General features: G+C 38.0%; 1 protein-coding gene and 1 pseudogene across 1 annotated transcript; both read right to left on the bottom strand.

Annotated features, from left to right (window-relative positions):
• Positions 1-6,191: 6,191 nt before the first annotated feature.
• Positions 6,192-14,337, bottom strand: LOC125995022 (E3 ubiquitin-protein ligase TRIM7-like; annotated as a pseudogene).
• A 26,513-nt stretch (positions 14,338-40,850) lies between these two features.
• LOC125995115 (neutral ceramidase-like) lies at positions 40,851-137,761 on the bottom strand. The gene is made up of 22 exons (XM_049764669.1): positions 137,574-137,761; positions 109,252-109,387; positions 107,806-107,810; positions 105,314-105,489; positions 103,607-103,756; positions 94,762-94,938; positions 93,354-93,481; positions 92,165-92,242; positions 73,400-73,520; positions 71,345-71,470; positions 64,197-64,283; positions 63,442-63,546; positions 63,245-63,326; positions 58,882-58,997; positions 57,573-57,667; positions 54,835-54,874; positions 53,859-53,954; positions 51,187-51,282; positions 48,460-48,606; positions 46,680-46,739; positions 42,195-42,283; positions 40,851-41,370 (listed from the first exon to the last, which is right to left on the bottom strand). Exons 2-22 carry the CDS (start codon positions 109,380-109,382, stop codon positions 41,181-41,183), a joined length of 2,295 nt encoding a protein of 764 aa, XP_049620626.1. The 5' UTR covers positions 109,383-109,387; positions 137,574-137,761; the 3' UTR covers positions 40,851-41,180.
• Positions 137,762-144,179: the final 6,418 nt, after the last annotated feature.

Here is a 144,179-nt window from a genome sequence, read left to right as displayed (position 1 = left end):
GGAAGAGTCCCACCAGAACATGGCTAAGCAGGCTGTGACTCAAAGGTTCTCTGAGATTGACATGTTTTTGTTAAGCTCCAGAAGATAGCTAGTAGGGCACATTTTTCCATGTATTCATCAAAGTGCATTGCTGTCCTGTGTTTGAATATTCCAGAATTGGGGCTGGAGCAATAATAGTACATTGGGAAGGGCATTTGCCTAGGTTTGATCTCTAGCATCCAATATCATCCCCCAAATACTAGGAGTGATTCCTGAGTGCAGAACCAGAAGTAACCCCTGAGCATCCCAGAAACTTGAAACTCCTATTTGCCCAAGGGAAACTAGACTTTGGCAGTTGATAGGTCTTGTTTTTGGGGCCACACCTTCACATGCTCAGGGCTTGAAGGACCCGTAGGCAGTGTCAGGGATCAAAGAAAGCCAGCCACCTTTAAGGCAAGCCCATTGGAATATCTCTTTGGCTCTTTTACCTTAACACTTGAATGGAGTTTAGAAAAGTCAAGATAATCACCTATCCACTGCTGAGTTTTGAGGACACTCTAAGCTTGAGGGCGGAGGGGCCAGAGAGATAGCATGGAGGTAGGCTGTTTGCCTTGCATGCAGAAGGATGGTGGTTCGAATCCCAGCAGCCCATATGGTCCCCCAAGCCTGCTAGGAGCAATTTCTGTGTATAGAGCCATGAGTAACCCCTGAGAACTGCCGGATGTGGTCCCCCAACAAAAACAAAAACAAAAACAAAAAAAGCCAAAAGAGCTTGAGGGGGCAAAGGCTTATGCTGCTGTTGTCCTGGGCTTAGCCCCTCATCAACACTTCTAGATAAAAAAAAAAAAAAACACCCCATTTGCAAGATGAGATCAGCACAGGGCCAAGGTTTTTGTTGTCCCATGGCAACAGAAAGCCTTTCTGGGTGAGGACAGGAAAGGAGAGGGAGGAAGCCTTCTTGTGAGAGCAAGTCTCCAGTCCTCACCAGCACCTTTGCTGTTCCAGCCTAATCCACACACTAAGATCATTATGGACAGGACTCACAAGTTCAAAGGGCTTCCATTATTTCTGCCCAGCTGACCATGAGTTTATTTCTCTCAAGCCCATTAGGGAACATCTGGTTGACAGACCCCTTTTTTGCACACACTGGGGGTAGAGCAATGCTGATCAGTACTAAATGGCAGTGCAGACTGGAGAGAGAGGAAGTGGTCTGGAGAAAGTACAATGAGTATGCATTTGCCTTTCACAAGGTGACCAGAATTAGATTCTGTGGAGTCCACTAGGAATGAGCACAAAGCCAGGAGTGAGTCCTGAGCACCAAGGGGTATGACTCAAACTACACAAACCGAAAATATCCAAAAAGGTGGGCGAGAGGATGTGAGACAAAACCTCACTATTCTCTGGAGGAATACACCATTCATGGCGGTTGAGAGGCCAGGAGATGCTCTCAAGTAGGTCCCTGTGGAACAGACCGAAATGAAAGGGCACACTCAATCCTGGGAAGGTGGAGAGGTGACACATGTCCTCAACAGACTAGAAAGAAATGGCACCCACCTAGAGATCCAGGGACAACCTCATGCAAGATAGAGGCCCACAATTGAAGGGATTCCCTTGAGGGCTGGTCAAAGCACAGTACTACTGGAGGTTGGGCGATGCAGCACCCAGATGCCCTTTCGGGGTAAAGACCTGAGGCCTGTGAGGCTTATACACTAGGAGGCCACCCCAAAGGCCCAACCCTCTTTGGAACCACCTTCCCTCCCTTTCGAAGCGTTGAGGATGGCAGGGCAGATCCTGGGCATGCTGTCCAAGAGCCAAACTCTTGAGATCCAAGGAGAGAATGAAGCGGGAGTTGCCAGTGTTGGGGTACACGGTCATTTCAATGATCTCCTCTTTCTCTACACTCCACGAAGATCAGATTTAAACTTTTTTGTTTGGTTTTGGTTTTGGACCACACCTGGTGACAATCAGAGGTCATTCCTGGCGCCTGTGCTCAGAAATCGCTTCTGGCTTGGGGGAAAATATAGGACACCTGGGAATCGAACAATAGTCTGCTCTAGGTCAGTGAGTGCAAGGCATTGACCTACTGGTTGTGTCACTGCTCCAGCCTCTTCTTTATACTTCTTGAATAGCCCCTTAAGGATAATGGACTTGAGACTCTCGTTCCATACTTTACTCCATTTCAGAAGAGACTGTGGTAGGTTTGGGGGCACGTATATGACTACTTCTGTTGAGTGTGTTTTTAAACTCCTGAAGGAATACCAAGTTACCTTTAGGTCAAGTTGTTGCACTTTCATTTCTTCAAGGGTCATAGGGACCTACCCTGGCACAAATTTGTGCCAAAATAGTATTACGACTGGTTGATTTTTCTGGTGCTGGTACAGTGAACTGTGCCAGTTCTGAGGTTGGGATCTGGGTTCAGGTTGGACAGTCGATATCCAATCACCTGAGGTCTGAGTCATGTCCCCATTAAAAATGTTTAGAGTAGATGGAGTCCCTATATTAGAAAATTTGAGTTCTTATTCATATTATACGAGAACTTCCTTCTATACACAAATTTCTCCATTTTAGTGTACCTATGCAAAGAGGAATGATGCCATATTATATTGTTGATGTATTTGGTTGTAAAAATGATAGCTATACAGTCTCTGTGCCCTATTTTTTTGACTTGATATCTTATTCCAAGCAAGACTTTTCTACCAGAATTTCTTATTAAGCAGAACCCCACAAGCAAAAAAAAAAAAAAATGGGGAATGGAGGGGATAAAGGAGACTACCTCTACAAATCTATATAAACACACTAAAAGTTCTAACTTTTAACTAAATACACATTCAAAGAAATGGAGATATTCCTATCAAGTCTTCTGTGATAGTCTGCAGGGGGATTTTATGTGTGTGATGTGTGTGTGTGTGAGAATAAGATCAGATGAAAGGGATATTTTTGTCCCATACCATGGTCTTGTGGAGTCTGAAAATGATTTGCAGCAATAAAGATCAGGTAGTATCCTCCAATTGGGGGTCCCTCTGAAGCTGAATCTGGTAGCAAACAATAGTCCACAATGAGGGTAGTTGGGAGAACAAGAGCCACATAGTATGAGTCAGCAGGAGCAGTGGCTGCTGCTTCCTTCTGGAGTGACAGATGGGGGCCCTGAGAGGGTTCCTTTCTCTTTAGGAGCTGACTGGCAGCTTACTGGGACAGGGAGACAGTCTCGGTTCCTTGATTGTTAAGACTTGTGGGTGAAAAGGTTTAATTGGGGAGAGTTAAGGGATCAGACTGAGAACATGAAAGGATAAAAAAATATTTGCAAGTGGAGAACTGGAATTGGAAAGGAGGGATTAAATAAAACAGAGCCTATATATTTAGGCAGGAGTTATTTAAAATACAGATTAGACAAACATAGAGGAGTCCACTACATACACACTCACACCCAATTACAGACATGAGAGATATTCATAGGTTGTACTTGGATGCCTTATGGGATGGGTCAGAATACTTAAAATTTTTTTCCCTCAGGGCCTCACAGTAGCACAGAGATAATGCTTTTGCCTTTCATGTTGCAGATCCAGGATGGACCTCAGTTCAATTCCCAGCTTCCTATATGGTCTCCCCCAAGCCAGGAGCAATTTCTCAGCACATACCCAGGAGTAACCCCTGAGCATCACCGGGTGTGGCCCAAAAACAAAACAAAACAAGTTATTTTTCTCTTTTCGGGGGCAGAGGTAGAGGTTTACGGAGGAACTCAAACATGGTACCAATAGCCATTCAAGCTGACTCCGGGCTGACTGTGTTGACAGTAAAATGAGAATTCATATAAAGTACAAAGCTAAACAACCAAGGAGAAAACTCAGACAACACAGAAAAGTACAGAAATTTGACTTGTAAGCTCTTTGCTTTAACCCCAAGGACAGGAATGATAAAAAATTCTATTCTTAATTTTTAAAATATTACAAAATATAAAAATTGTGCTTTAAAATTGTCTTTGAAAAATATATATTGTACAAAACATTTTAGCAATTTTCATAATTCTACTTGTTCCTAGAAAGTATATTTGAAAATCAAATCCCAGTTTGTATTTTGGGAAAGTGAGAAAGATCTGAATGGCACTTTTAGATTGATAGGGCACTGACTGAATAGAAAACAAGGAACTAATCAGCGCTCTGTTCAAAATTGCTAGTTAAGTGTGCAAATCCCCAGTACCAAACCATAGCTTTTCTTTTGAACACACACACAACAACAACAACAACAACCCAATTCATCTTCTTCCCTCTTACCCCAAGAGAACTGAATTTTAAAGTTCCAACAAGCTTCAGACAACTACAAACTGGAGCCCATGAATTCCATTGAGACTTGGTTCTATAACTGAGAGGCTGAATATATAATTTAGAGGCTGAATGGGACAGAAAGGTGAGAAGAGGCCTCACCTGATCAAGGCAAGCATGGCCTGTTTCCGGGTCAGTCCACAGCTGTCTCCATGGCTCCCTCCATTGTCCCTCTATGATGGTCTTTGACTGCCTGGAAGCCAGATTCAGCCACTGGGCAGACACCAGATGTGGCACCAGGTCTATGACTAACAGGTGTCTGTGTATACCTCTGTCTGCAGTTATGATCTATCCTGCCAACTTGAGCCCAGGCCACAGGGAAATGGCACATCGGCCTCGCATTATAGAATCATTGATCTTGACCGTTAACAAATATCACCATTACAGTGGTACCTCTTCACTATCTAGCACCTATGTATCTAAGTTGCCTTTTAATTGTTATTTAATGCTGTTTGTTTGCAGTCTGGAAGTTTTTCATTTTTATTTTCTATTATTCAACTATTATCTGTTGTCATCAGATTAAGTCTTCTCCTTTCTTTTGAACTCAGAAGACACAAGGGTTGTTTGAAGGTTGGGTTCCTCTTATGCTTGTATTTGTGTCAGGAGACTTGCAGATCTAGTAGGAGGGACAAGGGGAAATGTCACAGGTCTCTGATTGGACAGTCCTTGGGTGCCACACTGCCAGAAGAGTAGACACTGAATCCTTAATCCTCCTTTATATTTTTATTATCATATCATTATTATATTTGTTTATGGGCTTACCTGGCAGTGATCGCATTTTACTACTGGCCTGCACTCAGAAATCACGGCTTACAGGCTCAGGAAACTCTATGAGATGCCAAGAATGAAATCGGTTCCACAGGGCAAAGAATCATCCTACCAGCTGGGCTATCTTTCTGGCCCTCAGCTTGTGTTTAGATATTTAATGCAGATGTCCCATAACCTCTCACTGGGACATATCTTATAAGCTATATATTCTGGGAGTGGTTAGCATTTTGATTTTAAATCAAAATTACTGAGACAATCCCCATATTTGCTATTTCTTCTAAAGTTCCATTGCCTATAAACCTGGAATATCTACTTTGCAATGTTTCTAAGGGGTTGGAATTCCTGGGAAAATCCCCTACTGGTTCACAGGACTTTCCCTGACTGTGTGTCCCTCCTTCCCACACAGACTGCACATAGATCAGGTCTGTGTGCTTTGAAGGCCTGAGGTATGCTGAGTGTGAAAGCAGGATCCATTAACTCTCTGGCCAGTTTGCCATGGCCAGAAGTCATACCAACAAGGATCCTCTTCACACACTTTCCAGTCATTTTCCCTTGGCTGCCCTTAGCCATCCCCAGGAGAACCTGCAAGGGTTCATGCATAGGTGAGTGTGTCCTCTGGGTGATGCCTCTCCTGGCCTTTAACGGAGGAATTTCAGGCATCTGAGGCTCCTCCAACCTTGCTCCTCCCCAGCTCGAAGAATCCCTATTCAGATTCCTTGGTCCAACGCTATAGGAGATCCTGAAAGCCTGTGAGAACCCACTGGATCAGGATCCCCAGAGCCTGTACACAGGCCAACGTCTGTGGAAACAAACAGGCTTGTGCCTCACTTGGAACAGCTGGAGTCCAGGAAGGCAGAGCCACAGTGTAAGGAGCCTGCCCTGGACCTAGACCAGGGAGGAGGCAGGGCTGGCTTTCTGTCCTCTTGGGCTCTTTCCTGCAAGGGCACCTGGACACCAGTCCTGAGTCCCTGGCTCATATCATGTTGCTTTTGCTCTTGTGCCTCCTACTGAGCCTCTCAGACTCCCAGTCTTTGCTGAGAAGACCACGATTAAGGACCCCTCAAGAACACCAGGTCAGATGTGCTGCTAGACCCCATGAGGACTAGGGGTCTAGAAGAACTAGAAGTCTCAGGGTATTTCGGGATTGCAGCAAAGCTTTAGCACCACAACTGAAACAGGAGAGCCAGTTGCAGATTTTCGGACACCTGCAGCATCAACTGCAGAATTGGGAAATGCACACTGAGCAGGGGAGAGGGAGCTGGCTCCAGGTGCAGAGCCTGCCTGTGCCTAGAAAGAGGGGAGAAGCAAGGAGTCCATCTTCCTGGCCTTTCCTCACAAGCTGCTGTATAAGCATTTTACTTGGATGGACTCAGTGAGCACAAGGTTCTGGGTGGGGCTGCATGGGCCTCCCTCCACTAAGCCCTGAGTTTCCTCCACAGGCCTCCTGCCTTCCAGGTTCACTTGTATCCTCAACCATTCTACCACCAGCTGCTCCCTAGGCTCTCAGAGAGATAGAATAGGCTTGACAGAACTGAACACAGAGGCCCTCAGAAAAGCAGAATAAGCCATAAGAGGGACACTCATGCAGCCAGATGTTAGGGGACAAACAATTCCCTGCTTCCCATCCATCTACCAGGAGTCAGGGCAGCTTCAGTCCCTAGAAGCTGCCTGGTGGAGACACTACTAACAGGGTGTGTCTCTTAATGGGGTGGAACAGAAGGGTCAGGAAGGGTGGGGGCTCCCTGAGGTGAAGGGTATGGGCCGCCCTCGAGAAGTTGAGTCACTCAAAGGCATGGAGGGGACAGTGCAAATACAACTCTGATCACTGTCAACTCTCAAGTTCAATTGGGTGTGCACACTCAGGGAGCAGGAATTCAGCCACTTTCACATGGGGGTTCTGAACCAGCAGCTCCACTTGTGTATCCTCAGGAGATTATACTGGGCTGTGGCCTGAACACTGCAAGGGATTAGGCATCTGTCAAAGGAAAGAGAACAGAGACTATAGGGCCCCCACTGTACAGGCAGAGGTAGCCCCAAATAATAAAATGACTAAAACTGTCATCACTACCTGCATTGGAGACATGATGAGCACTCTCCAGGACAGGGCTTGGAGACTAGAATATTGGCTCAATGTAGCCAAGGTGTGTCATGGATCCCTGGGGACCCGCACTGAAGTCTGCATTCTGATGTCAGAGTGAACCCCTGGACTCAAGCTGGCATGGTCTCTGGGCCCTTCCATTGAGGGCCTCCCTGGGTTTGAACCACTGGTCACCATTTCATGCTTGTTTCCAGGGTGGTGCAGAAGTCTTCCTTCCAGTGCTGAGGTGGCTAGTGATGAGGCCCAGGAACCCCATTGCTCCTGCCCCATCTTAGAAGGGTGTCAGTCATTGAGGTGAAGGATGCTAGGCAGGGCTCCAGATCCCAACTCACGGTTCTGCCTCTTCTCAGGAATGCAAGAAATTGAATGACCTCTCTTCTGCACATGCAATCCTCTGTGCACTCACGAGTTCCTCACTTGGCAGACTGAAAACACTTGGAACCAAGTCTCCAAGTCTGACTCTGAAGGTAGAGTAGAGGCAGGAAACAGACTTGAGGTCACAGGGAATAGGGAACCTTTGCATCCCATAGCATCATTTCTTTGAAAATGATCTTATAATGAGACCAAAAGATTCACTGAAAATTTTAGCTACACGGGAGAAGTGGAATTCTTGAGGGGGAATGAGGGTTTTGCACTCTTAGCTGAGGACTTTATAAGGTCACATGGCAGCCACTCTCCCAGGTAGTGTTGGGGATCTGTGATGATCTGGGGGTTCTGGCTTCCTTGGAAAGAGAAGGATCTGGGGACACATGAGTAAAGAATGTTTGAATTTAATGACTGTTTCTAATACTGCCAGGAGTTAGGAACAAATATCCATTTAAACTAGGTTGCTTCCCATCAAAAACAGGAATTTAAACAAATAAGAGTAGAGCTACTAAAACCTTCAAATATTAGCAATGTGTGTCCAATACCTCTTTATTTCTTTTGAACATGTCTCTTCACTTGATTCCAATTTCATGCCCTAGAAACTCCCCATATTGTATATATTAATAGTTAAATTATTTGCTTGCCCTATTTTGATCAGAATATTTAAGTACAACTAGCCCAGGTCTTTAACTAGATTTCCATTCAACAAGCCTAATCTACTCAGGTTTTTATTGTAAAATAAATATTTTTGGTTCTGGAGTGACAGTTAAGTAGGTAGAGGTTCAAGTTCTTTACACATGACCATCACTTGCTTGGCACATGACCATTCTATTTTCAATCACTCATATCACAAATGGTTCTCTGAATCCTCCAAGAGTATGTCCTGAGCACAGAACCAGGAGTAAGCCCTGAACACCAGTGGGGATGGTGCCCAAACCCCAAACCAATAAGTACCTCAGATATTACCTCAGAAAGCAGTGTCAAATCAAGTGACTAGATTTCAGAAAATAACCAATGCCCCCCATTTCCAAGACTGGCATTCTACCTCTCTCATTCCCATAACTGTCATGATAGTTGTTCGTGTAGGCATTGGTGATAGGAAATTTACACTGGTGTAGGGGGTCTACTTTTTATGACTGAAATCCAATTACAAACATGTTTGTAATATGGTGCTTAAATAAAAATATTATTTCTCAAAGAAATAATTTCCGAAAAATATTTTTAGAAAATAAAATACTTCTACTGAAGTAGCACTTACTGAAGAAATAGCTTCACTGCAATCAGCTCAGATGACCAGGCTGAACAGGAACTTGCTTTAGAACACTGGCCCCCTTATATGCTACATGTTCCTCCTTGGTCACAGCTAGAAAAAAATAACCCAGAATGACACACACAAGTTTATAGGTTTTTAACCCTTGTCTCTCATGTGCTCTGGTGCTTAACATTATGGCACTAGAGTCCCCTGCTGTCAAATGTGACAGTGTAACAGGACAAGGAGTTCTTTGGGGGTTGTTAAAGTGTATTCTCAGAGAAGGAATAGTATGTCATAAACTTTGCAGCTATGCTCTACTCAACAGTCGTTATCTGCTCCATTCTTGCCTGCCCTTTTCCCTTGCACATGAAACACTGCTTAGAATAATGATGTGGGAAAAAAAGGAGCTTACCAGGAATTAGACTTATCTATATAGCTACCATTATGAGACATAACAGTACTATCAAATGTTTGAAAAGGAAGAACCATTTATTTTAGTCATTGGATGGTTACATTACAGGTTTCTAATAGTTAAGCTCTTTAGCACAGTACTTACAACAATATCCTCTTTAACAAAATTGGAAAGAATGTAGATCACAAAGAACTGAAGAAGAAAACAACAGTCGAAAATTGTTTCTGTCATCTCCTATGGGAATTGAGGTCAACTTTTTCCCAATAAAGTCTTTGTCATTGGAATAAGACTGGGGTGCCTTGGGATTGTCAGGGAGGGAATGTCTACACTAATTTTTATTTGCTACTCATCTCCAAGTGAAGAATATCAATTTTCTCACCCCTCATTCTCATTCCTCTTTTATACAAGAAGTTTTGTTATAAAGCCCTCTGACTAGCTGTGAAATGGGTGAAAAGAAAACCATGCCATATACTTAGCAAAGGTTACATCTTGAAAATCAAGAGCTCTAGAGACAAGATGTAGGCTTCGAAATGCCAAAAGTTGTGGATTTCATTTTGATACATGCTAATTCATAAATTACTGTTGGGGTATCCTTGGAGAATTTCAAGGACCCTAACTCTTCGTTATTTATTTGGGAGCAGCCAAGTCCAATATGCTCAGGTACTTGCTTGCAGCTCAGAACTTGATTGCTCTCAGAAGTGCTTGGTAGTTCATGTGTTCCAGGGATAGAACCTGAGACTCTGGTATGAAGAGCATGAACTTAGGTTGCTGAGTTTTCTCTGGCTAGTTTTTTGATGTATTAAAATACTATGGTGTCATCTTGTTTGAAAACACGTTCTATGACATTTACTTTTTAACATATTAAAAATAAATAAGAGAAGGCTTCAAACTCTGTTATTGAATTAAATACAAACAGAAAAGATTTCTATTTTGTCTGCTTCACTAGTTTCTGTGACTCAATGCATTCTTGTTATGAGCTTCACACAGTTAAAAACTTACCTACTTTATTCTTTTACCATTTGCTTCCTACTTATACCTATTTTGGCAAACTCACTGTCTTGATATTTTGTCCAATCAAAGAAGTTCACCTAGAAAATGACTCTAAATTATAGTACTCTTACAGGCAGTTGGTCTCACATATCATTCACTTTGTAGTAATTATGTCCCACAGAACATCCACTGTAGCTAAAGGACCAGATATTCTCCATCCTCAACACAATTTCTGTATCAGTCAGCTTTTATTATGTGCACATTTATTTCTAGTTCTTACCATATTCCCATGTCCTAACAGATAATATACATCTGTAGAACTGTGGTAAGTTGGCTTTCTCAAGGTCATGATCAGAATTCATCTGAATCCTGACCTACTTACTACTGAAACTTTAGCTTTGATAATTAATTACTCCTAATTGATAATTAATTGTCCTAACTTACTCATTCTTTGCTCAATTTAATCAACATGTGCTTGTAATTTAGTTTTTTGTTCGAGGGCTCCGAAGTACTGCTTAAAAGACACTCCGGCTATTCTCATTCAACCAGGCCATGTTCATTGCAATAATCTGAGGATGAGCTGCTGTCCCAACCTTGTGGTTCCAGTGTAGGGGATTACCTGAAATTCCTCCAGTGATACCCAATGATTTTAAGGACATTTCCAGTGGTGTTTAGGGGCTGTAGCCTCAGGCAACAGAATATAATTCATCTATGGTTCTTTAAAATAAAAAGGCAGGAGCCACTCTCCAAAAGCTATAAATATAAATTAAAAGAAGAAAAAAAGAAAGAGGAAGAAGATATATTAAATAAATAAACAGAGAAAATAAAATAAAGTGTAAAAATAGGGGGTAGATGTGGCAAGTTGTTTTTTTGTCTGTTTGTTTTTGAGCTCACGGTCTGTATTTCCATCTTCTTGGGGTGTGCTTAGCAGATAATCCCCACCACATCCCATAAAGAAGCCAATGGAAGAATACCCATCAAAACATGGGCTAAGAAGGCTGTAACACACAGTTTCTCTGAGATTGATATATTTTTGTTAAGCTCCAGAAGGTAGCTCTCAGGGAACATTTTTCCATGCAGCTATCAAAGTTTGTTGCTGTCCTGTGTTTGAAACTACCAGAATTGAGGCAGGAGCAATAATAGTACAGTGGAAAGGGCATTCGCCTAGTTTTGATCTCTAGAATCCAGTATCAACCTCCAGACCACTAGGAGTGATTCCTGAGTGCAGAACCAGAAGAAACCCCTGACCATCCTAGAATCTTGATACTTCTCCTTGCACAAAGGAAACTAGATTTTGGCAGGTGATGGGCCTTGTATTGAGGGCATAACTGTGGATGCTTAGGGCTTAGGGACCTGTAGGCAGTCAGAGATTGGATGAAAGCCAGCCACTTTTAAGGCAAGCCCATTGAACTCTCCATTTGACTCATTTTCCTTAACACTTGAAAGGAGTTTAGGCAAAGTGAAGATAATCAGCTATCCACAGCTGAGGTGACACACAGAACTCTGTAGGTTTGATGGGGGGAAGGCTAATGCTGCTCTTGACCTGGGCTTAACCCTCATGAACACTTCTAGCCCAAAACACCCCATGAGATCAGCACAGGGCCAAAATTTTTGTTGTCCCATGGCAACAGAAAGCCTAGCTGGATGAGGCATGGAAAGCAGAGGGAGGAAGCCTTCTCTGTGAGAGCAAGTCTCCAGTCCTCAGGGCACCTTCACATCTCCAGCCTAATCCACATGCTAAGATCATGCATGGACAGGACCCACAAGTTCAAAGGGCCTCAGTTAATTCTGCCCGGTGACCATGAGTTTATTTCCCCCAAGCCCATTAGGGAACAGCTGGTTGGAAGTTAGGCCCCTTTTTCCCCCACCCCAGGGGTAGAACTGTGCTGATCAGTACTATACAATAGTGCAGGCTGGAGAGAGAGGATGTGAGCTGGAGAAAGAGCAATGTGTATGCATTTACCTTTCAGGTGATGGACCAGAAGGCGATTCTGTGGATTCCACCGGGACTGAGCACAAAGTCAGGAGTAAGTCCTGAGCACCAAGGGGTGTGACTTAAACTACCCCAACTCCCCAATGGCCAAAAAAATGAGGGAGAGGACAGGAGGCCAAATCTCCCTATTCTGTGGAGCAATCCAGCTTTCATGGGGCCGAGAAGCCAGGAGATACCCTCAAGGCTAGATCCACAAGTAGTTCCCCATGAAACAGACCTAAATAAAAGAGAACACTCACTCCTGGAAATTGACTGGGAAGGTGGAGAGTGACACATGTCCTTAGCAGATTAGAAGGAAATGGCACCCACCTACACATCCAGAGCCACAGGCACGCAGGACAGAGGCCCGGAATTGATTGGCGTCAGTTGAGGGCTGGTCACAGCCCAGTATTTTCCGTTATTGAGCTGCTGCGCCCAGATGCCCATCTCGGGGGCGAAGCACGAGAGGCCCATGAGACGCATGCTCTCGCGGGCCTCCCCAAAGGCCCAACAGTCTTTGGAGCCCACTTCCAGCGCTCAGTGCTGGCTGCAAGCAGTGAAGCCACATGAGGCCAGCACCCGGCTGTTGCTCTCCAAGAGGTGAGAATGGCAGGACAGGTCCTGGGCACTCTGTCCAAGACGCACACTTTTGAGTTCCAAGAGGAGAATGAGGCAGGGTTGGAGGTATTGGGGTCCTAGGTCAGTGTCACTCTCTGCTCTTTCTCCAGCTCTCCTCGAAGATCTTTAAAGTTCTTGAATAGCCCCGTAAGGATAACGGATTGAGAGAGACGTCCATACTTTACAATACACCAAATACCTTCATTTTCTCTGTTCTTGTTTCAACTGTGAGCCCGAGAACCCAAGGAATCAGTCAGCTCTAAGGTATCTGGAGATATTTTCTGATTCTTAGAAATAACTATATTATTAAATAGAGAAATGATGGAAATTAAAGTAGTTTATAAAAAAAATAGCTGAACATAGTTATGCACAGAATACAGCAATAGAGGTATTTTGGCATTAGTGATTTTCATGGAGGTAATCTTAGGGACCAGTGACATCCCAAAATGCTGAACTCGACATGACTAAAGGTACTGGCCATCTCAGCTGTGGCAAAAGGGAGCGTCTGTGTCCGGAAGGACTGTGTATCTGTGAGGCTTTTGACCCTAGAATCACAGCCAAGCGCTAAAGACCCTTTGACTTCCTGGCCAGCCCACTAGATTGTCTTTGTAGATTTCTTAGCCTGTCACAATGAAGGAGTTGATGAAATGGTTCATTCAGTCTTCACCAAATAGGCAAAGGCCCAAAGCATCAGGTCACCAAGCACAGTGGGCAGTGCTCTGGAGTTATTGTGAGCAGGGTGAGGCCTTCACGGCTGGGATGATTCCCCTCTTAGACCAGGCACAATAAAGAGAGTGATATCTCATAAGACACAAGGGTTCTCTGAAGCTTGGGTCTCCCTTAAGTTGTATTCAAGCCAGGAGACTTGCAGACCTAGTAGGAGGGGAAATAGAGGGAATGTCACAGGCCTATGTTTGGACAGTTCTTAGGTCCCACCCTGCCAGAAGAATAGACAACTGAAATCCCTAATCCTTGTGTTTTATTATTATTATTATTATTATTATTATTATTATTATTATTATTATTATTTTGAATTCTGGACCATACCTGGCAGTGCTCTTGTTTCACTTCTAGTCTGTACTCAGATATCAAGCCTTGCAGGCTCAGGGGAATCTATGGGATGCCGCAAATGAATCCGGGTTCCACTGGGCAAGGAATCACCCTTCCCATTGTGCTTTCTCACTGGCCCTCTTTCTTGTGTTAAGATGTTTAGTGCAAACACTTCATGGCATCTCACTGGGACATTTTTTTCATAAGCTACAAATGGTTAGCATTTCAATTTTAAATCAGAATCACTGAGACTATCCCTCACATTTGCTATTCCTTCATAATTCCCACTGCCTGTTAACGTGGCAATCTCCTTTGCCACGTTTCTGAGGGACTGGCATTCCTGGGAAGATCCTTTACCTGTTCACAGGGTTTTCCCTGACTGTGTGTCCCTCCTTTCCACACAGATTGCACAGAGAGCAGGTCTGTGTGCTGCGGAGGCCTGCAGCATGCTGAGTGTGAAGGCAGGGCCCAGTACCACTCTGGTCAGTTTGCTGCCAACACAAATCACACCAACATGGACCCTCTCTACCTTCTTCTCAGGAATTTTCCCTTGGCTGCGCCCCTGGATGGGCTCATGCATAGGTGAGAGTGTCCAGCTGAGGTGCAGTGCCTGGCCTGGCCTGTAATGAAGAAATTCCAGGCATCTGAGGCTCCTCCACCCATGCTCCTCCCCAGCTCGTTGTATCCTTACTTGGGTTCTTAGGTCCAATCCTCCATAGAAGATTCTGAAACCCTGTGGGAGGACCCACTGGATCAGGATCCCCAGAGCCTGTACACAGACAAATATCTTTGGCATTCGAATAAAACGTGTTGTACACCTTTAATGAACTGAGGCCCAAGGAGGCAGAGCCAGAATATAAGGAGACTGCATGGGGCCTAGACCAGGGAGGAGGCAGAACTGGGCTTTCTGTTTTATCGGGGATCTTTCCTGCAAGGGCACTGGGACACCAGTCCAGAGACATGGCTCATGTAATTTTGCTCTTGCTCAAGTACTTGCAGATTTGTTCCCAACTCGCCATTGGAGACATTTCAGGAACACCATTTCAGCCTGTGCTGCTAAGAACTTAAGGTTGCAGCAAGACTTTCGCACCTTGATGGACTCAAGAGAGCAAGCAGCAGAGTTGGGGACACATGCAGCATTAACTGCAGAACTGGGAAATACACAAGGAGCTGTTTAAGGGGAAAGAGAGCAGGCTCCAGCTTTAGAGCCTTCCTGCTCCCAGAGCAAGGGGAGGAACAAGCAGTCAACCTGTGCAGACTTCCTGGCCTTCCCTTCCCAGCTGCTGGCACAGCACTTTACCTGGATGAACTCAGTAAGCACAGGGTTCCTGGCGGGAAAGTGGGCCTCCCTCCACTAAGCCCTGAATTTCATCCACAGGCCTCCTGCCCTCGAGCTTCACTTATATCCTATCCTTCAACCTTCCTACAACCAGCTCCCTTGGTTTACCCGGGTCAGAGAGCCTTGAAATGGACAGAAATGAACCTGGACAGAACTGAACACAGAGGCCCTCAGAGAGACAGAAAGCCCATCAGAAGGAGGGCCATGTGGTCATATGTTAGGGGGCCTGAGTTCCCAATGGGCAACCATTTCCTGCTTCCTATCCATCTACCAGGAGTAAGGGCAGTTTCAGTCCCTAGAAGCTGCCTTGTGGAGACACCATTAGCAGGGAGACCAAGCATATGGTGTCCCACTCCCAGCTCATGTGTGTCTTTAATGGGATGGAAGAGAGGGAACAGGAAGGATGGGGATCCCTGAGTTGAAGGGCATGGGACACCCTTCTAGAAGTTGAGTCAGTCAGGGACAAGGTGCGGACAGTGCAAAAATGACTCCAATCGCTCTGAGGTTCCAGGGGTTTCATGCTATGTACTTTTAGGTAACAGCAAATCTCGACCACTTCCGCACGGGGAGCTCCACCTGTGAATCCTGCATGGAAATCCTGGGCTCTAGCTTCTCCTGAAGGCATTCTCCCTTCCTCCTGCAGCTCTTCCAAATGTTAGTGGCCGAACACTGCCTGGGATCGAGCCTTTGCCAAAGGAAAGAGAATGAAGACTATAGGACCCCCACTGCCTGGACAGTGGGGGCCCAGTTTAATAGAAGAACTAAAAATCGTCCAAAACACTTGCATTGGAGACATGGCAAGCACTGCCCAAGACAGGTCTCGTCAACTAAAACATTGGATCAATGTAGCCAAGGTGTGTCATGAACTCCTGGGGACCCTCTCTGAAGTCTACATTCCAGTGTCGAAATGGAAGCTCCTGTTCTGAATCTCTTATGGTCCCTGAGCCCTTCCCTTGAGGGTCTCCTTGGGTTTGAGCCACTGGTCTCCATTTCCTTTTTTTGTCCTGGGTGGTGCAGAAATATTCAGTCCTTCTATTGTTGAGGTGGCAATTTCTGTATCAGCCAGCTTTTATTATGTGCACACTTATTTCTAGTTCTCAACATAATATCAGGTCCAAACAAATGACAAACTTCTGTAGGATTATGGTTGGGTGAGTTTTCTCAACAATCATGTCCAGAAATCCATTTGATGCTTAATCCTGACCTACTTACTACTTATACTTTAGCTTTGACAATAAATTACCCCATTTGTTCAACTGAATCAACATTGTGATTGTGTTTTAGTTTTTTGTTTTAGAGCTCCGATGTGGTGCTTCAGAGTTACTCCTGGCCATTCTCACCCAACTAGGCCAATGGTTACTGCAAGAGTCTAAGAATGAGATGCTGTTCGAACCTTGTGGGTTCCAGTGCTGGGGAATACCTGAATCATCCTCCAGTGATACCCAAGGGATTTTAGGACATTTCCTGTCGTACTCAGGTTTTACTCCTACCTCTATTAAGATGACTTCTGAAGGGGCCAGAGCAGTGGCACTAGAGGTAAGGTTTCTGCCACGCGAGTGCTAGTCTAGGATGGACCGTGATTCGATCCCCTGGTGTCCCATACATGGTCCTTAGAGCCAGGAGCGATTTTGGAGTGATAGCCAGGAGTAACCCCTGAGCGGGTTGGCCCCAAAAAACAAACAAACAAAATTTCACCTGCTGTTTTCTGCAGATAAATAGAGGGGTGAGGATAAAACCAAAGTAAGCCACTTGTAAGTCAGGCACCTTACCCTCTGTTTGTTTATTCAGCAATCTCCACCATGTTATGACATTTGTTCATTCCATGGTGTCTTAACCATATAGATATGGATTTAATAATGTGATTTAAAATGAAATACCTAGATCCATATTAGTTTATACAGATTTATTCATTATATTGCTCATATAATGTTTTGTGCTGAGCAATATTATAGATATATATAAGCAATGCAAATATGGGAAGAAATCAGCTGATTCATTTCTTCTGTTTTATTTTTATTTTTTTTAGACCATTGTGAAATACAAATCTCTCACAATTTTGTTTTTTGGTTTTTGACCCATACCTGATGATGTTCAGAGGTTACTCCTGGCTATGTGCTCTGAAATTGCTCCTAGCTTGTAGGACCATATGGGATGCTGGTGGATCGAACTTCCGTCCATTGTGTGTTAGCGCATGCAAGGCAGATGCCCTAACATTTGTGCTACAGCTCTGGCCCCTCTCTCACATTTTTATTTCACGTACATAGTGACTGTGTATTAGAGTCATTCCCATGGCCAGTGTTGACCCCCTTCCACTATAGTTCACAGCATGTATCTCATACCTCCACTTGTATCCCAAACCTCCAACCTTAACAAGTTTTACTACTAGTATAACAGGTCATTTTTGTGTATAGCATTGTTATAGTTTTGGTCTCTTGATTCTGTTGTTGAATTTGGGTGGGGTATTAAGGACTTGACCATTTTTTATTTCCACTCAATCTTTATGAGACCACTTGGCCTTATGTCCCATTTACTTCTTATTCTCAATTTGTACAAAAGAAATATGAGGCAGAACATGGTGATTCATGTTCAATGATTCTGTAAAAAAAAAAAAAAGGCTGCAGGAGTCCTTGTCTAGAAGTTATAAATCAAATTAAAATTAAGAAAAAAAGATAAAATAAATAAAAATAAATAATAAAACAAAAGTTTTTAAATGGGGGTAGATGTGGCAAGTGTTTTTTGTTTGTTTGTTTTAGGATTTTTTTGCATAGGTGAAGTAATTGTTTGATAAATAGGAAAGAAAATGCCCATGGCCTAAGAGATACAGAGTGTCTCTGCCCTTGAAGCATACTATCTATCATGAGACTGACTACAGGTTCTGTACATGTTATTGTCAAACCCCAGGATCTTTCTTGATGGTGCCAAAAAAAAAAAAAAAAGTTCTGCTGAGATGTGGTTGTCAAAGTGAGAGTTTTACAATTAGACATCTTGGTTTTTGCACAGATTCTAGGATGAAGCCTTGGATAGAGTCTTCCTTCATGCTCCCAGGAAAAGTTCTGCTCAGTCTCATTTTGTTGTTGTCAGTCTTCTATAATTAGTGATCTTGGTTTTCGCAATGATCCTAGGATGGAAGGACTTCTAAGTTCATCGCACCATTATGTGGTAAGGTAGGGCAACCTGCCCTTAAGTTGCTGCTCTTTCCTTGTCCTCAGGGTGTTATATGAACCTATCCTGGCTCAAGTTGGTGCCAAAGCGGTATTAGGGCCTCTCCCAGGATAAGGTTGATTCCTGGTGCTGGTACAAGAGACTGTGCCAGTTTTAAGGTTAGGATCCTGGGGTCAGGGATGGACAGACAATATCCATTTACATGAAGTCTAAGTCATGTCCTCATGACAAATGTTCAGGGTAGAAGCAGCCCCTGTATTATAAAATTTATGAGTTCTTAACCCTAATAGATAAGAATTTCCCTCTAAACATAAGATTTCTCTATTTTTGATGTCTATGTAAAAAGGAATGATGCCATATTATATAATTGGTGTATTTGGGGGGGTAAAATTAATAAGCTATACAATCTCTGTACCCTACATTTTGACCTGAGTTCTTATCGCAAGAAGACTTTTCTATTAAAATTTCTTACTATGCAGAACCGAATGAGCAAAAGAAAAGTGGGGGGATGAAGGAGGCTACCTCTACATATGGAAATTAATACACTCAGTGTTATGACTATTGAGGCAATAAACATAAAAAGAAAATGTAGATATCCTCATCAAATCTTTTGTGATAGTCTAAAGGAGTTGAGGGGGATAAGATCCAGAGTATAGTTTTGTCCCACAGCGTGGTCTTATAGAGTTTAACACTAATGGGGACTGTCCTGTCTGACCTAACTTGTCTCAAATGCCACCATCTTCTGGAGCTTCTAGGGCAGCAGCATTTTCAAGGAAGTAAAGAAAGAACTGTCCAGCCACTTCCCCTGCAACTGTTGGAGATACTCGCTCTCACTTCAAAAGAAGCTCTGAGCAGCTTTTGTGGATGAGTCTAGGAGTATGAAGGAGTCAGGAAAGGGCTCTAGATTGTGGTGACAACAGGTTTGCAGTCTGATGGACCCCTTGGAGGGCAGACAGTGCAAAGGGCCAGGTAGTTTCTTGAGAGAGATTTCTGTGGGATCCAATCTCCTGGAATTTTAGAGGGGAAGAATCCTCACACTCTGCCCAAAGAAAGAAATCTGGGTTGACTTTTATGAGCAGGGCTTCTCCCATCTGGTTCTGGTTTGGGTTTCCACTGCATTTCTATGGGGCCTGTTGATATCCCAGAATGGTTCTGGCCAGAGCCCCTCAGGGACTCCCCTACATTTGAATTCCTTCATTGTTTAATGCTGTTGAATGTTGGGTGACAAAACAGACACAATGTAGGACCTCAGGTTGACCAAAAGAGAGTATGAAATAAACAAGCTTTAAAATTGAAGATGTTTATATGTTGTAATAGATATTTACATACATTGATTCTGCTGAAAATAAATACTGTGAATTAATATAAAAGTACAAATGTAGGGGCCAAGTGATCGCACAGCATTATGGCGTTTGCCTTGTATTCTTCCAATCCAGGACAGACCTTGATTCAATCTCGCATTTCATATGGTCTCCTGAGCCAGGAGTGATTTCTGAGTATATAGCTAGGAGTAAGCCTTGAGCATCACCCTTATGCAGCCTGATGGACATCTTGGAGGGCAGAGAATGCAAAGGACCAGGCACATTCTTTAGAGGTGTGTGTGGCACAAAAAGCAAAAAAAAAAAAAAAAAAAAAAAAAGGAGGGGGGCGGAGAGATAGCATGGAGATAAGGCGTTTGCCTTTCATGCAGAAGGACAGTGGTTTGAATCCTGGTATCCCATATGGTCCCTGCTCCTTCCTTGATTTCTGTGCATAAAGCCAGGAGTGACCCCTGAGTGCTGCCAGGTGTGACCCAAAAACCAAAAAAAAAAAAAAAAAAAAAAGTACGAAACTAAATATCCAGGGAGAAATCTCAGACAAGTAAATTGAGAAAAGTAGACATTTGAGATGTAAGCTCTTTGCTTTAACCCAAAGCACAGAAATGAGAAAAACCCTTTTCTATTCTTAAGTTTAAAATATTAAAAATATAAAAATATCTATGAAAATATATATTCTACAAAACTTTTAGCAATGTCCATAATTCTTAGATTTTTCTAGCACAAGTATATTATAAACTGTATTTCCAGTTTGCAATTTGGAAAACTGAGAAAAATCTGAATGGATCTTTTTGATTTTTAGGGCCTTGACTGAACAGAAAACAAGGAACCAATCAGCACTCTGTTCAAGTCAGAGACCTTGTTATTTTACTAGGTTCACAGGGACCTAGTTAGTTTACAGGTCTAAATGTAATAAAGCAGATGAGGTCATATCAACTGATTCTATTCAGTATACTTACTTGACTAGAGACTTGACAAGAGACAAGATGTTTCATTGCTGTTTTCCACTCAAAAGAAGGATTTTGGCATAGGAGAACACAGAATGCTACTCCTTCTATTTCAAGTAGACAATTGACCAGTCAAGAAAGTCAATGCCATGGAAGAATGAGCGAAAATCTTCCAAAGGTAAATGTGGGAAACACAGGGATGACTAGAAGTGCTGGCTAGTTCATAGACATGATATTACCTAAGGAATCTCAGATATATTTCGTTCAGTGTATGTTTGGTGTGTGTATGTGTGTGTGTGTGTGTGTATGTGTGAGAGAGTGTATATATTTAAGAAAGAGAAAGAATGAGGGAGGCAGAGCAAGAGATAGTTTCCAAGATAAAGAAGGAAGCTGTTGAATGGTTTTCCAACTCAGAAAGTAATAATCGATTAGTCAAGTATGTTTGTTATTGAATCCCAGCTGGCAGAAATGGCAAGTGGTAATTGTGGGTTTGAAGATCACATTCCCATGGGGAAACCCTTAGGCCTCAAATATGCTGTCAGGTTTAGTGGCACTGAGAGGCTCTTGTTAACTTAACTTGGGAACCTTTGTAGTGCTCTGCCCATGTGAGGCACATATTAACTTTCCTGATATGGCTATACAATTTCTTGTAGAGCTCAACTGAACCAGTAGTTCCAGATTTTATCAAAGGATTTAATGTCACCAGTTATGGCACAAATTGAATTTTCCCTACACCAACAAAGGAGTCAAGCGCCAGCCTAAGGCAAGTGAGGGAGCAGGTGGTCTCTATAGTCAAAATCAGGACTTAGAAGTGGTCAGGATGTGGAAATAATCTCCTGGGGCCATAAAATGGGTTTCCAATGTCATGGCAATGGGGACAGATAACTACAGAAATCAAGATCCCAAGATACCTATGGAAGTGGTATTAAAGGGAGGAAATGTTCACATAGTGATAGGGATGGCATGAATATGTTTAATACACTTGATTGTTCCAATACACCCAATACCTTCATTTTTTTCTGTTATTTTTTCAATGATGCTTCCAAGAAACGAAGGAATCACTCAACTCTAAGGTACCTGGAGGTATTTTTTTTGTTTTTAATTTATGCCACTGACATTGACTTCCTTTTCTTTTAATCATATGTTTATTTAAACACCTTGATTACAAATATGATTGTACTTGGGTTTCAGTCATATAAAGGAAACACTCCTTCACCACTACAATATTCCCATCACCAATGTCCTGATCTCTCTCCTCCCACCAAACACCTGCAGCTGGTCCCCATCTCTCCTCTTGCATCTTCAGGATTGCAGCAAGGCTTTAGAGCCTCTCATCCAACAGGAGAGCCATCAGCAGAGTTGGCGACACATGCAGCACCACAGAGACCCTCAGAGAGACAGAAAGCCCACCAGAGGGACACACATATGGCCAGATATTACTGAGCCTAGGTTCCCAAAGGGCAACTAATTCCCTGCTTCCCATCCATTTTCCAGGAGTCAAGGCTGCCTCAGCCCCTAGAATCTGCCTTGTGGAGACACCACTAGCAGAAAGACCAATGGCATAGTGTCCTACACCCGCCCCATGTGTCTCTTAATGTGGTGGAACAGAGGGGACAGGAAGGGTGGGGGCACCCTAAGGCGGAGGGCATAGGCAGCTTCTAAAAGTTGTGTCAGCCAGAGGCAGGGAGTAGAGAGTGCAAATACAACTCTGCTCTCTTTGAGGGCTCCTGGGTGTGCCCCTTCAGGTACCAGGAAACTCGGCCATTTCCACATGGGAGGTTATGAACCTGTAGCTCCACCTGTGAATCCTCATGGGTCTGTACTGGGCTATGACATCTCATGGTGACACTGTCTCCTCCACCAGGATCTCTTCCAGTTGCTAGTGCCTGAACACTGTCTGGGATTGAACCTCTGCCAACAGAAAGATACAGGAGACTATTGGGCCTCCACTGTCCAGGCTCTGATGGCCCAGTTTGATAAAAAGATGAAAATCGTCATAACCACCTGTTTTGGAGACTTGACAAGCACTGTCCAGGACAGTGGAGACTTGGAGACTAGAACTTTGGACCAATGTAGCCAAGGTGTGTCTTGAATCCCTGGAGACCCTCTCCGAAATCTGTATTCCAATATCAGAATAAAAGCTCCTCAACTGAATATGACATAGTCCCCTGGCCTTCCCTTGAGGGTATCTCTGGGTTTGAACCACTGGTCTCCATTTCTTGCTTGTTCCTGGGTGGTGCAGACACCTTCCTTCCTGTGTTGAGGTGGCTAGTGATGAGCCCTAGGAGCCCCATTGTTTCCTGCCTCATTTCAGTCATTGGGTAGAAAGATGCTAGGCAGGACTCCAGTTCCCTACTCACAGTTCCGCCTCTTTCTAAGAGTGCAAGAAATTGGATAACCTCTCTTCTGCACATGCAATCATCTGTGCTCTCGATACTTTCTCAATTGGCAGACTGAAAAACTCTTGGGACCATGTCTCCAAGTGGGTCGATATTTCTAAGTGGGTCCAAAGTTTCTAATGGAGATTGGCTGTGGCTGCTGATGGCCACTCAGTCACTTGAGACCAACCCCATCCCAACCAGCAGGTCCTGGTGTCAGGGACTGACTTGGAGGCCAGTTTTCCTCACAGTTCCATCTTGGGGTGAGATGGACACCTTCTAAGATGTTTTGTCCAAGGTAACAGAAGCTCTGTGGTTGGGCCACCGACAGGCCCATCCCAGTTGCATGGATGTCAGTAGTGTTGCCCCAGAGCAAACTCTCTTCCAGACAGCTGAATGTCTGGCTCTTTTTCAGAGGGTTTTGCACCTCAGAATTACCAATTGTTCTATTATCTTTCACCTCCCCACAGAAGGAATTCTTAGATATTTCATAAACTCTGCTCTAAAGATTTCAAATCCAGCAAGAGGCTGACCCTTAAGGGGAGGCAGGAAATGGCGGTGAGAATGTCACAGGAAACAGGGAACTTTTGTATACTATATCATCATTTCTTTAAAAATGATCTTATGATGGGATCAAAAGCTTCACTGAAAATGTCAGCTACCCGCGAGATGGTGGAATTCTGGAGGATGTATGGGGGTTTTGAACCTGTAGCTGATTCCTTTACAAGGTTGCTTGGCAGCTACTGTCCCAGGTGGTGTTGGGTGCTGTGATGTTTAGGCTTTTGCTTCCTTGGGAAGAGAAGGAACTGGGGACACATGAGTGAAGAATATTTGTTTTAATGACTGCTCTCTACCTGTAGAAAAAAACCTCTTCAGATTTTTCAGATTACTCAGTAAATCAAGCGGAAGAATGTATCGATGGCAAAAGAAGGTTTATAGCCCTGCCTGGTTTGGGCTCAGGAGATCTGGAGACCTGAAAATGATGGGAGAATTGCTGCTTCTGTGGACACGTTGCCTGCAGCTTGCCTGATGTGTGCCTGAATGAGGTCTGGGTTGAGGGGAGCACAGGAAGCATTTGGGGGTGTGACACGATGAATTCCCTGGAACTGGGCAGCTCAGGGAGGGGAACAGCGACATTATATGACAGCCTCTGAGGTTTTGATTCTGACCAGTCAGGACAATGCAGAAGAGGGTGTTTTGGGAACATTTCTGATGATACACAAAAATGGTTCCCTAATAGCACTGCCCCAATTTTCACAGGGAGTTGTTCCATTTTTGAATCCCTTTCTATCTGAATTGGCCACAGTAGATCAAACCATGAAAGATTATGTGGAGGTGAGAGGGTCTGGCTTGGCCTGGGAGAACAAGGTGGAGATTAGGGGGTGGGGTGTGCACGGATCCCTGCCTGGATCCCTGAGCTCGCAGGATCTGCTCAGGTCATCACACAGCTGACTGTGAGCTGGAGCTCCATTGAGTTTTAAGGAGGAACAAGCAGACATTCCACAGGCCTGTCCCCTGCCCCTTCCTGGGCTGTTGACTACAGCACTGTTGGGCTCCAGAATGGCTTGAGTTTCTGTATGGACAACTCAGCCTGGCTGTCCTGTGTGCTTTTGTGGGGAGCAGTAAGACAGAGAAACATACCTGTGGACTCAGGTTCCCTATAGTGAAAATTCACTATCCTGATTTATCCCAGAGACATTGGCTGCCTGATGTCACTGAGATCCAGCCTCATGGCCCATCTCTGGGACAAAGTCTGGCCTTGCTTTGACCTGTTATCACTCAGCCTGTCCTCACATGGGACCTAGTGGTAGTGCACCTTGAGAGGGAGGGTCTAGATTGCTGCTCAGTCTAGGGCTTCTTCCTCCTGCCCTTTTCCTCTCTTTTAGGGAAACCACTTCAATAAAGCGAAAATGTTCTTGCTGAGTAGTTGTGGGTTCTCTCAGAGCAGAGAGGACAGGACAAATTAGACCTCCTTTCATCTGGACCACACTTGTCTCTCTGCTCTGAGCTTACACTGAGAACTAGAACAGAGTGTGGCAGAGATATCCAGTAGGCACAAGGGAGAGGAACATATCTAGAAATTTTCTTTTGTGAAAACTTATTTACTCCTCAAAGAATATTGAAGCCCACATGCTAGTTACGTGTGCAAATATCCAGTATTAAACCACAACTTTTCTTTTCAGGGGATTCCTGTGACATCACACATACATACATACACACACATACACACACACACATACACACACACAGCACCCTGTTTCAATTTCTTTCCTCTGATCCCATGAGAACCAAATTTTAAAAGACAAAACCATGTTCCAACAAGCTGCTGACCATTACAAGTTGGAAACCATAGAGGACATAGAAAGTTGGTTCTATAATTTTGAGACACTGAATAGGACAGACAGGTCACAAGAGGCCCCACCTGGTCAAGGCAAAGAGGGGCTGTTTCTGGGTCATTTCACAGCTGTCTCCATGCCTCTGCATTGTCCCTATATGATTGTCTTTGACTGCCTGGAAGCCAGATTCAGCTGCTTGGAAGACACCAGGAGGGGCTCCAGGACTGTGACTAACAGGTGTCTGTGTATCCTTCTGTCTGTAGTTATGAACTGTCCTGCCAACTCAGGCCCAGATCCCAGGAAGAGACTACATCTCCTTGTCAATTTAGAATTGCTGATATCTACCAATAACAAGTATCACCATTGCAGTGGTGCCTCTCATTACCTGTCTCACTTCACTACCTGGCAACTTCACTACCTGGCACCTATGTCTCTAAGTTGCCATTAATCATATTAGTAAATGCTGTTAGTTTAAAATCTGGAAGTTTTTTGTTCTTTTTCATAACTATTCTCAGTTTCATCAGACTAATATTCCCCTTCCTTTTAGACTCAGAAGTTTTGTAGGACTTGGGTAATTGCACAAATGTTAGAGTATGTGTTTTTTGCATGTGGGAGTGCAGCAACACGTGGTTTCCTAAGCGTTATCAGGCATGACCACCAAAGATTGAGTCATGGTAGGTAGCCCCTGACTAGCAAGAGCAAGTTCAGTATGACCCCAGAAAAAGAGTAAATTCATTTTCAACCTAAAATTTTTATTTTTTGAGCAATCCTGTTTTTTTCTAGCTAGGGGTGAGCTCAATACTGATATCAAAGAAATTTTAGCTACATTGTGAAATTCTGAAACTTTAGGTATTATGTACATGAGATCATGGTTTGATACCATACTATTTTTACCACAAGCAAGTCAGTTTATGTTCATTCACTCACCAAGCTGTTTTAATTTGTAGAAGAATACTGAAACTCTACTCTCTGCCTGAACTCTGATTGCACAACAGGGCATTGCTTTTTCTCACTATTTTGTTGCAAATTTGACTGACAGAAATCAAATTTATTTATTTATTTATTTATTTATTTATTGCCCAGTCTATACCTAATACTCATATTCTCTACTCCAACTCCCTTTTCCCAATCCTGGTAAACGTTCATTTGCTCGTGGCTTTTCTGAGTGCAAAACCATGATTAAGAAAAACTTCTACTCAAACCCCTAAGACATATTTTGGGGTAAGAAAATTTAGTATGCCCCAGGCTGTGCATGGCTTTTGGTGGGATGCTTCATGGGTAGGTTCTCCCTACTTTTAGGACAAATCTTATTCCTTTCTATTTTCCCAAACATTGCAGAACATTTGAAGAAAAATAGAAAGAAAAAGAAAAGAAAAATGTGCCATACACACACCTTTTTTTGTTGTTCATGTTTTCTTTTAATTATATTTTAAATATGGACTCCCTACTTTTTTTTAGAACCTTGGGAAGTGGAATGTTTTCTTTTAATAGACATGGCTTTATTTTTCTATAAAACTAAGAAGAAAAGAAAAAAGAAAGGTCGGAAGTGAGGGGCCAAGTATGCTCAGATGCAATGTTGGAGAAAAAAAAACAAACGGACAGAACTAAATATTCAAGCCAAAGTCAACAACAATAGAATCAAGAGACCTAAATTTTAACAATCTAAACTTAAATGGGCCTTTTTATACCATGATTATAAACATGCTTGTAGTTGGTTTTCAGTCATAAAATAGAATACCCCTTTCACCAGTGCAACCTTTTCAATCCCAAACCCCCATATCTCTACTCCTGTTCTTCTCTCACTCATTAATATTGTCATGATAGTTGTTACTGTAGTTATTTCTCTAAATTCATTAACCACTCTATGTGGTAAGCTTCATATCATGGGCCAGTACTTACAGGCCTCATCTCTATTATTTCCATTTTTCTTAAATCCCACAGATGAGTCAGACTGTTCTGTGTCTATTTCTTTCCTTCTGCCCTATTTTCTTCAGCATGATAGTGGTACTGGCAGTCCTTGTGGGAAGAGGGTGGTGGTATAGGATGCACTCTGGAATCATTGGTGAAGAGAGGTCTACACTGGAGGTGGGAGTGGCCCTGACTCACTGTATATCTGAAATTCAACTATGAAGAACTTGGTAGATCACAAAGGTTTCAAGAAAATAAAATTAAAATAATAAAATCAAACAAACAAAATAAAAAACTTGTGGTATTACTGAAGATACACCAATCTGATTCTTCCAGAAAAGTTTCCTTCACTTCAACCATGCAGACTTACTTCACTTTTCTTCAGACAGTACAAAGCTTTCACTCTGACAGTGGAGTCTTGGAAATGAGTTTACCAAATGCTTCCCATCAAAAATTGACTACAAAAGATCAATGAACTCAAATTTATTTCTTAAATCGCTAATGCATAAATATACCACTATAGAGACAAAATGTCAGATGTGCTTGAAATTCCAGTATTTGCTCTATGAAATGTAGCATAATTATGTACAGAAAGATGCCCTGAATCATTTGTCATAATAAAAATTAGACACTGCTTAATCAAATGAGGAAATTTATATTCTAATTTAGAAATTTATAAAATCCTAAATAAAAAGGTGAAATTTTTTTCTTTGCAATTAAATATCTAATCTTGAAGACTAAATCTCTGTTGCCACATCTTAGAACCTTGAACATGGTCGAGAGGAGAGCTAACTTTTTTCTGGGCAGAAATTATTCATTAATCTTTGGTTAATGTTATGTTGATCTAATAATGATTAAACATGTCACTGGATATGTTTCCCTGATCAAAACCTAGATTATTTTCAGTTAAGTATAATAAAAGAATCATAATCATAAAGGAATCTGAAGGAATTCCAATCTTTATTCCTATTTCCCAAATGGCTTGAAAGGTGAGCCAAACATAAAGTCCACAAAACAGACAGAAAAAGTAGAACCTGTCCTCTCTGTTTTATTCACACTATCTTCCTGTTTCCTAACTCTTCAAAACCTTTGTAAAGTTTCTGCTGCTTCCCTTCCAACAATGCCTTGTCTTTTGCCTGAAAGTTCTCATCTATGTAAACCTCCCTCCTTGTCTCTTCTCATCTCAGCAATATTCCTACTAGTCAAAAGTTAAGCTCTGCTTAAAAATTCGGGCCCGGAGAGATAGCACAGTGGCGCTTGCCTTGCAAGCAGCCGATCCAGGACCAAAGGTGGTTGGTTCGAATCCCGGTGTCCCATATGGTCCCCCGTGCCTGCCAGGAGCTATTTCTGAGCAGACAGCCAGGAGTAACCCCTGAGCAACGCCGGGTGTGGTCCAAAAACCAAAAACCAAAAAAAAAAAAAAAATTCAAGTTACATATACTAAAAGCTAATGATACACTTCAGTACTATAAGATCAAAGATGTATTAAGAGACTCAACTTCAAGGGCAAGAGAAAGAAAACAGGAATAAACAACTGGAAATAGAGCAAATCAAAGAGCTTTTGCACAGCAAAAGAAACTGCCACAAACACAAAAAGAAATCCTGGCATCTAGGAGAAGTTATTTGTATATCATAATCTGATTAGGAATTTATTATGCAACATTATAGAGAGAATTATTATAATTTAACAACTTTTTAGTAAAAAGTAAGCAGCCCAATTTACTTGAGTAATGGGCAAAAACAGAAGTGGGTGATTTTCCAAAGAGGATATCTAAAAGATTTCCAATCATGGAAAGACTGTTCAATTGCATATATTATTAACCTATGCAAATCAACCACCACTGATTAGATATCAGTTCATAGTAGTAAAAATATCCTTTGTCCAAAAGGCTGAAAACAGCAATGCTGTCAAGAATGCACAATGAAAGAACTTCTATTTAGTATACTAGTGGGACTATAAACTGGAAATGGCATAGAAATTCCTTGAAAAAAGAAAAATGTCAATTCTCCATGAACCAGCAGTACATGTCTAAGCATTATCAAATTTGGACAGATATTTACACCTGTATGTTCAAGGTGGCACTACTCACAAAAACCAAAACATGGAATCAACCCAAATACACATTGACAGATAAATGGATAAGGAAGCCATGCTATTTATACTGAAATTATAACCACTGGGAAAAATGTCAATCTCTTGCTTTTCCTAGGGGAATCTAGAAAGGATCTCTAAACTAGGACAAATATGAATGGGTGCTTATGCCCATCCTCTTGCCAAGCAGGTCTTACCCTCAACTATCCCAACACCATAAGCCCTTTTGGGAGACCTGTAGTGTGACTGGGAATAATATGTGTTTAAGAATCGGCAGTGTGAGGTTATAATTTTATATTTTATAATTTTAGCACTTCCACTTTCTCACACATTATTTAACAATATTGTTATTCCTTTACTCTGTAAGACAAGATCAAAATCACAATCCTATGTTGAGGCATAAATCAGCTGACATATGTGAAACACAAAGCACTGCATCTAGCATACGTGAAATTAATATTTCAAATCCCCTGAACTAAGCAAACCATGTTCAACTCAATTAAGGAAATACTGATTTAAACAAAAATCAACAGATGTCTTATCTTCAGAGCATCTAACAACCTCTATTTTCTTATATGTGAACATGAATCTCTGCAAGGGGATTGAATGTATACTAGTTCTGAAACTTATTATTCTTTAGTTTTTTCCACAATACTCATATGAATATTACCTTGATATGGATTCAGAGAAAAATATAAAAGAACCTTAATAAATGTTACTTACCTTCCTTCCTTCTCCAAATACTAATTCAAAAAGATGCAAACATATCTATGATCATTGCCACATTATCTATAACAGCTAAAATCTAAAAATAGCACGACTAGCCAACAACTGAGGAGTGGATAAAGAAGGTATAAAATATATGCACATATAGAGTAAATGTACAATATATGCATCTATTCAGCTATAAGAAAAGAAGTATTTCTGCTGCAGAATGGATGGAACTAGAAAATACATCTTAAAGAAAAGTGAATCAGAAAGATAAAAGCAAAAAAGCAAAAGTGAATCAGAAAGAAAAAATAAACAAGAAACTATAAACGTCCAGTGTAAACACTGCACAGAATTGATTCAATTCCCTCAGACAACAGAGTTGTTGGGGGATGAAGGGGCTGATGGATTCTTTACAAAAGAGGGTTATTGGTGGTGGATGTGCTAGGGCAATTATTTTTCCTACAACATAAACATTATATTCTTGAAAACTAATATTTATCTCAGAAAATTAATAATTTTAAGTAAATAGACCACAAATTAACAAAAGAAATGTTTGGATCTTTTTTACCACAAAGATATCAGAAGAATATTTTGGCGCATTTAATATTCCAGTTTGGTATTTAAATTATAAAAACTGAAAAAGAAAACAAATGATGTATAACAACATAGGAATGACTGTTATTGTTTGATTAAAACCAGTCATGAGAGCTTCACAAAAGCATTCAGCTATCTATTTAAAAACGTAAATGCTGCTAAATTATAACATTAAAATATGTAGTCTTAAATAAAAACACGTATTTCCTCTCAACATTTCCTGACATACTTTTACTATTTTTTTGCATTGATTCCTGTGTGACTCAGTAGATGGCACTGCAGATTTAACACAAAGAGTTTCTCCTGATTTATCCTGCTGCCGGGCCCTTTCTTGTTTGTGTACAGCATTTCTTCTCAGTTTAGAGGGGAACTTTTTTTCTTTATTTTGTTTAAAGTGACAGAGGGATAAATAGAAATAAGAAATGACTCTAAGGGAGGGCAGAAAGGAAACTGGGTACATTGCTGGCATGGAAAGTGTACCTTGGTGAAGAGATGTATTGGAACATTGTATGACTGAAATTCAAAGTTGTAGATAGACAACTTTGTAACTGGGTATTTTATGGTGATTCAAATTTTAAAATTAGTAATAAGAAATAAAGAAAAGGCTTTCTGGATTGCAAAAATAGTAGTGCTGGAGTTAAGGTGCATTCCTTTATTCCCTTGGGGGCCATACAAAGCTGTGCTTAGTGATTGGTTCTGGCTCTAGACTTGGGTATCACTCAGTGCTCAGGAGATCACATGTAGTGTAAGGGAGAGATCCTTAGTTGGTAAGGTGCATGTGCTTGACCCAATGTACTATCTCTCCAGCCCCAAGGTGCTTGTCGTACATGCAGCCAACACTGGTTTGATTTCCAGAACCATTTGGTCTCATGAGCATCCTAGAACGTGGCCCTGACCTTCCCCTAACTCCCACCATTGTTTCAGCACTGCTGGGCCAACCAGCCCACATCCTCAAGCTTTCTCACTGAACCATCATCCCAAAAACTGACTAGGGGAAGGCCAGTAACCTCTGGGCATCAGTAAGGGGTATGCCTCGCATTCCCATCCCACAACAAAAGAAATAGCTTTCTCTCCCATTTGGGAATTCTGCTCTTGAGAAAGATGTCATAGGGTTATTTCCAACAGGAAGGTCATTTTTTAAGATGAACATGAGGCTGCTAACCCAGACCCTACACTTATCAGCCAGAGCATATGTTCCTACTGGAAGGAGATGCTTCTATATGCTTTGTAATAAATTTCTCAAGCAGTGTTATATAAATGAGTTACAAAGACACCAACATTGAAATCTACTCCTAAACCTGTAATATAGTTCAGGGACTTTTAGCATCTAATTATTAATTAGGACATCTTAGTTTCCTAAGACTAAAAGCAGACTACTTAAGTACAAAACTAAGAACCAAGTACACATAAATTAGTGATAACTGATAGGGTCTATCTGAACTCATATGACCCTTATTGGGAGCCTTGGATTGAAAGAGAAAACAGACCTGAAATCCAAAAGTTTATTGTTAGTTCAACTGCCCAGCAGACATCTTTTATCTTGCTCCAAGAGAGTCCTGCTCTAATGACCACAAATATCATGGATCCTTCAGTTGCTCCCACCTTGGAGCCCCAACATTTCAAATGGTGGTTGAGCATTAGTGCAGAGTCAAGAGTAAGCCCTGAGCATAGAAAAATATGACTTCCTTACTGAAAAATTAATTTTAGGAAAAGCTGTTGGTTCCCTAAATCCTATGCCAGAACAAAATGTTTTAGTAGACATCAGAGGCATTTTCAGATAAATTGCGACCAGAGATTTAAATACCACATATTCAAAAGGACATTGGTGCTCTCCATCATATTTAATTCTCTCTAGCAATTGCTGCTCTTCAAGACACTACTATTCTGTATTCAACTAAAAATAAAATCTTATATTTAATTCCCTTCTTCCCTCCCTTTCATGTTAATTAGGAGGTCACCCACTCAGATTGATTCTTGTTTGTTCTTCATCCATTACTTACTAAAATTTCAATGCAGCATTTTACACATATAAAAACAAAATTATAATACACTATCTAAACATATGTTCACCATTAAACTCTACAAGAGTTCCACCATTACTTCATCTATTTTTATTATTCATTTATTGATTTGGGGTTGGGTATTTAGGTCTGATCATTTTTCATTTTCACTCAATCCTCATAAACTGCTTTACCCCTGGTACCATCCACTTTTTTTTTCAATTTGTAGAAAGACATAGAAATATGAGGCAGAACAAGGTGATTCATGTTCTATGATTCTGTTTTAAAAAAAATAACACTGTAGTTTGCACTATTGTTAATGTCATTTGTGTCACTTTATCCCCTTTCAGCACCCAGTTCTTATCCAGAGTGATCAGTTCCAAATATCATTTTCATATTAGACCCTTCTCAATTCTACTCTATTGAATATGGAGTTTATTATACTGAGTGAAATGAGTCAGAGGAAAAGGGATAAAAATAGAATAATCTCACTCATCTGTGGGATAAGAAAAAGAATTACATTGTGGGGATGATATCTAGAGACAATAGAGATAAGGATAAGGAGGACCAGTCCATGGTAGGAAGTTTGCCACAAAGAGTGGAGAAGAGCAGTTAGGGCAGAGAAGGGGCCACTATGACAATGATAGTTGGAAATGATCTCTCTGGACAAGAACTGTGAGTGCTGAAAAGAGATAAAGTGATATGCATACGGTCTCTTCAATAACAATATTGCAAGCCACAGTGTCTAAAAGGAAAAAAATAGGGGAGTGGGGAGAGGAGTAAATGTTTGTCTCAGAAACAGAGAGAGAGAGAGAGACAGAGAGAGAGAGAAGTAAAATGTACTATGCCAGAATCAGAGAGGGCAAGGAGGGAAACTGCAGACATCAGTGGTAGGAAATGAGTGCTGGTGAAGCATGTTTTTCTTAGTATGACTTAAGTACAATCATGAACAACTTTGTAACTCTGGTTGGGGGAAAGGTCAACTGTATGATGAATAACCTTGTAACTGTAGTGTTTAAAAAAGTAATAATTAAATTAATTTAAATAAAATATACAAATACATTTTATGACTGAAACTAAACAACTATATTTGTAACCATGATGCTTAAATTGATATATTATATATCAAGAAAAAATATCTGAGACATAAAAGAGTTCTTCAGATCCAGTTTGCAGAGGGTTTCTAGTGGTTGAGAATATCTTTCCCCAGCTCAGGTTTTGTTAAATCTGGGCGTGCCATTTTTTTTGCCCTAGATTTGCCCTTCTCCACTTCCTTATGAATGGACTCAGCTCTGAAATCCACCTTTGCCCAGAGCTTCAGAGCAATGATATTCTAGAGATGATAGGCCTGGGTTCTCCAGTGGGTTTTCTCTGCAAGGTCCCAGGTGAATTCTGTCTAATTTGATGTGTTGGTGCCACAGGAGTGCTCTCATACCTTCTTTATAAATTATAACTTTGGGGGGCCCGGAGAGATAGCACAGCGGCGTTTGCCTTGCAAGCAGCCGATCCAGGACCAAAGGTGGTTGGTTCGAATCCCGGTGTCCCATATGGTCCCCCGTGCCTGCCAGGAGCTATTTCTGAGCAGACAGCCAGGAGTAACCCCTGAGCACTGTCGGGTGTGGCCCAAAAACCAAAAAAAAAAAAAAATTATAACTTGGGTTAAATTAGTTGACTAGGAAAGCCATCCTTTCTGAAGAGCCTACACAGTGGCAATCTTGGAGCAGAAGAGATGTGCCCTTCTGCAAGTTCACTTACCGGGGCGTGGAACTGGACATGTCCTAAGAGCCACTGATGCAGCTGTCAGGGCTAGTGCCTGCAACCTAGAAGTAGCTGGCACTGCTAGGTGCCTTGTAAAGGCAAGAAGGAGGTGCCACCCACATAGAAGCCCCCAAATCATAATCATCTTGGCCAAGATGGTGGTGGTGAGTACACACACACACACACACACACACACACACACACACACACATACACACACACACACCTAGGCAAGATGGTGATGGTGGGTAGCATAGTAGATAGTGATGATGGGTACGATGGTGGACATCTACACACACACACACACACAAACACACACAGAATTATCAGATGGTGATACTTCTGATACTCCAAAGTATCAGATGGTGAGAAGTGGAGGATATTAAAACACAGCTGTTTCTTGCTAAGGAAATAATGTGCCACTGTTCGATTGTACACATAGGAAAGTCCACGCTCTGCAAGTAAAGTGGCAGAATCTAAAACCTTTATTAGGGTCTATAGGTAGAGATCTCTGGTGTCTCAGGCTAAACCAATTTAAAACAAAAGCAGGATTTTAATAAGCTCTACAGATTCCTATCTAAGTAGTACAAAACGAGAATTATACCCCTTCCATAAGACAAGTATGTCCTTGTCCTTGACCCTTTTTAATAAGGGTCATTGGGAGGAGTCAAGTTAAGAACTTAGTTTACTTGTGACTAGAGGCATTTTATCTTAATAAAGCATGCATGCAGTCAGGCTTTGCACAGGGCCAACCCCGGTTCTATTCTCTATATCCCATATGCTCCCCCAAGAGAATTACACCACTAGGGGTAATTCCTGAGTACAGAGACAGGAGTAAGACCTGAGCATTGCTGGATGTGGCCCCCAAATTAATTTTTGGTTTTTGAGAACATCACAAAAATAATTTTTTAAATTTTTTAATGAAATAGATTTTCTAATTAGCAAATAACATACTAATTAAGTTAAAATTAGAAAGTTGAAAGGTCATTTAGAATAGTCAAAAATATATGACATTAAAGCATATAAAATGTATTAGATTTCTATTTGTACATTAAAAAAATGATGTAAACATGAGAAGAAATTATGGGTAAGATGGAGGGCTAAAAAAAGAAAATAGAAAATATAGATAAAAACTTGAAAATGTAGAAAAAAATAAATTATCTTTCACTCAAAATACTAATAAAACAAAAAATAACCTATGATTAATAAAAACAAATTAATGGAGAAAATCTACAATTACAAAAGGTAAATGGCAATATCAAACAAATTACTAACAAAATACTGATCTAATTGAAGACATAAGAAAATAAAAGTGTATCTCATGAATGTTTGTTGGAAAAACTCTACCAAAAGGTGATATCTAATTTATTATTATTTACATTATTATCTAATTTAAAAATATATAAAAGCCAACCTATTTGAAAATGGACACAAGAATGTAAATAGCAATCAAGATAAAAATATAATTTATACCTATGATCTCACTTAAGAGAAACTCAAAATAATACTATTGATATGCCACTTTCTACCGATTACTTTAGAAAAATAATAAATAGGAGTTTTAATAAAATAAATATTATTTAATGTTAAAGAAATGTGAAATGCTATGAAGCTTCGAAGAAAAATTTGATAAATTTTAATTCCATATGCTTTGATCTCTAATGTAGTCATTTCATATCTAGGAATCAATCTCAAAGATACATTTGCAAAATATGCATGGTTAATAGTAGCAAAATCTTGGACACAATCCTGTTTAAAACACTATGGCATATGTGAAGCTATAAAAATCAGAAGAAAAAAATCTCTATGTAAAATGACATGGTTACTAAGTACATTTTAAGTAAAATAAAGTACAAAGAAAAATTTTAATTGACTAGTTTATAAATAAAAAGGAACAACCCTTACACTGGCAAAGGGTGATGTACATTTGATGATTGAAACCCAACTATGTATGGGTTACCATTTATGTAACCATGGTGCTTAAATAACCAACTGTGACCATTTCTGTAGCCGTGGTGCTTATATAAAGAAGTTATTAAAGGAAAAAATAAGGAACAATACCAAACTTTTTTTTTGCTTTAACTTTTATTTAGGCACAGTGATCTATGATGTTCCAACTCTTTAGTACCATCGGAGTTCATGTCCCTCCACCAATATCATAAGGTCCCCCTTCCAACCTTTCACCCCATCCCTTGGAAAACCTTTTTTAATTATTTTACCTATTTTAGTTTGAGTCACATGTGTTCAACAGAATGGACACTTGTGTTTTTTGATCTACCTGACTCAGTTTGCAAGATCCACATTATCCTGATAAGGAAATAAAACTTTAGATTGACTGCTTTCTTTGACAAACAAGACCAACTTCCTGGCTCATACCCAGTGGAGGCCTTTGAGTCCCAGAAACATGTTTTCCTGGCCTGAGTACCCTCTAGGAATTCTTTGCACGTTCACAGCTACACCCCAAATTGAGGGGCCATTTATGTGCATATTCTTCTCCTATGTAACAACACAGGCAAGAAGAGAATGGACTGATAGTCAAAATAACTGAATAGAAAAATCTTCCAATGTAGAATCCATCGGACTGTCATTCATATTTAAAAGAGAGATAAAAATGTTCTCAAACAAATAAGAACTGAAGACATTTGCTGCATTGAAACTAACTCAGAGACTAATGTTTAATGGCTTCTTAGTTTTTCAGATCAGAGAGATATTTCAAAGAACCAATACACAATTTTTGCATGCAAGAGTCCTGAGTTTAATTCCCTGAACTTCCACAAACCACTGGGTAAACACCAGAGGGGCATGACTTTCAATAAATATATTTTTGGATATTTAAATGAATGGTTCTTTTTTGTTTTAATTTTTAACTTTTTAAAGCTGAAAGTTTAAATGTTATGCTACTTCTAATATGAGGGAAACAGCCAAACATAATTTATCTCCTATGTACAAAATAGACAATAAACAGCTACCAAAGAATTATCGGGAAAAAGAACAAAATTAATATTGATGTAACTAAATTTTCATATCTACCTAATGTTTACAGGGTAGATCAACAATAGGACACAAAACTAAAACTCACAATGAGTTGTATGTTCTTCACCATAAAAAAATCAAAGATCAGAACATGAGAAAAATACTAGACAAATAGCATGATTTCTTTAACAAGCAAATGGCCTGTATATATTAAGAAATATACATTGGTTAGGGCATTTGCCTTGCACTCTGCCTACCCATTTTGATCCCTGGCATCCCATATGGTCCCTCAAGCCTTCCAGGAGTAATTTCTGTGTGCAGACCCAGGAGTAACCCTGAGACCTACAAAATATGACACCAAAACAAGACAAATATATTAAGAGCTACACTTAGCAATAAGTCAGTTAAAAAATCTGTTTAACTTCAACTTAAATAAGCAAACCCTACAGTTAAACAAATAAAAAAATGCCCCGTCACCAACTGAAATCCAAATACAAACATGTTTGTAATCATGGCGTTTAAATAAAGATATTAAAAATGCATATGCTAAATAAATATTTTGTATTTGTGTATAAGATACATATATATATATATATATTTTGGTTACATCTAGCAGTACTCCTGATTCTCTGTAGAAATCACTTCTGGTAGAGCTCAGAGGATCAATACAGTGCCCAGAATTGAACCAGATTGACTACATGCAATACTAACCCTAATATTATCTCTCCTGACAACATACTGTGTCTATAAAACATAATTTCATTCAATCCTATATATACCCTCTATAAAATGTGAAAAATACATTAATATATACTTGCGATCATGCTGAAATGCTCAGGATGTTACTTCTGTGAAGGTGGCACAGAAAGATGAAATCTACAGAAGACTGTAAGATTTTCCTTCTGGGTATCATAGGCCTCAGTCTGAAGGAAATATCTTATTTGCCAAAAATAATCCAGTAAAATTATGCTAAAATTTGAAGTGTTACTTGAATAATCAAAGAAAAATTTGTGCCTTGAAAAAGAGATTTTTCTTTCAACAGTATTTATGGAATTATCATACTTATGAAAACATTTCTTAAAACAGAAAATATTTCTCATTTTCAATATGAAGTGAATAAACCATTAAGAAGAAAAATGCACTTGCATTCCTTTCTTATATATAATACCTTTCTATATTATAGAAAAGTATCCACCTTCTACCTTAATTGAAAACTACAAATACCATTACTTGAGATATAGTATAGGGATAAAGGTGTTTGCCATGTACATGGTGAACCCCAGTTCAATCCCTGACACTAAATATGACCCCCTGAGCATGAGAAATCACCACTATGAGGATTTCTCAGCAGAGAACCAAAAGGATGTAAGCCCTAAGCTTTATATTTTGGGGTCCCAAAAAACAATAAAAATAAAAAATAAATAACAAATGACAAGCTATGAAAGTATAATTAATTTTAAACTTTGCCTCTATTAAGCACAAAGATATATTTCATAATGACATTTCCTTAATTTGCTGCAGAATATATATTTATATAATAAATTGAAAATAAAAATGCTTTTATTGAATAAGAATTAAGATTAAACATTCATAATTATAATTTGTCCTGATTCTGTCTTATAAATATATAGTAGATATTAACAGCCTTATACATAACCATAAACGATCAATTCTCAAAATTAAATAATGTCAATCCTCCATAAATTTTAGAATTGCTTCCTCCCTGATTTGTTTTGTATGACATGTAAATTAGTTTAAGAATTCATTGCAGTCTTTGACAGGAATAGATGACTCTGATATGCAACAATGATAGATATGAAGTCAATTGTATAAAATAACCATATTACTCAGATTATAGGAAAGATGAAATTATTATGCCCTCTCAACTGAGTGACATTCAACAATCTTCCTTGGAAGGTGCCTAAAGGTGAATAAATTAATCCATTGGTTGCCAGTGTTTTTGTTTCATAGGACCATCATAACAAAACATCCACAAACTGGCTGAAACCATGGTAATTTATTTTCTCACAGTTCTGAAAAGAAAAATTAGCAGTCTAAGACTGAAGTGTAGGCAAGGCTGATTTGTACTGGAGACTGTGAGGGAGAATAAGTTCATGTCTCCCACCCTTAGTTTGGGTGATTTATTGGCAACCTTTAGCATACTTACCTGGTCAATGCATTGGCCTTCAGATTCATATTGCATTCCCCTTGCATGCACTTCTTTACATGACAATCTTTTTTCAAAATATTTGTCATATTGGACTAAGGGCATGCTGTAATAAGATTTGCAATAGGATTTCATTCATCTTATTTAAAGATAGTTCCAAAGACTTTATTTCCAAATAAGATGACATTTTGGTGTTGGAAAGGTAGGACAGTGGGTAGAACACTTGCCTTGCACACACCTGACCAAGTTTGATTGCCAGCACTACAAATGGAACCTCAGGCCCCATCAGGAGTGATCTCTGAGCACAGAGCCAGGAGTGATCCCTGAGCAAAACCAGTTAAATAAAAATTTGCATTGCATTATGGGAGTTCTGAATTTGAATAATTTCAAATGCAATTTGTAATTTTAGGTAATCTATATCAGATTATATGTCACAGATGAATAGTCACAAAACCATAAAACAATTTTCAAAATACCTTTGTCAAATTATCTGGTGCCTCTCTCCTCCAAAATAAAATGCTCAACAAAGATGTTACACAAATATAAGTTAAAAATGATTGAATTTTAAATGTCTTACCACAATTATACATTAAATTGAATATTTCCTCTTATAAAATGGTAAACTTTTGAAATCCATACTTCCATCACAAATTGCTCACTAATTGCTATACATACTAGTCTGAGACTAAAGCCTTAAGTATTCTAGGATTCAATAGGTCCTTGATAAAATGAGTGAGTGATACCATAATTAGATGAGATTTTTTGAATATTCTCTTTGAAAACTTTCTCCAAAGCTAGTAATATTTTCATTTTACTATCTATACTAATAGTAAAGCTTTGTCATTTGATCATGAATGTAATTTGTGAAAATAGCCACAACTAAGTCGATCAAATATTGGGAATTAAAAACATAATTAAAAAATAATTGGGAATTAAAAAACATAATTAGGATAAGGGCACTTAGGGTAATACAAGGCATGGCTAAATTGCTACACACCTAAATTCTTCATAATAGGCTCTGAAAGCAACTCCAGAAATGATTGGGGCATTCACAATTCAGATTAATATCAACTCCAGATTGATAATTTTAAAAAACTTATGCTAAAATATGGACAATTAGCAGGCTCATTTTCTCTAATCGGCCTTAAACATTCCTGGTCAATATTTTTTATGTAATACTTGGTTTTTTTAAGCAATACTTTTTCAATGTAGCAATGGGGGAAAGGTTGTGTAGACTTGAGCTAATCTTAAAGCTATAAAATTTCATTTTTTTCCACCTGTAGTTGGAGTCAAGCTAGATAAATTTTCCAACTTTTCCAGTGCTAACAAATAAATTAGTTAACGAATAAATTAGTTAAACATTGTTCACACATCTTCAGCAACTCTTACTAACATTCCAGAGGTTTCACATTAAGGGGAAACTATTCCATTGAGCATCATAAGGCTCTGAATCTCAAAGTAAAGAGCTGATAAGACAACAAAATGGGACACATGTATACATCATGCACATGTGTACACACATGCGAGCACACACACACACACACACCTGTTCCAATAGCAGTAAATATTCTGTCCCATACAGGAACAATTATAGGACTTAACATAATTTACATTCGCATAAAATCGATTACATAAATTAAATATTGTCTAGCTATTCTTCAAATGATTGTCCAGATCTTCACCATGTAGACACAACTTCAAAATTGGGAGAAGAGCCTTCAAAAGGGAAGAATGTGGTCTTGAAAAATCCCTGTTTCCGAAAGTGTCCAAAGTATCTCATTCTGTAAGTCCCAGGCTGGGTAACTTCTGAAATATGCCATTGTATGATTGCATCGCTATGGCCTGCGAGTCCCTTGCGCCAATAGAAACTGTTGATAGAAAACAAATGAACAAATCCAATTTTTATTCTTTTTTTTTTTTTTTTTTGGTTTTTTGGGCCACACCCGTTTGATGCTCAGGGGTTACTTCTGGCTAAGCGCTCAGAAGTCGCCCCTGGCTTGGGGGGACCATATGGGACGTCAGGGGATTGAACCGTGGTCCTTCCTTGGCTAGCGCTTGCAAGGCAGACACCTTACCTCTAGTGCCACCTCGCCGGCCCCCCAATTTTATTCTTAAAAATACTGTAGAGAGGAACAAAGTGATAGGATAGCAGATAGGGTGCTTGCCTTACACATGACCCTAAAGGGCTTGATGTCCCATATCTCATATCATCTCCTGCTAGAAATTATCCCTGTGCACAGAGCCAGAAGTAAGTCCTGAGCACCTCTAGGGATGACCCCAAAACAGGGAAAAATTGTGCAAAGCACATTGAGGATAGACTGGACACTTTCCCAGAAGGACAGTAAGCCATCTTAATCAACAACTTCATCCAGAACCCCTTTCAATCAATTCACAAGGACAGCCAGCAATATGTCAATGTCTGTGATCATGGGAATAAAAAAAACCTAACATGCTTATATGATTGGATGTTATGCCCTCATTCGTATTTACTCTTACAGAAGCTATAACTATAATATTTCACAGAAAACAGAAATGAATAAAAATCTAACATATCAACTAAATATGGCGAGAAAGCCCTTTGGGAGTTTAATATCATTTGTATGCATTGAACTTGTCTTCCCATTTTTATTCCCTATATGACTAGCCAACTATTGCTAAGGCTTGAAAGATAAATGTTCATAGATATGCTCACCGAGTATCCCAGGAGGCATCATTATGCACTATTTTCCAGGTTGCTGAAGTGTTCTCATATTTCTCCACAGTGAGGAAGGTATCATAGGTCTGAAATTCATTAACATAATTGATCAGGTACTACTGCATAGTGGCAGAATCTGTCTGCAAATATTCCCTGCTTTAATCTCTCCTTAATAAATTACTTCTGTAAAAGTGAATTAAAATTTCATCCAAAATTTTAAGTGTTCGTCTAAAAATAATGGAATATCTTTAAAATAGCTATTAAAAACCAGAACTTGCATTGTTTTAGAAACTGTTAAACAGGCACAATTGTAGAGATGATGACAAATTTTGAAAAGCAGGACAAAAAGAGGTGGAATAAGGGGACAAAGGGTGGAGGTATATGCTGAGAACAGGGGTGAAGGGAGGTCAACACTGGTGGTGGGAATGGCCCTAATTCACTGTCATTATGTATCTTAAATATAACTGTGAAAGATTTGTAATTCATATTAGTCACAATAAAAATTATTTTAAAAAGAGGTGGAATAAAATTTTATCTTTTTAAAAAGCTAAATAAAATGTTTTCATTGTTTATTTATTGATATATTCCAAGTTAACTTTAGATTTAGGCAAAAAAAAACAATAAAAGTTTTTTTTATCTTTTTCTCTCTAGTAAAATGAATTTTTAATAAATGGACTTTTCCAAGTAAAAGAATTAAGAAGAATGCATAAATCCTCCTTGTCTTGTATGCTAAAGTAATCCTTATATTTTGACATAATGATTTCTAGACAACCTATCAGAAGATATGTTTTACTTTCCTGTTAGAAAAATAGATATATATGTGTAAGTTGCTTTAAACCAAGAATCCAACTTAAAATAAATAAGATATTTGAATAGTGCAATAGATTTAAAGGTACAAAAGCTAGGCTGGAGAGACAGTACAGCAGGTAAGGTTGCTTTACACAAGGCCAGCTATACAAGGCTCCTTATACAAGGCCAACTACAGTTATATCCCCATATTGTATAAAGATCTCTTAGCCACACCAGGAGTGATCTCTGAATGCAATGAGAAATAAGTTCTGAGTAGATAAAAGGTATACACTACTTCTTCAATTTGGGGCGAGGAAGGGTTTAAAAATACAAAGGTCCTAAATCTACCATTTTCTTTAAAAATAAAAAATATATAAGATTGGGGCCAGAGCGGAAAGGCATGTGCCTTGTGTGCGTTAGCCTAGGACAGACCGCAGTTCGATCCCCCGGCGTCCCATATGCTCCCCCAACCAGGAACAACTTCTGAGAGCATAGTCAGGAGTAACCCCTGAGCATCACCAGGTGTGGCCCCCTCAAAAAAATTTAGACTGTGGCTTTTGAAGGCAAGATTTAAATTTAATTTTTATCAATAATATTGTTTACAATTGTCATTTACAGTTGTTTAAAATAATTGGCTGAATGATTATATATGTATGTATAATTGTTGACTTCTCTTGTAATTACTTTGCTGAAAAATTATGCTCACTAAAGGAGTTTTCATATCCAAGTGATTAGTAAAGATAATTGTGTCTGGCCATCTAGACATAGAAATTTTGGACAGGCTTTTGATAAAATCACAAAGGACATGAATCCCAGTAGTTATAGGTCTAAAGTACAGATTAGAGGACAAGATAAGACTGCTAAATAGAAACTATAGAATTCTACTGTTTCTACCTCCTGGTTTTAATCACTTCAAAATGTTTAATTAGTTCTTTAATCTCTCGAGTGATAAATTATGGATCTAAAAATAGAAATATTAAAAACTTGGGGGAGGGTTGGGGTTGTGCCCAGTGGCGCTCAAGAGTTACTCTTGACTCTGCTCTTAGAAGTTGCTCCTGCCAGGCTCAGGGATGTTAGGATTTGAACCTGGGTCTGTCCTGTGTTGGTCTTATGTAAGGCAAATGCCTTAATGCTGTACTATCTCTCTGGCCCCAGAAATATCAAAAACTTAATTGGTTGGATATTAGTAAGGATTTAATTGAATTCATGTGATAATGTGTATATAGCACATGGCCTAGTAAAGGCAAATATTGGGCAGTGATAAATAGTAATGATGATGACATTATTACTAATAGCAAAGAGTACTGAAAATTGCTTAATGTTCCAGAGAAATAATTCTCATCAGAGGGTTTTAAGAATTTTGCTCTTCTGCTTCTCCATGATAACAATGATGGTAGTGTAGTTTCTCCATCCTAAAGATATTAAATGACAATTCATCCTGCTGCTTTGCCCTAACTCTTTGATATCATCAGAAAAACGTATTTTAAACAAAAATTCTCTGACTTAGCTTCACTGACTAGAGAATTTCAAACAGGTGCATGTTTATTATCCAATAAAACATTTCCCCTGTGTCATATTTGACAATATCATATTGCTACAATTGTTATCATGCAAAAATGATATTTTTTAATATAATTTTTATTTTGATCATAGTGTCTTACATATTGTTGACAATAACATTTTAGGTACATATTTACATAAAATCAGGGGGGATTCCCATCCCCAAATTGTCCTCCCTACACCTCCGTTTTTGTCCTACCTCCCATTTCCTCTTCCCTCACCCTCAGGGCGGCTAGAATATGTGGTCCCCTCTGTATCCACCCCAGTACTTAGTAGTCTTGCACCTGTTTGGTCTTGATGCCTCCCTTATCTCCCCCTCTAACTGTAAGCAGGACTAGCTAGTTCAAGTTGCATGATTTTGCCTGAAAAAGAGAAGATAAATAAACTGGGGTAAGAGTCTAATACTCCAAAAATGGATGGAATCCTTCTAGAGGCTCTCATCATCGATTTGGGGAGATGAAGGAGAAAAAGAAGGTGAAACACTCCACCAGTACCAAAAAAAGTGTCAATTATCCAGTGAGGACTCCAGCTATATCGATAAGCACCACAAAAAACAGACGGAAAAAAAAAACAAAAAACAAAACAAAACAAAAAAAACAAACAAACACCAAAAACACGCCATGGTCTTGAAATAAGAAACATGGCATAGCACATAACGAAAGAAGAGAAAAGAAGAGAAAAAAATAAGTATAATTGGGGACCACGATTTCAGTAGTCACACCCAAACAGAGAAATCGACCAAAATAGATAGGTAAATAAAAATAATAATAACAATAATAAATGAAGGAAAAATATATAAAATAACCAAGGTTTTGTGGCTTTTGTATTTTTGTTTTTTCCCCTCCTGCCCTGGCACAGTAAATATTGGGGTCATTCGAAAAGGAATTCACTTGGCCTAAGAAATATGGGGTTTCTCCGTCCTTGGAGTATACTGTCATGGGATCAGCTCTAGACTTTGCTCAGGATCATTTATTCTCCCGGTGGTGTTTGCAAAAATGATATTTTAATGAGCAGAAATGGGAGTGATAATTTAGAAGAAAAGTAGCTTGAATGAAAAATTTATATAGCAATTGAAAAAAGCAACTCACCAATTGACTCAACTCAGCACAACTGACTCCATATTGCAAGAAAAGATGTTTGACCTTGGAAATCACTTTTATTTTCCTATATATCTGTTTATGGTTTAATTTTTCACTACCAGAATGTGTCCAGTCGTGACTTATATAGCCATATCAACATTCTAATAAATTTACAGGAGAGTAAAATTGTTTATTTTTATAAGATGTTTCACGTGCATATATTTTAAAATCTACTATATTAATAGATGTGATCGAAATAAAAAGTTTTGAAATGATATGCTCACAGCAAACTATGATCAGTAAATACCTGTACTTGTTTTTGGAAAGGGTTACTTTTACAATGCTATTTGGTTCACTTTTAAATCAGTTATGCGCTGGACAAGTAATTCTTGTGGTATTTTTCAAAATTAGTAAATAAAGACCCTACTAGTTCCAATAGTGATAAGTAAGAATATGGCCAATGCAAAGGAAAGGAAAGAACCTAGACAGAGTATCTACTATGTTCAGTATAATTTCACAACTGAGGAAATAGTACTGCAAGAAGAAGAAAGTCAAAGACACACTTGATTTTTTGGTTCCTTCATTAGTTTCCAAATGTAATAAGGTTTCAAAATTTTAAAACATAATAAAATTGGTGTCACATTTACATCCACTCAAGAGACAATTCAATTCTTTATTATTGTGCTGTATATACTCCCAGGTTAAATATTACCTGAATATCATTTATTCAGACTATACCATATTAACTTGCCCTGTGCAAATTTTCCCATTAACTTAAAATAAGGTAAATAGCAAATTGGAAAAAGTTATCCTTATGTAGTAGGCTTAGAGGAAAATCTTTAAAAGTTTGGGCCCAGATGGATAGCACAGTGGCGTTTGCCTTGCAAGCAGCAGATCCAGGACCAAAGGTGGTTGGTTCGAATTCTGGTGTCCCATATGGTCCCCCGTGCCTGCTAGGAGCTATTTCTGAGCAGACAGCCAGGAGTAACCCCTGAGCACCACTGGGTGTGGCCCCTCCCCCCAAAAAAGTTTATAAATCATTATTAAGGATTACCCGGTTTTCTGCTGAATTCTTTGGGTTGGCACCTACAAAGGTAACTTCAACAACTTCTCCCTGAAATTAAAAATTTATTTTATGAGCTACAATGAATCATTTCTATACTCATATTTGGTCTATTGTTTATTAAACATGTAAGGAAGGATCTTAAATGTATCCCTATGTACATATGATGAAATATTAAATTAGCCAAATGAGTCATCTTCTAAGAATAGTACGTAACAGCCCTTCAACATGATCATAGGAAATTAGAGCCCTTAAATTATCCAGAATTTTTGGCCAATAAATTTATACTTGTCTGATTCAGATTAACATAAAATATAGAATTATAGTTCATACTATAAAGTATTTGCTTAACTGACTTTTTCAGCTATTTAATATTTCTCTTATTATACACATACAAAAAAGGGCAAATCAAATTTTCAAAATTTTGCACAGATGAATCATACACATATTTGTGTATAATGTCCAAAATTTAAAAAAAATGGTAAACAGAGTGTGCTTATTTTTCAACCTGGAACTTTTAAAAACTAAAACATATTCAGGAACTGGAGTGATAGCAGAGTGGTAGGGCATTTGCCTTGTATGCAGCCAACCCCGGGCGAACCTTGGTTCGATTCCCAGCATGCCATATGGTTCCCTAAGCCTGCCAGGCGGAATGTCTGAACACAGACAGATGTGCCCTCCAAGAAAAACTAAATATATTTGTATTATATAATCATATTATATAATGTTTGTAAAGATAATTGACACCAGACAATAAAAATTATTCTTAACCTGAAAGTGATCCTTGAGAGATAGAAAACAAAATTTCCATTTGCTGTTATACCATAAATCTATAGTCTGTGTACCCCAATTTTGGTGTTGTGTCTTAATGGAAACATAAGATTCTACTTGCATCCCTAGCACCCCCCGTATGGTACCGCAGGTACCAGTAGGAGTAATTCTTGAGTGCAGAGCCAGAAGTAATCCCTGACCATCACTGGGCATGACCCAAAATAATTTGAAAGCAGCATGAGAGAAGTGAATCCTTACTTATAGAGAAACAGGCTAAGATTAACAGTTAATATCTAGCTCATTGAAGACTGAAGGACTGTAGATGACAAAGTAACTTCTAAAAGTGATAAAAGAAATTTCTTAACCATGTTAGAGAGACAGTAAGTAGGTAGGAAGTTTGCCATGCATACAACCTACCCACGTTTGATCCCTGACACAATATATAGTGGATGGAGCCTACCAGTAGTATTCCCTTACTGTAGAGCTAAGAATAAACCCTGAGAAGATCTGGGTGTGACCCCAAGACAAAAAATAAAGGAAAAAGAAATTTCTCAACCAATTATATTAAAAGCTCATGCCCAAAGATAATAGAAACAATAAAACTAAAACTATCTATAGAAATTTCTAATCTATATAACTCCAAATATCTATTAGAATAAAAAATTATAGATTAAGACTAATAAAAATTGTAGCAAAAATTCTGCTTCCTTTCTATATGTTTTTGCTACTTTTGATATAAGAGACTTTTCTGAGCTTTCTGATCACTCATTTATAAAAAAGGCATAACTGAATTTTAGAAATTCATTTAATGTGGATAATGCCTGGATAAAACATTTTCCCATCTCAAGTTTGAGATCCTCTGCAGAGAGATAATTGTCAAAATCATCAGAGCTACCAGCTGTTCTATGACATGATTAGAGGCAGGGAGCGACATTAAACAGAATCCTCCATTCTCCCACACAGAATCTGAATGATTCCAGAATCTCTTTGTGAATCTTACCACTTTATACTGAGGTTGCGTTGAGTTCAGAACATCCCCAAAGTTTTTGCCAATCGGCTTGTTGTCGTCAATATTAGGAATTAATGAGCTTATCAGTTGCTTGAAAAATGGAGGCTCTGGACCACTGCTCAGGTCAGCTACAGTGTCCTAAAACAAAGAGCATTTATATAAGAAAAATACACTATATAGTTAAAAAAACATTTCCCCAAAGCCTCATAGCAAAAATGATTTTCATTAAAAACACATACACACACAAACACACACTCACACACACACACACCACTTAAAACTTTAGCAAAATGTCAGGTGAACTTTGCTAAACTAATGCCTAAATGACCACAATTTAATCTTTCATTGTTCTATATATGACTGAAACCCAACTACAATCATGTTTGCAATCATGGCACTTAAATAAAGATATTACAAAAAAAATAAAAAGAAAAAAGGAAATAAAAGAAAATTTTAGTCACAATTAAGTTTGGTCATTCCCCTACACAAAACCACACAGGTTCAGTTTCTAGGTTCAGTCAAAATCCAATTTTGACTTTGTAACTTTAAAAAAGGAAGAACATACTATAGACATATTTATGTTATAATATGAATATAACTTATATTCATGAATATAAAGTGAATATAAAATGAATACGATTTATAATATGATGTTGTAACTGCTCTTTGAATTTTTAAAACTGCTAAGCTCTCTTATCCAGACTAAGTACAAAGCTTTTCACTAGATTCTTCTCTAAGTTAATTAGAAAATAGAAGATATTTTAATTTAAAGTTTAAGATCATCCTTATCACACTGGTTTTTATCTATTTCCCACAAAAAGTCGCTTTATGTACTGTCATCAAAATATTATACTTTTTCATTTGAAATTACTATCATTTGACATTACTGTCACTAGCCTTTATATGTATTTACGTACTTTAAACTTCATTTTATGTATTTAATTTTTACAATGGCCAGATATGATTTCATTTCCATTACACCAATGAGAAAACAAGACACTTTAAGAACAAAGGTCTGTTTTTAAGTTTCATTTCAGTAGATTAAATATAACTGTAATGCTGTATACTGTAATATTCTTAAGCAAATATTAAATAAAATTAATTTGATTTTTCTGCCTAAAGAGTTATATAATATGAAGATATTTTTTCATTGGAAAACTATAGTCTTTAGTTTCAAAGAAATTTTAAGTGATAATCTCCATGAATAGATTCAAGTTTATCATTTTCTCTTTTTTATTTTTGGGCCACACCCAGTGATGCTTGGGTTGGTTACTCCTAGCTCTGATTTCAGGAATCACTCCTATCTGGGCTGAGGGAATTATGTGAAATGCCAGATAACAAACCCAGGTTGACTGCATGCAAGGCAAGCACCTTGCCCACTGTATTATCTCTCCAGTCCTTATACTTTTCACAGTTCTAGTTCTATTTTTCTATATCATAGCTTTTATAATAAAATTACAAGAACTCTATTTTGAACAATTAAATATCAGTCTAAAATTGGAAAGAATTTTATATTAAAATAATATTCTTTTTTTTTTTTTTTTGGTTTTTGGGCCACACCCGGCGATGCTCAGGGGTTACTCCTGGCTGTCTGCTCAGAAATAGCTCCTGGCAGGCACGGGGGACCATATGGGACACCGGGATTCGAACCAACCACCTTTGGTCCTGGATCGGCTGCTTACAAGGCAAACACCGCTGTGCTATCTCTCCGGGCACCAATAATCTATTTTCTAATGAAACACATTAACCAAAACTTTAAAAACACAATCAAATACATTAGACATGGTCATGTAAAAATTCACCCATTCAAATGCTTTAATCTTTTAATTTTTAATTTTTAATTAATTAAATTTAGCTTAATTAATTTAATTTAATTAAAAATAGTTTTTAATTAATCTTTTTTTTTCTTGGGACCATATGGGATGCCAATGGGATCGAACCGCTGTCCCTACTAGGCTAGTGTGTGCAAAGCAGACACCTTATCGCTTGCGCCACAAGCTCCTCTTGTTACTTTAAGGTATATCTTAACTAATGATTGGGAAAAATAAATGAAAATTGTTGATTGAGATTAATGATTCAGAAAATAAAATGCCATTTCATAAATAACTGCCAATATCAAAATTTCCTTAGTAAAATTATTTAAGTTTATATATTAAAGTAGATGCAGCTTGTCTATACATTTCAAATTACTGCTATGCTTTATTAAATATGCCTCCACTGATTATACATTATTACCTGCAAACCACCAGAAAAGTAAAAACCTGGCACTAATTATAACTACAAGATTCTGCTAATTGAAAAATGCAAGCCAATTAGAGAAATATTACAGTAGGATAGGAGCTCAGGTGGCATGATCAATTCATGAAGTGATGGAAAGAGTCTAACCAAAATTAGAAAATACTTGTTTGGCTCCCAGTGATAATGACAGTCACTTGCCATCTCCAAATATACCTATTCAGCTTGAAAACAGGGAGTAAATGATACCTTCACATGCCACATAATTATTGTGAGGCTAAAGTGAGATGATCTAGATGAAAAAAATTGACACTACCAAAAGGTCTGAGCTAAATCTGAATTGACTCTTTCATTTGTTTGTGATGTCTATAGACAATTTGAGAATAAAGATTTTCAAAAAAATTGAGCACACAAAGCTAAAGCTCTCCTTTGCTTCTTTTTGCATTCTTCTCCCATTGAGACAAAAACACAGATTTGTAGTACCGTAGCCAGGGCTTTGGCAAGGATTCTGAACTGATGGATGTAAGCAGATAGAGTGTGTGGTCCATAAATCGTAGATGCTGCCTCGTACCGCTGGGCCTGCGAGTTAAAACAGGGCAGAGTTATACAATTTTTCTGTACATTTCAGCCCATTCATTCACAGAGATATCATATTTTGTGTAGGGGTGATGCTCAGACATCTTACATAAATCCTATCAGCACAACTTAACTATAGCATAGCAATAACTACAAGGAGTGTGAGCATTTTCACTTCACACCAACTGCTTGATAAAGTTGCTGGTTTGCCACCGAACTAGAATTCCTTTTAATCTGAACAAGATTAATAGCACCTGAGGTTACTTCTAGCTGAAGTATTTGGTTTTCCCTAGCGAATACAGCAGTTGGGGGTGGGAATGTTTTAGATTTCCCTGAGTAAATTGGGGACTGAAGACAGCATCTGAATAAGAATTTTTAATTCATGCTAGAACTGGGAAATGGTACCAAATGCATCTCCTCTTCTTTTGTCTGGGCTTCAAATCTTTGGTTGTTCCATAGGAACCTTAAACTTATCTAGTGGAAACCTAATTCTCAATCTACCAGCTGTTCCCTATAACATTGTTCACTTCAGTGTGTGCTCTTCCTCTACCCTGCTCTGCCACGGTTATCTAGAACTATTCTTTCTCATTAATCCTATAAATCCCCCAAGTCTTATCACTCCTTAAAATCTCTCGAATTCATTTTTTTTCTGCATCTACCACTTTTACTTTAGTCAAACCCTTAGCTTTCACCCATATCACAACTGTAACTTTTGAGTCAGTTTTCTGCCTCCACACTTGTCCTTCCTATGCTTTCAATCATCCAAGTAAATTCTTGAAAATCACAGATTTGACTAGAACATGTCTTTCTTGAATTCTACTGCCAAGCTAGAAAGATTTTATTATGTCCCACATAGTATTCACATAGCACATGGATCTCCAGCAAAATCTGTCCTTGCCTCCCATTCTAGCCCTAGTTTCAGTACCCTTGCTTTGCACTCACCTCGTGCTATTCATTTAACTATACTCACTTGGATATAATAAATCCTTCCCTCTGGACATTTTCATGTACAATCTTTTCAATATGGAACACCTTCTCTATTATCTACCCAGTTTACCCTATTCATTCTAGGAATTCCATACATACATTACATCTTTCAGAAAAATCTCCCAGTCTTCAAATACCCATATAAATAGGGATATTAATTTATACCTCTCTTGCACAGAAATGTAAAAATCTTGGTTATAAATTTTAATGCTCTAGAGGTCAGTGGTGAATTTTTTATCACTGTTATGCCCAAATAATAACTGCGAAATAAATTCTAATTCTTATATAAGTACACCTCTGACCATGAACTCCTTTGACCTGTTAAGGCCTACTCACTTATCTCAGAATAGTTTCAGAACACACACAAGAAAATACAGAGATTAACAAGAAAAACTAATTAAACATTAGTAAATAATACATGGATTGTGTGACATATCAGTACTTTGTTTATATTGCATGATTAGATAATAACTCTAGTAGCAGATAAAATTCTTATAATTTTAAGAGATGAAGAATAAAAAATATTTCTAGATATTCAATAATGGTATGTGACAGGACATAAACTCTACAGAGGCCAGCAGAATTCCACTGCCAGCATCACTGAACATAAACCAGGAGATATTTCAGAAACCATTAATTGTACTACTGTGCGACATTTTGTTATTATAAATACTTGTGCTATATTTATAAACAAATTATTAGCCACCAATCTCCCCTGTATTCTCCGAGACACTACTTATTTTGTTTTTATGTGCAGGTATTTAGCTTTACTTGCATTCTGAATAATTGTTCATTAAGCATGCTAGTACACATGTTTGGAAGAAAAAAACTGGCCCAATTTTTTCTAGATATCATTAAAAAAGCTGAGCAAAATTTAGTATTTTACTATCTACCAGCATTTTTGAAGGATAAGATAAAAGATGACATGCTCTCATTCAAAGGGGTAAGGTAGGAAAAGAAGGCAAAATGAGGGCAAATGTGCTTCAGCTCTTTATTCTACATTTCTGCCTCCTGTTGGACTATTATTATCACCAAGTTCTCAGAACTGAAGTATGATATTTATTTTTGTAAAAGACTGATCCTTAATCTAAGTCTTATTTAAAGGATCTCTAAAGATCACTTTTGCAAAATGTTTAACCAATGCACTCAATAAGTAGTAGTTGTCAGTAGAAATTTGTCTTTCCTCCTTTATTCTATATAAACAAAAGAAATCAGAAGATTTCTAAAATTAGAATGCTGTGTTCCCCGGTCTGGCTTAATATCAGCTTCCCTGACAAAATAACTTATTTTTAGGAAGATGAAAGTCAGCTCCCCTGACAAAATAACTTATTTCTAGGAAAGTGAAAGTCAATAAGATTAGTATTTTGATGGTATACTTAGAACTTCCAAGTATAACTTACGTTTATTATTCTCTTACATGTTCTAGAATAAACTCATTTCTCAATAACATGATTAAAGAATTCTAGAAAGAAACCATGCACTGATGGAATAGCATTGCATATGGACCAGAGTATAGCTCATAGAAATGATAACAACATTTTACTTTATCTGGTGTGATGGTGGTTATTGATAAACAAAATGAAATTCTTTACCTGATATTCCTCATAGGTGGTAATATAATGTGTATAGACATTGCAGAGACCAGAGACAACAACAGTCATATTCTTCATTCCATTACGTTCAAATTCCTAGAAGAGGAAAATAAACCTTAAAAAATTACTCTCCATCTAAACAAGTGCTACATCTAAATGTATCACTTATACTTAATACTTAACACATGATCACAATAAGAATCATTAGTGTAAAATGTCTCTTGATATCACTTCTAATTATCAAAGCCCCTAGGTATGTAGAATATATTGTTCACGACAAGCTAGAACCTATCACTCTGCTCTATAATTAAACAAGTCAGTGACTCTATGAGCATTTTAACAACCACATTCTCCTTGTAAAGTATTTTACTACTAAAGTATAACCTAAAAAAGCATGATGGGCAAATAATGTCAAGCTAGAGTAATTTACTCCCAGACCCAATAGGACAATGATTGCTTATCATTTTACAGTATGGTTACCACTTAGAGTACCTGCTAAATATTACTATTTATCAAGTTTATTTATTTATTGCTAAATAAATTAGCAAGTGTTATATAATTGGTTACATATGCAATACTTACTAAACATATAGAAAATCATAAATATTGATAAGTTACAATATTTCTAGCATGTGTTTAAATAGAACTTTAAGATGTTTAGGTACGTATTATTTATTTAACTATTTAAAACATAAAACATCTATTTAGAAAATTTGATATATATAAACACTAATATTTTGACAATTCCTTTATAGTTTAAAAAATTTATAATTATCTGACAAAATCCTATTCATGTCTAGCTGTTACTTTTAATAAATTAAATTAAAATAAATTTAAATTTAATAAATTAATTTTAGTAAATGTAAATCGTGGTCATTTTAGCAAAGATTAACTTTATAGCATATAAAGAAACAGGAAGTTCCTTTCTCTTCAGCAAATATAAATACATAAGTACTCCATTTTCCTTTTAACTTACTTCTTGAACTGCCTCCCTAAGTCTTCGTCCAGACATGGTCCTGAGTCAAGAAAACAGAATTATTGTGTTTTCCTAGTCAGAATGTGTGCAAAGTATAAGGAAAGACTTGTAGCAAAAGCCAAAGAGTTGCCCTAATTCATTACACGAATATAACATAAAATATCTAAGAACTCAATGAGAGTACAAAACCAAAAGGGAGCTTTCTTTACTGATAAGACTAACTCCAAACCAAATCTTCAAGTGAAAAAAAGAAAAGTTGAAGGTGACAAATAGAAACAGTGAATATTACAATCATTTTCCATTAATTAATTCAAAATGCATCAATTTTATTCTAGATTAATAGTAGCAAAGAGAACCAGAAAAAAATGCCTGTCTACAAGGAGCCTACCATTTGATTTGTTTATTTAATTCTTCAATAAAGCACAGTCTACCTAATCACTAGCAAGCCTACTTCTAGTACTAAGAGTGCAGCGGTATGAAATTGGAAAGAAGATGGCCATCAAATAAAAATGAGACTTTAACCCAAGTAAAATTGAAAAGTTGGCAAGTGCTAAAGAGAATAACAAAGGTCAGGCTAAGATGATTTATTTTGAGACTAATAACATGAATGCTGGTGCTAGTGATAAAGTGATGAAGGAGATGGTGGTTAATAAAAACACTGTTAAGTAGAATAGGCAGGACTGTCATCTCCATTCATTATTTAAGCAGAGATAAAACAACAACAACAACAACAAAAAAGGTTGGTCCTTGAGATGACAAGATAGGATGTTTTCTGGGCAAAAGAACTGGGAGATTTGGAATTCCTAAAATGGGAACATATTTGGTGTGTCTTCACTTAATTAAAATTAAGTGAAGGTGGTAGAAGTAGTAGTGAGCAAAGGGAAAATGAACATTAGAAAGGCTTGCAAGTCCATGAAATGTTTTAAATCCTATGAGAAACTGTAAGCAGTTGAGGATTTACTTAGAATGCAATGAGAAGCACTGGAGGGTTTTAAATAGCAATATAATTTAAATTAATTAAAAGGGATTACTGTGCCTGATGTGTTGAGAAAAGATCACACGCCAAAGTAAAAATGGAAGCACAGAAGTGAGATAAGAGGTTAATGTAGTGAACTAAGAAGATATAATTGTGGCTTAAATTAAATTAAATTGGGATTAAAAGAAAGTGTTGGGAGGACCACTGGGTATTTGATGAAGGATTCACGTCAAAGAGGGAACACTGGAAAGAGAGACCAGTAAGAAAATTCCAACACTTCAAGAATTAGAGCTTCCATAAAGAAATAATTATTTAAGTGATATTTTTAAAGTAGGAAAAAAATTTATGAGGAGCAGAATTTGAAAAAAAATATGGGGTTGTGCCGGGAGATAGTACTGTGGTAGGGCATTTGCCTTGCATACGGCCAACCCAGAACAGACGTGGGTTCGATTCCCTGCATCCCCGATGGTCACCCAGCCTGCCAGGAGTGATTTCTGAGTGCAGAGACAGGAGCAACCCCTGAGTGTGGCCCAAAAAACAAAAACAAATAAACAAATAAATAATATAAATACTTTATAAACAGTTTTCAAACACAGCATACTCAGTGTAATTATAGCCCTGTGTTGTACATTACATTTCAGTACTAATTTATATAAAAATTGGAATTTTGTAACTTTTTGCCTCCTCCACCCAACTCTGCCAGCATCCACTCTTTTAAAACATGTTTTGGCTCAATGCTGGAGCAATAGTGCTTGTCTTTCTCTACAGGATGCTTGCTTGGCACCCTACAGGCTTCCACCACCAGGAGAAATTCCTTAGAACAGAGTTAAAAGTAAGCCCTGAGCACAGCTGGGTGCAACACAAACACAGGAGTAAAAATATTTTTGGCTAAATAAGATGATAAATGCAGACTTTATTGTGACAAGCATTTCACAATATGTATGGAAATAAATTATGGTACTATATGCCTTATACTTTACAGCAGTTTTTGTATGTTTGTTTTTTTTTGTTTTTTTTTTTTTTTTTTTTTAAATTATATTGGGTTTTATTATTTTTTAAAAGAAAAGTTTTAGTTCACAGTAAAGTTGAGAAGATGGTATGAAGATCTTTATTCACCTGCCCCAGCTAATCTCCCCCATGTTCAGTATCCCTTATTAAAACAGTACATTTGTACAAATGATTTCATATGCACAATACCAAGCCTTCATGGTTCCCACAGTTCGTATGTATGTTTGTTTTTGCCACACCCGTTTGATGCTCAGGGTTACTCCTGGATAAGCGCTCAGAAGTCGCTCCTGGCTTGGGGGGACCATATGGGACACCGGGGGATCCAACTGCTAGCGCTTGCAAGGTAAACACCTTACCTCTAGCGCCACCTTCCCGGCCCCATTTACAGCAGTTATTAATTCTATTTCAAAAAACTAGAAACATTTTTCCATAATTCTATTATCTGATAAAATTATTTAATTACCTGTATTTTAATATTCTTTTGATTATTTCTACTAAAATGATCATTCAGATGTCACTTAAATTTGGAATAAAATTTTTAAATTTTTACCTTTAAGACAAACTACCTACCAGTAAGAAGCATAGAGAAAATTTCTTTTTTAGGAACACCTACATAATTGTTTAGTACACATATTATTTGTAGTTCCAGAGATTGAACATACAAGAGCCTCACATATGCAAGGCTGTTCCACTGAGCTATATCCCCAATCATAAAAAAATACAATTTTTACTTAAAAATTCATAAAGAACTTACGTAAACTCCCCAGGAATGGCAGTTATGGCCAAAGATCCAAGAGTAATAATCTGAATATCAACAATATCTGGGTGCCAGGGATGAGGCTTTGACAGCTAGGAATCCAAAACATAAAAATTAGTATTAGGAATATTTTTCTCTCGATGGTTAAGAGATAATATTCACAGAAATCACCCTATTAAAAAATTTTAAATATTTCCAACTGAAGAGGGAGGTTTTAGTATTTTATTCTACCATTACCCCAATGTTCTTTCTAATCTGTAGGCAATCTTCAATATCTAGATAAAATAAGAATCTCAAATGCCAGTGCCTCATTAACCTAAGTAATTAACTAACCTCATTAATTTCTCATAGATGAACGTTTTTGATGCATTTGCCACTGTGCAATTATAATGTATAATGAAGATTTCTCATAAAGTATTGTTGTGACTATTACAAAATGAATAAAATTTTCATAATTTAGAATGGGTTAACATAATGACTCTCTTTGACTCTAATAGTATTTACAATATTCAGTCCCAAAGTTTTGCCTTTCTAAATTTCTCCCAAGAGATTTTTTTTTTATTTTTATATTCAGACTAATACAGAGTTTTTCCTTCATGTTTTCTTTTTCTCTCTTTCTTCTAAAAGAATTTTATTTGAATGATAGGGAATATTTACTTAGAAGTTTTTCTGCCAATAAATGATTTTATAAATGTTGACATGCCCCTTTGACATTAGAATGTGAAAATCCACGTCCTACTGGGGTGTCTCAAGAAAAACTGATTTAGTTAATACTGCTGTTTAAACTGGGAGAAAATTAAGATATGAACATATTCAGAAATGTTTTTTTTTTCTAAAGATAATTCTGTGTGAATTTCCATCCAGGAATAAACAAAATTAATTCTAAATGAGAAAATTTCTATTCTTTCTTTTCACTTTTTTAGTTATTTATTAAAATGGGAAAACTATAAGTAAGTCTATAAAATAGTCATTTCTTATATTCTCTAATTAGGTTTATAGAATTCATATTTTTAAATTCAAAGTTTGATGCTTGTGGCCTGATCCCAAGAACCCTATACAGCATATAGGGTACTTGTCATGCAAGCAGCTGATTAAGTTTCAATCATTAGTATTCCATACAATCCCTTGAGCCTACCAGGAGTGATCTTTGCATCAGAAGCAGGAATAACATATAAGAATCACTGGGTATGGCCCAAAAATTGAAGAAAGAGAAAACAAAGATTTTATGTGAGACTCTCTAGTTTGATTTATATTTCACGATTCAAAAATACATGATTATTTCACCATAAAAATATAAATGCACTACCTCTCCAGTATGAAGTAGGATTGGTTTTGGTTTATGGCATTCTTTGATTTCTTCAGATGGCTTACCCAGGATCCCATCCCGAAGTGCTTCCCAAAATGGGTCTCCTTCCAGCATTCCTATATTGAATAGTTTGATTATTATGATACAAATGCTCTGAAAGTACCATTTTAAAAAAATATTGTACAAAAGTACTTTTAGGAGTTTCAAATATTTGTTTAAAATTGTTGTTCAGTGATTCCAAACATTTTACAGAAAAGGAGAGATGAATTTTACTGTGCAGTCTACAATAAGAAGTATTATATAGGGGCCGGGCGGTGGCGCTGGAGGTAAGGTGCCTGCCTTGCCTGCGCTAGCCTTGGACGGACCGCGGTTCGATCCCCCGGCGTCCCATATGGTCCCCCAGGCCAGGAGCGACTTCTGAGCGCATAGCCAGGAGTAACCCCTGAGCGTCACCGGGTGTGGCCCAAAAACCAAAAAAAAAAAAAAAAAAAAAGAAGTATTATATAAATAGGCTGTCAAAGTGATCAACGCAAAGAATACATTTTTTCAACATTCTTAAAGTTTTGTTACTAAACTTATGCCTTGTTCATAGTATAAATAAAACAATATTGAATACATAATTAATAATAGGTTAAATATTAGTAGTAGATTAAATGTTGTATAATTAACATGATATTAACCACATTAACTTTTTCCTGATTTGAGAACTATGAAATGACCCCTTCAGTCTGAATTACAAATTAATTGACTTGAAAGAGTTTTACTCGTTTTGGGTTTTTGGTTTTTGGGTCACACAAGGTGGCACTCAGATCCTTGTGTATAGCTAGATTCCATTTCTTTAGAATTTTTGTCTTTGCCATGGGGGCCATACCTGGTGTTACTCTTGGACCATTTTCAGTGTGGCTCAAAGGCCATGTGTTAACAGGAATTGAAATAAAGCCTGTCTAGAGTACAGGTGGGGGTCAGGTGGGGAGGAGGGAGATTTGGGACATTGGTGATGGGTGATGTTCTTTACATGACTGAAACCCAAACACAATCATGTATGTAATCAAGGTGTTTAAATAAAATATAAAAAAGAAAAGAAAAGAAATAAAGGCTTTGCACATGAAAGGCATGTACTCTACTACAATTTTTTTTTTTGGTGTGTGGGCAACAGCCATCATAACTCAGGAGTTATTCCTGGCTCTGCACTCAGAAATCACCCCTGGAAGGCTCGGAGGGACCATATGTGATGCTAGGATTCGAACCACCATCCATCCTGGGTTGGCCATATGCAAGGCAAATGCCCTACAGCTTGTGCTATCTCTCCAGCCCTGAGCCTTACTCTATTATGTACACCTACACATACAGACATGTATGCACTCAGACTCAGACATAGATCAACACATTCTAACATATACAGAAGCAAGAAACAAAAGAGTAGCCAAGTCTAAAATCTACAAATTTACTAACTACAAAAACTTATGTACTTGGTATCCTAATGTACTCCATTAGGAAAATATAACAATTGCAAATATATAGAGAGCTAATAATAGAACACCAAAATTCAAAAAGAAAAAATAAAAACAGACAAAGAGAATAAATAGAAGCCCAATAGGAACTCAATCTTGGAAGCAAATATTACTCTAAAAAAAGTAAAAGTGATCACAAGACAATTAAAGTTAAACTAAAATCTTAAGGATATGTATACAACTATTCAAAATAAAATGACAGCAAACTAATGCTGGGATATAGATCAAGTAGTAAAGTACACAGTCCAGAGCAATAGCACAGCGTAGGGCATTTGCTTTGTAACCAGCCGACCCAAGACAAACCTATATTCAATTCCCAGCATCCCATATTGTCCCCGTTGCCTGCCAGGAACGATTTCTGAGCACAGAGCCAGGAGTAACTCCTGAGTTTTGCTGGGTGTTGCCCAAACACCAAAAAAATTGTAGTAGAGTACTCACCTTCCATGTGCAATGCCTTTATTTCAATCCTTGGTAGCACATGACCTCTGAATACCACTGAAAATGGCCCAAGAGTACCACCAGGTATGGCCCCCATGGCAAAGACAAAAATTCTAAAAAATGGAATCTAGCTATACACAAGGATTAAATATTATAAAGAATTAAATACAAAACAGATTTAACATCAAAAATTAATTCAACAAATTATATTAAGTCATATAATAGATGCAGAAAAAGTACAGAGAAAACATAATTTTAGAGTGAATTGTATAATATTTATAACATTATACCAAAGTAGATGGAGTATTTCTAAGGAGAGTGATACAAAATATATCAAAACACAACTTTATTGTTTCAAAATTAATAGTTTGAAAGCATATATATATATATATATGACAAGAATGAAATAAGCAAAAATGGTGCCTGTCAGCTATATTCTTCCATTTTGTAAACTTTTTCTACTTTACAATGCATGTTATTAAAATGAGAATTGGGTTATAGTATAAAGTCTATAATCATAAGTTCTAAATTTGTGGAAATAAACTCAAGAAGATGACTGAAAACCATATATTTTAGATCTAAAAGATTAGATGCCCTAATGACTTTGGGCTCCTGGAGGAATTGGGGAAAGAGACTCTAATCACATATAAAAGGGGCTGTTTTTTTTTTTGTTGTTGTTGTTGTTTTTTTTTTTTTTTATCAAAGGTATATCTATAACCCTTCTCTGCATGGTCTCTTCCTAGCCTTTTATTATCTTATAAAAATAATAATAAAATCTTATTATTTTAAGATAATAAAATTAGCTTTCCACACATGTGATTGTATAAGGGAGATGTTATATACACTTATTAATTAATGACAGACAGCTCAGGCAACAAAGAATTCATATGGGATGGTGGTTCCAAAAGAGTCTATCAAGTTGTCGTGTGTCAGGCAATGCCCCTTAGACTTCTGTAATTTAACTCTAGGAAAGTCACACAAAGAATAAATAACCTAATGGCACAATTCTCATAATGCATTTCCCACTATACAATAATATGAGAGGGTTGGGGTAATAGAACATCAGGTAGGAATTTTGCCTTGCACACAGCCAACCTGGGTTCAATCGCTACCAACCCACATGGTTCCCTAAGCACTACTACAAGTAATCACTGAGGGCAAAGCCAGGAGTAGGACCTGAGGAGCACCAGATGTGTTCCTAAATCCAATTGATTAATAAATAAAATAAAATGGTACAAGAATGTATATAGAATGTAAACTGCTAAAAATGTAAGTACAAAAATATACTTTTATACAGTGATAAAAGTAGTAACAAATTAATTTATATATTATTAAATACAAATTATTTATTGATAGTATTTATATTGCTATATATGTAAATACTTATTTGCCATGTATATGGTAACCTGGTTTATATTTATAATATAATAAGTAACATATATTGTAAAGGAAGACCCTTAGGGAATATTGCTAAATGAAATGTCAGGAATAAAGCCAATCACTTTATAGTTACATTCAAGTGTGGAAAGAAATCAAACAAACAAAGCAAAAACTCTTAGATTATAAGAACAAAATAGTGTTTTTTTTTTTTTCAGAAGGGAAAAGTTGGTAATTAATGAAAATGGGGCTTTCTCTCAAGGGCTTGGCTTGCATGTGTTTGACCTGAGTCCAATCCCTGGCAACCCAGATAGTCTCCTGAGCCTCTCCAGGAGTGATTCCCTTAGCACAGAACCAGAAGTAAGCACAGCTGAGAGTACCCCACCAAAAGAAAAGGGGGTCAATTTTAATGTGAAAGAGAAAAGGTAGAGTCTTGGTGACAACCATAAACTAACATACAAAGACATTAGTTTATAAAATAGTAACTATAGTTACCAACATGTTTGTAGTTGGGTTCTGGTCTTTTTGGAATAGGGTCAGGCAGATTCCCCTCCCTTACAACTAACTCAGCATCCCACAACCTCCTCTGTAATAGAAATAGCTCAGCTACAAATCCTGAAGCAGCCACACCTCAGAAAATTGGGAAATTCCTACAAATTTCACAATACTAACAGCCCAATAGTATCACAACAAGTTTGATCAAAAGTTGCACAGAAGCCCACCGAGCTCAATGAGCAAAAACAAGAATACAGAAGGCTCAGTTGGCCCCAACAAATGACATTAGAAGCACTATTGTGAGATATAACAACCAATCATCACAAACTGACTTTTATCGATCTATTTTCTGATCATTCTATTTGCAATTTTGTTGTAGCAAGCATAAGATGTAAATGTGTTCTGTGCCTACAAATGGGGTGGGATTGCAGGGTAGAAGGTATCATGAAAAAATATATAGTAACTATATTAAACCTTATTAAGGGAAAAATTTCTTAAATTTTAGAACCTGGAGCCACTCATTTCTTCAAACTGTACCTTACCCTGTGAAAAATTGAGGCCTCCAACTCCATCAGTAGCGCCGGCTGCAAAGCTGTACCCCAAGGCTGGTTTACATGTTTTTATCTAAGGGAAATAAATGTTTTTGTAAATAAAAGAAAACAGGAGCTAAAATTCAAGCAAATCATAAGCTTAGAGTACAGGGCCTTGTGACAGAGTCAGGTGACTCAGGAACTCTTACGCTGTGTGAGGTATTGACCCAGAGAGTGATATTTGTCATATCGACCCACTGATGAGCTGAAGCCAGGTGTCCAGTCAACTCCTGCGAGGCAGAAGCAGACAGTTCCTAGGAAAAACACACAGATTGATGGATATAAACAAATAAATACTAAAAGTATACTCCAAAACTACATAGGCATTTCTGTAGCATTCCGAGTTGCTTCACAATAGTTTAAAAGTCCAAAAGATGGGTGGTCTGGGTATATTCCCTGCAAATATGTCATCCTCATAATGCAGACAATGGCATCAAATCCCTCAATCTGCTCCCATCCAAAAGAGAATGTTTTATTGAGGACTTGGTTTTATTTTTTTAAACTTATTGATTGATTGATTGGTTGGTTGGTTGGTTGGTTGGTTTGGGGGCCACACTCAGTGGTTCTCCAGGGTTACTCCTGACTCTGCACTAAGAAATCATCCCTGGCAGGCTGGGGGACTAGATGGGATGCTGGGAATCGAACCAGATCCCTTTCTGTGTTGGCCGCAAGCAAGACAAATGCCCTACCGCTGTGCTATCTCTCCAACCCTCATGATTTTGTTTTAAATGCACTTCCTGTATGAATTCAGACAAGAGCAGCCAATGTGACTTATGAAAGCAGCCTTCCCACCGAAGTGTCTCCAGCTGAGGCTGAAGCTCAGCGTCCTTCTAATCATCTGCTTCCTAATGAAAAATGTCAGCAGATTATAAATAAAGATGAGAGGAGCTGTGTTATGACTTACCTTTACTCTCTGATATAAGATATTCCCTATAATTTGTGTGCTGTCAAGCATATTCTTCCCAGGTCCGATGGCCATGCACATGTTAGGCTGAGATAAAAGGAGATAAATTATTTTCTTAGTAAAATAAGTAACTGTTAAGAAATAAAGTTACAAGTTCCATAGTTACAGGTGAATCTAAGCAACTTTGTTTTTTGGGGTTTTTTTTGTTTGTTTGTTTGTTTGTTTTGAGTCACACTCTAGCATTTCATTTCAGAAGTTTTTTCCATTTAGAGATGAAAAAATGTTTACTCTTCCCTTGGTGTTTTTGTGTTGTATGGAAGACTTCTGCTCCGATCTGGATGATAGAATCAGACCTCTATATATCTAGAGATCTCAGTCTCTGCACAGGTCAAGGAGTAGAACTTACGATGAAGTCTTTCTTCGTGATTTTAGAAGTTCTGTTTCCTCAATGTCATTTTAATCTGTCTTCTGCAGTTGGTAGTCTTGGCCCTTGCGTTGAACCTCGGGTGGAGCTTGGGATATCGTCTTTTGTTATGTTTCCAGAGTAAATGAACTTGAAAGGAGTCTACAGATGATCCCATGACAATATATTCCAAGGGTGGAGAAACCCTGTATCTCTTAGGCCAAGGGGATTCCCTTTTCGAATGACCCTAATTTTTACTATGCCTATGCAGGAGGGGAATAAAGAGGGGTGGGTGGAGAGATAGCATGGAGGTAAGGCATTTGCCTTTCATGCAGAAGGTAATTGGTTCGAATTCCGGAGTCCCATTTGGTCCTCTGTGCCTGCCAGGAGCAATTTCTGAGCATGGAGCCAGGATTAACCCCTGAACACTGTCGGGTGTGACCCAAAAACCACAAAAAAAAAAAAAAAAAAAGCATAAAATAATCTTTTTTTTTCTTCTCTTATCTAGTTTTTGTTGATTTCTTTGTTTTGGTGTAGATATTTAAGTAGTCGTCCACTTTTTTATTTATATATTTACTTTTTCTTTCTTCTTTTCTTTCTTTTTGCGCTCTGTCATGTTTTTTGTCTCAAGACCATGGCAATTATGTGGTGCATATCTTTATTGCTGCAATGCTCACTAGATATCTTATTTGATACTTCTTTTTGAACTGTTGTGGTGTTTCACCTTCTTTTTTCCCCTTCGTCTCTCAAACCGAGGATGAGAGCCTCTAGAAGGACTCTGCCCATTGTTGGCATAGTTGATTTTTACCCCATTTTATTACTTTTCTCTTCCTCAAACAAAACCACATAACTCGAACTATCTAGTCCCGCCTCCCAATTAGAGGGAGAAGTAATGGAGGTACCATGACCAAACAGTTCTAAGATCACTAAGTAATAAACTAGACACAGAGGGAGTCACTCAATCTAGAAGCCTCTGGGGTGAGGGTGGAGGATGGGAACAGAGGTGGAGGGAGGACAATTCGGTGATGGGAATTCCCCTGATTCAATGTTAACATGTACCTGGAATATTACTGTGAACGATATGTAAGCTACTATAATTAAAATAAAAATTATATTTAAAAATATGAAAAAATAAAGCCTAAAAATTATTGTAAAAATTTGCTGGAGATTGTGGAAATGATCAACATCTGAGCTAAAACTGTAAAACCTCATCTTTCCATTTGCTATAGTTCTTTTCTACTTGCTTGTTTTTTTGTCTATGGCTGTTACTCGTGACAATCTTAAACTGAAATTCAGTTAGAATTATACTGCGCAAATTTTCTTCTGGAAAAATATGCAAACATACCTTTTATATTATATTATACTAGACAAGTTAATAGTGATCAAATCCTAAAATATTACCAATGGACCAAAATTTACTTAAGAAAATATGAGCATCTGTAAATCAAAAACTAGTATGAGCAACCATGTAGCCATAGATAAAAGTTATAAAATGTAAAAAAAAAATAAGATATGGGGCCAGAGAGATAGCATGGATGTAAAGCATTTGCCTTGCATGCAGAAGGATGGTGGTTCGTATCCTGGCATCCAATATGGTCCCCCAAGCCTGCCAGGAGTGATTTCTGAGCATAGAGCCAGGAGTAACCCCTGAGCACTGCCATGTGTGACACACAAAAAATTAAATAGATATGAGCAAAATATGTCTTTAAACATGAGTAAATTGGATCGGTGGAAGAGTGATAATACAGCAAGTAAAGTATTTATTTGCCTTGCATGCCGTCAACCTGGGACCAATCTCTGATATCTCATATGGTCCCCCGAACACCACCAGGAGTAATTCCTAAGTGCAGTCCTAGAATTAACCTCTGAGTAATGCCAGGTGTTGTACAAAAGTCAAAAACAAACAAACAATAAACAATGAAACTGAGTGCTGAAGAGATGGTACAGTGAATAGGATTTTTGCCTTGCACAAGAATTTTAAGCATAAGTAACCCTGAAAGACAACTGATAAGATAGTGACACTGTTTATGACAAACCAAAAGTTTTATTTATTAAAAGTTTTAAAAAGTAAGATTAAAATGATCTTTGATTTATTCATATTAGCTTTGTTCTTTCTCTCATTTGTAGAATAAAGAATCTACATGTGTAACAAAATCATTATATTAGATACCTTCAAATTTTACTATGTTATGCATTTTTTTTGTTTGTTTGTTTTTGGGCCCACCCGGTGGTGCTCAGGGGTTACTCCTGGCTGTGTGCTCAGAAATAGCTCCTGGCAGGCACAGGGGGCTATATGGGACACCAGGACTCGAACCAACCACCTTTGGTCCTGGATCGGCTGCTTGCAAGGCAAACACCGCTGTGCTATCTCTCCGGGATATGTTATGCATTTTTACAATGTCATATCTTCATAAATCTAGGAAGGAATACAAAAAAGGAGGAAGTGGAGGGAAAGAAATAAAAAGAGATAATATCCTAGTAGATACACCGTGAAATTCAGATGAAAGTTACAAGAAAAAGCAAATGAAAATGCTCAGTCTTGTGATAAATATCATTTTAAACTTTAAAGAAAGAACTTCTGCATATTGTGTTGGCAGACTGAAAGTAATGTTTGTGAGAGTTGGATGGATCTGTCACTCAAAAGTAATATGAGTGAGAGAGCATTTGTGTAACATTCCTTCTCTTTGACAGCAAACACTCTATTAAGAATTTGTCCTAAAATGAAGCTCATACAAATGTGAATATGTACAAAAGCACAGTGACAAAGCATACTTACATGATGGAAAGGAATAAAAGAAGAGTCTGAGAGAAGAAATAAAAGACTAGAAAGAAAATATTCATGAGGGTCTGGAGAGATAGTATGGAGGTAAAGCATTTGCCTTGCATGCAGAAGGTCAGTGTTTCGAATTCCGGCATCTCATATGGTCCCCTGAGCCTGCCAGGAACAATTTCTGAGCGTAGAGCCAGGAGTAACCCCTGAGCGCTGCCGGGTGTGACCCCCAAAAAAGAAAAAAAATATTCATGAGTAGAAAATGGTTAGTTTTTTTTAACTGTGGGCTTAAAGTAACGACTGAAAAATAGATTAAAATTGATTTTATATTAAAATAGATTTTAAAAATTTTTAAATGATTGATAAAACTATTTGATGTAGAAAAAATGCCTGTTGTCTTTAACAATAACTGCGAACCCTGAACATCTTGTTTTTATCCACTGATTACCATTTTAATATTACTAAATCAAGAAATTGTAATTTTTCTAATTACAAGCAAAGAAAAAAAATATCTCAAGTGAATTAAAAAACATCACAACAAACCAATGATAGCCTCTATAAAGTTAGTACAGGATTAATGCTTTTGCCTTGCCTGCAGCATTTGATCCTTCTTAGCATCCCTAGTGACTCCTGAGCACAGAACCAGTAGCATACATAAAAGGGTGTCAGTAGGGACTGAAATAACTTGAGGGAATGGTAAATTTTTGAATTTATGGGACCCTGCTATTTGGAAGAATTGGTTGAACAAGGTTATTGAACTTTAGTTTCTATCTCTTTAAAGGTCTCTTAAGAAGGGAACGTTTTAGGAAGATGTAACATGTTTCCACATCTTGCTGCTCTCAGTACACTTTGTAATGTGGACTAACTTGCCTTTTTTGAAAATGTGATTATCAATATCAAACAATAAATCAGGTCTATCTTCACCCTCTTAAAAAAATGGAAAAGACTGGAGTCAATTATGTCTTAAAATATATTTAACTGAAAATTGGGAAGCATTATAGAACATTAATACTGTGTGATCCCATATATATAATTGTATGCTTATACTTACATATGTGCAGAGGCATGAAAAGGTTATCTGAAAAGATTGTTCATTGAAAGTTTAAGTGAGACGTCAGAGAGATAGTATAGAGATTAAGGTACTTGCCCTGCATGCTGCTGACTAAATTCAATTTTCTGACTGCCTATGGTTCCCTAGATCCATCAGAGTGACCACTATTCAGTGCCCCCTTTCCAAAATCAAGCACACAAAAATATTATAGGACAAGTAGACATATCTTTATGTGTAATTATTTTCAGGTTTTTTTCATGTTGTTTGAATGTTTGGCCATCTATAGAATAGCTTAAAGATACAATTCAATTAGTTTCTAAATTAAAAAACTTTTTTTAGGGCTGGAACAAAGGGCATTTGTCTTGCACCTGGCCAACCTGGGTTCTATTCCCTGCATCCCATATGAACTCCTGAACCTACATGAGTGATTCTTAAACTCAGATCCTTGAGTAACCTCCTATTGCTACTACCAGACAAAATTTGCCTATTTATCTCTTTATTTTGTTTTATTTTATTGGTTTGTTGGTGTTTGTTTTGTTTTTGTCTGTCTGCTTTTTTTTGTTTGTTTGTTTTTGACTACATGTTGTGATGTCTAGAGGTTACCCCTGGCTGTGCACTAAGGAATCACTTCCGGTGGTGTGATGTTGGGTATCGAGTCTGGATCAGCCACATGCAAGACATGAGCCTTGCTCTCTTTACTCTATTTCTGGACCAACTTTCTCTTACTTAAATGAATCCTGACAAGGCCCAGGAAACCGTTTCTCCCGTTGTAATTAAGCAGTCTGTTTCCAGTCCAGATAACTTGAAAAAGATCATGGCAATAGCTGATGTTTGACAGAGATTGATCAGAAACCCTAGCTTAAGTCAATCAACAAGTGTCATTCTCCAGGAACTGTTCTGGTGCCAGGGTGGGCAAGTGACATAAACAGATCCAATCAGACTTTCTAAAATGCAAGCCCTTCCACTCTCCCTTCTATTAAGGGAAGAGATGAAGGAGGAGTGGGGTGGAAAATAGACTTTTCTCACTGCTGAAATCTTGCAAAGGTGAGGAAAACCAACACAACACACAGAGAGATAGAATTCTATAATCGAAAGGGGTAGATTTTTTTTCTTGACTTTTTTCAAGTTATAAAGTATAGATAAGATAAAAAAAAAATCACTGAGTGACTTAAAACACTTGTACACAGAACATCTGACTGCAAGTTCAAACCCCATTGCCACTGACACACTGAGATGATCCTGACCATGGAAACAATAGAAAAACATAAAGTGTACTCATTGTAGGAAAAAAATGCACATAATAGGAATAAACTAATAAGTTACATAAATAAAAGTTAGAATTAAACTCACTCTTCTGAGTGTCAGAAAAGAGAATACCATGGTATTTTTGTTTGTTTTTTTGGGGGGATGTTTGTTTTTGAGGGACCACATCCTATGATGCTCATGGGTTACTCCTGGCTATGCGCTCAGAAATCCGCTTCTGGCTCCAGGTCCTAGGTCAGTCAGCCTTGTGCAAGGCTTACCGCTGTGCCACCGCTCCAGCCTTGAGAATATCATAGTTTTATCAGAATACAGTTATCTTCAAAAATGCAATTGCAATGAATATGTGATATTAAATCCGATTTACTCATTTGACTATTATGAGATTTTTCCCACAACATTAAGTATTTCATTAAACTAATGCATAAAATTATAAAGAAGTATAATAATCTAATTACCAATTTCATCTAGAAATTCTGAAATTCTACAAGGATGCTTAAAATGTAATATAAATTAATAATGTGTGAAATTTTTCCAAAAGGGAGGTAACAAAAGAGGATTTTCTTTCTAAAAATAGTAATTCATGATATAAAAAGAATAATTGTTCAAAATAAGTTACTTAATGAGGGGGTTTGATGGAAATAGAACAAATAGTCCAGAAATAGTGTTTCATAGAAGTAATAGCAAAGCATCTTGGAGATAGTATACAGCAGAAGCATGTTCCTGACCCAGTTTGATTCCCGATATCAGATGAAGCCCTGAGCATCAGACAGCCCTAAAGACCCCCCAAAAAAAACAAAGGGTGTGGCCTCAGAAGCCTTCAGGTAAGCACCACCTGGGATGGCCTGGGTATCCCAGAACTTCAAGAGTAGCATCATATTATCTGGACCTTTTTATCTGAACCACTAGATTGGTTGACCAATCCTCTAGAGCAATGTTTGGAAAGCTAAAAACAAATAAGTAATTGCACTAGAAAAAAATTAACAAAAACCCCCAAACATTTGCTCCTCAAGTCCAAATTAAAAAAATATGAATGAATATAAAGAGGAAGCAGCTAGCACTGTTTTGTTTTTTAAAATCTTACATCAAAGACCCATGTATAGTTATTAAAATATCTTTGATAAAACAGTGAAAAATTCAAGCCCTAGGCAAATAAAAACATCAAATAAATGGATCATAAATTTTGTTTGTAAATGCACAAATACACAAGTCGCAAAAGTGAGAGTGTTGACTTCTGGGAAGAAGACGGGGAAGAATAAAATTCTAATCTCTGTCTTCTGTCTTCTTTGAACTTTTACTGCAAAATTTTCCTATTTGTAACATTAAAAGAAGGGGAGGATATTATTTGATGCATTATGAAAACCCTGTAAGCTTTCTGAACAATAACTATCCAAGGCAGAAGTTTGGGCACTAACTTTGTCTTCAAATCCTGAAGCTGTTAGAAAAAAAATTAACATATGTGGAATCCATTCACATGCTTCCCCGTTCAAAAATTAAGCCATATTTAAAATAGGCAATATGACACAAGTGATAGTTAATGGATTCTTCTAGAAAAGTATATTCTAAAGCTTTAAGTAGACTAGTGTATTTATACTTAAGGAAAACATTTATAAATTACAAATGTATATTTAAATGCAATAAGATTCTGTGTTTTAATTACTTACCCCGCCAATGGGACAAGTACTATTGGCATTGTCACAAGACTCTCCTGTGTTGATACAACGTGGTCCCAGAATATTAGAAGATACGTCTCCTAGATTTGATGATGCAAAAGCTGCTACATAAGGTCCCTGCCAAAAGAAACATCCAATTGCCCTTTATTTCTTAGTTTCTGTAATAATTTCCACTAAAATGCAATTGTTTAATTCATTCTGATAAACTACTTAAAAATTACCTGAATTCATTAAAAGGGAAAACGAATAATATTCTGAGATTTTTATTTCTGACCTTTTACAAACTATTATCATTATACATGTTATTATTGGTAATTGTCCAATTACCAATAAATTCATTTGAAGTAAAAGTTTCCAAGTTATGCCTCAAATAAAAGTATTCTGACAAAAAAGTATGGCATGAAGGAACTTATTATAGAATTCAAACTGAACAATATAATCTCTAGTATTGTCCCTGAAGCTCAGATAAATATTTCCCTATGACAGTGCATATTTACTGGCTTAAGAGTCAATTCAGATTTTGTTTCAAAACTCAACCTAAGTATATTCCCAAAATTACATTTTTTCCTCCCTTCCTCTCTTCCTTTTCTCTCTTCTTTCTCCTCCTTTCCTTTGTGCTCGTCCCTTCTCTCTCTTCTTTCTTCCTCTCTCTATCTCTCTCTCCATCTTTTTGTCTCATTCTCTCTTTCTCTCATACTCTCTATTCTCACTTTCCCCCAGGGGTTATTCCTGGCAGTGTTTATGGGCCCATATAGGGTACCAGGGATTGAACCTGGGTCATCTGCAGGGAAAGCAATCACCTTACCAACCTTACTATTTTTGACCCTTTATTAATCTAAGAAATAAATATTCCTTTGAGTAGTTTGAAGTATTTAGTTCAAGCCAACTTTTATTTAATTCCATCTTCAATGTTTCCATTTTCTTGGGAAAACAAATAATCAAATATTAGAGATCACATGTCTTTCTTATACTAAAAAGACCATAATTTTCGATTAGTAGCACCCAGCTAGAAATGAGAAATTTCTTTCCTTTCTCTAAAATTAGTCTAGGAACCAGAGAGATAATATAAGCAAGTGCTTGCCTTACATGCAACCAACCCAGATCCAATATCTGGCATCCCATATTGATCTCCAAGGACTACTACGAGTGATTCCTGAGTACAGAGCCAAGCATAACCCTTGAGCATCACCAGGTGTAACCCAAAATTACTAAATAAATAAATAAGTATTATATGTGGTGTTTGATGAAAAATGGAATTTTTTCAACAGAGACTAAAAGATCAGACCAAATGTTCATAGGGCTAATGTCTTTATAATAGCATTTATTCTAGATAAGCTCTTGGGTTTAAGATACTGGAGGAAGGAAAAGGGAATAAAAATAGAAAAAATACTGGAGGTAAAACGGTGTCATTTCTCCCACTTTTCTACCTGCAGTATCTAAAGAGAGTGGAGGAACTTCCTATTTTATAACAATTAAGTTCCTTACCAGCCATCTCTGACTCTGCCACTCACTGTTTCCAATTTACCAAAAGAATACATATACATTATGATTATGTCTGACTAGCCTTCTCATAGAAAAGTAGAATAAAATCCATAAAAAGAAATGTCCAGAACAATGAACAGAACCTATCACTCAGAATTTTATGCTGTAAGAAGTATGTAATACTTTTACTGCTCAAAGGGAATTTAAATATCGACACTATTTACCCTATATCCAAAACTCTTGGATTTTTTTACTCTGGAAATGAATTTAAATATCAATAATATTTATACTATATCCAAAAATCTTGGATTGCAAAACTGCAAAAATCTTGACCTTGTCCTTCCTTATCCGATTAGTTATAACCTCACAAGTATAATTTGCAACCAAGATTAATCTTCACTTTTAATCTTCCTTTCCTCACAGAGAATTTTTATTTTCAATCATGTCAGTATGTAATACAACTTATGACATTTTCCTCTGGAGAGTAGAATCAACTGTTCTGGGCATTGTGTGAATAGATACTCAATGAACTAGGACAAAGTTGTCAGTGATGTGAATTCTCACCTCTCCAGGTAGATATTCTTTGTTTTTCTCTTGCTCAAGAAGGTAGGCTGCATAGCCGACATTGTCACTATTTACAAGATGGTTGCTGTTGTTCATGCTGACTGGGTGAATGGCAAACCAGCTGTAAAAACACAGGAAGGACTAAGTTGATGAAAAGGATAAGGCACAAAAAACAATAAGAAGCTTAAGTTTCTTCCCACAGAGAAAAAAAAACATTATTATAGCATCTCCACATTTATGTTCTTCATTATGATGAAGCTTAAATTATAAATAACATTCTCAAAGGTTTATTCATTGACTCAAAAATACAAAATTACTTTTATAAATATTTTATCATTCCCATCTTCTTGACAAGCTTTGAATAAGAACTAAGTTTGGGGCCGAAGAGATAGCACAGCGGAAAGGCATTTGCCTTAGACGCAGAAGGACGGTAGTTTGAATCCCGGCATTTCATATGGTCCCTCCAGCCTTCCAGGAGTGATTTCCGAGCATAGAGCCAGGAGTAATCCCTGAGTTCTGCCAGGTGTGACCCCCCCCCCCAAAAAAAAGAACTAACTTTATTATAAGTTATTCATTGATTTGTCTAAATAATTATATAGGCATAACATGTGCCCTTTATGGCAGATATGCACATAAAATTATTCAAATGTATCCAGTCCAATTCAATAGAGTGTCAGATGCATGCCAAATAGTGAAAAAAGATTAATTTCTTCTCAGTATCTTATATAATATAAGTGCCTTTAATACCACCTTACCAGTGTTATAAAAATATAGGCATAAAGCATTTGGGGGCACTAAGAAGACTAGTAATTAATTCTGAAAGGCATTTCATGGAAAGTGTACAGTTGGGTAAATGCACAAAGGTGTGAAAAGGAATATTAGGCATCATTCAATATATTCTATTGGAAAGTAATACCTTGCTTAACCATTGAGCTATGCAATCTAGAAGCTCATTTCACATCTTAACCTTCTTTGAACTTGAACAAAAAAACTTGTGAGGCAGAATGCAATTACCCTCAATGGTGTCTCAGAGAAGGAAAGCAGTGACACACTCAAACAAGACTCAATATGCATCTTGTTACATCTTGTCTTTATAGGATCAAAGCTCCACCCAGCAGAAAAATACAATCACGGGGCCGGAGAGATAGCATGGAGGTAAAGCGTTTGCCTTTCATGCAGGAGGTCATCGGTTCGAATCCCGGCGTCCCATATGGTCCCCCGTGCCTGCCAGGAGCAATTTCTGAGCCTGGAGCCAGTAATAACCCCTGAGCACTGCCGGGTGTGACCCAAAAACCACAAAAAAAAAAAAAAGAAAAATACAATCACAAGTGGGAGACTATAAAGTAGATTAACTGGTAGGCTCAAAAAGAAAAATGAAATACCATTTCATTAAGTTTCAGTCTAATTTCAGACATTTTTAAACTCTTAATTAAGTTCTTTGTTAAAAAAAATCTTTAAAATAGTTCAGCTTATGCTACTACATAATGCAGTATCCAAAACAGAATATTCATTAAAGGCTAAGCATATTTTTGAACTTCAGTGTCATCATTCAGGATTCTCTTCTCATTGCCCAACAGATGTTCAATAAAACCTTCACTTCATGTTGTCAATAGTCTTAGAAATGGCAAGATTAACTGAAGGAGGCATGATGAAGCCAGGTACTCAAATAAAATTGTTTGTTTTTAGCTTTATCCAGTAGTACCAGGGGGACTATCTGGGGCATCTAGAATTGAATCCTAATATTGCAATTGCCTATAAGGCAAGCACCTTATCTGTACTATCACTCCTGTACCTCAAATACTAAAATGACTAGGCAATGTCTTGCTTGCATAACACCTGCATTCAGGGGCCAGAGTGATAACATAGAGGGGAGAACATTTGCCTTGCATGTGGTGGTCCCAGATTCAATCCTGGCATCCTGTATGGTTCCCTGAGCCTGCCAAGAGTAACTTCTGAACAAAAAGCCAGGTGTAACCCCTGAATGCAGCCAGATATGCTTCCCCCCCCCAAAAAAAAAAATTCTGCATTCAATCCCCAGCACCTATCTAGGCTTCAGAGCACTGCCAGGAGTACAGAGTCAGTGGTCAGTCCTGAATACAGACCAATATGGCCTATAAAACAAAAGAAAAATATTTTATTCGATATCAACATGGACTATATTCTTTCCTCATCAATGATATAAATATTTATGTCAACATTTCTGAGTCTCCTTAAAAAGCAGGTCAAAGGTAGCCAGCTCAGTGGTAAGGGGTTTGGAACCCTACACAAATGAATTAAACTAATTTGGGCAAGAAGGACTATGCAGACTATGAAAACCTGGCAGTTTTTTCAAAGTCTAAAGCCTACAGCATCTACTGTGCACCAGCAAAATGTTGCCTTATAAAAGTAACAGTCAGTGTTACCTGATTTTTCTGAGTTTTTTTTAATGTTTTTAAAAAGAATCACAAATCAATATTTTTGTGAAGTCTTCATTGATTTAAAATTTCTTAGCGAGGGGCTGAAGCGATAGCACAACGAGTAGGGGGGGCATTTGCTTTGCATGCAGCCAACCTGGGTTTGATCTCTGTTATCCTATTGCCATACACCTTTAAAATCACTTTACTTTTTCCTTTCACCTTTTCTGAATTAATTAGCACAAGTATCCTTAATTATGTCAGTCCTGACTCTTGGGTAATTTATGTTAAACTCTGGCTAAGAAAAGTGGCAGGGGAGGAGCCAGAACAGTGGCGCAGTGGTAGGGCATTTGCCTTGAACACAACTGACCTAGGACAGACTGCTGTTTGTTTCCCCCAAGCCAGGTGCAATTTCTGAGCACAGAGCCAGAAGAAACCCATGAGCGTCATAGGTGTGGCCCCAAAACAAACAAACAAAGTGGCAGGGGAAAGCAGCAGAAAAAGAAGTTGGGCTGAATCAATAAGATTTAAGAAGCTGGGGCCCTGAGAGATAGCACAGCGGTGTTTGCCTTGCAAGCAGCCAATCCAGGACCAAAGGTGGTTGGTTTGAGATCCGGTGTCCAATATGGTCCCCTGTGCCTGCCAGGAGCTATTTCTGAGCTGACAGCCAGGAGTGACCCCTGAGCACTGCTGGGTGTGGTCCAAAAAACAAACAAACAAACAAACAAACAAAGATTTGAGAAGCTGCTCAACAACCCCTGGCCACAATGAACCTTCTCCTTTGACTCTGCCTGACTTCTTGTGTGAAACTACCAGCTGAGATCCCACATGTTAGAGAATGTCACCCAAACAGGGACATGAAACTTCAAAATAGTGAGTGGAGGAACAAATTTCTTGGGGCACTGAATAACAAAACTGGTATAGCCAGGTCAGCCCCCTCTTGCTGCACTGAATGTGCTATATCCTTTACTGGAGTATTAGCTTACAGAAACCTCTTTCTGAGTTGCATCATGCTACTCTGGAATATTTACCAACATCTTTCAAGATGTTCAAGTAATATCCTGGAAAGATCTATATCCCCTGGGCATGACTCTCACACTAACACGACTATGAGCCAGTTAGTCAATAGTCATGCTTGGAGTCTGAAGACACTGACCAAGATAAGGAGAGGTCAGGACCTACCAGATTAGGGCCTCGTGAACTGCCTTCTTATCAAAGGTGAAGACTAAATTTATTGGGCAGCTTTAAAAAAGCTTGTGCAACATATGAGCTCACATCTCCTATTGTAGAGTGTCTGTCAAGATGGAGTAAGAATGTACTTTGGACCCCACAAGATTTTCAGACTGTGGCCAGAGTATGCCTGAGCCCCTCACAAGAAAAAATGTGGTACAGTGACCAGGCCAAAGCCAAATTACACAACCTGGGCAGGTCTGGTAGGAGGTTGTCAGGAAACCAAGTTACTCTATACAAAATAGTATACATGTTACTGGGAGAAAGGAAGTTCGAGAAAATTGCAAAGCAGGCTCCTCTACCTCATACTGTGTTAGCTTATGTTTGAGACCTTGCATTGGCTGCATGGGAAAAAATAGATTCAGATGCAGAGTACAAGGGTAGTTTTATGAAAATATATCAGGGAGTTACAGAGCATTTTGCCCAATTCATTGGCAAACTGACTGAGGCATTCAAAGGCACATAAAAGGAAAGGAAATCCAGGAACATCTCATTAGGCAGCTTGCCTTTGAGAATGCGAATGAGGACTATCAATCAGTCCTTGGCCAGTCAGAGAGAAGAAGGATGTGATGGATGACATGAAGGTTTGCCAAAACATGGGCTCCATCTCCCACCAGGCACGTGTGAATGCTCTTGAGGTTTAATCAGTCAAGAGGCAAGCTGGAAGACCAGGGTATCAGCATAGAAATTATGGGGCCCCACCCAACTGCAATTTGAAGACCACCACCTAGATCTTGTCCTAAAGGTGGCAGAGTTAATCACTAGGCAAGAGATTATAGCCCTATAGGATATGGAGAAAGTAGGGAGAGGATAGCCGCAAGCCTCTCAAGCCTGGATTAATTGTTATAACTGTTCAATGTTTGGCCATTATATGGGGGAATGAGCGACCCTTCCTAGACCAGGTGGAGACCACTACCTGGGTGGGAGATGCAATAGGAGGGGATCACTGGGCAAGGACTGTCCCAACAATCAGCAAAATTAGGGAAACCAGGCAGAGGGCCTACCCCAGTCCCTACAAACTCAGGGGTCCTAAATCAAGCAAAGCTGCAATCCACCACCACAGGAAGTGCTCCCCTAGACATACCATGCCTAGATGATATCACAATAGCACCAGAATATTATTGAAAAACAAAAACAAGGAATGCCTTGACTTGATTTGTTTTGTTTTTGTTTTTGAGCCACACCCGGTGACGCTCAGGGGTTACTCCTGGCTCTGCTTAGAAAATCACTCCTGGCTTGGGAGACCATATGGAATGAGGGGGATCTAACAGAGGTTTGTCCTAGAAGGCAAACGCTGTCCGACTGCACTAATGCTCCAGCCCCTCCACTTTTTTATCCTTATCTTTATTTTCTCTAAATTTTCTAAATATGCCACAAGGAGAACCCTATACTGCTATGGAAAAGCACTTCCAGACCTACAAGCTCTGCCTACTTGATTGAAAATTTATAATGGGTAGCAGGAAATTTAATCATTAGAGGAAGAGCCTATGCATATATTTCTACTGAGGACAGTTTCCAAAAGCAAGTATGGGTCCCACTACTGCTCTCATAAACCTTGATTACAGGAATCAAAAAGTAGCCTTTTATTTTATTTTTCTTTTCTATTTGATATTATTCCCTTTCCTTTATTATATAGATATCAAGAAATGAAATTCTGACTACCCTACAAAGACCCTTATCAGCAGGAAGTAGCTAGAAGATAACAACACTGGAATTCCTAATCTTTCAGATATTTTACTCTAAGCTAAAATTAGGTTTAGGTTCAGGCCAGAGCAATAGCACTGCGGTAGGGCATTTACCTTGCACGAGGCTGACCCAGGATGAACCTGGGTTCAATCCCCTGGCGTCCCATGTGGTTCTCCAAGCCAGGAGTGATTTCTGAGCACGTAGCCAGGAGTAACCCCTGAGTGTCACCAGGTGTCCACCCCCCACAAAAAATAGGTTTAGGTTAATTTATTTTTAAAAGTACCCCTGCATTTTGTTCTAACTAAATAATGTTTCCAATTTTGTCTTTTTCAGGCTATTTATACACTGCCTTCATTCAGAAAAATTACCTAATTCTGATAAGTTTCAAACGTTGTTATTAGTTGCTTTTTCTGATTATTAGTCTATTTTTAAATAGTATTTAATTATTTTATATTTAAAATTATATAATGTATGTATGATTTAAATTTTATAAATTTTTAAATTATAATTTAAAATATTGTTTTATTATCTAATAATATTTTATTATTTAAATCGATATTCTAAACTTGCAAAGAGGTTGGCCACTTCTAACTGCTCTGCAGCAGACTGAAGTCGTCAAAAGCTGCAGAGACTTATTCAGAAGTACATGGACACAATTCCAGGCCCCCCAAAAAACATTTTATTTATACTAAGACAGGGGGAATTCTTGGTGATCAATCCCAAAAAAAGGGGCCTGCCACTTTAAGAGCAAAGGGTCCTTTCAATTTGAAACTCCTAAGTCAAACTGAAAGCAGTTACACTGGGCAATTAGATCCCTTGCTGTAGGCAGGGAGAGTGATTGATTGGTGGGGAGTTCGTGGGGTGATATTGGCTGGACTTTCTTAATCTGGCCCCCCTTCCTATTAAGCCCTATTTATTAAACCCTATTTGTCTTATTAAGCCTTTTCAGAAAAAAAAACAAACCCTATTTGGCTGTAGTTGGTGAGCCTGCCAGGAGTAACTTCTGAGAACTGCCAGGGGTGGCCCAAAGAAAGAAAAAACAAGCAAAAAAAAAAAATCCTAAAGAATACATAAATGGCATGGTCACCAAGGAAGTTGTAGCAATTTGACACAAGAATTGAAGATTATGGGCTTTATGGGATTGAAATAAAGATCCAGTATGTGCTAAGAATGAACAGAGTGGCCAGAGCAGAATAAGTCAGGGCAAAGAGAAATGGCAGTTGTTCCTTATTTTAATTAAGATGAAATTTATTAGTAATCAAGCATGTGGTTGTCATTGTGTTATAATGCACAGAACATAAGAAGCCAATCTACCATAATACTTGTAAAGAATGAAAGTTCTAATCATTGTTATCTATAATAAGACAACAAAGCTGAATTCTTGTTTCACTTTTTTGAAAATTAGTTAAAATTAATTAAACCTTTTTCTAAAAAATTGAAATAACTCTTTTTAAAAGATTTTTTTTCAGAGTAAGAAGTTTCTGACTTTTTCCTTCTCTGCCCTCTGAAATAGGTGCTATTAAAATATCAGGCTTGTCACAATAACCATTTTACTGTGATAAGAGCTGAATATTTATAAAGCTATGCTGAAAGGTCTATCATTTTCATTTAAGAAAGCTATATTCAAATTTTATTTAATTTGGTCAAGAATATTCATTGGGGAAAAGTTCAAAAGAAAGGGAAAAATGTAGCTAGTTTGGACAACTTTTAGACTGAAAAAACAATATAAAATATGCCATTAATAAACATGTTAAATAGGATTTTATCACAACTAATGTATACACAATAAAATGGTTAATGGCTGGATCAATAGTACATAGTACCAATTGTACATACATATTGTATGTATATATATGTATGTGTATATATATATATATATATATATATATATCAATAATATACAGTAGGGCATTTACTTTGCACACATCTAACCTAGGTTTGATTCCCAGCACTTCATATGGTCTCTAGACTATACCAGGAGTGATTCCTGAGCACAGAGCCAAAGGTAGGCCTGAGCACCCTTGTTTATGGTCTGGTCCAAAAGAGAAACAGCCTACCACAATCAAGAACATTAAGTAAAGTTAATAGACTTGAATCATATTCTATTTTGTAATCAGGTAAAATGCCTGGACCTTCACTTTCTAAGGTTTAAAAATAACAAATTCCTACTATGCTTGTGGAGCAATATATTTTAAAAAAAAAAACTATACTACTGGAACTAGCTCCAAAGGACCCCTCACTGCAAGAACTCTACCCAAGACCTCCCTCCCTGCCTGGACCCCACACCTCACAAAGAAATCTCAAAAGACAATGGGGAAGCCTATACTTTCATCATAAGTATAGACCTATATAGCACTACCTCTTACCCTGTTTCTCCCCAAATATAATCTCCTGTATCACTTTCTCCCTTTTTCTTTCTTTTTTTCTCTTTTCTTTTTAATTCTTGTTCGGTTTTTGTTGTTGTTGTTGTTTTGTTTTGTTTTTCTGTTTTGTTTTGTTTTAGTTTTTGTTTTTTGATTTGATTTGTTTTTGCTTCTTTTGGGTCACTCCTGGCGCTTGGAGGATGCTCCTGGCTCTATGCTCGGAGATCGCCCCTGGAGGGCACGGAGGACCATGTGGGATGCCAGAATTTGAGCCACTGTCTTTCTGCGGGAAGGACAGATGCTTTGTCTCCATGCTATCTCTCCTGGCCCCACTTTATTCCTTTAATTACGTCTTTTATTTAATCTTTTTAAAGAAACTTTTTTTCTTTAGATCTGTGTGAGCATATATATTTTTAGTTTTTGTCGTGTGTCTTTTTTCTTCTATCTCCACCCCCAAATCCACCAGCAATATAATATAGCATCACTTCTTCCTGCAAAGACATATTAAACAAAGGGGAAGTTTTACGTGTAAAAATAAGCTCTTATCTACTAGGGACAAGAACTCATATTTCTTTACAACACAGGAACATCTCCCACCATGAACGTATGTCATGTAGAACCAACTTAGACTCCAGGGAACTAGACACCGACCGTCCAGCCTTGACTCTTGGATCCCAGACATAGAAATGACAGAGTTCTCCACAACAGCTCCAGGAACCAAATCCCCTCCAGGGTATTCATAATGCTGCTCTGACGCCAACATGCACCAGTTCTAAATTGATAACCTGACAACGAGGAAATGGGAACAACTTGATCTAAGAGTAAGTTGTCCTTCCTCATGAGCCAACAGTAAGACAAAATCAGAAAACATGTCACCCTTTGATCTGTGCAAAAGCCAAGATCACTATATACAGATGACTGGTTGTTACAACCAGGAGAAGAACGTTTGCATGCCGGGACCAATAACAACAACAATTGCAACAAAAAGCTCTAGCCTAGCTTTTGGTCTACGATCTGTTCAACAAACAAGATCTCCAATTCCAGAGGTCTGACTGAGACAACCACAACTGAACTGGTCTTCCAAAAACATAACGAAAGACTTTATCCCAGGCTCCATCCTACGAGCAACATAATGACCAAGACCACCAACTACAGAAGATAGATTAAAATGATACTGAAGAAGCAGAACTGCTAGAACCACAAAGAACGACTTCATCATAAACTCTATTTCTTGAGTTGCACAGTCACCAAGATCTCTAGATAAAGAAGTCTGATTTTACCATCCAAGACGAAGCAGAAGTCTTCCATACACCCCAAAAGCACTGAGGGGAGAGTAAATGATCATGCAAGGAGTCTATAGTTAATCCCATGACAGTATACTTCAGGGGTGGAGAAACCCTGTATCTCCTAGGCCAAGGGAATTCCCTCTATAATATCCCCAATAGTTATGTGCCTATGCGGGGGGGGGGGGGGGGGGGGGAGCACAAAATAACCTTTTTTCCACATATTTATTTATTGATGGATCGATTTTTTGACGTCTTTTTTTTGGTGTAGATATTGAAGTTGATATCTCCAATTTTATTTTATTTTATTTTATTTTATCTTATTTTTCTCTTTGTTTTTGCACTTCGACATGATATGATTTTCAAACAGAAACTATTGTGTGGTGCTTGTCTTTATTGCTGTAGTGCTCACTGGATATTTAAATTGATATTTCTTTCTGTATTGTTGTGGTGTTTCGATTACCTTTCCATGTCCTCTCTCAAACTGAGGTTGAAAGCCTCTAGAAGGACTCCGCCCATTTTCCGCATTTTGGACTTCTTTTTATTTATTTATTTATTTTTTCTTATTTTGTACCCCATTCTATTGCTTTTCTTTCCTTCAAACAAAACCACATAGCTCGATTTATCTAGCTCCACCTCTTAAATAGAGGGGGAAACAAGGAAGGGTACCAGGACTAAACAGATATATGATCACTAATAGTGAGCTAGACAAAGAGGGGTCCACCTACTCTAGCAGCCCAGTGGGGGATGATGGGGTATTTGGGTTGCAGAAAGGGAACTGGGATGGGGGAGGACAAATTTGGTGATGGATATTCCCCTGATTCAATGTTAATATGTACCTAAAATACTACTGTGAAAGATATGTAAGCCAGCATGATCAAAATAAAAATCAAAATAATTTAAAAAACTGTATTATTATAATTGAGACATTTGAAGCAAGACATCTCTAGGGACTCTCAATACTATTTTGAAACAGAAAAACTAAATGGAAAATCTAACTTCTTAAATATTCTAAAACACTATCAGACCCAATCTAGTGTTCTTTCTCTCAGTCTTGGGTCACCATTTCCATATGCAATTTGTGCCTGTACAAAGTGACCAAAATAAGTAAGTTAAAGCTAAAATTCAGCTATGAGAATCAAGAATGTTTTTGCCTGACTTGTATGAAGTCCTATTTGCTAGTGCTAGCCACCCCAGCTGAAATATCTAGTGATAAAAAGAAGCCTGTCCTCCATTCAAAGTAGTTTTTGCAAAGATAAACAGTATCACAGAATACTATATAATACTATAAAATAACCTATACAGGTGGAAAAATGAATGTCCTTTCAAAATTCATGTCCACCAGAACCTCAGAATCTTGAGAGGACATTGTTCAACCCATTACATTTACTGTGATTCATCTCTGAAGGTTTTATTTTCAAATATGTTCAAACTTAAGTCCAAAACTCCACCTTAGAATGTAAAGTTATTTATCTGTAAATAAAATTTTTATAGATGTAATCATGGTAGAGAGCAAGTGAGATCAAACTGACACAGTTTAGGTCTAAAATCTGATGGCAGGTCTCATCAAAATAATAGAAAAGGAACAAGAAGCACCCAGAAAAAGTGAAGTAAACCTTGTGCAGATGGGGGTAATAAAGTGCCTCAAAATCAAGAACAATCGACAGTCACCAAAGGGAGAGTTAAGAAGAGATTCTCCCAAAACACTGAAAGCAACCAATTCTGTAAACACCTTACTTTTGGACTGTCAATCCTTGACACTATATATTTTAAACAAGTCAGCTCATAGTAATTTATGACAAAAGCCCTAAAAATATAATATTGTGGCCTTATGTTTTGATGACTAAAAAAACTAGTTCTAGGGTTAAATATAAGTTATTTGGCCTATTTGAACATCATGTTCTTCTCTATAACATGATTATTAATCTATTTCAAGACACTTGGAAATTAAAGAAACTATTATGTAAATTATTTAGCATAAATACTGATTTTTACTAAGGTTGGAAAAATTTTTTTATACTGTTCATACTAAAATGGAAAAACATCACCATGGTGTTGGTGATGATACTGGTATTGCTGCTGTTGCAAATAATAGAGATAAGACTATTCCTTTTAATAGTTAAAAAAAACTGAACATCTGGAGTGATAGTACAGTAGGTGAGGCACTTGCCTTGCACACAACCAACCCTGGATCGATTTCTAGCATCCCATACTGAGCCTAGAATCGCTCAGGAGTAACTCCTGAGTGCAGTCAGGAGTAACTCCTGAGCACCATCAGGTATGCCACCCCTCCTTAAAAATCAATGAGAGATATCTTCATAAATTTAATATGTTAAAATATATGGTTGCAGGGTCGGACCAATAGCACAACAGGTAGGGCATTTGCCTGGCACATGGTCCACCTGGGTCCAATCCCCAACATCCCATATGGTCCTCCTACCCTGCCAGGAGTGATTTCTGAGCACAAAGAAAGGAATAATCCCTGAGCATTGCTGGGTGTGGCCCAAAACCCAAAAGAGAAAAAGTAAAATATATGTGTGTGATCTTTGCATTGCATGTTGTTGGGTGTGTAATACATGCTCCATAGGCTAGAACCATGAAATACTTAAAATGAAGAAACTCTGCCCTCTTGTGGCAAACATTTTATGTCGATGTATTCAACTCTCCCACTTAATCAGGGTAAGGCACGTAAACAGTTTGGGCCAATAATTTCTCTGATGCAGAAGAACCACTCAATCCTTAATAGAAGTTGCTTGTATAGGAAATAAACCTTTAACTGTGTTAAGCAATTTGGGATTTTGTAATAAATCTGGTGTTCCTGGCATAATTTACCTTGTCTGTTGTGGTTCCTGGTATTAATTACACAGATTAACATACTTCTCACCTCCCTAGCAGTCTTACTGAAGCACACTTTCAAACTATTCAGTAAATGGAAAGAATAATTTGCTACATACAGTATACTAAGCCTAGAAAGCCAACCTGAATTTCAAACCAATAGATGCAACACATACAGACCAGAAATACTCAAAGAAAAATGTATAAGCTACAATCAGAGGACTTTCAATGAAGATACATATAAATGTGGCCTGTCTCCTGAAAAAAAATCTTCTATCTTATTTTATTTAATTCTACCATCTTTTATTCAATTTTATTTTTCTTCTACCCAATTCTATTTTATTTTACCATCTACTATTTTATTCTACCATCTTCTATTATCTTCAAAGTCCTGTTTGTAAAAGCTCTTTTCACTAATATTAACAGATAAGTTAAGGCAGAATCCATTAAATTCCTGCAACCAAAATGCTTGAATCAAGAGATCAACAATAAATAAATAAAACAAATAGACAATATGAGTGTTTTTTTAATTAAGGCTAACAAGAAATTGAAGAAATTACATGGCAATTTTGGTCCATCCCTTAGCAACAATTATAAAACACGATAATACCAGGATTGGCAAGAGCTACACACCCACATAAAACATCAATTGCACCATCAAAATCTTTCCAGAGAAGAAATTGGTACTTTTGAGAAAATACTTAGTAACACGCTTTCCTCTTTGGCCCCACAATCGAATTTCTAGGGATTTATAAGAACATCACTGGCAAATATACAATATTATCTGTTCAAGAATGCTTACCAATGTATTTTGTGCTGAGAAAAGCTATAAGTTAAATAGCAAATGATTGCTTCTTAGTTGAGTATAAGATCTTATTGAGAATACTATATTGTATAAAATATTTCACATAATTTTTATATCAATTATATTTAACATTTTAAAATGGCAATTTTTAAACTTTAAAGAGCTGAGTTATCAGGAACAAGTACATTTGGACTTTGTGAAAGATCTTTATTAAACATGAAAAGACACTCAGAATACTCAGAATACATGCAAGCAGTCTCAATATTCGATATAAACTCATTATTTTCACAATTATTACAATCAGCTGTATTCGGGGCTTAAACCTGCTTCTATACTAATTTCTGGCAAACTTGGGGGACTTTATGGGGTGCAGGGATAGCTGTTTTATTGCTTCAGTCACTTACAGTGAAACCAGTAAGTCCCAGCTTTATAGAATCAATTTCTATTCTTACTTATTTATTCCTCTATTCCACACAGTGGAATGGGGAGAAGAAAATATTCCTGGATATTTACCACAGTTGATGTTGGGAAATATAGTGTTGAGTTTATTTTTCTTTCTTTTGGGGTCTTTTACCAAACTGGCTGTGCCCAGGAAGTACTCCTGGTTCTAATCAGGAATCACTCCTGGCACTGCTCTAAGGAGATACAGAACTATAGCATTTCCTGTTACTCTGGCCTTACAGTTTTTCTAATTTTTGATGCTCACCATACTCCCTGAGAGTGAGCATTTTGATTTGAATTCCCTGATAATCAATGATGATCCATTGTTTTCTAAATGAACCTTCCTTTGATTCCTTTTCATAAGAATGAGAGGAATTGTATAGAAGAAGAAGAAGAAGAAGAAGAAGAAGAAGAAGAAGAAGAAGAAGAAGAAGAAGAAGAAATAGAAGAAGAGAAGAAGAAATAGAAGAAGAGAAGAAAAAGAAGAAAAGAAGAAGAAGAAGAAATAGAAGAAGAGAAGAAGAAATAGAAGAAGAGAAGAAAAAGAAGAAATGAAGAAGAAGAAGAAGAAGAAGAAGAAGAAGAAGAAGAAGAAGAAGAAGAAGAAGGAGGAGGAGGAGGAGGAGGAGGAAGAGCAGCAATGGAAATTCAAACAACTGCTTAGACTTTGTTACAGTGCCAACCAATTATACTAATTTATATCAACTACCTGTTACAGCCCACAGGTTAAGAGCAAAACAGGGAGAAAATGTCCACATCACTTCTGCCAATTCAGGACAGAAACTGAAAGGAGCAAAAGAGAGTAGAAAAAGAAATCCTAGAGAGGCAGCCCAATTACTTGCACCAGCCACTGCTGAGAGTGGGCTATCCTGCCCTTATGCTTTCTTGCTGTGTTTAACCTTTGCTTTGTTCTCTCTCTCCAAAAGTTTCTTCATCAACTCCAGCCTTATAACATCAGGTTCTCAGGTTCTCAAAGAATCAGTTTCATTTTCTACTTTGAGGAACAGCCTTGTTCTTTGAAATTACTTCGAGTCCCCCAAGGTGAATTTTGTAAATGATACAAAACTTACATTTTATGGATTTTTGTTATTGTTGTAGTTTGGGGGGGGATTTTTTTTTGTAGGGGCCATACCAGAGACAGTGCTCAGGGCTTATTTTGACTCTGCCTTCAAGGATCACTCCTAGAGGGACTCACGCGGGGTGCCTGGCATCAATCCCAGATCATGACAAGCAACCTAACCTCTATCACTATGATTTCCACACCTTATATTTTAATTCAGAAGTCAGAATTCACCAAACACATTCTCTTTATCTGAAGAGGAAGCACTTACTGTTTCTGTGTTAGGAGTGTTAGGCAAAGAAATATCTGAGTTAAATGTCCCAACATCCATTTGCCAGCTAAATCCAGCTTCAGCTCCATTTTATAGCTCAGTTTGGCTTTCTCAATGTTCCTGCCTAAATCAAGTTCTTTGCAGAGAGGTCTACATAATTTCCTTATTAATCTAATCATATTATAATGTCTTTTCAAACCTACTTAAATATATTGTCTTCAGAAGTAGATGATAAAAATTTTAAGAAAAGTAATTATATCTATTTATATAAAGCCACCTCCATTCACAATATACATGAAGCACAATATTTAATAAATGAATGCATAAATAATAAAATGTGGAAAGAATATGCACATATGAAAAATGTGATAGCTAAGTCTCAAGGACTTTAAAAAATTTGCATATGGAGCACTGACTCATGCATTTGATTTCTAGGTATTTGATTCTTTTGTTTGTTTGTTGGTTGGTTGGTTGGTTGGTTGGTTAATTTGGGGGCCACACCTGGTGGTGCTCAAGGGTTACTCCTGGCTCTGCTCTACACTCAGAAATTGCTCCTGGCAGGCTCAGGAGACTATATGGGATGTCGGGAATCGAACCTGAGTCTGTCCCGGGACAGCCACATGCAAGGCAAATGCCCTAATGCTGTGCTATCTCTCTTTCCCCTAGGTATTTGATTCTTAATTTCAGGTATCGCATCCTATCACAGACTGGGAAATGCTGCATGACGCACACTAGGTGAAGAAATGAAAACAAAAATGCAAGTAAGAAAGAAAAGAATCTTAAACTTTAATATGGTTTTCAGTGTAAAGACAACAATCTTTATGTTGGCATTTTGTGGTTTTGTGCACTGCCAATTCTGAGAGTCTGTGTTTCCAAACTCCTTGTTTCTTGGGATCCTATCTAACAGCAGGAAACTAGCTACATGTGGTAGTTGGGTTACTTAGCAGTGCAGATTTAATTTTATGTTGTAGATTTTATAATATATTCAAAAAGAAATTATCACTGTTCAACAAGAGGCAATCGTAGGAGCAATTATATCAAGGATAACATATGGCCTCTATGAAAACAATAGAAAATTAGTGCTGGGTGTTAAGCAAAGCAGCTGGGAAAACATTATTTTATCCTTGATTTTTGACCCTGGAGCTTCTATTTATGTCATACAGTTATGTGTGAGGGATCAAAGAACATTTGTGTAGAAACATAACATTTCTAAATTCTCTATTCTCCATGTTAAATGATTCAGAAACACATAAAATGTAACTAACTATAAATGGCCTCCTTCATTCAACCAAGGTTTAAAAAGAGGGTAATATTAATTTTATAAGGAGCCTTAAATACTTGCTGTTATGCTACCCTTCCCCAACCAAATTTCCCACCAGAGCATTCCACCATCTAAATTTCCTAGACTCGTTGTTCATTCCCTTCCAAATCAGCCCATATTTAAGAGAGATAATTCACCACTTCTTCTGACAATGTAAAAAATTCCATAACTCTGTAAGGTTCGATTGGAATGTTATTTTCTCTGTGAAGTCTTCTGCAAAGCTAGGAAATAGACTTTAATACTATTCCTTCCAAACATCAGGGCATAAATTTTGCCCTGGTGGTAATGTTGATGGTCATTAGAGTTATTTTAGGATTACTTATCCTTCAGTTTGTCTACATCTAACCTCAATAACCCCATCCAACAAAGCTGGGAGACAATTAGGGCACAGTCTCGCATGTATCCAACCCATGGGTGATGCCCAGCTCCCTGATCATCACCAGCTAAACAAGGCTCCCCAAACAAGATTGAGGTGGCCTAGGTAGTCCCTGAAAAACATGGTAGCCTCAGGATCTTGCAGTGACTTGCTGGCCTAGTAGGCTGAGAATTGACAGATGGGACTCCAGGATTTATGAGCAACAATTGGAAAGGCCCTTTACCACCCCCAAATTCTTAATACTTGGATAATGTCTTATTGAACCTAAATAACTCAGGCTCACAGTTACAGGCCTAACTATTTTTTATTGTTGCTGTTGTTTTATAATTTTCATTTAATTAAAGAATCATGAGTTATAAGTCTAACTCTTAAAAATGTCTCGTTAGTTAAATGCTATGTGGCAAATAACACATCTATTCTGAGAAGAATGAATATAAATCTTGTTACATCGATCTATAGGAGAAAATTTATTTTACCAGAAAATTTTGTTTTGTTTTATTGGGACACCATATCCAGCAGTGCCCAAGGGTTGCTCCGGGTTCTATGCTCAGGCATAACTCCTGGTGGGCTCAGAGGACTAAACTCAGGTTGATAATATACAAGGAAAATACCCTACCCACTGTACTATTGCTCTGGCCCAACCAGAAACTTTTGGTGACTGCATTGTACCCAAAGAAATAACTCTTGAAGCTAGGAATTTCAAGCATTCTGATATATTAATAATGGAAGAGAAGAGTTCCAGTATTATTTTCATTCTTACCATTTAGCTAATAATCTTTGAATAATTTTTGTATGCCAAGAGTAGAACAAGAGATTTGTATGTGCTATCTTATTTAATCTTAAAGAAATTCTTAGGAGTATTATCCTTTCCATTTTCAAACAAAATAGTTATTTTATATATGAGACAGCAACTTATCTCAGGCTATAGTTTTAGCAAATGGCAGAACTGATATGGAAATCCAAGGCTTAAAACCTAATTATTGACATCTGAACTTTACCATACCACCATGCTCTTCTCTAAATTGTGATGGGGTCAACCTTAATATCTAAATTGCAGATAATAGTCTTCAATACTTGTTTTTATCCCTTATTGTTTTTAATTTAATACACAAAAACTTTCACTTAGATATTTTATGAATTCTACCTGGTAGACTCCTACCAACTTTAATAAAATGCATTGTAACCATTTTTATGAACTTACTTTTTTAGAGCTAGAGAGCTAATACAGCAGGTAAGGTGCTTGTCTTGCAAGTGTTAACCCAGACTATTACTTCCCATTTAAGGAAAGCATGCACCAGACTTGGTTTTTCCTTCCCTGGTGCAGTGCCTTCCTGAAAAGAATTATTTGCCAAAAGGCCCGCTTAGCGAAGTCAATCATTTGACCCTTTGCGTGGATCATTGGCGGTAATTCCAACATGGCTGTAACATTACATTTTTCTCTCTATTTGGCCACTATAGAAATCCAGCCTCAGCTCTCCTACAAAGAAATGTCAGTACCAAAAACCCGCCAAAAGTCCCCTGCTGGCTAGTTCGTATAACCTGGCGCCAACAGCTTATTTTTCTGAGTCTAGCTCTATGATGGTAAACAATTATTTCCGTCCCCCCTAAAATCTATTTTCAGCTACTACATAGACATCAAAAATTTCTCTGTCTCTCTCCTCCTGATATCTTGGAAAAACCTGCTTTTTGCTAAACCAAAAACATGCCCCAGCTCTGAGTTCACTGACCTCCAGCAGAGTTCTTTCTCACCTGAAGAATGGTCTTTTAATATGTTAATTTAAGGCTTGTTTTCCCCCATTGTACTGTTCTCCTTTGAGAACACCTTGCATACCAGAGTTTGTGCTTATAAAAAGTCATCTGCTGAAAAGTAAATTTGTCTCTCGTCCCTTGGGCGAGGGTCCTCATACAATGTATTTTGTGTGGTCTCATTTATTTCATATTTCATATTCGTCCACTCGTGCTCCTGCTTCTCTCCCCGTGAAAGGTTTCCCGGACTCCACAAAAGTTCTACTTAGCAACGCTAGCTCCCCTGTAGCACCAGACTCTATTCCCAGCATCTCAGGTGGTCCCCAGAGCAATGCCAGAAGAGATTCCTGATACAGAGCCAGGAGTGTTCCTTCTGGCCATTGCTGGGTTTGACCCAGAAATTAAAAAAAATTTTTTACATTTTTATAAACAGAAAATATGTGAAACAGCTATTGTGCAACTTGACCGAAGTCATGTTACTGCCATAATAGAAATTCCAAAGATAAAATCTTGATATAGCAATAAATGATCTTTAAAACATGTGCCAGATAGTGCCAGGCTTCAATTCCAGATAAGCCATGAGACTCTTAGAATACTTTTCATGATTGCATGATTGGATCCTAGGTATGTCTACACTCTTAATAACTCACTTATTGTCAGCCTCTGCTGCCAGTCTTCTCTTAATTAAGTGAATTAATTAAAGCAGTTAAGGAAAATTACACGGAATTTTTTGGTAATGGAAATATCCTAGCTACAATAGTGTTAGTGTTTATACTTTCAATGTACAAAGTTGCTGCATCTCCACCTAATGTTATGTCACTATTGTATGTTATTCCTAGTCTGCCTCTTCCTTTCCTTCCACCCTCAACCACTTGATAATCTCTGATCTACAGTCAAAATTCAAGGATAAACTATCATTACTGTTAGACAAAAAAAAAATTAGTAAATACAGTACCTTAAAATGCCCAAGTCATTTCCATTCAAATCTACCATTTTCAAGACCACCATTTCCTTGTCTACATCAGAAGAATATCTGGTCAGAAGGAGAAATAAAAGAAAATTAGTCAGTTAGAACCACGTGTGAACCTCCTAAATATAATAGAAGTCGACAAAAAATACATTTATCTTTTAAATTTTCTATCCCTATCCTATTCAATGGAAGGTCTTTAAAAACAGCATAAAATACGTAAAATCAAGAGTTTCAATGGCCTGCAATTTAAAGCATTCTTATACATCCTTTGAAAAGAAATTAGATTCTGTTATCTAAAAATCAAGTTCTTTAAAAGCTTCAAAAGTAGCAAAAAAAAAAAAACTACAAATATCAAATGGTCAATTTGAATTGAAGTTATTATTTTATACTGCTACAGTAACCAAGTACTTCTTTTCTGTTACAACCTAGTTCATTGCTTAAGATTAAAATAATAATATTAAACTAATGATCTCGCTTTTTATTTTATTCGATATGCTAGTTTTATTTCTTGCTATTTGTTTCTACTTTTTTGTTCTTTTATCTCTTCTCTCTTGCTATATCCTCTTAAACTAATATGATTTCTCTGAATAACATAGCTATTTTTTATTTCTCAGATACATTTTGCGCTTATTTTTTCCTCAATATTACAAAGGAAGAAACTGTAAGTTAATAATAACTTAAGGTCACATAACTGTGATGAGAAAATTTAGATGAAGCCATAGCAGTGTTGATTCCAAAACCCAGAGTCTTCACATTCTTACCCTGATTCCCACAGCCAACAAAGTGGGAAAACCAATGTCAGATGTAAGCTTCTACCTTCAACTTCTATTTCTGCTTGTTTTGATGTTATTCTTTTTGTTTGTTTGTTCTTTGGGCCACACTCACAGTGCTCAGGGGTTACTCCTGGTTCTGCACTCAGAAATCGCTCCTGGCAGGCTCAGGGGACCATATAGGATGCCAGGGACCAAACCCAGGTCTATTGTAGGTCACCTGTGTGCAGGGCAAATGCCCAACCGCTGTGATATCGCTCCAGCCCTTTGTTTTGACTTTAAGTTCTTACCAAGTTTTCACCTTTACCTTTTTCTAGAGTTCCACCATTTTTCTCAGGTAACCAGATTTTCTTGTTGCTTTTAAAATAAAACACGTCATAGCTTTTTAATAACTTCCCGCTTACCTTGCTCTCTCGGACTCTGGATTCCGAAGGTAAGAAGAAGGGCTTCGATTGATCTGAGTACCATTCACGTTTCCTTTATTGATAAAGATTTTGCCTGGCTTCATATTTTTGTGTGCTATATCGATGCTCTGTAGATTCAAGCAATAGTTCAAAATGGAATAATCCCCAGGGGATAATGACTTCGTCAATATAAATAGGAGAGACTGTGATCAATTTCCTTTGTGTCCAATCTGTTCACACACACACACACACACACACACACACACACACACACACACACACACGAAGAGGAAAGCTAGAGAATTATCAAATGGCAGTGATTTCCAGAGGTCAAGAACAAAAATCATCACTGATGAGAAAAAGAAATTCTGTGTGTATGAAAGAAAATTCAATAAGTTGGAGAACTTTGTCTCTTGGGGCCATGGGTCAGGTACTATCTTCCATTTTAAATGACCAAAAGGACACTTAGCGGGTTGGTGATCCCATAGATTCCGCTGTTTCCATCACACCTCGCACTTTTTTTCAAACTTTGTGAAGCAGAGAGATTAGAATGTTTTCCTAACAACATACATCTAACTAAATGCATATGTATCTTATAGAAACAAACCTTCACAAAACAAATCATATTCTTCCTATGTGTTATACATTGTCATAATATAGTTTGGTTTTAAATACTTATTTTGATTTTTAATACTTTGATTTTAATACATTGAATTCTATCAAAGTATGCTTCATACTATCATTTAGAGATCACCAACTGGAATTTGAAACATATTCTAGTAAAAAAAATACTGAAAACTAGACTTTTGAATGTGTGAGAATACTTTTGGAGAAAAGTAGAGAGATAGTAAAAGGAATGGAGAAAGTACTAGCAAGAATCCTGTGCACTTATCCAATATGATGAAATATAGGACAAAGATGAGTAAAAGCTACCATAGCCAGGAATGGGAAAGAGTTAATGCATTTGAAGGTTCATGTGGGTCTTGAAAGTCTGGTGAAATGAGGGTGTGTGTTCATAAATTACATGCTTTTGTATGATTTTAGACTAACAAAAGAAAATACTTGGAAATACTAGGAGATGTAAAATTGTCTATAATAACTTGCAGTTCTTTGATGGGTTTACTTCATGACTTGGTATAGAGAATAGACCATGTCATACCCAATAATTTATGAGAGTGAGCTACAAACTGGTTTGTTTCTTTAGTTGTGTTTACTAGCACCAGAGAACCCTCTTCTTCCATTCCATTGGTATCTCAAACCCACCCACCCTTCTCAAGATCAGGAACCACCAATGTGGAAAGGAAAAGGCAAGTAAGTTTTAAAGCTGTGCTCAGACCAAAATCCTTCAGAGAATTCACATCCTCCTGAACTGCTCCAGAAGTTAGCTTTCTTTGAGGTTATTGCCTACCTTCACAATACCAGCGACCATGTACTCAAATGTTCGATTGCTGAATCCTTGACTGGAGATAACAAAGACAGTATACTGAAAATATCCTCCAGGAGCTGAGTGTGTGTGAGTGCCACTCAGGATCACATTGTCTCTTCTGTACAGGGAGCCATATTTACTCTTGAGTCTGTTCAGGACCTTCATGCAAGAAAAAGAAAAAATATAGAATTAGAAATAAAATTACATAGGTGCTTAGTACGAGACTAAGCTATGATGAGTCCAAATACTGATCCATTTTTGTATCATCCCTGTCAAGTGGGATTTTACTTTATGATTGAGTGTATCACTATAGTAACAGCAATTGTAATATCCAACATTACAGACATTTTTGCTCTGTGCAAATACAATGCTGGGACAGATCTATGTGTATATGTATTGAGATATAACAACTCCAAGAAATAGATGGCTTATATATGTGTATATGTACATGTATAATATAAATAATATATAATAATGCATAATTATATATTATTATATATTCTTTTAATCATAGTTTTATATATGATTATAATATATAATATATTAATTATAATAACATGATATTTGATATAATTTATGATATAAGATTTAATATACACATATGCATATACATATATGTATATGTGCTTATATGTACATATATAAACCCAAAAATATAAATGATTTAGATGAGGACACTGAAGTACACAAAAAGCTAAATGATTTATCTAATAAATAGCAGAGTCCATGTTCCAGTTCTAGGTCATGTACTTCTTCAGTATTCATTCAGCACAAAGTATTAGTATGAAAGTATTGTTTTAAGGACTAAGATTATAGGATGTTTCTTTTTTAATAAGGAAGAGAGGTCATAAATTTACATGTATACATGTGATAATGTATCTTCAGGAGAAATAAAGACACGGAGCCTCTCCTCCATTTTTTGAGTGGAAGTCAGAAATAACCAGAGGAACTGCCATCGCTGGACAACAGCCAGATAAAGAATGACAACTATAGCTGTCACTAGATCCTTTGATCAGTATGGCACTGACTATACTCCACCCAATCGTCTTTCCCACAGCTATGTCTGATTGTTCTTTGTTTGTCCTTGACTTTGTAGAATGCCCTCCCTACTAAGCTCTAACAAAGTTTGGGCACCCTGACCAGCCTGCTGCTACTGGTTCAATTGGCTCTACTGGTCCAGTTTAGCTGGCAAGGCTGGTCTCGTTTGCTGCTTCCACCATTACACAATATGAAATTCGCTGAGTGCTTTATTACTGGAAATCATTATGAATAAATTTTTGAAGATCTAGGCTAGCAGCATAGTCATTTGCATTAAAAAGGTACCTATAGGGGCCGGCAAGGTGGCACTAGAGGTAAGGTGTCTGTCTTGCAAGCGCTAGCCAAGGAAGGACCGTGGTTCGGTCCTCCAGCATCCCATATGGTCCCCCCAAGCCAGGGGCAACCCCTGAGCATCAAATGGGTGTGCCCCCCCAAAAAATGTACCTATAAATGTCATTTTATACATGTATATAAGTGTATCTATTGTTTAGTAAGGAATAAAAGCTACGGGAGGTTTGCTTTGTTTATTAAGATTTTATTTTAAGCACTGAGATTTCCAATATTGCTACTAGCAGGGTTTCATTCAGAAACCTTTCTAACACCACAGCCTCCACCAGGGTGTTAGATTCCTTCCACTATGTCTCAGTGTCATCCTCCTCTATCATCCTCTGTCACTATCCTTCCTACAGTAATATGCTTAAAACCAGTTTTTTTAAAAACCAGTTTCTAAACCCCTTAAAAACCAGTTCTCCACCCACATGTCCAAGAACAGGTGAGTGGATAAATAAACAACAGTACATCTACACAATGGAATACTACACGGCTGACAGGAGAAATGAAGTCATGAAATTTGCTTGTACATGGATGGATATGGCGAGTATTATGTTATGCGAAATGAGTCAGGGGAGAGGGACAGGCATGGAATGATTGCACTCATTTGTTGGATATTTAAAATATATATATATATGGAAATTATACCCAAAGACAATAGAGACAAGGGTGGGGGAGACCAGTTCATGGTAGGAAGCATGCGACAAATAGCAGGGGTTTGCATTTGGGGCAGAAAAGGGACCTCTATCACAGTGAAATTTGGAAATAATCACTCTGGACAAGACCTTGAAGATGAAAAGTGATATTCATGATACCCTTTAGTAACAACTTTGTAAACTAAAGTACCTAAAAGGAAAAGAGAGACAAAGAATAAAAATGTTGGCCATAATAAAGGCAGACAGGGAGGTGTGCAGGAGGGAGGAAGGTAGGAGGAAAACATTGGTGGTGGAAAAAGAACACTGGTGAAAGAATGGGTGTTGGACATTGTATAAATAAAACTCACAGTGATTCAATTAAAATTAAAAAAAAATAATTTAGCCCAAGCTAGCCTAGAATGAACCACGGTTGATCCCCTGGTGTCCTGAATGCATAGACAGGAATAACCCCCGAGTGTCAGTAGGTATGGCCAAAAAACAGCAACAAAAAATATTTTTAAATTATGGGCTGGAGTGATAGCACAGTAGTAAGGCATTTGCCTTGCATGCAGCTAACCTACAAAAGACATGGATTCGATCCCTGACATCCCGTACGGTCCCCAGAGCCTACCAGTAGTGATTTCTGAGTACAGAGCCAGGAGTAACTCCTGATCTCCTCCAGGTGTCACCCAAAAGCCAATAATTATTAATAATAATATTAATTACTACTTTTGCTTTAGTATCATTAATAATCATTATTAAATAATTGGTTATTGTATTAAAATTAATAGCCAGTTCTCCATTTTTCTTGCACTTGAGCATTTTTTGCTGTTTTACTGTTACTTTATATAACACATATGAAGAAGATCATTCTTTGTCTGTCCCTCTCCTCAAAGTATATAAACTGACAAACTCAGTATAATTGATTTACTCAACCACTTCATTGAGTAATTGACTCGAAAGGACAGTTGAGCTCAACAGTAGCTAAGGTGTGGAAACACTCAACATTGCCATTAAAAGAATTTTATTGATTGATTTTATTGTAGTTTACAATAGTGTTGATTGTGGTTTCTTATGCCCATAATTCTAATACCACATCCAAGAAAATAGTTTTAATGAAGAAAGATTTCCCAAAGAGGCTGGCTTTCCTCAAGGCTTTGAATGTAGAGTTTAAGCTGGTCCTGCTATTTCGGAACTGAAATGTCCTGAGCTCGAGGAATAGACAGTGCAAAGGCCTCTTTATTGCCCTATTTCTCAAAATAAAGATTCAACATACACTGACTAATTACTGTTCTAGGAAACCAGTTTCTCAAATTCTTACAAAATCATCCTAAACTTCAATCTCTGATATAAAGTCAAATATAGAGGTAGGTCATCTGGGGAAAAGAAATTTAAAATTTAATTCTCTAATAACAAAGCCAATAAATAATAATCATAAATAACATGATTCCTACTCCTACAGTAGGAAAATTTCTAATTAAGACATTACATTAATATCTAAAGTTTAAACCTTTGTCTTCAGTTTTTACCTGTTTGCTTTTAATGACACTCTGGCAACAATGAGAGAAAAAGAGTAGGAAGCCATCTATCTTTCTGTTGTGTCTCATTGCCTAGAAGTCTTCCTTAACATTCATTTAAGGCTAAAAATTTCATCAATCCTAAAATGGAAACTGAGAATTTACCAGAAACCAAGTGTCATACGTAAGCCAAACAATCATTCACACATATTTATTTTTCATAATTTCCTTGGTTTAACTAAATGGGCCCATTTAGTTTTGCACTGGAGACAGACTAGATCTCAAAGTAAATATATGAAGAGACACAGCACCTACAAAACAACACATTAAATCTTCCCCTCCACACTTCAAACTTGCCAGTTTATATTTTGACTCTCCCCCCCACACTTTTTTTTTTTTTTTTTTGCTAAGAACTCCACCATTCCCCCAAGCACATCTATCTCTGACTCATCAGAAAAACAGTGTAATTCAGTGTTAATAAATGTGGGTCCTGGCACCTAGATGCCTGTCCAACTCTGCATACTGCTTCTTGTTCAAGTTAATTGACTCTGCAAGTCAGTTTCCCAATTGTCCAATTACAAAGCAGTAACTCCCTCATTTAATTGTTTGGAGTATTAAATTAATTAAAAATATAGGTAAAGCAGTTGGGGGATTAAAATGGTATAGATGAAGCATTTAGAACACTCCCTGGTTCATCATGAGAATATGTCAGCAGCAAGCTTTTATGCCCATTCATTCCCTAACTTGTTAGTATTGAATTTGATAATGAGAAAACCAACCTCTTGCTACCAGGGAGTCTCAGTGCAGTGCTACCCCATTTGTTTAAGATTCTCATGCCAGCCTCATGGGATGTTGGGTAAATTACCAAATCAAGATAAAATTTATTTCTACCACTGAAATTACCAAGAGTTGGAGTAGAGATATTAGGGATGAAAAGAAAGACTAAAAGTACCATTAAGACTTTGTCAGAGATGCAAATAAATTGGCACACCAGAAGCACAAAAATGAACACTATTGTAAACTATGTTTATAATGTTATAGTGTTATATGTTATGTGTATTTATATGTTATATGTACATAATATGTTATATTTGTATACTATGTTATAATAAAAATTAAAATATAAAATAAATAAAAAATATTGTACCACCCTGAATTACCTTTCTAGCTCTTAACTTTTCAATACATCATAAAGCTCATGTATTTAATGTTTTTTTTATTTAAAGTGCCTACTGTTTCCTCAACAGAATCTTCACTATTAGACCTTATATTAATATAAATGTTCTGTTCATTTGTGGTATAGTCTTAAATTCTTATCAGTTGTTTATCTTAAATATTACCGAATAATTATCCTGAGGCAAAATTGTATTTGTATCACTTCTCCACTTGAAAAATACTTTTGAGAATTCCCTATTACCTGTCAAACTATACTCAACTTGGCATTCCGGGACCTCCACAATTATGAAAGCACACCTACCCTAGTTGATACATATTGGACATACATCTTCAGTTACGTGCCTACATATGTTCTAATAGAACTAATTTCTGTCCCTTCAAAAAAAATAAGCTACATTCTTCCCTGATGTCTCTGTGTTCATGCTACCCTCTCCATCCTCGTGTTAATCTCAAAGCTTTTGCCCACTCAATGCTGGGAATGGAACTCGTGTAGTCCCCTTACACATCTTTTGCCCTGAATATAATCTGGGTACAACAATAAAACAAATAAAAAAGCAAAACAAACAGTAAGTAAACCTTTAAACCCTGTTTATTGAAATGGAGGTTGATAAAATCTAACAGAACAAGTCTATCGCATGGTTAAAGATATAATTAGATTCTTAATGATGAGAATAATGGAATATACACAGGTATTTTATGAGGGTACATACCTAAAAAACATAATATGTTAATGCAATAGTACTTAGCTTCTAAAAATTGAAGAAAATTCTACCATTCAAGTGTCACTTTTACTTTGAAATTTCTCTTTAATTTTCATTTCCTAAATCCCCTTTTATTGTTTTGAGGGGGGGAAAAGGGAGCTATTTTTTTGTTTGTTTTATTTTGGGTCCAAATCAGACAATGCTTACAGTTTACTCCTGGCTTTGTGCTCTGGGGTCACTCCTGGTACAACACAGAGAACTATGAAAAAGCAGGGATTAAACCTGGATCTACTGTGGGCAAGGCAAGTACCTTACTCACTGTAAGGTACCTGGCCCCAGTTTTAACTTCTTTGCTACTCCTGTCTTCAAGAGGGAAACTTAACTTGCGCACCTCTAAAGGTGGATTAGTTTAGTTTCTGACTTATTTTTAATAAATACAAAAACGTGAAAGCTGTGACTTGTTGTTTTTGAGAACATAACAGACAAGACACTGAGGAATCTAATTCCTCGCAACAGCATTTGAGTGAATCTCAGTAGACATGATCTTCCAGCCCTAGTAAAACCTTTTAGATGACTAAAGCCGTTGTCAGCATCTTAATTTCAAGATTCCCTAAGTAAAGTCACTGCATTAAGCCTATTCTGAATCCCTGACATCAAATGTATGAGATCATAAATGTGTTAAGGAAAAGATATTTAGTAAAATATAATTTATTTAATGATTATTTAGTGAAAGATTATTTAGAAAAAGATAATTAATCTATGACTGTACTCTGGTTAATTATAGTTATTTCTCTTATTTATGTTCTAGTTCTTTCTTCAATCTGACAACAAAAGAGTGAGCTCATAGAGATAGTGGGTTATTTACTTGGTGTGAAGCAATTAGCTAAGTGCCTTGCAAAAAAACCTAGTGGCCAATGCATCTCCCTCTCCCAAAGATCCTTGAGTAATATTACTTTTCAAAGTAAGGTTTACTAGAATTAGGCATTTGTGTGTCCAGGACTCTGCAAATTTAGGAAAGACCATCCTTCTTTAAGATGCCTTTTTTGTACAATGGTGACAACAATAGATCCACCTCAGTTTTGTGGTAGGTGTAAATGTAGGACACGTAATTCCCTCCTCCTGCTTCTGTTCTACAACCTGAGTGGAAATGACCCTGGAGAAATGCTTTTACATGCTCCCATCACTCTCTTTCACTAGCCCTGTCAGACAGCAGAAGCAGTGCTTCTTAAAGAGATTGATAGAACGCATCCCTGAGTGATGGCCTTTTAATGGTCATTGTTCTAGATAGCCCAGACTCTTTTTTTTCTCACATTTGTGAATATGCCAGTAGACATTTAAAAAGTAATTTTTTGTGATCTGATCCCATGTAGGAAATCTCACTGGATCAGGACCTAAGAATGGATTTAGACCTATAAAGTCGATATCTATCACTATTTCTGGTTCCCTGACTATTTTCTCCATCTTTTGCCTCTTCTCCCTCACGCTTTCTGCTTCTCATGTCTCAGGCAAGCCAGGACCCCTTCCCATGTGCTTTTATGCCAAGTTTAACTTCTCCTATATATAAATAAAAATATCTAAATTGGAGATAAAGTGTAGAAATATCTTACAGATTCTATAATTAAGTCAAAAATTAGAGATGAGCTGGTGGGAATGCCGTCTAGTGGACCCTTTATGGAAAACAATATAGAGATGCCTCAAAAAACTGGAAATTGAGCTTCCATATGATCCAGCTATACCATTCCTAGGGATATACCCTAGGAACACAAAAATACAATACAAAAATCCATTGTTCACACCTATATTCATTGCAGCACAATTTGCAATAGCCAGACTCTGGAAACAACCAAGATGCCCTTCAATAGATAAATGGCTGAAGAAACTGTGGTACTTATATACAATGCAATATCATGCAGCTGTCAGGAGAGATGAAGTCATGAAATTTTCCTATACATGGATGGACATGGAAACTATTATGCTGAGTGAAATAAGTCAGAGTGAGAAAGAGACACACAGATAGTCTCACTTATCTATGGGTTTTAAGGAAAAGAAAAGAAAAAAATAGAGATGACATATTATTTTAAAAATTTAGTATGAGGGACCAGAGTGATAGCTCAGAGGTAAGGCATTTATTTGCCTTGCATGCAGCCAACCCACGATCGACCCTGGTTCAATCCCTGGAATCCCATATGGTCCCCCAAGCCTGCCAGGAGTGATTTCTGAGTACAGAGCCAGGGGTAATCCCTGAATGCCACTGGATTTGGTCCAAAAACACCAATAAATAAATAAATAAATAAATAAATAAATAAATAAATAAATAAAATTTTAGTATGAAAGCTTGCACTTCAAGCCCAAGTTCTTCCTTGAATATTGATCTTGCTTATATATATATCTGTATCTTTGCTTACTCTACTTGCTTTTTTTACACTCTGAAGAAGTCTGTATTCCCTCTTAAACATACATTTTCTCTCTTTAACTTTCTTCAGATCTTTTAAAACAAGTTTTTAGTCAAAACAGCTTTGCTTCACAAAAATTAATGTTAATATGAAAATTCAGAAGCACATGCATAAAATAGTTTGATGAAAAATCCATGTGACTTTCTCCTAATTTCAGTAATTTATTGGTCGACCTCACTTCATTGTTATATTTAAATTCTCATTAAGTTCATGAATATATTCTCATATAACAACTTAAAGGGAGATTAGTAATTACTTGGTATTGTCTACACTTCTACCAATAGGGATTAAATAAGTGCATGTATGTAAATATCTCCTGAAAGCTTTCAGAAAACTAGCCTTAATAATGCCATAAAAGGTGCCAGAGCGGTGGCACAGCTGTAGGGCTTTTGCCTTGCACGTGCTAACCTAGGACGGACCACGGTTCGATCCCCTGGCGTCCCATATGGTCCCCCAAGCCAGGATTGATTTCTGAGGGCATAGCCAGGAGTAACTCCTGAGCGTCATTGGGTGTGCCCGCCCCCCAAATTTAAATTTAAATTAAAAAGTATAATGCCATGAAATATCAACTGAATTGAAACAAATTTGGATCAGGAGGACTTGCGTGGGGATACAGGAAGGAGAAGTAAGACAAAGGCTAAGGTGCTTGCCTCTAATTCTGCCTCAAAGTGGGCCACCACCACGGATAATCCCCTAACAGAGAGCCAGATGTGGCTCTTGAGCACCACCGGGTATACCCTAGATCCTCAAAAAGTGAAAATTAGACCTTCCCTATAATTTCCTATTGGACTATTAAGCTAATAATGTTGACTATAAGCTTTATGATGTTGACGATAGAAAAAATAACTATGAGAAATCAGGAAATTAGTTATTGTCACATTCACATAATTTTAATGATGACATTTCTTTCATTATTTTGTGACGCTGATTTGTTGTTTAATAAATCTGAATGTAGTCAAGGTGCCTTAATCACTGACCTCAAGCCTGAGTCGTTGGGAAACCATGCCTATTTCGATGGAGACGAACACGGTCCGATTGGACCCATCAGGCTCTGCCATGATGAAAGCGCGACTGTACAGTCTGGTGAGGAGGCCTCGAGCATTCTGGTCAGATCTGGCATAACCCATCTGAAAAGGAACAAGAAGCCACTTTATCTCACGAGCTTGCTGCCAATAATTAGGCAAGACCATGTAAGACAAATACTTAAGACAAAGAAAACGTAACGCTGTCATTCTAAATGAGATGATTTAAGTGTTTCAGGAATAACCCCAACATTAGAAAATCAATTTTACTGTTCTGTGTGGAAAAATCTAAAGGGAAATAGTTTTCAGTTTAGCAAAGCTCTTCACTGGTCTACTAACGAGTAAGAAGTTGGTGTGACTTGAGAATTTCATCCCCACTCTTGAAAGCTTTTAAAGCTTTCTTTTCTTTTCTTTTCTTTTCTTTTTTCTTTTTTTTTTGGTTGTTTTTTTTTTTGGGGGGGGGCCACACCTGGCTGTGCTCAGGGGTTACTCCTGGCTGTCTGCTCAGAAATAGCTCCTGGCAGGCACGGGGGACCATATGGGACACCGGGATTCGAACCAACCACCTATGGTCCTGGATCGGCTGCTTGCAAGGCAAACGCCGCTGTGCCATCTCTCCGGGCCCTTCTTGTCTTTTCTTTATAACAACTTTGTCACTGTATTTCTCACAGAGATTCAATGAAAGAATGTATTTATTTATTTTTAAATATATTTATTTAAGCACCATGATTACAAACATGTTTGTAGTTGGGTTTTAGTTATTAAAAAAAAAAAAAAAAACCATCAGTGCAACATTCCCACCACCAATGCCCTCCAATTCTATTCAAAGTAGAACCTTTTTTCCTGCTTGTCTGAATCCCTACACAAGAAAATAGTTTTACTAACACCATCTTGTAGAGTCCAGGAACAACCTGAAGACTGCAGTTTCTCTCGATGTTTAATGCATCACTTTTTCCCCCTGAGAAAAGTGGCTTCTGTAAATAGCTATCTTTACTGAGGGCGACTCACCCTGGCTTTTATCATGGTTTAACCAGAGTTGTTTGGAATATTAATATCTTCAATCCAGAGATTTCTGACTTCTTTTTAGAAAAAAGATGCTTGCATACCAACAATCAACTAGATAAAGATACATGTGTTTGCTTGTAGCATTGGATACCTCCCAATAGTCCTAACTGTTCTCCAACCTCATGGTTCCTTATTATCTGACATGGGCCTGCTTTCATCATTTATGGTACCTGCCTCTCCCCTGGAAAATTAAAGTTTGCTAACCTTATCACTTCTTAAAAGTAGCCAATTGCATTTACAAAGGTGCTATAGTTGAACAAAAGTTTCTCCTCTTAATAATATTTTGGTGTTATAGCATTAGAAGACACTGATATCAATATAAAAACCAAAAGATGGTGTAATCATCAAAAATAAAGAAAAGGTGTAAAATAATAAATGATAATGAGGAGATAGATAAAGCAGCTTGAGTGATTGTTTTGCATGCAGCCAACCCGGTTTCAATCCTGCACATACAAAATATTCCCTGAGTTCTGATAGGATTGATTCCCTGAGTTTGGAGAGGATTGAGGTCCAGAAGTAAGCCCTGAGTACTACGAGGTGTGGTCCAAAAATCAAACAAACAAACAAACAATCATGAGAAGCTCATGATTTACCTACCAAATTGATATCAGCTACCTGTCCTGTACAGTCAGCTCGCCCAACACCAATATGGTAGCCACTGAAATTCTGAAAGAGAGGAGGTTCTGGGGCGGTGATCACTGGAGTTTGGGTGCTTGAACGTTTAGTGGTTGTGCTGGTTGTGGAGCTCACAATAGTGGAAGGAGTTTGCGTGGCTGGAATATAAGAAATATAAGAATATAAGTATAAGGAGTATAAGAAGAGTAAGGTATGTAAGAAACAACATTTTGGGACCTGAGCAGTGGCACAGAAGTAGGACATTTGCCTTCACGTGGCTGACCTAGGACGGATAGCTGTTCGACCCCCTGGCATCCCATATGGTCCCCCAAGCCAGGAACGTTTTCTGAGTGCATAGCCAGGAATAACCCCTGAGTGTCACTGGGTGTGGCCCAACCCCCCCCCCAAAAAAGAATTTGGCCAACTAATTTGGGGATTTTTTTTTTTTGGGTCACACCCAGCAGCGCTCAGGGGTTACTCCTGGCTCTACACTCAGAAATCGCTCCTGCAGGCTCGAGGGACCAAATGGGATGCCGGGATTCATGGCTAACTAATTTGTTACCATTAATTAGAACAGATAAAACTAGTCTGCATTTTGCCTCCCCCAGGAATTTATTGTGTATTATAATAGTAAATAGAGGGTTTTTTCTTTGTGTGTGTGTGTGTGTGTGTGTGTGTGTGTGTGTGTGTGTGTATGTGTGTGTGTGTGTGTGTGTGTGTTTTGGTTTTTGGGCCACACCTGGCGGTGCTCAGGGGTTACTCCTGGCTGTCTGCTCAGAAATAGCTCCTGGCAGGCACGGGGGACAATATGGGACATCGGGATTTGAACCAACCACCTTATGTCCTGGATTGGCCGCTTGCAAGGCAAACACCACTGTGCTATCTCTCCGGGTCCTTTTTTTTTTTTTTTTTTTTTTTTCATTTTGGACTGCAGATATTTCACCCTAGCAATCAAGGTCTCTGTCAAAAGTTTAGATTTTCATCACCACTCTCTGTAGTGAACATCATTGTCTTTTATGTATCCTGGCCCTTTGACTCCAGTTGAAGAGGACATAGTTTTCTTTCACAAAGCCTCCTAAATCCACCTTCTGGGGATTTTTCCTACCATCATCTCTTCATCTAGAAACTTCCCCCTGTTCTTCACCAACAAATATCTAAAAGCCTCCTCAAATTAAGTTCATTTTCCTCAAACGATACTTAGCTCAGTCCCTTATCTCCAGTATGTCTTCTGAGCCGACTATACCCTGCTCTGATTTTCCTTTATCTTCCAAAATGTTTGTATTGTAACCAAGAGCATCATCTACTTCATGACATTGTTCTATCTTATTTTAAGGATATCATGTCATAATATGTAAATTTATATGCACATAATACACACACAAGGATATATATGCCACCATCAAAGGAGACAAAAAGTCAAAACAAACAAAAAAACACAAGTATTAGAAACAAATACTTTGTGTTTGAAACTGACTCTACAACTCACTAGCTGAGAAATGATATAACCTGTCACATCCAAATGTTCTCCTCTGTAAAATTGACGTAATAAATTTTGGAGCTATTTTAAATAATAATATGTCAATATATAGTTAAAAATAACTAAAACGGTTTTGATATTTTTTTACAAACTTTGGTATATCAAGTTCTATGTCTAAATATAGAACATCAAAATAAACATTGTTTATGTTTCCACCTACACACAACAAGAAGCTGTTATTGATAGGCCAACACAGCAAAGATCAGTGACACATGACTTAGTGGTTAGAAAGTTCTTTAGGTAAAATGTTAACATCTAGCATCCTTTTACTACTTCAGGTTTAGTAGCTGAGCATAACACACCAAAAACAAGCAAAGAAAAGAAGTTTTCTCCATTTTACATATAATGGAAATGTAGAAAAGTTAATCAACATTTCATGGTGAACAAACTACTTCTACTTCAGACTCGATGCTTCTTCTACAATATTCTGAATGGAGTTAGATCATGCTTTCTCATCCCTGTGACTTTTTGTGTGTGTGTGACAAAACACTAATATTTCAAGGAAGAAAACAGACATGCTTAATCTTGCTTCATGGGTTTCAATGACCGGGGTTCAAACCAAAGCCAAACATAATCAGAGACAAGAGCAAGTTCTTTTCAAGATTCTGACTCTGTTTTGTTTCCAATAAAATAATTCTAATGTCACAACTACCTATGTATAAATTTTATGTGAATCAAGTGAGAACATTATCTAGATTCCTGACTACAGAGTTGAAACAAACCATTCCCCCAAAAAGCAACTTTTATCATGAAAAAAGTTATTTCAATCATTAATTTCCCTGAATCTGTCTTCAAATTCATTCATTTTAAAAGCAGAAACTAAACAAGTTCTACATATTCCTTCATTTGTAGAAATCTAAGACCCTGATCTGCTCACCACTAACACACGAGAAAAAGGAATGCAGAACACAGGGGCCCTGCTTGAGAGTACACAGACAAGGCCTAAAGGCCTCTGAAGCAAAAACCAATGTGAAAATTTTGTCTCTGGGACCAGTGATATAGCACAGAGCCAATGGGGTACACTATATGACCATATGAGCACCACAAGGTATAACCCTGGAGTCCCCTGGCCAGCACTGGTGGGGATCACTGGTGTGATCTCTAACCACTCAGAAATTGAGCAGTGTCCCATCCCTAGCCTTAACATTAAACCATCCTGCCTGAGTGGTGAGAACTGTCAAGAGTGGCCCCAGTGTCTCAGAAAAGCCAATGCTTTCTCTAGACTAATTTAATCCCATTGTTTTTCTTCTCTACACATTGGGAGGGGATGCCCCTAGGACCCTAGCAGCTATTCCCTGTGTTATTTGGCTTATCCATGAATGGTCTAGTTTTAAGGCCAGAGGGGCAGTGCTGCTTGGGCCCTGTGGTACAAGAGACCACCAGAATTATCCAGGCACACTCACAGGCCACTAGAGTCACACCCAGCTGTGCTTGGGGACTCACAGGTTATACTCAGTGATGGCCAAGAGTCCATGTGGTGCTGGAGATAGAACTTGGGTCAGGCATTTGTCCTAATCCATGTACTAAATCCCTAGACCGATCTCTACAAATTTTAACAGATATGCAACTTAACACCAAAGTTCAGACTCCATCACAGACTCATCATAGATGGGATCACAGACTCTATCATAGATTGGTTATAAATGTTGCCTAGAAAAAAAGTAATTTTTTTCCAACATTGAAAATGGAGGGAGGGCCTGGGGATGGTATTTTATACTCCTTTTGCCCCTAGGAGAATATGATACCAAAATAAGAGAAAAAGAAGAAATTCAAGCATCTTAACAGACCTGAATAATTGTGTGTGTGTGTGTGTGTGTGTGTGTGTGTGTGTGTGTGTGTGTGTGTGTGTGTGTGAAGAAACTCAGAGGTCTTGAAAATGCTCATGAAGGGGCTGGGAAGGTGGTGCTAGAGATAAGGTGTCTGCCTTGCAAGCTGATGGACCTTGGTTCGATCCTGCGGTGTCCCATATGGTCCCCCCAAGTCAGGGGCAATTTCTGAGTGCATAGCCAGGAGTAACCCCTGAGCGTCAAACGGTGTGGCCCAAAAACAAAAAACAAAAAACAAAAAACAAAAAAAAACAAAAAAAAAGTGCTCATGGAATCATATGTGGTGCCAGGAATTTGAACTAAGAACCTGGAAGAAACTTGAATAGAGCTGTGAAAAAGTATAAGACAAATAAGTGCATGTTAGGCTATGTGGAGGCAAAGGTAATCCTAATAAAAATTGATTTTCAAAAATAAAGAAATGGCAATTCAAGAAAAGGTTAAACAGTCACCTTGGACTTAAGTACACTTCGAATGTTCATGCTATCAGCATTATCAGGAAGCACTCTCTTGTCCCAGTAATTAAGTAGTAATAGCATGCAAGATTGTCACCATGACACTTGCCTTTATGATTTTCAATGTTTCCACTGGTTATAAACAAGAGGCTGAGAAGAGCCACAGTGATTGCTGTCATCATCACGAGGACAAAAATTAGGAATGTTTCTAGTATTGAAAAAGTGCGCTTGGCCATATCACCTGAGGAAAAACAAAGATGGAGAAATAAATAATTAAAGGTGTTAAAAAATACAGAATCATAAATTGAAATGTATGTGTAGGATTAAGACATCTTAACAGTTTCAGATAAATAGATAAACCAGGGTCAGCAAATCCAAATACACATATACTATTCACTATTTATTTCTATACCTCAAGCCCATGAAGAGAAAGATCAATAGCACTTTTTGAAAACCTCAGATGATGTTTTTTTTCTCAGCTGAGTTCAACCTGGTAGCCACCATTCATCATTTGACCCCTAAGCAAAAAATACATTGCATTCCTTGACTACATCACAGTTACTTTTATTTATGATGTTTTTATAGGACTATACAGGGTCTAGGTTAGATTATTTTGTCAGCAGGGATAACTGGTGTGTTCACAACTTTCTGTTCTTCTGAGAAGGCTGACTAAATTTAAGGCTATGCACCATAGTTGAGGACCAACCAAAATTATTTTGTTTACATGTTGGAGAAAACTATTAACTTTGATCTTAAACACCATATTCTTTTTAAACACACACATACACACACGCACACACACACGCAGACACACGCGCGCACACACACACACACACACACACACACGCCATATTCTGCTCTGAGTGGATAGCTCAAAGAACTACACCATAATTTTTGCATCTTTTTTTTTTTTTTTTGTGGTTTTTGGGTCACACCCGGCAGTGCTCAGGGGTTATTCCTGGCTCCATGCTCAGAAATTGCTCCTGGCAGGCACAGGGGACCATATGGGACGCCGGGATTCGAACCGATGACCTTCTGCATGAAAGGCAAATGCCTTACCTCCATGCTATCTCTCCGGCCCTAATTTTTGCATCTTGAAGTTCTGACTGTGGCCCCCAGTATCACCACTCAGGCATTGCCAAGTGCAATTTCTGAGCACTGACAGAGTAGTTGCCCTACACACAACTAAGTTATGGCCACCGAGAAACAAGAAATTTGGAACAAAACATAAAGATCCTCCATATTTTTTATAATAATTTTTATTTTGACCAAAGTGAATTACACATCATTCATAGTAGTATTTTAGGTATATAGTGACATGGAATCAGGGGCATTCCCACCACCAATGTTGTCCTCCCTCCACCCCTGTTCCCAGCATACATCCCATATCACTGCCTCTCCTTTGCCTCCCAGGCTGCTAGTATAAGTGGTCCCTTCTGTGTGTAGCTTGTTGTAGATTGGGTATGAATTCTGTTGTAGTTAGCTTTGTATTTGGTGTTTAAGTCTGATCATTTTTATATTTCTACTCAATGTTCATATACCTGTTTGGTCTTGGTGCCCTCCATTATTTCCCCCTCAATTTGTGAAGCAGAACAAGATGGTTCAAGTTATGTGGTTTTGTTTGAAGGTAAGAAAATAAGAAAAAAGAACAAAGGGGGAGGCAAAAATTCTAACAAACAAAAAACTGGAGAAGTCCTTCTAAAGACTATAAAAATCAGTTTAAGGAAAGAAAGGGGAAAAGAAAGGGAAACATAAAAATAATACAAAAAATCAAACCTATAAAAACAAAAACAAAAGCAAACCAACCACAAACAAACCCGAAAAGCATCACAGCAATAAAGACAGCAACCAAACACTAACCATGGTCCCGAAATAGAGACGAATCAAAACACAGGGAAAAAAATAAAAAGCAACAACAATTACAAAAAAAATTTTTTAATTTGTGCTTTTTTGTTTGTTTGTTAGGGTTTTTTTTTGTTTTTTGTTGTTGTTTGTTTGATTTTGCATAGGGACAGTAGAAATTGAAGAGAAAGATCCTTCATATTTTAACTTTTGTTTTGTTTTGTTTTGCTTTTGGGTCATTCCCAGCAATGTTCAGTGGTTACTCCTGGCTTTACTTTCAGAAATCATTCCTGGTGGTGCTCTGGGATACCAGAAATTGAACCCATGTCTTGCAAGGCACTTGCCTTAACTGCTATACTATCACTCCAGCCTCTCCATGTTCTAACTTTTAATAATATCTTGTGTTTAAACAGTACCATGTTATATTACATCCTGTTTTACCCAAGACAAATACTTTCCTCAGCCCCCTCTGTCTTTTTCACCCACCCCTCTTTACATGTAAAAGGACCAACTAGATTGGATTAGTTTGAGATAGCTTTGTCACTCTCTATCCTTCCCCCACCAGGTTGTGGATTGAGCTGGTCAATAGAGGTTATTTTGGTGGGCTTCAGATGATGTTGAAGCCATCCCATCTTTATGCTTTTCTACCATATGAATGTCTCAGTTTATTAATATACATGGCAATCCAGCTCCAGACCCTTTCTCCTGGGGTTAGATTACAGCAGTGCTTCTCAATTATTTTCTGTCATGCCCCCCTAGGAAGAAGAAAACATTTTCGTACCCCCCCGCAGAGACATAAACACGGGGCTTAGCTTGTTATGACAGTGTTTGCTGAGGTCAAACGCGCCCCCCTTAAGGAGCCTCGCAGCCCTCTTGGGGGGCACACCCCACTATTTGAGAAGCACTGGATTACAGGGAGTGAGCCTTTACATTTGGTACCAATGCATTGCCCCAGGGGTTAACCCCCCAGGGTGAAATGTTAATAATCTCTGTAGGGTAATTGTCACCTATGTCTTATCTTTTGGCCAACAGGCTATTCAAGATTTTTTATGAGCCCAACCTTCATCTTGGGTATCAGCAAAATGCTTTATAATTTTCAATATGTCAAAAAGTCCTTTCTATATTCCTGTTTTTACAGTTATCGGTGTCCTTAAAAGTATAATGACAAACAATGGTTCAGCATATATGTCTGAAAAAATTAAAACATTTTTTTCAACAATGGTCTATTAAACACTCTATTGGTATCCTTAAAATAAAAAAGAAAAACGAAAAAAGAAAGAAAAATAAAGGTAAAGAAAGAGCCAAAGTTTCACTTAAGGGGACGGAGCACTTGCATGCGGCTGACCCAGGACAGATGGGCTTGATCCCCGATGTCCCATATGGTCCCCAAGCCAGGAGCAATTTCTGAGTTCATAGCCAGGCGTAAACCCTAAGTGTCACTGGACGTGGCCCAAAACCAAAAAACAAAATGGCTTCACTAAAAGCTTGATTGCAAAAAAAGAAGGGGGTGGAGCTGACAGGAATTTCAAGGCAACAAATATATAAAGCTTTTCTCACTATAATTGGGGGGGGGGGTTGGGCTACACCCGGTGCTCAGGGGTCACTCTTGGCTGCGCTCAGAAATTGCTCCTTGCAGACTCTGGGAACCATATGGGATGCAGGGGATTGAGCCCAGGTCCATTCTGGGTCATCTATGTGTAAGGCAAATGCCTTACTACTGTGCTATCACTCTTGCCCCAGCTCTATTTTGTTGTTGTTGTTATTCTTCTTCTTCAAAACAAGAAAAAAATTCTGCAGAGGAAAACATACTGGCAAGAGGCTAGTAATTAAATTCAGATTAATCAACTTATTTGGTTTAAGGATGAAAAAGGAGAGAGCTGGGGAAAGATTTTGTTTTGGGTAAAACAAAATATAATCTAACAGTACCTGATGAGTATGAAAAACTGCACTTCTTGCTGTTATTAAAGAGAATTTATAAGAGGCCAGATTTTTAAGGCTTTTTTAAAATTTTTATTTAGTTTATTTTCATTCATCCAATATTCCAACATGCATCACTTCACCACTGATCATTTCCTGCCACCAATTTCCCCAGATATCTTCTTGTCATGACGCCCCTCACCCTCAAATTGCCTCTATCAGGTTTATCACTTTACTTCCTTTCAATATGAGGCCAGTTTTAAGGGATTATTGGAATCACCAGAAAGAATGTCAGTGCTTATTCACAATAGCCAGAATCTGGAAACAACCCTAGTGCCCAAGAACAAATAAGTGACTAAAGAAACTGTGGTACAGTTACACATGAAATATTATCCAGCTGATAGGAAATATGAAGCTATGAAATTTGCATATACATAGATGTATATGGAGAGTATTATGCTGAACAAAATGAATCAGAGGAAGGATAGACATCTGAATGATTACACTCATTTCTGGGATATTAAAAACAAGGTAGTCTGGGGGTAGTATTAGGATTGACCTAAATTCGATTCCCAGCATCGGGTCCCCCTACTTACCAAGAGTGATCCCTGAGTGCAGAACAGACAGTTCAATGTTAGAACCTGAGAATACTGCAATGCTGTCAGTTCTGCTGACTATTAGGCCTCCAGAACTACACCTAGCAGTGCTGAAGGGGGCATATGGTGCTGTGGATTGAACCAGGATCAGATGCATTGAATGCATGTACCTTAATTTCTATACTATCTCTCTAGCCCTAGAATCCATTATTTTAATCATGCTTTAGGAAGCCAGAGCAATGAAATGGAATTGGAATCCCAGTGCTTGTACCTAAATAGTGACATTAAGCTAAGATTATTTACCCCCAGTGTTATAAATTTGTAACAAATATAATTACTATAAACTAGATAGTTGTTGTGGCAATCTGAGTTGCTCTTTTTTTTAAAAATAAAAAGCTGCCATTTGTCTAAAGAGTCTGGTTACAAATATGTAACTTCTAATTTTCTTTTCAAATGTTTTATAAAATATGGCATGTTGAGCTAGCATTTCTTTTATTTAATATACTTAATATTACTATCATAATACTTAATATCTATTTTTCTCTTTGAATGGGGCATGCCTATCAGCCTGTTACAGTCCTTATCCATGAATTTTATGAATCAAAATTACTATTTAGTGTTTGTATTTATTGCATTTTGCAATCCCTGAACTAAAGGCTAAAATCAGTCCAGGAAGAGAATTCAAAAGGATGGAGGAGGGGAGAGAAGAGGGAAGGAAAGAAGGAAGGAAGGAAGGAAGGAAGGAAGGAAGGAAGGAAGGAAGGAAGGAAGGAAGGAAGGAAGGAAGGAAGGAAGGAAGGAAAGAAGGAAGGAAAGAAGGAAGGAAAGAAGGAAGGAAGGAAGGAAGGGAAGAAGGAAGAGAAGGAAGGGAAGGGGAGAGGGAGAGAGGAAGGGAAGGAGGGAGGGAGAGAGGGAGGGAGGAGACTGTCTATTGGTTATGGTTATTTTCTGATTTATTTACCATCATTATCATCACTTACCACACTACCAACAGAAATAACTTCAAATTTAAGGAAAAGAAAATTAGTTCTGTCTTGGCCCCAACTTTTACTGTCAGCTCCCAGATGTCAAATGTCTTTAAAGCTTTAGTGACACAAAGAAATTTACTAGTTATTCATTAGTTTGTGCTTCAGTGGCAAATTTTGAGCCCAATACACCAAATTCTTGTTTAAGTTCCTAAGCTCAAAGCTTATTTTGCACAAAGATTAAAAGAAAATGAAGGCTAATAAGTACATGGAGTACTCAACTGCAAAACATCTACCTCCACATATTTTACATTATTATTATTATTGTTGTTGTTGTTGTTATTCCTTCTCCTCCTCCTTTTCCCTCTTTCTCCTCTTCTTCCTCCTCCTCCTCCTTCTTTCCAAATTCACTTTATTTATTTGTTTTAATAGTAAATTTTCTTCTTCTTACTGGGGCTTCAGTATGTGTCCAATATGTTTCACCACTCTACAATACTCAACACTTAATGCCAACATATTACCGTGTTTTTGAATCCACTATCACTATTTGTTTCTCTCTCGTTATTGAATACATTTTTATTTCAAATGTTAAAGAACAAACTATATAATCTTCAGAAGATAATGCACCTTGAAGAGCAAAGACTAGAAAAATATTTTAAAGGATTTTATATTTCCTCAGAGTATAGACTTAATCTAGTTTTTAAATTTCTCACAATCATGAGGAGGTTCTAAATACATAATAGCAAATCACTCTCCACATCCTTACCAAGCTAAGGTCAGAATGAAATAGTAAAAAGTAGTAATTTAGCAAAATTAATTTTCAAAGCTAAGAAATTAAACTTGGAGTTTCCGCAACCCCATGGAAACATTGATTCTAGACAAAACTCTCCCAAAATACACAGATTCTTACCTGAATCGATTACTCCAAAGAAACTTGCATCCCAGGAAAGCAACCAGTTTTGCAAAATGATGTTTCCTTCTGCCTTGAACTTTGTTTGTTTTACTTCTCAGAGTTCTTTGGTATCTGTAGAGGAAAAGTATATCAGAAGTTAATTTTCAGATACCTGTGATAAATGTGGGTGTGAGTGTGGCTTAAGGATTATATAAATGCACTTCTCCTGAAACAGCCTGATCACAGAAGATCTGCTGGTCTAAGTCCAATTTTAAAATGCCCATCCTAGTCAAGAATGCCTGCAAACTAAAACAGAAAATTAAATAGAAGTTATACTTACCACTCACCAATCAACCATTGATGAAGAAGGAATGAAAAATATACTGGACATTTTACATGGACAAGAGTGGTTCCCTATTCTCCATCCACATGACATTCACTCATGCACATCCATTGTTGCCCATGAACAGATGAAGACATAGTTATAAAAGGACTTCCAGATCAGGAAAGAATTGTTAAATTGAGCATAATCCAGAAATAGTCATTCCAGAATGCAAGCTCAGTCTTTGAATTACTATTTTTTTTTGCATTCATCAAACTTACTGTCTAGGTTATTTTGACTCTACCTTGGTGATTTTGTCTCTGGGAATATGCCAGTTCCTAAATTCACTCCTCACTCACAGATGACGAAGCAAAGTCCTCCTGTACTTCCAGGATGATCTCTAAGCAGAATCAGAAATAAGGTCAGAGCACTTTAGAAGTAGAGCACAGAATGGAAGGACATCATGGACCTCCTTGCATCCCAGTAAAGCAACCAGTTTTGGAGCTTTGAACATGTGCTGAAGTTTAGCCTGACATTGCATGTGTAAATATTTTTTTCTTAATCCCAGTTTGATTCCATTTGCCTGGGCTCTCCTTTCCCCCAAGACTCACAAAAAATAAGAATTCATAATTTATTCCAAGTCTTCAGAGTGTTTTTCCCATAAAGTTGCCCCAGACTTTCCTCCAATGTAAAGAACAAAAGATAAAGATTGCAGGGTCTGAAAAGAGCAGAAATTTAGAATCTGAAGATTTGAGTCTTTTTCCTTGGTTATCTTAGTCTTTTGAACTTAGAGGTTGGTAAAAGCCTACCTTGCTTTGAGTCACATAGAAAATATTTTAAAGCTGTTTCTAACATGGTAGTAACAGGCAAATGAATTATGAACTAATTATATTAAATGTGAATGCTCAAGACTGATAGGTTCTGTACTTTTAATTTATTTGTTTATTTGGGTTTGGGGTCACATTCTGCTAAGCTTTGGGGAAAGGGTTTGCTCCTACTGTTGCTCAGAGAAGTATTTGGTGTTGTGAATCTCACACATATAAGCAAAGAAAGTGTTCTACTGCTGAACCACATTCCCAGTTGAAATTCTGTATATTCCACTGCCTCATTCAGATTTCAAGTGCTCAGGTCACATTGTTATCCTGGGTGCTTTTAATTTTGGGGATGGTGGAAAAGGGGGAAATTAGGCCATACCCAGGGTCATTCAAAGGTTACTCCTGGATCTGCATTCAGAAAATACTCCTGGAAATGGAGGAGCGTGAATGACATTTTGTGGTGCCAAGGGATTGAACCCAGCTCACTCATGTGCAAGGCAAGAGCCCATTCCACTGTACTATCTATAACTCCACTCCCACCCCAGTATTTATTACATCACTCAGCCATCCTTCACATTTTTTGTCACTCAGGATCACAAACTCACAAATTGCAGCTTGGCCAACATTGGCTCTGTATGCATAGGGAGGACCATATCAGGATCTGAACTCACTTTCGGTCACTGAGCCATTTTCTGGGCCTCTTCTTTCTGTGCATTTTAAGTCAATCTTGGCATCTTATTGATTAGGAAAAAATATATACACGTGCAATCTCAGGCTAAAGTCCAGCACATGTTCAAAGCTCAAGAACAACAAACCATCCCAAAAAATAGGGAGAGAAGCTGAAGAGATATTTCCCCCAAAGAAGATATAAAAATGATCGAAGGCCATAGGAAAAATTTTCATCATCTCTAATTATCAGATAAATGCAAAGCAAAACAACAATGAGATATCATCTCACACCAGAAAGAATGATTTATATGAAAAAGACTAGAAACAACCAAACTAGAAGGATGTGGTGAAAAGAAATTTTCATTCACTGCTGGTAGGACTTGCTTGGTTCAGCTTCTTTGGAAAAGGATTTAGAGATATTACAAAACATGAAGAGAACTGCCATATGATGCTGAATTTTTACTGCTGGGAATATATTCCCATAATACAAAAAGAATCATCCAAATAGACTTATGTGTATCTAATGTTCTATTTACAATAGCCATGATCTGGAAACAATTTAGGTGTCGACAACAGATTATTGGATTAGGAAGGTGTGGTGTGTGTATGTATACACACACATATATATACCCAGTAGAATCTGAATCAGCTAAGAGAAAAGCTAAAATTTCAGTCCACTGTAACTTGGATGAAGTTAGAGCACACCATGCTAAATGAAGTGAGTCAGAAAGCAAAAGAGAAATACCAGATCATTTTGATCATATGTAGAGAATAAAGAAACAAAGAAAAGAATTAGACACTTCCCAATGCAAACAAGCCATGAGACCTGGTTATTAAAACAGGGACTGTGAAATAAAGGTAGGGATTTGAAACATTGAATGAGGGCTTGGTTTAGTAGCTCTGAAATTTAAAAAAAATGACTTCAATAGTATTATAAATTCAATGGCTCATCGGAATTAATAACAAATTTTAAAATATAATAGTGAATTGTTGTTAACTTGGCCAAAAATATAAAACAAAGTCATGTTTGCTTTTTTTCATTTGTTTTGCAATTTTCAAAATATCAGAAGGTTTAAAATGTAAATAAAAAAATAAAATAAAATGTAAATAAAATAGAAATTACAAAAGATCTTTACATCTATGTTAGGTAAAAACTAAGAGTTAGTGTTTATCGGGTTATATAACTCTTCTGAGTATTTGGAAATTATTCTCTAATGGTTTATCTTTTTCAGAGAGGCAGATGAGAATGTATTGCACTTGACAATGACAAATCCAACCTGTTTTTCATACAAGATTATGATGCCAGATTGGGGGAGAATGGGCTGCTGCTAAATTTATCATCATTTCAGGGACAGGAGGATATTATCTTTTGATTTAACTCTTCAAACTACATAAATCTCAGATGTTTAGCACCTCCCTCCCATACTATGAATCCGAGGTAAAGAATACTGTCCTTTGAAAGGATTTAGTAAAGGACCAACAGAATAAAAAAAAATCAATTTTCTTTTATCAAATTTCTGCCAAATTCTATGTTCTCTCTGTCAACAGGGGCAAAGGTAACCTGGGAAGAACATGGTAAAAAAAAAGAATGTTATCTTTCTATACTGTGCAGACCAAGCATGAAAGGAACCCCACCAGGAAGAATATTTCTTCTCTTCCATGCCCTGAGCAGATTTACTGAAAATCATTCATTAGATCAATCAAAAGGTTAGAAGGGAGGAAATGAGGCCAATACCAGGCAAACAAGCAATTGTACATCATTTCTCTCTCTTCTCTCTCCCTCTCTCTTTCTCTTTCTCCCTCTCCCTTTCTCCTTCTTCTTCTCCCTCTTCCTTTCTCCCTCTCCCTCTCTTTCTTACTCTCTCTCTCTCCCCAAATCCCTCCATGCTTAGGGGACAATATGGGCTGCTGGGGATATAATCTGGGTTGGCTACTTTTAAGTCAAGCACCTATCTATTGTATTATTTCTCGGTTATTGCGACTTGTCTGACTTATTCCCAAGGACCACCCAGTCAAGGGCCCGGGAGAAAAGCAAAACTACCATTTATATCTTCCTTAAGAAAACAGTGTTAACAGGAGTAATTAACATATTGGGTTAGTCATTGATTGGGGTTCAGTAATCTTGAAGGTTATAGTCAGTGGAATGCAAGGGATTATATGTCTGATGATTCCTCATGAGGTGGAAGCCAGGGGTGAGGCTTGGGATAAACTAGAGCTTATTCAGCATTTCAGTTCTGAGAAACAGACACTGGGAAAGGTTTGCCACCTTTGCTACCTAGATTACTCAGGAATCTCAGAGGCCAGTACATGAATCAAATAAAAAAAATCAGACTAGGATGTCAGGAAGAAACTAGCCAAGAGTCTCAAGCAGGCAAGAGCCAAAGAGAATCCAATTATGATATAGTCAAGGCAGGGCCCTGCAGAGAGAGAATCTAAACTAAAGAGGATGACACACAAGTGCAGCGAGGCTTGGTGGTCTTTTTTTTTTATAGACAGTGTTTGTGATTCTATTTAATGAGTCTGTAGATTAGAGAACACATAGGTTAGGTGACTAATGACACCAGGACCCAAGGACAATAACTTGCTGAATTTTGACTATTTATCAAACCAAGCAAAGAAGGATAATCATCTTTTAAAAATAAAATAATATGGGGACCAAATTAAAAGTTATATAGGCCACTTGCAAGTTTGAGGTTTGATTCCTGGTACTACAGGAATCAAATAAAGCCCCTTAGCCATGCCAGGAATAGTCCCTAAGCTCATAGCCAGGAGTATGATGTTAGCAGTGTTGGGTATGGCCCAGAATCAACAATAATAATAATATTAAATAATTCTAGAATATTTAACATGTTCTTAATAATAATATCATGTTCTTAATAATTCTAAGAATATTACAAGAATTGCCTTTGTAATTTAACTCATAAGAATTTAGTACTCAAATTAATCCAAAAAAGCATGATACTTTTTCTATCTCACAGGGGGAAAAAAGTCATAGAGAAATGAAATAAATAACCAAGAGATATATTACTCATAATAATAAAGTTAAATTTAAAACCAAATCATAAGCCTTTAGAGATTCTAGCTTGACCATAAGATACACAGTCCAATATAGTCACCTGCCCTTTCTCAGTATACTCTGATAATGCCTACAAAGGGTTCAAAAAACAAGAAAAGAAGAAGAAATCAGATATTTCGACTCAAGGATAGTGAGTAGAGGCAATGGTGGTAAAGTCATACATAATCTAGTCTAGCTCTCTTGTCTTATGGTAAATTACTTGCCCATGGTCACTGTAGAAGTCTTCAGCAGCCATCTATCTCTGGTCCTCAATTCCCTCATGCATCTTGAAGACTTCTGCTCTTCAGGACCTGGTAGCTAGTATTCAATGGATTGTGAATCATCGATATGTATATTTTGTGGACTGAATAATTTAATGCAAAGGCAGTGGAAGTCTCCATGCTCTCTCTTCCACTGCTCTGGTGACTCTTATAATTACAAGACTCAGGTAATAAGTTACAAAATCCTGTTTCACTATTTGGCAATAACCAATCTCAGAGAGCCATCAGTCAACAGTATACTTTACACAGACAATATACAAGTGCAATCTGTATGGATGTTAAGCAACTCAAATATGAGGGGTTTTATATATATATATATATATATATATATATATATATATATATAATATATATAGCACAGTAAGCTTCTATTCATCCTGATTAACATAAATTCCTAGGAAACCAAGACATAATTGGCAAATCAAGATGACTACTTAGATAAATTACAAATCTAATTTTAATTTTTTGGGGGGGAGGGCGGAGAAATACTACAGAGGGTAGGGAACTTGCTTTGCATGTGATCCATCTAAATTCAATCCCTAACATCCCATAGGTCCCTAAATAGTGCCAGGAATAACTCCTGAGTGAAGAGCTAGGAGTAACCCCTGAACATTGTCAGGTGTGGCCACAAAATTAAAAATATTTTTTCAGGGGGCCAGAGAAATAGTATAGGAGTTATGTTACTTTGCATGAGGTTGACACCCCCACCCAATTCAATCTCCAACACCATTTATGGTCCCCTGAGCAAAGAACTAGGAGTAAGCACTGAGAACAGTGGGTATGGCCTGAACATAGTCCCTTCAATTTTTTTTTCAGTCTACAAAATGCCAAAAATCAAGTGATTGTATTTTAAAAGGTAAGCATGTACAGAAAAATAAAATTGATTCCCTTCTTAGCTCAAACTAAATATTTGTAAACAAAAAACCTAAAAGTGTGATATAAAACTCCTAGAAGAAAATGTGAGGAAAGGGGCCGGCAAGGTGGCACTAGAGGTAAGGTTAGCGCCTTGCAAGCGCTAATGAAGGAAGGACGCGGTTCGATTTCCCGGCATCCCATATGGTTCCCCCAAGCCAGGGGCAATTTCTGAGAGCTTAGCCAGGAGTAAACCCTGAGCATCAAATGGGTGTGGCCCCAAAACCAAAATAAATAAATAAATAAATAAAAAGAAAGAAAGAAAAAAATATGTGAGGAAGATTTCCTGACAATGGTCTTGGCAATAACAGGATATGACACAAAAGACACAAGCAAACAAAAGCAAAAATCAATAAGCCCAACTAGGTTAAACTAAAAAGTTTCTGGATAGCAAAGAAAGCAATAAAAAAAAAATGAGTTCTATGGGACGAGAGAAAATATTTGCAAATCATGGATCAAATAAGGGATTAATACATAAAATATGGAAGCGGATTTGACTCAATAACAACAACAAAATCTAATTTTAAGGTAGTCAGAGGAGATGAATAAAGACACGATTTTCCATAGAAGGTATCCAAATGGTGAACAGGCAGTTGGAAAGACACTTCATACTACATTTCAAAATACACTAAAATTGATTTCAGGAATAATATTTCACACAGTCTCAAGTCTGGAATTTAGAACATAATTTATTTCGGTAAATAAAGATAAAAGTCTCTAGATGACAGTAGTTGATTAAAAAAAAAAAGTTGGATCCTTAACATGCATATTCCCCAGAGCACAACCACGTTAGGTATAACCCCTGAGGGAAAAAATGTTAAACATAGGAAAGAAAAGAGCCTGTTTTCTGCTTACATCTCCACAATCTCAGATGAATCTCTGGTCAAATCACTGGGCCCATTCCAGACCAAAAACAGAACCTCTCCCTACCAGGTATGTCCCAGCAGTCTCCATATCTGACCTGAATCATATTAAGGGCCCTCCTGAAGTGACAAATCTACTCAACAAATTACACATTATTCAGTTCTGTCATTCTATGAGGACTGAAAGAGAGGACAGAAAGCACCCTTCATCTTAATCCTTCAGCATCTTTCTTGCTGGGGGTTCAGGGAAGGTTTTAACTACAAACACTTATTACCAGCACATCAGGAATACTAGAAGACCAATAGGAAAACACATAGAAATCCACCAGGTTCAGTGAGAGAATAAAGTACCACCAAACATAAATAACAACAACAAATCCTCACTGTCTTTAGTGCCACCATGAAGAGGATGTTCAATGAGTTCAAAGCATAGGTAGTCAGCAAAGCACAAGAAAATAAGAGGATCAGAATCAAAGAAATACTACAGTCAGAAATAAAGCACATGGTTGGTGATATGAAATAGTTAACAGAAGCTTTAAACAGCAGAATAACAAGCTGAGCAAAACCATGGAGGAGTGCCAAGAAGAGAAAAGGGAAACTTCTAGGAAAAAGAAGATTGAAAACAGTCTGAAAAGAAATGAACAGTGTACCAAAGTATTATGAGATGAGTTTAAGGATATAAGAAGTTTATAGAGGAATATAAGGAGTTTAAGGATATAAGAATCTAATAAGGATATAAGAATATATTCTTATATTTAAATATATAAAAATCATCCAAGTCTCTGAAGAACATGAAGGAAATGTGATGAAGGAACAATAATTACATAACTAATTGATAAGAATTATCCCAGAGTTGAGGATTACAGGTACCAAGATCCAAGAGGCCTGAAGTGTCCCAGTGAAAATAGAACCAATTAGGAAAATTTCAAGACATATTACATACTAAAATGACCAAATCCAAAGACAGAGACAAAATATTGAAAGTACAAGATCAAAAGAGGCATTTACATACAAAGGAAAACCCATAGTATGCGCAACAGATCTATCTAATGAGACTCTATAAGTCAGAAGAATTTGGAAGAACATAGTGCAAAATCTCGACCAAATGAACACCTCATCAATACTCTGTCTAATTAGATTATGGTTTTGATATGAGGTAACTATACAGGAGCCTTCATGGGCAGACAACAACTTAGGGTATTCATAACCTTAAAACCAGTTTTGCAAGAAGCATTAAAAAGATTCTTTAAAAATCAAAAGAAACTTCCTATTATGTAGCACTGAGGATGGCACTCACTAAAGGTAAGTATGGTTGTCCTCTACTATATTAAGAAAGGTTAAAAACATAGTAATTAATTATCACAAATTGGCTTTTATTCATTTGTTTTCTGATAGTTCCATTTGCCATGTCTTTAAATTTTATTGGCCCAAGTAATATGAAATAAATGTCATGTGCCTTCCAAGAGGGCAGTTTGGATAGTGAGAGGGAATCTGGGTACCTGAAGAGGACAATGGGATTGGTGTTGGAATATTCTACCCCTGAGACAATTCTATTATGAACAACTATAAATAATAAACATTTTATGAAAAAAATAGAATAAAAGCAAGCATACTCTAATTTATTATTCATTTCACTATTGAAAAAACAAGATGAAGGGGCCAGAACAATAGAATAGTGGTAGGACATTTGTCTTGCACACAAACGACTCCTGACAAATCCAGGTTCAATCCCTGACATCCCATATGATCGCCCAAACCTTCTAGGAGTGATTTCTGAGCACAGAGCCAGGAATTCCTGAACGCTGCTGGGTGTGGCCCCCAAACCAAAAAATATAAAATGAAATTTAAAAAAATGATAAAGCAAGTTGATCTGCCTTTTTATACCCAGATGAGATGAACACAAGATGCACCAGAAGAGATAAAGTTTCTTCTGAAATGGATATTTATGTTAGTATTTACATATGAGAATTGCTAAGATCTAGGTGAATAGAGATGTCTTGATAAAGTTGTTAAACCTGCTGCCTTATAAATAAATCTACAGGACAAGACATGGTTGAGATGATCATTTTTACCATTCCAATGTATTCGTGACTGGATTGATGTATTTAAAACATTTAATACTAGTTTGGCCAGATTAATCAGAATACATACCAAGTTAACTATCAGTAAAGCAATACATTCCTGGTAAACATCAATCAGAGTTGGAGAGTTTCTTTTGAGAATCTGAAATCTTGAATTGACTGGACTTTGTTTTTTCAAAGACCTAGTAACTAAGTGGCAAAAAAATAATAGTGGGAAACAAAAAATAAATTAGCGGGCAAAAGGAAGGCTGGAGAGTTCTCCAAGTTCACTCTGCTGAAAAATGACCATAATCATCATGAAAGAGATATGTCACCAGTGGAAATTTTTACTTGTAAGCACCATTAAATGGAAAATCATCAGAAAACTGGCATAGTGTTTCTGACAGGTTTGCCAGCTCTGCTGGATGAGGATATTTTGAGCCAAACCACAATTCCTGCCATAATTAAACATAATTATGATACAATAAAAAACATCTTGCTCTCCTTTAGGCATATTTTAGGTGTAATTATCCTTGAAAATACTTTGGAGAGAAAAATACCCAATTTGTAGAAGAGAAAAATGAGATTAAAATCAATGTTGAAAGGGAAGAGAAAGGTTACTTAACTCACATACATACTGAAAGCAGAAGTAGACCCTTTTACCAGCAACACTCATCAGTTTGATAGTATAATTTGTGATATAATCATATGTATTTGTGAAGAGTATGGCAGTCAAAAAGTATGGCCTCACAGGGCCATTTGTCTTTCTGCCTGAAGGCAGAGCAGCCTGCAATTACACCCCACATCCTCCTCCCAGAAATGCATAGCTTCACATCTAATTTCAAAAGAGAGATGAGAATTTAGTCCTATACTAAATTACTAAATTCCTCCCCACATTGTAAGTCCCTTTTTCTTCTCCTTTACTTTTCAATAAACTTTTCTACATATAAAAATATATTTATTTTATTTTTGTTATTGTTGGGGGTTTTTTTTGTGCTATGTTTTATTTTTATTTCAGAACCATGGTTATTGTGTTTATTGCTGTGGTGCTTTTTGAGTTTTTTTGTTTGATTTTTTTGTATTGTTATGTTTTCTTTCTTTTTCCTTTCTTCTCTTAAATTGATATTTATAGCCTCTAGAAGGACTCCTTCCATTTTTTGCTTGATTTTTGCCCCATTTTATTATATTATTATTTTTTCTTTCCTTCAAACAAAACCACAAAACTTGAATCATCTTGTTCCACCTCACAAATAGAGGGGGAAATAATTGACCAAGACCAAGCAGTCGTATGAACATTCAGTAGAAATAAAAAAATGGTCAGACTTAAACACCAAATCCAAAGCCAAAGACAACAGAATCGATACCCAATCTACAACATGCTAGACACAGAGGGGACCACTTACTCTAGCAGCCCGGAGGGGCATAGAAAGGGGATATGGGATGCATGCTGGGAAAGGGGTGGAGGGAGGACAATACTGATGGTGGGAATGACCCTGATTCAATGTCACTATGTACCTAAAATATTACTGTGAAAGATGTGTAATCCACTTTGGTCAAGATAAAAATTAAAAATTAAAAAATAGAAGAAGAAGAAGAAGAAGAAGAAGAAGAAGAAGAAGAAGAAGAAGAAGAAGAAGAAGAAGAAGAAGAAGAAGAAAAGAGAAGAAGAAAAAAGAAGAAAAGAGAAGAAGAAGAAGAAGAAGAAGAAGAAGAAGAAGAAAAGAGAAGAAGAAAAAAGAAGAAAAGAAGAAGAAGAAGAAGAAAAAAGAAGAAAAAAGAAGAGAAGAAGAAGAAGAAGAAGAAAAGAGAAGAAGAAGAAGAAGAAAAGAGACGAAGAAGAAAGAAGAAGAAGAAGAAGAAGAAGAAGAAGAAGAAGAAGAAGAAGAAGAAGAAGAAGAAGGAGGAGGAGGAGGAGGAGGAGGAGGAGGAGGAGGAGAAGAAGAAGAAGAAGAAGAAGAAGAAGAAGAAGAAGAAGAAGAAGAAGAAGAAGAAGAAGAAGAAGAAGAAGAAGGAGAAGGAGAAGGAGAAGGAGAAGGAGAAGGAGAAGGAGAAGGAGAAGGAGAAGGAGAAGGAGAAGGAGAAGAAGGAGAAGGAGAAGGAGAAGGAGAAGGAGAAAAGAAGAGCCAGCTGAATCTTCCCAGGTGGAATCAGTCTACCAGCTGAAAGCTTTGGGATTCTCTCAGAATGGGGGTGCACAGAGTTCCCACCCACCCCTCAACACCGGAAAACTCAGCAGCCTAGACCCACACCCATCATCTTGCAACAGAGAAATGGTCCAGATCCACACCTAATCTCCAAAATAATGAGATGAAATATAACCTTCTCAGGTAGGTAGACTGGTTCATGCTGACAATTCTGGGCCTTCTTGGAATGAAGGCGAGCAGATTTCCCTTTCTGCCAATATGCACAGCAGCTATACCCAACACCCTTTAACTTAGAACTGACCAGGCTCTACAACTGAAACTATTTGAGTTGCCAAACCACTAGTTGTTCCTGATCTATAGCTTCTGTATGGAGACACCTCCAGATTTCACAGAACTGTCAGCACAGTAGGATCACAGCAAATTTGATAAGTAAATTGCATAGAAGACCACAAAGTATAATGGCTCTAAACAGTAGCAAGAAGGCTCAGCTAGCACCAACCAGCACATAAGATCTTGGCCAGTGACCTTAATAACACCATTGTGAAATATAACAATTATCACAAATTGATTCCTATTGATCTATGTTTTGATTATTTCATTTGCCTTTGTGAAGTAAATTTGTTTACATTCTGAAGTCAATTTGTTCCTGCCAGGTGGCAGATTTGGGTGGTGAGTGGAAAATTCAGGACATTGGTGGCAGCAATGTTGCACTGTGGGTGAGATTAGCACTGAGACATTTTAAGCCTAAAACAATTGCATTGTGAAAAACTTGATAAATAATAGTGTTACAATTTAAAAGATTTATTTTAATGTGACCACGGTCATAGTACATGAGGTATGCATTTGCCTTGCACACAAGGTACCAAGAGGACAAGATGTTCAATGCTGTCTCTTGCTCTCCCAACCCCTTCCTTCCCCTCCTCTCCCCTCCCCTCCCCTCCCCTTTCTTCCCCCTCCCTTCCCCTCTCCTGCTTTTCTTTCTTCCCCTCCCCTCCCCATCTCTCTTCTCCCCATCCCATCCCCTGACCTCTTTCTCTCCTTCTACTTCTCATTTCCCTCCCTCCTCTCCCCTATCCTCCAAAAAAAGAAAAAAGAAGTTCAGTGTTGATGGATTTTTTGATTTATTAATAACATTATATTTATCTTTTTAATGTATTTAACAAGATTTGTCTGAAACTTTTTGATCTATTTATTTATTTATTTATTTATTTAGGTTTTTGAGCCATGCCTAGAGGTGCTCAGGGGTTACTTTTGACTTTGCACTCAGAAATCACTCCTGGCAGGCTAGGAGGACCATATGGGATGTCAGGGCTAGAACCCAGGTCAGCCGCAAGCAGGCAAACACCTTCCCCACTATGCTATTGCTTTGACCCCTTGATTTTTCTTATGTAGACAATTTTACATGGATGTTATATGACACAGGGGCATGAGGAATGGATCTACAGTAGTGAGGTGAGATGATCATACATCAAGACTATAAGTGGCAAAAATCATTGTAAACATATTACCTTAATTGCAATACATTTAAAAAATGTTGGTGTCTGGAGAGTCACACCAAACAATGCTCAGGACTTCTCCTGACTATTCTTACTATTCCTAGTGGTGGTTATGGGACTATCTGGGATGTCAGGTTTATAACCCAGGTCAGACCTACTGTACTATTACTCTGGTCTCAATGTTTTTAATTAAAAGTAGAAAATTAGAATAAGGTAAGTCTTTATTTTCTAAGCCAATTGTGTGCAACAAACTGAACACATGTAGACAAAAAGTTATAATCTGATTTCATCCATTTCTCTCCTTATAAAAAAAACATTTTTTTTTACCAAAAACATTCTTTAAGAAAATAGAACTAGAACATTATTGAATTTTGTACAGAACCATTAAAGATCACCAATAGCCAAAGCAATCCAAAGAAAAGAATTAAAGCATCAGAGCTGGAGTAATAAGCCAACAAGGGTGTTGGCCTTGCATGCATTCAACCCAAATTCTATCCCCAGCATCTCAAATGTTCCCCCTAGAACAGTCAGGAGTAATTCCTAAGTCAGAGTCAGGAATGGGTTCTGAGCCTAACTAGGTGTAGCAGCCCCAAAACAAACTTCAATATATAAAAAATTTAATAAAAGAAACATACATCATTATTTCAAACTACATTATAAAGATATAAAAAGATATGATAAAAATATAATAAAAATGAAAAGTGTAGCACTGAAATAAAAGTAGATTCATAGTCCATTGGAATAGAACTGAGAGCTTAGAAATAAATCATAAATATGGGCAGTTTAATTGAATCCACTAAGTCAGAAGCATAAAATGGAAAAGGGAAAGATGGGGATATACTTCAAATGGTAGAGCATTTGCATGGTATGCACCAGAGCACACCAAGATTGAGTCTGGTAATCCCTAAATATAATAGCCAAATCCAAGTATCAGACCCAATATAAATTGTAAGGTATCTATGTTTTTAAATATGAAATAAATGTCTTTAATAAATGGCATTGATAACCACATGCAAATGAATAAAACTCAAGACTTGTCTCCAGTACAAAATACAATGTACAAAAATTAATTCAATATGAATTAAAATTAATTACTATGGGACTGAAGCAATAGCATAGCAAGTAGGGTGTTTGCCTTGCATGTGGCCTATCTGGGTTCAATTATGAGCATACCATATGGTCCCCCAACCCTGCCAGGAGTAATTTCTGAGTACAGATCCAGGAGTTCTTCCAGTGCTTCCAGGTGTGCCTCTCCAAAATATTTATTATATAATTTGTTGTAATTAAAACCATAAAGTACATTGAAGGAAGTAAAGGCCAAGTGCTCCATTTACTGGCTTCAGTGATGATTTGATTCCAACAGCAAGGAAAATAAAGCAAAAATAAACAAATGGCATTGTATCATAGTTTTTATAGTAAAAGAAACTATAATTGATGCCAGAGATAGAATCCTGGTCAACTGTGTGCAAGGCCAGTGCCCTAGTCACTGTATTATCTATCCAGTCCTAAGATTTTTTTTTTAAAAAAACCCTTTATTTTTTTTTTTTTTTTTTTTTTTTTGGTTTTTGGGCCACACCCTGTGACGCTCAGGGGTTACTCCTGGCTATGTGCTCAGAAGTTGCTCCTGGCTTCTTGGGGGACCATATGGGACGCCGGGGGATCGAACCGCGGTCCGTCCTAGGCTAGCGCAGGCAAGGCAGGCACCTTACCTCCAGCGCCACCGCCCGGCCCCTAAAAAACCCTTTAAACAGAAAAAGAATGTGGCAACTCTGAGTCCCTGTCCAACAGGGTTGTGTAGAATATTTACCAGAAAAATCACACTCTCCAGTGTATAGTCTTTCTACTTTAGTCTGTACAGCCCAAAGCACTGTTCACTTTTACATGTTACTTTCCTGGCCTTGGAAGAAAAATGATTCTGCAACTCTGTAGTTTTAAGGTTTTACCACTATGACCTATAGGCCAAATCTAACTCACTATCTGCTATTGTAATTAAAGTTTTATTGGAACACAGTAAAAAAAAAAAAGAAACTATAATTATAAAAAAGACATTCTACTGCATTCTACTGCATGGAAGTATTTACACACTATACCATACCTCTAATTAAGTAATAGTAATCTAAATGTGTAGGAATACCTAATAGTCAAGTAAATAGACAATTCACAAAAAATATGGGAGAAAAGCTAAACAAACACACCATGAAAGAAGATACACAAAATACATATGCAGTGTTTAAATATGATCTCTTTAAGGGCCAGACAATACAGCAGTTGTTAGAGTGCATGCCAAGCATACATCCCACTGGGATTGATTTCAAACATCTAATGGTTGTTAGATTACACCTAATATTACCCAAAACAAAGATCATCCCTGGTTGCTTTGTGTCTGTTCGTTTCCAATTTGGTTTCACCTAAAACAAAGATTGTCTCATATATAAACCTGGACTGGACAGGCTCATGTTAGCCTGAGCTATCTGCCCTTACTATGTCCCTACTGCCCCACCAGGTGGTGGTCTCTGTACTCAATAAAAACAGTTCTGGCAGACAGCTTGCTTGGGATACAAGATAGACGATGGCCAGACTATATGTGTTTCACCCTCAGCCTGGTTTGGGTATTTTATGCACAACCCTAACTCAGATTCATTCTTCTGGGTGTGGAGATATGGCTCAAGGGTTGATTTTACAAATGGTTACTTGAGTGTCATTTCACTCATATCTGAAAGTCCCGAAGCAATGCTGGGGTAACCCAAGTATCCCAAACAAAACAAACACAAGTAGCACTGAAAATGAATAATAAAAAAAAAAAACCTCATGCCAGGTTTCACTCAGGTTCTAACTAGGAAAAGGAGACCATTTTGTAAGGACCACATGTTCACGAGCTTGCTAGCAAAAAGGAAGTCCCGCCTTTACCCCTACCTCACCAATGATTCGTGTTACCATAGCGGAAGTTTAGCCCTCAAGGAAGTGGCGTAACTTCTTCCTTCCCCTCCCACTTCCCATCTTATATAAGGAGGGACCAATGGGACACGAGGTCTTTTTGCCTCTGCTCCGTTGGGAGTAAGCTTGAGACCCTGGTATACCAGAATAAAAGAATTCACCGGAGCATTTGCTGGGGCCTCAGCCTCTTCATTTCTCTGCATTGGGCAGCTAGATTAGGACGCCCGGACCTTTCAGCATCACATTCTCAGGCCCTTGGTTTAAATCACTTTTGGGTTGGCCAATGGTGCCCTTGGGTTTACTGAGCACTGCTTCAGTAGTGCTCAGGTATAAATAAATAAATGTTTAAAATAATATGATCATTTCAGTAAAAATATGATTACAATTGAATCACTATTAGGCTGGAGGGATAGTACAGAGGTTAGAGTTTTCACCTTCCACATAGCTGACCCAAGTTTGATCCCAGAAATCCCATATGGTCCTCCTAACCCTCCAGGATCACTGAGCACAGGAGTAAGCCCTGAGTGCTGCCAGGTGCGGCCTCAGAAATGTTTTAGTAAAATAAATTTAATCACTACAGTAAAAAAAAAAAAAACCAAGACCAGTTATTTGTTCTTATAGGTACTTATAATCTGTGGTGAGATAGTGAATGAGGAACTTTAAGCCTCTACCAACAATGAATACCCTTAAAAAGTAATTTTTAAGTGATGAGACATTTTTCTCATTAATACATTTTGTGACTTTTTTTTGCCACACCCAGAGGTGGGTGTTCCTGGGTGTGGTAGGATTTTCTCCTGGCTCATTGCTCGGGAACCACTTCTGGCAGAATTCAAAGGACTATATGGGGGGTGTGTGGTCAAACCCAGGTCAGCCACATCTAAGGCAAGTGCCCTACCTGCTGAACTATTGCTCTGGACCCTTAGAGGCTTGTCTTAAGGTCAGAAACTTTTTAGAGATTCTTATAAGGGGGCCTTATACAGCCATCTTGGGCTTCTGCAATAGGCACCAGCTGTTGATGACTAGTTTCCTATCCTTTCTCCTCTTCTTCCCTTCAAGCACCTTGTCACCTAAGGTGTTCTCATGAGTCACCCAGCCCACCTTTCTGGAGACACCTGAGACAAGTTTCCTCCTGATGAAAGAGAAGAGAGATAACTGGTACAACTTCAAGTCAAGAGTTGCTGCAATCTTTTGTTTGTTAGCTTGGTTTTCTGTTTGAGGGCTTTCCCAACAATACCCCAGGCCACCAAAGCTTCACCTGGTGGTAGCATACAATACTGGGTACCAAACCAGGGCTCTGAGCCTGCCTGGCATGCATCCCAAGCCTTTGAACTATTTCCCCAGTCCCATGACAAAGAGTCTTAATATCAGCCTTGTTTTGTCCTTAAAGCAATCCCCAACATTCAAATCCAGTGATGTGGAGTGGGTTCTTATCCTTTTATTTCTAAGGACAAATCACTGCTTGTTGCAAAGTTTCTACTATCAGTTCTTAAAGGATCCTCTTCCCAGTCTGATGCTAGTATAATTTCAGGTGCCTTCCTGAGAACTGGTCCAAATGTATTTTGGTTCTTTCCTCTCCCCTCCTCAGCAGTCTATTTACTCTAGAGATTGAAAATATTCCTCACTCTTCTCAGCTACACTTGACTTGACCTTGTCTCTTGCAGAGAAGTAGATGCTTCCTTCTCTGAAAGGAAAACGGGCAAAGATTGCATTGCAGAAAGGCTTTGGAAAGGAGCCCACTTGGAAGAACATTCAGGTTCTCTGCCCTCCCAGGAAGGCTGTGTTTCTAGCATCCCATGGCAAAGGTGATGAGGTAGAAACACTCCTCTCTCATCCCCTTAGCTGTTTCACAGGAATGTGAAGACCAGAGGGAAAGAGGGTGTGTTTCCACTAAAAGAGCAATGGAAAATATAAATGAACAGAACAGTAATTCCCCAGAGTTTATGGTTTGATCCATTTCTTTTTCTTAATTTTATTTTCTTCTCTAGGCACCCTCTTAAAATATGTCTTTAAAATACATATAATATATAGTTTTACAAACAATTATTTTCCAGTTTAGTTGGAAAGAAGTTCAAGTACAAGTTCAGGGCAACAAAAGAGGAACAAAGCAGATTCTTACTGCTTACAGTCTCCAAGTTGCACACTGACCTTAATTTTCTATCTTCCTCTGATCAGTCTAAGCTGCTTTGGCCACATGGTCAGACAGACACCAGGATAGTTTTCCTCATATCTGCAGAGTAAATCTAAGCAGCATATAAACAGCTACTGTAGGTTTATCAGGTAGATGCATTGATATTGTTAATGATAGAGTTTGAGATAAACAATTTTATAACTTCACTAATGTCAGAGTCCCTCTCCCTTATACCTTCTTTTGTTTTTTTTGTTTTTTTGTTTTTTGTTTGTTTTGTATCACACTCGGTGGCGCTCAGGGGTTACTCCTGGCTCTGTGCTCAGAAATCGCCCCTAGCTGGCTCTGGGGACCATATGGGATGCAGGGATTTGAAACACCGTCTGTCCTTGGTTGTCTGTGTGCAAGGCAAATACCCTACCGCTGTACTATCTCTCTGGCCTCCTACCTTCTTTTGTTTTATGCCTGTTTCTGTTCTAATCCTTAACTATAAAAGAAGTTTGTTTCCCACTACAGGAGAATCCTAGTTCAGTCCTCTCTCTAGCATTGGCCTACTCCATATAAGATCCTTCTATAAGTGGTATTCCGGAAACTCAATGAACTTTTTTTGTTTTGTTTTGTTTTGTTTTGGGGTCACACCCAGCAGTGCTCAGGGGTTCCTCCTGGTTCTATGCTCAGAAATAGCTCCTGGCAAGCTTGGGGGACCAAATGGGATGCCGGGATTCAAACCACTGTCCTTCTGCATGCAAGACAAACACTTACCTCCATGCTATCTCTCCACCCCATACTCAAGGAATTTTTTTTTTTGGTTTTTGGGGCACACCCGGCAGTGCTCAGGGGTTACTCCTGGCTGTCTGCTCAGAAATAGCTCCTGGCAGGCACGGGGGACCATATGGGACACCGGGATTTGAACCAACCACCTTTGGTCCTGGATCAGCTGCTTGCAAGGCAAACGCCGCTGTGCTATCTCTCCGGGCCCACTCAAGGAAGTTTTAAGAGTAACATTAAGTCATAGATGAGTATCCTGAATTCACATCTCTTGGTTCCAGCTGCATTTCCCTGAAACATGACGGGTGATTCAAAAATCCCTGATGAATGTGTCAGTGCATAAATTCTCCTCTTCTTTAACCTTGGCTTTAGGAAACTTTTTCTCTGTCCTTGCACATTCTACCTTCAGATCATTCATATACATCAATGTATAGAATTATATACATTTTCATGTAACAAAGTATATGTATATAAACATATATATTTGGTTTTGGGGTCACACCCGACAGCACTCAGGGGTTACTCCTGGCTCTATGCTCAGAAATCACTCCTGGCAGGCTCAGGGGACCACATGGGATGCCAGGATTCAAACCACTGTCCTTCTGCATGCAAGGCAAACAAACGCCTTACCTCCATGCTATCTGTCTCTCTGCCCCCCAAAGTATATATTTTATATAAAACAAATAAATATAATGCATGATATATAACAAATTCATATGCAGTCAATCCATCAATAAATAAACCTGATGGTTCACATAGAAAATGGTGTGGAGGCTGAACAAAGGAAACTGCAGGACCCTAAATGCCTGGGCTGACAAGGAATGACTCTAAGGAGTGAGTCCAGGAGAGAGACACCAGCTCTCAGTAGGCTTTTGCTACCTCAAGAATAATAGATATTTGGGGGCTGGAAAGAAGTACAGGCTTTGACATAGCTGCCTGGATTGTGGTCAATCAGTCGACCTTCAGCTCTGCAGATGATCCCCCATAACACTGCCAAAAATAAATCTTGAGAACAGAGTCAAGGATATCACAGCATATAGCCCAACCTCTCCTCCCTCCTCTGGCCTTAGGATAGTAGAACCTAGTGTTTTTAGAAATCTTTGCTCAAAAAAAATCCAAAAAGAATGTTTAAAAATCTACTCATTTGCACATTTTAAAAGGAGGACAAAACCTTGAAATGAAATTTTATTAAAAATAAAATTGGGGCCGGCGAGGTGGCGCTAGAGGTAAGGTGTATGCCTTACAAGCGCTAGCCAAGGAAAGGACCACGGTTCGATCCCCCGGAGTCCCATATGGTCCCCCCAAGCCAGGGGCAATTTCTGAGCGCTTAGCCAGGAGTAACCCCTGAGCATCAAACGATGTGGCCCAAAAAAACAAAAATAAATAAATAAATAAATAAAATAAAATAAGTTTATTTCATAAACTAAAGTTTACAGAAGGGGCTGGAGAGATAGCATGCAGCTCATCAAGGATCCTGGCATCCTATATTGTCCTCTGAGCCAGGAATAATTTCTGAGCACAAGCTAGGAATAACATTTAAGTGCTGCAGGTTGTGACCTTTCCAAATATTAATAAATAAATAAGATAAAGTTTACAGAAGATATTCATCTGGGCCTAACTAATCAAATAAGCATTATCATCAAATCAGGCAGCCAAATTAAAATGACTATTAGAAAATATCTGAATTCAGTTTTCACAATAGAGCTGTCACTTCTCATAGACAGCCTGTGCTCATGAGGACCTCACTCCTTGATTATAATTCTCAGAATGAGAGACAGCAGAGGCTCGGAATGAAGTAGCTATCCTCAAGAAAATTTGACTTGGTTTATTTCCTTCTGTAACTGTCTTAGCTGCCTCTTTATGTGTGACTCTGCGTAGTGAAATAATCCCTTTATCTCATACTCAGTGAATTCCCACAGTAAGGCTCTATGCCCAGAGTTAGAATCTAGAATAACACGTTTGCCTTTCTTTTATGAAGCACATGACTTCTAAGACTAAAATTTTGTTGGAAAGAAGTTCAAGTGGAAGTGGAGAGCAGGCAATGACTTCTTGGAAACTTGCTTTCATACTAATTGTGTACATAGTTATGTAGAGTAACCCCCGCTATTCCACTGTACAATACACATCATCCTACATCCTTTTCTCACCACCCAACTGCCTTATTTTCAGGTTCACGGTCTTGATCACTTCCTGGGTCATATTCCAGCTCAATGCTAATATCTTTGTTTAGTTTGTCAATCCTTTACATTCAGAGTCCAGTTCTAAATCTCTATTTAGAATCTCATCACTTTCTCTTCATTTGAGGAGAAACTCCATACTTTGGGGGAAATTTCTAGAGTGATATTATACGGATGAATGGGGAAGTTTTGTTCCAGTTTGGAAGCAGTATTTGCATGTTTATTTTTTTTCCTTTCCCCCAACTCAGGAGTTACTCCTATATCTATGCTCAGAAATTACTCCTGGCAGGCTTGGGGGACTACATGAGATGTTGGGGATCAAATGTGGGCCAACCACATGTAAGGTAAATAAATGTCCTATCCACTGTGCTATTGCTCTGGCCCCAATATATGCTATTTTTTAAAAATAAATTTTGTTTACTTCAGCTCAGGGGCTGAAGTGATTCTGTAGCCTGTAGGGAGCTTGCCTTGCATATGGCCGAACTGGATTTGACCCCAGCCACCTCATATGGTTCCCCAAGACCTACCAGAGTGGTCCCTGAGCACAGAGCTAGGAGTATGCTCTGAACACAGCCATGTGTGGTCCCCCAAAATACAATAAATGAGTCACTCAATAGACAAGGCAAAGAAACTATGAACCCTGAGATGGCCGTTTAAGTTCAGTTTTGATTACTGAGCTGGAACTGGCTAAATAATGTCTAAGTTTATCTAGCAGCACTGCTTGCTCTACATTTGTAGGAGACACAGTCTGGGAAGTCACCTGGTTGACTTAGTGGATGGATGATGAACCAGGATGGAGGTGGGATAAAAGTGAGACAAACTTTATTTAAAGTCTTTAAATTCTTGAAACTCCATCAAATCCAAATCTCTAGGGATAGGGTTAATCCACTGTGAATTTCTGATTTTTTTTTATTGCATAGACTAGAGAAAATCATCCCCCCAAGTAATGGGAAGGCCAGGATGACCCAGATGAGTACTTAAAAGAAAGAATTATGATGCTAAATGTTATTTCAGGTCATCCTGCGCACATCTATCAGAGACTAAACTCATTGTTTTGTAAGAAAGAAAAAGACCATCTCCAGACATTGATGCTCTCAACTCAAACATATGGTATGATAGAATAAATGTATTCTCTGAGCCTCCGGATATGAACTTTGCTTTCCAAAATTGAAACTGGAAAAACAGATTTCAGCCACCTGGCTTCCTAAATCCAGCAAATAACTCTTCAAACCAGTTCCATCCCTCTAAATGTAGGTATGAAGATTGCCAGAAAGAACAGCTCAAAGGTACCTCTTAATAGACACTGGAATCATGACATTCAAATGACCGGAGCATACAGCACTGGAAATCAGACAGAAAGTCTAAAAAAAATATCAAGAATATCTGCCATTGCAAGGGAAATCTAAAGGAACCTAAAAGACTCTGTTCCCCTCTGCCCGTTGGGTCCCCAATATTTATTTCCAGATGAAACAGCAGGCTAATAAACATCTGTTCCTTTTCACTGTCCGAAAGCTCTTGTTTGCAAACATGAACAACCAGTGCTTTATTCTCTCCGTGAAAACAAAAGACTCTCAATCAAAGCAAAGCTACCTACCTAGAACCTGCTGCTGCAGCTGCTGCTTTTTCAAAACGGCTTGTCATTCCTCCTGGGGAGCCAGCGTGCAGGGTGCTTTTATATCCTTCACCCCTGCTATGCAGAGCAGTACTGCAGGTTAACTCTTGGCAGTTGGATGATGCTCTCGCCAGGAAAAGCCAAGGCATGTCAACTTAACTACTTGTATGCCAAGCCGAGCCTACCAATGGACAGGACAGCCTGACACCATCCTTGGAAGATCAGACCTAGAACTCACCAGTTTGTCCCCTGCATGTTTAACCCTCCAGGAAGGAATTGATCCTTTCCAGACAGATCTGCTCGTCCTGCTTCATTTAGAAAACACCATCAGCTGCTACAAAGGGGAGAGGAGTACTTGCAAGACATGTCAGCACAGAGAAGTTGGTGAAAGAGAGCCCTTTGGTGAGCACTAGGGAAGGGATGACCCCGCTTTTCTAGAAAGATTGGAATTCAAGCCAGAAAATGATTGCACCAGGTTACCTTGGTGGTTTAAGATGTAAATAAGACAGTGTTTACATTGTCCTGATTGTCCCTCTCAGGCAAAACCACTATAAATTCCCTGTAATATTGTCTCTTTCTTCTTCAACATGGTTACTCTGGATCCTAGTAAATAAAAACAAAAAATATAAACTCTTTCATCTAAACTTTTTAGACCCCGTTTTAGCAGAGAACGAAGTACAGGAAAACAAAAGTAAAGATACTCAATATTTGATGAGTTTTTTCAAGTCCAAAAAAACCCCTAGAATTTCTAAAGAGAAACTCATTCTGCATTTCCAGTCATTATTGATCACTTAAAACAACAATTACATCGACAAAAACTTACTCAACCTAGGAAAAGCTCTGGATTTTCTTCGGGCACAAAAGTGATACAAGTGGAGGTCCCTGAGTGACTAAAGTGAAGTGGGGAGGAGAAAGGCAGCAGTCCCAAGAATGGGGTTTACCTCCCCACCCTGGGAAGTGACTGCATAGATCTAGAGTTATTATAGATCTTTTCTCTGGGAAGGAAAGAAAAGTCAGTCTTAAGCTTTGCCTAGATCTTTTGGGTCCATTGCCTTCCCTCACTGAAAGGAATTTCAGGGGGAGATAAGCAGTGAAGTGGAAAGCAGGTTTATACTGAGGAAGTGGAAGGAGATGGCAAGAGAGGAATGCACTCCAGACAGAGCACAGGCTTCTCCACTGGTGGAGAAAGAGAGCCACAGTATGCAACCCAGCATGAAAGCATAAAGTTCACATCTCAAGATGGGGGATATGGGCCATAAGAGGTCAGCACCATGTACCCAGGTAACACATATGCACCTCTTCTTTGTTCCAAATTGACCTTTATAAAGTTTTCCTAACCAGTCCCATATGAGGCTTTTCATCCGGGTAAGAGTCCTGTTACTAGGGTGGTGGTCCAGGGAAGGATTAGGGATAGCTGATCTTTGATATTCCTTTGCTGGTCTTTGTTCCTGCTGGTGCTTTTCTGGAAGGGTCCAGTCTTTTCTTGGTCTGCTAATGGTAGCAAGTGAGACTCTTCTCGTAGATGGAATGACTCCTTCCAAGTCATCTCTTGGCTTTATTACATCTCAAGAATCCATTGCCTTGGGTTGGGGATGATGGGGCTACCAGTCTGCCTCCATAGTCAACTGTGGAGTTTCATATGGAAGTAGTCAGAGTTGACTGTCATGAAAGAAAAGTACAATGTTTGTTGGGAGTGAATTATTAAAGATGGCCAGATTTTAACTTGTTATTACAGGAGAACCTGAGCCCAAAGAGTTACTGTATAAATTCCTTCCAACAAACACTGCAGCAATAATATTATTAATTGAAGTTGAGCAGCTACTGATGAAACTATAAGGCTCCAGTAGTACCTTTTGACTTTAGTGAGGAGGAGGGTTTATCAACTCCAGCAAAGAGAATGAGTTTCATCTGTGTACAGAACACAAATAAAAGTGGATGTGCAATGATGGTGGAGCAGTTTCTATCTTAAATGCTTGCTGATTGCCAGCAAAGGTACTCAATGCTTTAGACACCTTCTATTGCAAAGTTTGCTGGCACTTCCACAATAACTGTCTTTTCTCTTCTACTCAGCCTCCCCTGCAGTTAGGAGTCACCTTATCATTGACGTCAAGAGTGAGATGAGCAAGATGCATTCTTGATCTTGTAAATTTTGCCACAGTTCTAGCCCCCAGCCTCTAGGCCCATACTTTGAGAGACACCCACAGTGTAGTTTATGGAAATAAGAAAGGGGAAAGCTTCTATCAGTCTGAGTGACCACTTAAAGATGCTAGCCTTTGTAATGTTTGGGTTCGAGTTGACACCCGAAATGGTGCTGAGAGTCAGAGACCACCTCCGATAATGCAAGATGCAAAAGGGAGTTTAATCAGTTAACCTAGATCCGAGCCTTCTCCAAATAGGAAGTCTTGGCAGGGACCCTGAGTCAAATCTTCAAGCAGTTTATGTCGAAATCACAAACAGTAACAGTACAACGATTTAATTGTATAGATGTCTTAACTAATCACTGATTTTTCTGGCTCAACTTTGGTTGTCTAGAGATTCTCTGACTTGAACTTTGGTTGTCTAGTGTATATAGCCCTTTCCATATACTATCCCCTCTACCCCCTTCAGAAATCTGACTATCCCTTCACCCCCCAATCCCAACCCAATTTCCCACCTTTTTTTTTTTAATTTCCCACCTTTTTAAAGCTCTTTACCCTCAGTTCTTAACCCATTAGGTATCAAGACCGACCTCCTACCCCAATAAGCCACTACCCAGCACCCAAGCGAAGGGACATCCACTCAGAACCACACCTCGTCCCCAGCAAGAAACTACAAACAACATCCCTGATGACTCATGCTGTGTGGCCCTCCTTCTCACCTCTCCCTAACGTGGACTGTTGTTTGATATTGGACTCAGCTCCAAAAGGATCCTCACTACAAGAACTCTACCCAAGACCTCTCTGCTGAAAATCTCTTCTCAATCTCACGAAGATCAGGGTGTGTGATGAAAATGCGCCCTGGATGGCACACCCCACAAGAAAATCTCAAAAGACAATGGGGAAGCCTATACTTCCTTCATAAGATTAAGACCTATATAATACTACCTCTTAACCTGTTTTTCCCCAAATTTAGTCACCTGCATCACTTTGTTTCTTTAATTACTTTTTAAAATTCATTTTAAAAAATTCTTTCTTCTTTATATATATATATTTTTTTTTTGTCTCGTTTCTGTCTTCTTCTCTTCCCACCCCCAAATGCACCAGCAATATAATGTAGCACCATTTCTTCCTGCAAAGGCATACTAAAAAAGGGGAGATTTTACGTATAAAAACAAGCTCTTAACTACTAGGAATAAGAACGCACATTTTTTTACAATATAGGGGCACCTCCCACCTTGAGGATATGTCATGTGGACCCAGCTTAGACTCTAGGTGATTAGACAGGGATCGTCCAACCTTGAATCCTGGATCCCAGACATAGAAATGAGACAGTTCCCCACAAGAGCTCCAGGAACCAAACCCTCTCTGGGACATCCTTAATACTGCTCTGGAACCAACCTGTGCCAGTTTTGATATGTTATCCTAACAATGAGGAAATGGCAACAATTTGATCTAAGAGCAGATTGTCTTACCTCACCATCTAACAATAAGACAAAATCAGAAGACTTGTTATCCTTTAATCTGTGCATAAGCCAAGATCGCTATCTACAGATGACTGACTGTGACAACCATGACTGGGCATAACGTTTCCTGGGTCCGACAAAAAAGTCTTAGTCCAGGGTTCTACCTACAATCTGTACAACAACCAAGATATCTAATTCCAAAGGTCTGACTGAAACAACTGCAACTGAATGGGTCTTCTGGAAACATAACGAGTCTATTCCAAGATGCATCCTAAGATCAGTGCAATGACCAAGACCACCAACTACAGAAGACGGATTAAAACGACAGTGAAGGAACAGAACTTCTAGAACCACAAAGAAAGACTTCATCATAAGAGTTCATCATCATTGTTCAACATATCTACCTCTTATTGACATATTTACGAGCAGAGCTGTGCCCACAAATAGTATTTAAGTCAGTGCCAACACCACTTGTTGAAGAGGCTTTCCCAGCTCCATTTAGGATTTCCTGCTCCTTTATCAAAAATTAGGTGATTGTATGTCTGGGGAACATTCTCTGAGTATTCAAGCCTATTCCACTGATCTGAGGTCCTGTCCTTATTCCAATACCATGCTGTTTTGATAACTATTGCTTTGTAGTACAGTTTAAAGTTGGGGAAAGTAATTCCTCCCATATTCTTTTTCCCAATGATTGCTTTAGCTATTCTAGGGTGTTTATTGTTCCAAATGAATTTCAAAAGTGCCTAATCCACTTTGAAGAATGTCATGGGTATCTTTAGAGGGATCGCATTAAATCTGTATAATGCCTTGGGGAGTATTGCCGTTTTGATGATGTTAATCTTGCCAATACATGAGCAGGGTATGTGTTTCCATTTCCGCGTGTCCTCTCTTATTTCTTGGAGCAGAGTTTTATAGTTTTCTTTGTATAGGTCCTTCACATTTTTAGTCAAGTTGATATTGAGATATTTGAGTTTGGGGCCGGGCGGTGGCGCTGGAGCTAAGGTGCCTGCCTTGCCTGCGCTAGCCTAGGACGGACCGTGGTTTGATCCCCCGGCGTCCCATATGGTCCCCCAAGAAGCCAGGAGCAACTTCTGAGCGCATAGCCAGGAGTAACCCCTGAGCGTCACAGGGTGTGGCCCAAAAACCAAAAAAAAAAAAAAAAAAAAGAGATATTTGAGTTTGTGTGGCACTATTGTGAATGGGGTTGTTTTCTTTTTTTCTTTTTCTTTCTTTTTTTTTTTTTTTTTGGCTTTTTGGGTCACACCCAGCGGTGCTCAGGGGTTACTCCTGGCTGTCTGCTCAGAAATAGCTCCTGGCAGGCATGGGGGACCATATGGGACACCGGGATTCGAACCAACCACCTTTGGTCCTGGATCGGCTGCTTGCAAGGCAAACGCCGCTGTGCTATCTCTCTGGGCCCAGGGGTTGTTTTCTTAATGTCCATTTCTTCCTTATTACTATTGGTGTATAGAAAGGCCATTGATTTTTGTGTGTTAATTTTGTAGCCTGCCACCTTGCTATATGAGTCTATTGTTTCTAGAAGCTTTTTGGTAGAGTCTTTAGGGTTTTCTAAGTAGAGTATCATGTCATCTGCAAACAGTGAGAGCTTGACTTCTTCCTTTCCTATCTGGATTCCCTTGATATTTTTTTTTCTTGCCTAATCGCTATAGCGAGTACTTCCAGTGCTATGTTGAATAGGAGTGGTGAGAGAGGACAGCCTTGTCTTGTGCCAGAATTTAGAGGGAAGGCTTTCAGTTTTTCTCCATTGAGGATATTTGCCACTGGCTTGTGGTAGATGGCCTTAACTATATTGAGAAAGGTTCCTTCCATTCCCATCTTGCTGAGAGTTTTGATCAAGAATGGGTGTTGGACCTTATCAAATGCTTTCTCTGCATCTATTGATATGATCATGTGGTTTTTATTTTTCTTGTTGTTGATGTTGTGTATTATGTTGATAGATTTACGGATGTTAAACCATCCTTGCATTCCTGGGATGAAACCTACTTGATCGTAGTGGATGATCTTCTTAATGAGGCATTGAATCCTATTTGCCAGGATTTTGTTGAGGATCCAATTTGCATCTGCATTCATCAGCGACATTGCTCTGTAATTTTCTTTTTTCGTAGCATCTCTGTCTGGTTTAGGTATCAAGGTGATGTTGGCTTATAAAAGCTATTTGGATTCCTGAAGCAAGCTGTTTGAAACCAAAACAGAAACCAACATTTCTTTCTAGTGCAATTAACATTTTTCCCTTTCTGAACTCATTTAAGTGGTAGGAAGTTCATGATCAATTTCTCATCCTATTTCCCCCACCTTTCATTCCCAAGCAGAAAATAGACTTGCCAGAGGGCTGGAAAATTCATTTTTTAAAGTAATTTTTTATTTAAACACCGTGGTTACAGATATGTTCCTAATTGGGTTTCAGTCATAAAATGTACACCCTCCCTTTTACCAGTACACCTTTCCCGCCACCAATGTCCCCCATTTCCCTCCACCCCACCCCTGCCTGTCTTCAGGACAGGCATTCTATTTCTCTCTATCTCTCTATCATTGTCATGGTAGTTGTTAATGCAGTTATTTCTCTAACTGCACTTACACCGTGTTATTCTCTTTGAGGTAATCTTCAGATCATGGGCTGGTTCTTCTGGCCCTCATCTCTATTGACTTTGGGTATTAGTACCACACTGTCGTTTATTTTTCTTAAATCCCACAGATGAGTGAAACTATTCTCTCTCTTTCCCTCTGACTCATTTCACTCAGCATAAAAGTCTCTATGTCCATCCATGAATAGGCAAATTTCATGGCTTTATTTTTCTTAACTGCTGCATAATATTCCATTGTGTAGATATGTCAGTTTCTTTAGCCACTTATCTGTTGTTGTCAGGTACCTTGGTTGTTTCCAGTTTCTGGCTATTGTAAATAGAACTGCAATGAACATAGGAGTGCAGAGGGCATTTATGTATTGTGTTTTTATATCCTTGGGGTAT

Source organism: Suncus etruscus, chromosome 17 (genome assembly GCF_024139225.1).
Source record: "Suncus etruscus isolate mSunEtr1 chromosome 17, mSunEtr1.pri.cur, whole genome shotgun sequence".
Classification (NCBI taxonomy): Eukaryota; Metazoa; Chordata; class Mammalia; order Eulipotyphla; family Soricidae; genus Suncus; species Suncus etruscus.
Note: the sequence above shows the minus strand (reverse complement) of the source record. Positions and strands in the feature narration are given on the sequence as shown.

What these genes read in the sequence shown, in the direction of transcription:
- LOC125995115 (XM_049764669.1), bottom strand. Translation starts at nt 109,382, where the DNA reads ATGGCCAAGCGCACTTTTTCAATACTAGAAACATTCCTAATTTTTGTC. An exon ending in AGGTAGCTGATATCAATTTG is followed by an intron (nt 103,757 to 105,313) that starts GTAGGTAAATCA and finishes GTTCCTTTTCAG; the next exon opens with ATGGGTTATGCCAGATCTGA. An exon ending in GGGTCAATACCTCACACAGC is followed by an intron (nt 63,327 to 63,441) that starts GTAAGAGTTCCT and finishes TATTTCCCTTAG; the next exon opens with ATAAAAACATGTAAACCAGC.